This window comes from Sycon ciliatum, chromosome 2 (genome assembly GCF_964019385.1).
Source record: "Sycon ciliatum chromosome 2, ocSycCili1.1, whole genome shotgun sequence".
Lineage (NCBI taxonomy): Eukaryota > Metazoa > Porifera > Calcarea > Leucosolenida > Sycettidae > Sycon > Sycon ciliatum.
In genome coordinates, this window is record NC_088644.1 from 36,310,249 (window position 1) to 36,430,144 (window position 119,896).

The 119,896-nt window shown below is 46.0% G+C and overlaps 8 protein-coding genes across 8 annotated transcripts in view; 4 read left to right on the top strand and 4 right to left on the bottom strand.

Annotated features, from left to right (window-relative positions):
- The first annotated feature begins 5,024 nt into the window (after positions 1-5,024).
- LOC135809872 (non-lysosomal glucosylceramidase-like) lies at positions 5,025-37,007 on the top strand. Its single transcript, XM_065323313.1, has 33 exons — positions 5,025-5,308; positions 6,253-6,343; positions 6,714-6,818; positions 7,190-7,458; positions 8,760-8,836; positions 9,076-9,181; positions 9,783-9,880; positions 10,393-10,479; positions 10,749-10,891; positions 11,468-11,534; positions 11,860-11,911; positions 12,167-12,258; positions 12,618-12,739; positions 13,004-13,066; positions 13,515-13,552; positions 14,965-15,055; positions 15,412-15,542; positions 16,441-16,490; positions 16,714-16,731; positions 17,375-17,429; positions 24,079-24,162; positions 25,101-25,227; positions 25,796-25,892; positions 27,688-27,778; positions 28,821-28,857; positions 29,470-29,599; positions 31,700-31,834; positions 32,323-32,429; positions 32,998-33,073; positions 33,698-33,822; positions 34,086-34,238; positions 35,636-35,758; positions 36,194-37,007. The coding sequence occupies exons 1-33, from the start codon at positions 5,217-5,219 to the stop codon at positions 36,287-36,289; spliced, it is 3,228 nt and encodes a 1,075-aa protein (XP_065179385.1). The 5' UTR covers positions 5,025-5,216; the 3' UTR covers positions 36,290-37,007.
- Positions 37,008-39,378: 2,371 nt separating this feature from the next.
- On the bottom strand, positions 39,379-50,336 carry LOC135809875 (protein F37C4.5-like). The gene is made up of 10 exons (XM_065323315.1): positions 49,951-50,336; positions 48,418-48,691; positions 47,008-47,228; positions 46,664-46,793; positions 45,701-46,048; positions 44,640-44,717; positions 43,072-43,233; positions 42,071-42,179; positions 41,104-41,228; positions 39,379-40,319 (listed from the first exon to the last, which is right to left on the bottom strand). The coding sequence occupies exons 1-10, from the start codon at positions 50,118-50,120 to the stop codon at positions 40,131-40,133; spliced, it is 1,806 nt and encodes a 601-aa protein (XP_065179387.1). The 5' UTR covers positions 50,121-50,336; the 3' UTR covers positions 39,379-40,130.
- Positions 50,337-50,644: 308 nt separating this feature from the next.
- On the bottom strand, positions 50,645-61,172 carry LOC135809873 (protein F37C4.5-like). Its single transcript, XM_065323314.1, has 10 exons — positions 60,835-61,172; positions 59,119-59,491; positions 58,307-58,530; positions 57,694-57,823; positions 57,105-57,467; positions 56,427-56,504; positions 54,436-54,597; positions 53,925-54,033; positions 53,186-53,310; positions 50,645-51,533 (listed from the first exon to the last, which is right to left on the bottom strand). Exons 1-10 carry the CDS (start codon positions 61,119-61,121, stop codon positions 51,348-51,350), a joined length of 2,037 nt encoding a protein of 678 aa, XP_065179386.1. The 5' UTR covers positions 61,122-61,172; the 3' UTR covers positions 50,645-51,347.
- A 591-nt stretch (positions 61,173-61,763) lies between these two features.
- Positions 61,764-76,935, bottom strand: LOC135809887 (uncharacterized). The gene is made up of 19 exons (XM_065323331.1): positions 76,580-76,935; positions 75,114-75,205; positions 74,429-74,680; positions 74,150-74,261; positions 73,594-73,716; positions 73,199-73,358; positions 72,560-72,789; positions 71,713-71,811; positions 70,092-70,146; positions 67,282-67,367; positions 66,655-66,774; positions 66,047-66,169; positions 65,697-65,761; positions 65,098-65,189; positions 64,388-64,496; positions 63,759-63,855; positions 63,334-63,396; positions 62,975-63,114; positions 61,764-62,359 (listed from the first exon to the last, which is right to left on the bottom strand). The coding sequence occupies exons 1-19, from the start codon at positions 76,730-76,732 to the stop codon at positions 62,161-62,163; spliced, it is 2,370 nt and encodes a 789-aa protein (XP_065179403.1). The 5' UTR covers positions 76,733-76,935; the 3' UTR covers positions 61,764-62,160.
- A 12,638-nt stretch (positions 76,936-89,573) lies between these two features.
- LOC135809877 (uncharacterized) lies at positions 89,574-92,987 on the top strand. The gene is made up of 5 exons (XM_065323317.1): positions 89,574-90,038; positions 90,280-90,345; positions 90,923-91,108; positions 91,447-91,533; positions 92,069-92,987. The coding sequence occupies exons 1-5, from the start codon at positions 89,718-89,720 to the stop codon at positions 92,243-92,245; spliced, it is 837 nt and encodes a 278-aa protein (XP_065179389.1). The 5' UTR covers positions 89,574-89,717; the 3' UTR covers positions 92,246-92,987.
- Positions 92,988-93,066: 79 nt separating this feature from the next.
- LOC135809876 (uncharacterized) lies at positions 93,067-98,106 on the bottom strand. The gene is made up of 5 exons (XM_065323316.1): positions 96,598-98,106; positions 96,107-96,193; positions 95,245-95,442; positions 94,737-94,832; positions 93,067-94,023 (listed from the first exon to the last, which is right to left on the bottom strand). Exons 1-5 carry the CDS (start codon positions 96,829-96,831, stop codon positions 93,802-93,804), a joined length of 837 nt encoding a protein of 278 aa, XP_065179388.1. The 5' UTR covers positions 96,832-98,106; the 3' UTR covers positions 93,067-93,801.
- A 4,307-nt stretch (positions 98,107-102,413) lies between these two features.
- On the top strand, positions 102,414-106,557 carry LOC135809878 (uncharacterized). The gene is made up of 5 exons (XM_065323319.1): positions 102,414-102,942; positions 103,230-103,310; positions 104,165-104,356; positions 104,856-104,969; positions 105,986-106,557. Exons 1-5 carry the CDS (start codon positions 102,700-102,702, stop codon positions 106,211-106,213), a joined length of 858 nt encoding a protein of 285 aa, XP_065179391.1. The 5' UTR covers positions 102,414-102,699; the 3' UTR covers positions 106,214-106,557.
- Positions 106,558-119,543: 12,986 nt separating this feature from the next.
- The window catches only part of LOC135810551 (52 kDa repressor of the inhibitor of the protein kinase-like), a 3,987-nt gene continuing 3,634 nt past the window's right edge, over positions 119,544-119,896 (top strand). The window contains exon 1 of the mRNA XM_065324042.1: positions 119,544-119,704. Coding sequence (XP_065180114.1) covers positions 119,544-119,704 — 161 coding nt within the window. The remainder of the gene's footprint in view (positions 119,705-119,896) is intronic.

The window sequence follows — 119,896 nt, forward strand, 5'->3', positions numbered from 1 at the left end:
TCGTTCCAAGTGTTCGTCAAACGTCTTTGAGAACACGATAATATCATCGAGGTATACCAGGCACATCTGCCACTGCAAACCTCGCAAAACGGCACTCATCAGCCGTTGAAATGAGCTCGGGCCATTGCACACACCAAATGGCATCACATTGAACTCATAGTGCCCATCAGGCGTGGAAAATGCCGTCTTGGCCTTGTCTGCCTCGTCCATTGGCATCTGATGATACCCAGAGCACAGATCAAGCGTCGAGAAGTACATCGCACCGCCCAACGCGTCCAACGTATCATCAATACGCGGGAGTGGGTATGGATCTTTCACGGTTATTGCATTGACTCTCCGATAATCAACACAGAACCTCGTCGATCCGTCCTTCTTCCGCACCAACACAACTGGTGAAGACCATGGACTGACCGATTCTTCGATCACACCCTGTTCAAGCATGTCGTCAACCAACTTCCGACATGTTTCTCGCGAGCTCCAAGGCAATCTCCTTGCGGGCTCATAAACTGGACAATCACAGCTAGTCCTAATCTCGTGTTTCAACACGTCTGTCCGACCCAGCTCGGACATGTTCATAGCGAATACACATCTGTACTGCTCGACCAAGGTTCTGAGCCTAGCCAACTGCTCGGCCTCAACCACAGGCTGCTCGCTGTTGCCTGTATCAGGTGGGGAGCATGCCTCCCGGTTACCCTCCTGAGAGCAACAGCCATCAGGCATCGTACCACGACCACGCTGGTCAACGTCGGCCTCGTGTACTGCCTCATCATCCCTCATCGCACAATGGTGTGACCGACCATCGTCATCACCACCACCGGTTTCAAGCAGCCTCTTCCCGCCTGGAGAGCGCTTCCCTGCGCCGGGACCACCATCGGGGTTCCCCACTCGCAGTACAGACCACAAATCCTGGTTAGCCCCGTAGCTACACCAGTCATTCGCCTCGTCCAACTCTTCACTACCGTCCACCACAGTTGCAACTGCACACAGCTTGCCAATCTGGGCTCTCTTGGGCAGAGTGATTTGTTCCGCCGTGCAATTCATCAATCGCACGGGAACACGATTCTCTTGTGGCCGCACAACACACTTTGCCACCAAGAGACCAGGGTCGCTCGCAGTCCCACAATCTGGTTCCGTGAGCCCCAACTCTGGCATCCCATCGAATGCAAGAGTGTCCACCACAGCCGCCACGGTCATCTCGTGGTGTGGTGGGAGAACAATCTTCTCCTGCAAGCGGAGCGGAGCCTCATCTGCACCACTCCCTCGCCTTTCTTCGACCTTGAAACATAGCTTGCCATTCGTAGAGGTTATGTTACAGGGAATGCTGGACAGCACATCACGTCCCAGCACACATGGAAATCGTAGCCCATCGACTACCCGCATTTCCGGCGAACAAACACATCCTTGAACGCCAAGGTGAACAATCACTTTTCCATTCACCACCAGAGGCTTACCATCTGCCCCACAAAACTTCAACCCAGGCGCATCCGCCGTGAGTCGATCCGGATCGTAGCCCAGCTTCCTGGCTAGATCCGCAGATACTAAGCTTACAGCCGCTCCAGTATCTACCAGCATCTCCACTGACAACCCATCGATTGTCCCCGTGGTCAACATCCCCGTTCCAGAGTCGCATCCGACCATAGGAATGGATTGTTCGACAGCACGCTCATCAGGTGCTGCCGGATTACACTCTCGACCCAAAGAAATGGTCTGACCAGGCACGTGGGCCATCGCCCCAGTCACTGGCCGTTTCCCAAAGGCCCTCTCCTCGAGCCATCGTATCCTCCGCGCCCCGTCTGCGCTTCACGAGGACATTGGGCTGCCCTGTGGCCCGGTTCACCACAGTTCCAACAAGTGAACATCTTCACTCGTCGAGCGGGCTCCTGATCCCGAGTTCTTCCTCGGCCTCGCCCTCCTTGACCACTTGGAGCATCACGCCTCTCCAGTAGTTGGTCGAGCGTCCTCACCAGGCTGCTCAAAGTACGCTCGAGGACGTCCGTCTGTCCTCTCGCTGGAGCCTCAGCAACATCCACAGCGGCCGTCACCAACTGTGTTTGCTGGCTCTCTCCGTAGGGGCCCACCAGCCTCTGCGGAGCTTCGCTTGGCAAGTCAACACTTCGCCAAACCTTTTCCAGGTGCAGCGCCATCTCTAATGCCGCCTGCACCGTCGCCGGAGGATTCTCCTGCAGCCTCACTCTCAAGGCCACAGGAGATACCGCCTCGATGAACTGGTCCCTCACCAGCTCATCCTGTAACCCACCCGGCATGTTGGGGTACGCCCGCACCACCAGCCGACGCAGATCATCCGCCAGATGCGCTAAATCCTCACCGGATTTACGCCTCCTCGTGCGGAATTGAGCCTTAAACTGCCGCTCATTAGCAGGTGGTGCGAACCTTCGCTCAAGGTCCGCACTCACATGCTGCCATACGGCCATACGGTCTTGCAGCCGGTATAGTAGCCAAAAAGCGTTGCGCCCCACCTCTGAGGCGTACCGCTAAGTACTGCGCTTTCTGCGGGTCATTCCACCCGTTCACCTGCGCGCACTGATCGAAGTACTGGATATACTCCACCCAGTCTCCGGAACCATCGTAGGCCTCGGGCATCACCGCAGGCCTCCCGAAGGCTGGAGCAACTGGCGCTCCTCCAGCACCAGCTACCGCTCCCCCTGCTGCAGCCATCACTGCACCAGGGCCACCCACCGCAGCAGCACCACCAGCTACTAACGGTTGATGAACATTTGCAGCAGGCGCATTCACACCTCTGCCTTGTTGTTGCTGTTGCTGAGCCATCGTCAACACAGCAAAAGAACGAGCAAAGTAGACAAATAGTGCTAGCAGGACGACTGATCCGCGAAGAACTCAGCCCTCTTCGCCTCAGCTCGCCTGATATACTCAGCCACGCCGCTGCCGTCCGATCACGGCCCGCGCGCGCCTACGAGTCCGCACCTCAATTGCACGTGGGCACAGCGTACTCAACCACTGTAACCCTAACCGCCGTGTGAACATGCCAAGCGACCACCGTCGCATCAGGTTTCCCGATCCCACGCCTGACTCGCGACATCTCGCGGAGCCTCGTGCGCCATCCGGATTCCCGTTCATCACACATTTAGCCTAGCCGACCAGTGCAAGCCGCATCATGCATGCCTCTCAACATCATGCCATGATTCCTCGCGCACAAGGCCGCCAATAGTTCACCCTAATCACTCCGGCTGGCATCCCAGCTTGAGGACTAGACCAAACAGACTACAGAGATACGACACCTCCATACCCCTCCTTACGAACTGTATGCCCATCATGCAGCATGCAATTCTCATCACAAAAGGCGGCTCAGTCATCACTGCGCCATGCCTATCGAGCACAACAGAGAACAAACCTCTTTATTCCCTGGTGGAGGCCAGTTCCCGCACCCACAACAACACAACCAGTAGTGAGGCAGGATACATTGAACATCTTCAATATACTTAGACTGCGCTTGCACCGTCTACAAGCGCCTGGCCGAGATCTTCGCGCCTCTTCTAGGAATGGTGAACTTTGTTGCCTCGTTCTTGCCAGCCATCCTGGTCACAGCACCACTTGTGATAACTCGCTCGGACAGCGTTCCGGTTAGTCTCGCCCATGGCTGTGTCGTCTCTAACCCTTGGAACGTTTTGTGACAAGTATAGTCACGGCTGGCATAACGCAACTTCACCCAGTCCTAACCCCACACACACATAACCAACTGATCTCGTCAGAGCAGAGAATATGTTCACTGTTTGGGAGAAGAGCACCGAAAGAATCTCTCGCTAAAAGCAACAGCATGCTATGATATAACACATTGTAGAAAACAGCAAGCAGCGGCAGTAGCGATAGTACTTGCTAAACATGCAGCTAAACTGCTACTATGTCCGCTGCACGGACGGCGATCGGACACGCACACGCACACGCACACACATACATGCACAGGTCTGCGTGATCTAGAAGCGGCTGTCATCATAAGATACGCAAAGTGTGAAAGGGTATTAGAACGGGGCAAGCCTAGACCCGGTGTCTGGACCGCAACATGTACTTGATTAAAAGCATAGCCAGTCAATGGTCAAGCAGGTGCAATCACGCACATCCACACCTAGCGTACTACTACTATAAAGCGAATTCATAACTACAGGTATTGCACTTTCTACTGCAAATGCACAGTCGTGCGCTTCATCTATTGACAGCAGCCAAACCTATCATTTTACAGTCTCACTGGGTAGGTGACCTCGCCGGCACACACCGTATATTATATTGTAGAATAACTGTTCCAACTACGGTCCGGAAGACACAGTGTGTCCACGTTCTACGCACAGTAGCTATCAGCAGTAAGTTAAAAGTTACAAGCCCTCACTCTCGGGCTATGACACATGGACCAAAATCCGGTGACTAAAAAACTGTACTCTGCCTGCATGATAAAGCAGCTTTGGCTGTGTTTACATGAGGCGTTTCAACCCGGGTTGAGTTCGACCCGGGTCAGATTTCAACCCGCCATGTGCACAAAGTGAATGGCGCGTTTACATGACGCATTGCGCTTGACCCGGGTTGAAATTTCGCCCCGGGTTGATTTCAACCCTCCCCCCAAGGGGAGGGTTGAAACCAACCCGGGTCAAGAAAATCGTACAAACGTACTTCTGTGCGTATCTCGCGCCAGGTTTGAACAGCACTGCAGATGCAAATTTCGCGCGAACGGATTCACGTGACCATGCAGGACTGTAGAAGTGGACTTTTGGCGGCATATCAGTATTTGACCCGGGTCAACTGTCTTCATGTAAACGCTCACCTCTTTTGTCTGTCGTACAGACTTTCAACCCGGGCTGAACTCGACCCGGGTTGAAACTTCTCATGTAAACACAGCCTTAGCACTCGTGACAGTCATTTGTTACAGTGCACGTGCACCTGGTGCATTACTGTATGTACGACATTGTGTACGCAAGCTGTACGGTACCGGTGAATCCACACATGGACTGGTGCCGTCAGGCGTCACTGCAGTACGCCAGTAGTACTGGTCTTGCAAGCTTGGTTGATGGCTTTCGCGTTTGAAAGGAACAGAAATTTATTTCCATAGACACAGTTCTTTCACTGGAGTTTGTGCATTCGCCCAGGCCCAGTCGAGTTCGTATGTCGCAGCACAGATCCTGAGTCAGTGTCGTCCTTCACAAACGACCAGTTCGTGTTCAGATTTCGAAGTACGGTAGCCAGGCCGGAGCGCAATGGCCTCGGCCGCGGGTGGCGAGAACGTGGGTTCGGGCACCATCGAGGTCCGCGTTGCTGGCAGTACGCTGTTGGTAAATCCTGCGGAAAGGTATTCATTTTACTTCTTGATAGCTTCACAGTGCACTATCATTTACGATCTCCATTCTACAATTCAGACTAAAAATGCTGTACTGTCTTTCGAATTATGAAACCAATTTATAACAGAACAATCATGAATGCAGAGTTGCTTGTTCCATGTACACTAATTATATAATTCTATTTTTGAACTGTACCAGTACGGTATTTAAAATCGGAAAGGCAAATCGAAAAGTAGATGGCCCATATTACAGGTATAAGTATATTTTGTGAGAATGGTTGTAGCCCTTCCTAGAGCCTAGTAGAGGAATAGGATCGTTGCACTGGGCCATGGGGCATTTGGTGGGAGGTCTGGAGGTGTGGCAAGGTGGAACCTTGTTGCAAATAAAATTGAGATATGGTTAAATTAGGTTTAGCCATAGCCATGACTGGTTGCAGTTGGTTATCTGCCAGTGGGAGTATTGAACTGTATGAACACAAGACTTTCAAAATACAGTAAAACCTGTCAAGGAGACCACTCGGATAAGGAGACCACTGAAACCAGGACTAAGGGATGCTATTTCCGTCAAATGACCCTGGATAAGGACACCACCTGGTAACATAGACCACGTTTTGAAGGTCCGTTTAGCGGTCGTCTTAGATAGGTTTCACTGTAACCGCTTGTTGACTGCCTGGTTATGTTCCCAACAGCAGTGATCTACAATGTAGCGTGACGAAGAACGTATGGCAAGTGATCTAGCCAGACTGGCTGACATGTTCTGATTCCTTGTTATCATGGGACTGGTATGTTCCTATTTGAGAGAATACCCAGCCTGGTCACTCTTCGGCATCCTGCTCCTCCTGATCACGGTCTTCACCACCGATAACGGTTTGATGCTGGTTATAAACACAATGCGAGGTTTCCCTGTTGCTATACTGCTGTTGATATCCTGATGTTTGCTTTTTGGTTTTGTACAGATGGACGAAAACATGCCAGTACTTGCAGAAAGGACTCAATAAACCGGGCGTTGTGTTTGCGTATCGCTCTACGGACTCGAACTACGCATTGGTTAGTGCTGTGTCAGTGCTGTGTCAGTGCTGGTGGTGATTTGTGTATGCGTACATTGCTGGTGTAAGTTACCGTGTAACATTGTATTTTTTAGGATGTTGGGATGCCGGCTTGCATCAGCTGGGGTCTGATGCAGGGCTGACCCGGTTGTAAAGCAGACCTAGCTAAGTGCCAGCCACACACACAGCACGTGTTCTTTTGTATTCGTGAACAGCAGGCATGAAGGTATTATTCAGCGTGAGGTTTGTACAAAGCCTAATGGTTGACTATCTTCCTCCCGTATCCGCCACTGGCGATTGTTGAGTATCATGTGTGCTATCGACAGGCACATGTACGCTGAGCCTCCTCGATTGTGTTGTGCACTTCACAGATCACTTCAGACAGCGTATGGAAGCATGCACTGGATACTATTGTGCAGACTGGGCCGACGCGATTTCTGAACTTGAGACTGGCATCGGACGATGCCAAATACGAGGTAGGTTTATGTGTAAGGCCTACGGATACCCGTCATAGCGACTGGAATAAAAAATGGCATGGCATAGCACAGCTGTCGCCAATCAACTGAGCCCTGCTCCCCATCAGAGTACCCGTGTATAATAATATACATGTATCGGCAAGGTATTCCTGTGACTTACTTCGAAGTAGATTTTCGGTTTGAGTTACAACGGCAATGAGTGTTGTTCACGACTATCAGTATTCCAATCACAGCATCCTGGCTTATCTCCTGACGATTGGTCTCATGGCTTGTTCTCGAGTCACTTTGCCTGGCTTTTTATTAGCAGCGGCTACTGCACAATCCAATGTTCCCTCTTCTTTCATTTTGTTGTTCTTGTGGTGCTGGCTTAGTCATCAACCTCCACTGATGGACAGGGCGCATCTTCAACAGGTTGCTGTAGTAAGCCTGCAGCCAGCAGCTGTTGTGCACCGCCCGAAGACATTAAGAAATGCTGCCACCCCATAGCCGGGGAGTTCAGCAAGCCGAAGGATGCACGCAGCCTTGTCAGCGATGACTGGAGCGTGCTGCAACCGCCAGTGTTTACCGGCGATGAATGCTTCAAGTGCGAGAAGATGTTTGACACGGAGAGTCCTGTTGGAGACACTGCACCGCCTAAGGTGTAAGTTCAGATAACTATTAGGGAACAGACTTGCACAGAACTAGCACCGCTATTGCATGCGGTTGAGACAGTAATGAACTTTGAAGCTTCTATTTAGTGTGTGTGTGTGTGTGTATGGGGGGGGGGGGGGGGGGTGTGTGTGTGTTATCATCAAGTCTATGTGATGATTAGTTATATTGAATATTGCAACGAAGAACTGAGAGGACGACTTGTCAGGAACAAGGGAAAGACTGAACAGCAACAAGAGATATGCACTGTCGATTATGGGTACGGAGTACACACATGCATGCATAGTTTGAGTAGTACGCTGTAAGGTCGTACGCACGTCCATGCAACGAGATGCAGTACCATAATAAGAAACATGAGAGTGCCAGTACCGTAAATTACCTTGATCCGCCCCCCCCCCCCCCCCCCCGCGCCATGTCGCTTCCCAGCTGGGTTTTCGGCAGGGGGCGGGAATTAGATCAAGGCTGTCAAGTGCAGTACGATGTACAACAACGTGGAGGATCAGACTCGATGTGCTGGATTGTGCACATTTTCATCCTGGATTGGCATGTATTGTGTACAGCAGTGCATGCGTCGGATCAACCTCATATTTCGTTGTATACGCCGAAGTCGCTTCACAAGTAGAAAATCGACAGGGGGCGGGAATTAGAGAGGGGGCGGATCAACGGTACTTTACGGTATGTACGATGTACACGGGTACACCACACACCCATTCTGCTAACTGATAACACAGGGGGGTTGGAATGAGTTCCATCAGTTCAGCATCCCAGCGACCATGCACTGCTCTTTGATATTTGTACATTACTGTTCTCCAAAGCACCATAATGAGCATGAGTATGTACTGATCAACAAAATTAATGCTAAAAAACAATGTGGCACATTCCGGTGCTACATTCCTGGCTGAGTGATTACTTCCGGTACTTTGCGGCAAAACCGCAGGTTCCTGGGTTCAAGGTCAACATTCTAAAAAAGCAGAATAAAAAAGTTCGAACTCGTGTAAGTAGGTCAACGGTCTGTGCGATGTACCAAAGTGAAATAAGAGTTGGCCTTTAGCGAAGGTCCCTTGTTTGAGTCCTGGTGACAGTCAACTTTTTCTTCAGACTCTTTCCCGTTTCAGTCCCTCATTAATATTGGTGTTTATGATGTATTATTATTTGCTAATGTTGCCTCTTGCCCGGTGTGTGTGTGTGTGTGTGTGTGTGTGTGTGTGTGTGTGTGTGTGTGTGTATGTGCGCGTGCGTGTGTGTGTGCATGTGTTTACGGATGTATACTGTTTTTACTTGTATTTTCTGCAGTTCCAACCCAAACCTACCCCAGTACAAGTATGCTGGTGAGGCGCTCAGAGCTTGCCAGCTGCCACTTGGCCCAATCGGTAAGGCAGTCGTGTGCTCCCACCCTCCATGCACTGTTGATTGCCCATGGTGTTTTCCTATACACTCTTTATTTGACCATAGGTCCTAAAACTTTCATACTGCATGTAGTGAGTTAATGTAGGGTACTACGGCTGTAGTTAGCTGATGGTGAGTTGACGGTGTTATAGCTAGATGTGTTCGGCCACCGCTGGTGTAAGCTGTAAACGGTGCATGCCTGCTTTGTCCTCCATGCCTCCAGGCGGTGGTGTGATTGCAGTTGGTGGAGACGGAGGGTTGCGACAGTGGCAGGTGGTGAACGAAGTCAGCCATAACGGCCATGTGCCGGATTCTTTCTGGGCAATCAAGTAAGTTGCAGAGTTAGCATGGCGGAGAAACAGATACACTTTGTTTTCTGTCTGGAATTTCACAAGACACTGGAGAGATGTCGACGTGTGGCACTGTTGAATGAGGAAAACATGTATTTTCTTCGCTTGTCGCTTTACCACACCAGGGAGGTTGCTCATTTCCCATTTGTTGGATATGTGGAGGGCTTGTGTCTGATTTTGTGTGAAGAGACGATTTTACACAATAGTACAGTTTTTCTTTGTGTTACTAGAACTGAAATAAGTGAGTTTGACGAAAGGTCTTGCTGTACCTTTCCCTCTTATTGCGGGTTTTTGACTGGCGAAGGAGAGATACGTTTGCAAAGCTCATTACCGATAAGGAAACACATCCTTCTGTGGCTGTACTGCTATCTCTTCAAAGTGATACAAGTGTGTCTGTACAGACCGTTAGTCGCAACACTAGCCGTCAAAATTGCTTATGTCTAGCGGCTAGCGGCTGATAGCCACATGTATTTTTCTTGCACGCTCATGCGATCGAACCCGTACTCTTCATTTCTCTCGTCAATGGTGTCAAACTCTGATGACTGCTTGTTTTTAATGTATTCTTGTGTACTCACTTCAGGACTGAAGTCGGTGGTAAAACGCAGTGTAAAGTGTTGCAGTCTGATGCACTGTACGACGACAAGGGTTTCGTACCAGCGTATCATATCACCGATCACAGTAAGTCATAGTTTTAGGTTCTAGGCAGTATGTACGTCATCGAAATCATGATGATGCATCAGAGTTGCTGCGCTCCAGATTATGTTTCTTGGGGGATATTTTCGTTCTTCTCTTTCTCTTCGATCACGGATCCTCATGTCTGCTGGGTGTTCGAAGTCTGGACATTTTATGCAAGCTTGTCTGAGCTCCAAAGGGCCGTGGACGTCTGTACTTTAAATGTAGGCAGTCCACATTGTATCGGAGGTCGACTGGATAGTGTAGTATAGTGCAGGGTCCTTCGAAATAGTACTGTGTGGGATGGTATGTTATAATATTATGTAATATCCGGTGTACTTTTTTCTGAAGTTTGACTGCTTGGCATCGGCCCATAGTACATGTATTGCATACTGTGTGCAGCAATTGTTGCCTATGTCCTGATAGTACAACGCGTAATAGCTCCCGAACAGGTCGGCTTGTTGTGTGGTTGTTAATGCCTGTTTATGGTGTTCTGCTGCTCCTCTTGCATCATACAGTCGTACCACCTGCCTCCATTGAGCTGCTGAAAGCGCTGCCCGGCATTCCGGAAGTGGAGATCACAGCCAAGTATCCCGTCGTGGAAGGTAACGACTTGTTTGTTTTAGCGCTGTCGTTACGTTGCAACACTGACCGTGGCTGTAGTTTTCCCGGTCAAAAAGGGCATTGTTCCCGGCTTGTGTTTTTGCCAAGAGCTTATGAAAGCTGCATGTTGTCAAAAGTTAGTTTTTAGAAAGCACAAGTACATAAAATTATTATGATGCTGTTGGTATAGGACTGATGACCATATGGGTCAAATGGACTACCTGTTCTTGGAGTTCCTGACCTTGTGTGTTGTCTGTGTTGCTTGCTTCAGTTGATTACCCCAACACTGGACTGCCGGTGGATGTGCACATGACTGCTTGGAACCCGTGCATTCCGCTGGATCAGAACAGGAGTGGAATACCCATCATCATCTTTGACTTTGAAATCACCAACAACACTGGAGAGGATGCCCAGGTGTGTGTTGTGTAGGATTTTGAAACACAGCAGCAAACACACACACACACGTACGAATAGTGCATACGGATGCATGTAACGATATTGATCATTGGCATCGCAGCAGTAGGGTGCTGCGGTAGTGTATGCATGTGTGTGTGTGTGTGTGTGCATGTGAAAAAAATGAAAAAGACCAGAAAGTAGGGATTCACTGGCCAGAAAAAGCCACTTCATAGCTGTGTGGTGTAGACCAGGCTGAATAGTGGCGGTCAATTATTCAGCCTTGCAGGTTGTTGAATGGTGCAATCCCAGCACAAGCTGCTATGGCTTCTGCTGTAGCATCGCTATCATCGCCTCTGGCGATGGGCGTCCAATGGTCCAATGGTGTGTGTATGCATGCAAGTGACGTGCAAGGTGAGCATCTATTGCTTAATTTGTGTGCTGTTCAGCCCGTCAGCACCACATTGTGGTAGGAGCTCACACATAATGCAGTCACCTATAACTGGGCCATGTACCAAGCTATTTGTACCTGTACATGCACATACGATCTCGCTAATGTAGATGCATGTGATTGTGTCATATGTTGCCTCTGCTCAGGTCACGTTGTTGAATTCACAGCAGAATATGGTTGGCTGGGATGGCCAGTCTCCTATCACCAATGGCGGTATGGGCTAGTTCGCATGATCCATACGCTGTCTGTCTCTATGGCTTTTGGGCTGGTTCGCATGATCCATACGCTGTCTGTCTGTAAAAGCGGTATGGGCTAGTTTGCATGATCCATACTCTGCTTGTCTCTATGGCGTTTGGGCTGGTTCGCATTATCAACACTCTGTATGGCAGTATGGGCTATTTCACATAACCCATACTCTGCCTGTCTGTATGGCAGTATGGGAGCACATCATTGGGAGTACATCATTATTACTTTAATTTAAAAGTGCAATGTAATTATTTCCAACCCAAGCTGCCTCTATGTGTCATTTCTTCGGCAGTGAACAACCGTAACTATGGCGGAAATTCCAATGCGCTTGCCAAGCTAAATGAGTGAGTCTGTCTATGCGTACCCTGTACATGTTCATCTTCAAACAAAACATGCTTGTCTGGACTTGCAATGTCCAGGGCAGTACAATGTCCTGGGTAGTGGGGTAGTTGAACCTTTCTTTGAGAGTGTTGTCGGCTGCTTGTTTGTTTGTTTGTTCTTTTACTGTCTGTGCCCTCTTTGTATAGCTCTGTCTCTGTCTCTGTTCATGGCATTGACCATGCTCTGTTGGGTATTTATGTTCTGCTCCTTCTATGCAGTAATCTGACCGCCATTGACATGTTCAACACCAGTCTCTCTGACCCGGACAACAATCACTACGACAGCCATGACGGCCATTTTGCATCTTGTGGTAAGTTCTGTTTGCCCTTCCTAGGGACTTCCCAGTCTGTACACCTACATAGTAGCCCCTACCTTCTCCCCCACCCCCTTCTCCCCCCACCCCCTTCTCCCCCACCCCTTCTCCCCCGCCCCCTTCTCCCCCGCCCCCTTCTCCCCCGCCCCCTTCTCCCCCCACCCTTCTCCCCCACCCCCTTCTCCCCCCCCCCCATGTTGTCAGATTGCTACTAGCTATTCCAACAAAATCTCGTTGTCATAATTATCTTCATTATATCTTCCCTGTGAGGATCGAACGAAAAGTATTGCTAAGGTAGGAGAATAATAAAATGCCTAGCATTGTTGCCCTCTGTTCATCTTCTTTCCTCTGGCTAGTTGCATCGGAGGACAATGATGTAGTGTCATCGCTGCTGCAGTTCTACTCGCTGGAGACTATGTGGGAACTGTTCACCAGTGAAGCCGGGCTCAGGGACAACGGACTGCACGGTCCTTCACCGGTAATGATGTCAGACGTCTGCCTGCGTGACCACTTCAGGAACCTTTTGGTGACGTTTTGCTGTGTTTGGCTTCGGCCCAGCATAGCTCTGTGGCAATCTTCATGTCTGTCACACCACTGTTCTATAGCCTGACATTTATATTCTTCCTGTGTTGCCTGATGATTGCGTAAGCATGAAACTCAAGAGTAGCCAGGAACTAGCCTTGCTTGCCCTTGTTGTGCTGTGTATTCATTCTCCCTGTATGCACTGCTACTGCTCCTGTAGGTGGGTCGCACTTGGGATTCTGCCTTGTCGTTGACACGTAAGGTTCCGGCAAAGTCCAAAACCGTGAGTCTCCTGGCGTTATAGCCTCAAGTTTAGATTGATGTGTAGTTGGAATTCTAGTTGTTTTCATAGATCCGTTGAATATCTGAGCAGTGCATGAAGTGAGATGTGTCCAAGTGTACCGAAGTCTGAGATGTTTGAAGTCGGCATTATCTGGGCCACAGCCAGCTACAACATGTCTTAGAGTGAAAATTTCTGAAAAATGTTATTCTAGAAAATTGTCACTTTACTTGCCAGCTGCTTGAACTAGACCGCCAAACAAATGTGAGAACGAAATTCAACAAGACGGTATCGCCACCGGTTGATGAATAAAGCCCAGGGTGAATGCACTCGAAAGGAACAATAATAATTATTCTTCATTCCGTCTCAAAAACTTTACGAATCCGTAAACCTTAAAGACATGTTTTAGCTGACTGCGGCCAATCTTGTGTTTGCACCCTTTGTCCACTAGACTATCACGTTCTACTTGGCATGGCACTTTCCGCATCGGTAAGGCTCTCTCTCTCTCTCTCTCTCTCTCTCTCTCTCTCTCTCTCTCTCTCTCTCTCTCTCTCTCTCTCTCTCTCTCTCTCTCTCTCTCTCTCTCTCTCTCTCTCTCTTTTGTGCGAGGGAATTACTATAGGCCTGTGTTGGTCTATAAAGTACTGCCGGCGCCGAAGAACTGGGGGTCAGGGTTCTAGGCTAGCCCGTTCTTATTTTTAGCGAACACAGCAGTTTCGTTCTTATTCCAAGGTACAGTCTCACAAGTACAGTTATGCAGAGTTATACATCTGACTGTACACTATAGTATATAATTATTACGGTTTCCGTTCTTATCTGCAAAAAATCCAGCCTACACCGTTCTTAAAAATTGGTGAAATTCTAGCCTGGCCGTTCTTTGGCGCCCGACAGTACTGTAGGGCTGTATTGAACTATGGGGGTGTTTTGATCTATAGGGCTGTATTGAGCTATGGGGGTGTATTGAGCTATGGCGGTGTTTGATCTATAGGGCTGTATTGATCTATAGGGCTGTATTGATCTATGGGGCTGTATTGGTCTATAGGGCTGTATTGGTTCTTGGGGTGTATTGAGCTATGGGGGTGTTTGATCTATAGGGCTGTATTGATCTATGGGGCTATATTGGTCTATAGGGCTGTATTGGTTGTAGCGGAATCACAGCCATTCCGTTCCCCGGGACGCAGGACACAAAGGACAAGACTGGTTTGTTACATTATTTATATATTATTGACATTACGGAAATGTAGACAACACTCAAAGGGACGAACAAGAAGACTGAAAAAAGGACTCTTGTCTACAAAATCGCGCATGCTCATATCACACATGCACGCGACTAGACGAGACAGTTTGGGGAATGCCATCACACAGGAAAACAACACATCATTTCACAACATGGTCTATGGGGCTGTATTGGTCTATAGGGCTGTATTGGTCTATTGGGCTGTATTGGTCTATAGGGCTGTATTGGTTCTTGGGGTGTATTGAGCTATGGGGGTGTTTGATCTATAGGGCTGTATTGATCTATGGGGCTGTATTGGTCTATAGGGCTGTATTGGTCAATGGGGCTGTATTGGTCTATGGGGCTGTATTGGGCAATAGGGCTGTATTGGGCTATGGGGCAGTGGCTTAGCTATCTGGTAGATCAACCAGGTTTCCTTTATAGTTAGTACGCAACTTTTTTCATGATCAGGACTCTTTCTCTCCCCCCCCCCTACCTCTCCTTCTGTCTTCCTTTATTATTATTATTACTTGCATGTACGCGTTGGAGTCAACCATGCAAGCATGATCCACAACTTCGCTTATGCTGAACATGATAAACAGGACTATGACAGGGGAAAAAAAAGAAAAAAATCTTCCTTTGCTCACCCATATTGTATGCTTTGTCTTTTTTTCCTTTGGACTAGTATGACGAATTGGGGTCAGCCAGGCTATAGGAACATCTCTGAGATGTACGTTGGCAACTACTATGCCCATCTCTATCCTGACATCAATTCTGTGAGTACTCGTCTCTCATTGAACACACGACAAGCTCTTGGATAACGTACATGCAGTACTGTAGCCTGCTGCAGTACATGGTTTTAGTCACACAGGTGTAGGGTGGAAACTCTACGAGGACGATGCCAGGCACATTGCACTTGCCTAGGTCCCATGGATAGCCTTCAAGACATGATTTGTTTTAGCTGGTGTGAACATTATGTTTGGCTGCAACACAGGTTCATTATGTGGAGGCCTACTTCAAACTGGATGATGAATGCAGCAAAAGTGAGAGTCTCGGAGCAGACCATTTCTGAAAGGAGAGGTTCTCTCGTGGGAGTAATGTATGTCTCTTTCCTTGTTGCCTATTGCTACAGTTGCTGAAGTACACACATGACCAGATTGACGATCTGCGGTTACTGACCATGGCATTCAGAGACTGTATGTTTGACAGCACATTGCCATGGCAACTCATTGACAGTGCAGCGGGCCGAGTGTCGCCAATAAGGTAAGGGCCAAAGCAGAGAAGGGTAGGACGGTTGTGTGCTGTGTAAAGTCACCATCTGCATTGAATGTCTCTTCTTTGTGTCAAGTCATGGCATGGTAATTTGTCACTAATTTCGTTGAGTACTATTCTAGTTCAGTTTCCTGAGTCTTGTTTCGTATCTGTCATTTTGGTTTGGGCTACCCCCCCCCCCCCCCCCCCCCCCTGTCTGTCTGTCTGTCTCTCTCTCTCTCTCTCTCTCTCTCTCTCTCTCTCTCTCTCTCTCTCTCTCTCTCTCTCTCTCTCTCTCTCTCTCTCTCTCTCTCTCTCTCTCTCTCTCTCTCTCTCTCTCTCTCTCTCTCTCTCCATTTATCTATTCCACACTGCCATCTTACTAAGCTCCTCTGCCCGTGTTATTGTGTTTATGAGAGGGACTAGGGTTGATGAGCGTACACATCAATACTGTCAGTCTGGCAGTAAGAAGAGTGCCTCTGTCATCTGGATTGCGATGTGTGTGATAGGAGCAGTCTCCTACATGTGGTGTATTATCGGCACATGGATGTGTAATATAAAGATACCAAAACCCGCACGAATGTACAACTCCTGTCTATGGGGTCTGCCACGGCAGAACTTCACATCACGTGACTAACCCGTACGTTCTATTTGCACCCTGTGCATAATAGCTACAGGGTTGGACGCAACCCTGCTTTGGGTACAACTCTCCGCCGGTCACTTCACGCTATTTGCCAGCGTAACCTTTTGAACCATGTCACGTTATGTGAAGTTCTGCCATGGCAGCACTGCATAGAGGTTGTACAGGCACTTAGACGCTCTTGGGGGTTGTGTGCTCTTGGCAATACATGTAGATATGCGCTTTTTCTGGCACTTTAATCATCCTCATTTATGTTCCTCCTATATGCAGGTCTCCAACTTGCATGTGGCTTGGCGATAATCGCCTCTATGCGTTTGAAGGTAAGGTGAACATGATGTGGTCTACAGTTTCCATTTTCAAAGTTCCCCTTGTTGCACACACCTTTCCGGTACACCTGTCTATCCGTGATTCCTTCTGTCTATTCATGATTCACTCAAAGCATGTCTTGAGGAGGATAGTGTTTCGAAAGTAATCATTGATTATTGAAGTAAGATTTTTTGATATTCTGCTATTTCTTGTTTTTGGCTTGGCTGTCTTTGGAAGGTTGTCGGCAAACTGAAGGTGAGCAGTAAAGACATTCATGTGCCGTATTTGTCGGAGTATAGTGCGCACCTTTGTATAACGCGCACCCCCAATCTTCATTGGGGGTGCGCACTTCAATCTTCATTGAAGTACATGCATTTCATATTCGGAGCATAGTGCGCACCTGCGATTTAGGGCCTAAATAGCACATCTAAAGTGCGCACTATGCTCCGGAAAATACGGTACTTGTGTTTATCAGTTCCTATTTCCGTACTTGTCCTATACCGAGTGCTCATTCTAACACACTGTACTTCCAGTTCTAAAGACTTGCTTGCTGCCATGTTAATGTATTCGACTTGAAAAGTAATGGTACGAAAGGCCTTGTCCAAACTATATGGCTTCTGTGCTTTGTGTGCTGATCATTCTCATACCTCACTAAAAAGAGATGCTCCCCTTATCTTGCTCCATTTGCCATGTGTATGAATCCCATGTTTTAGGAGAAAGGCGTATTGGGATGTTTTTTCACTGTTAGGGCCTCCACAGGTGCTGACATTGGTAGTATTGTACTATTGAGCCTGTTTTTCTTCCTACCTGATGTCGAATGCAGCCTCCTTGCACTAGTCCAGTGCTGTGCGTGCATTGTCTTGAAAGACTCTTGTTTCTGTCTCTCATGTCTTGCAAGGTTGCTGTCCGCTGAACTGCACTCATGTCTGGAACTACGAGCAGTCGCTGGCTAAGTAAGTCACACATGTACTGGTTGGAAACTGGTTCTTCTTTGGACCACTATACATACCTTGTAAAAACTATTCTCAAACCAATCCCCAGGCGGGCTACAACACCACGGCGAACACCAAGGTTGTCTGCAGCACCATCCACGCCAAGGCTTACCAGCTTCTTCTTCCGGTCATCCAAGCCTAGTTCACTCAACGTGCTGTCTATGCACGCTATCCCTCTGCGGTGCGGTCTTCCGCATCCTTCAGGGCCGAGAAACATACTTCGACACCACCACTTTAGTTATCGAACTAGTGTACATCAGCTCTTTTTCAGTATTGCTAGCATCCGTCGAGCCATCGATCAGGGGGGTGGAGTAGTCAGCCGCCATCAGCGTATTGATGACTGGTTCACGCATTGTATCGACAATTACCTTTGTGAAGTAGCTGCACATCTGGCGAGTGATGTATGTGGAACCGAGTGAGACACACACATCATGGTGTTTGTCCAGGTGCACGAGACCTGGGAACTTAGCCAACGGGATTTCTTCGCTGGCTATGAAGTAGGACATTTCTTGTAACTTCTCTGCTCCTCTCCTCGCTTGTTGAGCCAGCCATTGCCTTACTGCCATCGGTGCTCCCATTGCCATACCAAATTCTTGATCAAAGAGTGTGTTATCAAAAAGAAAATAATTGTTCTCTTAGTAGTACAAAACTGAGTAGATCAATCAGTAGGTGTCAATTAATTTGGAGTCGACTTGCAGATCTCCGAGGTTGTCCTAGACTTACTTGTCTACATCCCGACCGCTTTGCTGTGCATATCCGATTTGGAATGTTTGACTACATTATCTCTCTTCACAGCAGTCCCCGAAATCCCGTCCACAAAGACGAACGACTGAAATTTCTTAGTCTACGGAGGGAGGGCGTATGCTGCCTGCATAGCTGGCAGAAAATTTACGTCACCGCTGCACCTGCAGCTTTCTCACAGCAAAGCCTGTGTGTCGTCGGGTTTTTTGCCACCAACCTAGGAGCGCATCAATACCCACTGTGGACTGAGGCGCGAGTGCGGACATCGGTGCGAACACTTCAAACACATCTTTCCGGATAACAGTGAATGCCGCCCCTGTGTCCACCAGAGCTGGTACCACTACCGCTTTGCCTTTTTGTCTTCTAAAAATTTTCACTTGTAAATGGCAACCCTTCGTCCTATGTCGACGAACGCATTGGGCAGTTTGGGTGAACATAGGGGAAACAACCCCCCTAGCAATGAAGACCCCGAACCCCAGTAGGCGTAATATTTAGGCGATGCACAAGAAAGGAAGTAGTGCTTCACTTATTGGTGGAGGCCGATATCCATGTCCTCAGCGCTGCCTTCTTCCGCTGTATCATCAAGTCGGGCATGCAGTACTGGATCAGTGTCACCGAGTTGGCCGTGTATTGACCACCCTAACTTGCACCGGCTCAGTGTGGGTGCGTTGGCTGGGCCCTCGATGGTCTCCCTAGGCAAGATGATATGGCAGTTGTCCTGGCCAATCAGCAAGCGCGGCTTCTTTGTCGCGCTTAGAGGGATGTCTGCGCGCTGCTCACATGTTGCTAGCGCTGTCGCGGATGATCGATGTCAACATGCTGGGCTGGTAGGTGCAGCTCCCGAACAGTCCGGGCCGACAGTTGGAGGTCTCCGTCCTGACCGCTCACCGTGATCGTGACCTCTCTGGAATCAGGGTCTTGCTGACACATGTCATTCGTCCATGCTAGCGTCAACTGATCAATGTTGGTGTGCGAGTGCGAGCGCGTGCCTACATGAAATCGTGAACCTAACACCGGTATCCCCAAACCGAGCATGCAGCGCTGCCTCGATTTCGGCTCGATCTCCCTCTGGGCGTCAGACAGTGATTGCAACATGAGGGCCGCACTGCTGTCAGGATTTTGCAGAAAACGACCCGTGCCATGAGCTCTAACTTCGCCTGGAACTCCGCATCTACCGTATCATTAGGTTTGCCAACAGGGACATAGTTATTGGCCTGTAAACACAACTGAAAATCCTTTATGAAGGCCTGTAAATCCTCATTTTAGGAACCACCGAAAGGTTTCGGCATCAGCCACACGGACCCAGCGCCAAAAGGGGATCTCGGGGTCACAAGTATACACACGGACTAAATTTGTTTTTGAACATCGACCTCTGCCACCCACTTCTCAGATGTACTCTTAGTCTCTATTGTACAGACATTTCCGAGGTGGAACCAGACTAGACTAACTAAAGTAATGAACTTACAGCTTGGACGACTGCCAGAGAGAAGGATCAACATGATGCCAATGTCATCAAGAACAAAACGATAGACTGGCTACAAGCAGAAAGCTGTATCATTTCCCCAGGCTTCTGCGCACTGTAAAAGCCATATATATATGTTGGACTCAGTAGAGCGTCCAGCCCCTATATGATGTCCAACCCCTATATAGAGTCCATTGGTCCAAAATCCACTGTACAGAGTCCAAACTTGGAATCAACTGTGAGCTCAAAGTTTAGATGGACATCACTCCCTGTATAGAGTCCAGCCAATTGGCTTCACCCCTATATAGAGTCCATTGGTCCAAAATCAACTGTATGGAGTCCAAACTTTGAAATCAAATATAAGGAGTCTTTATGTGGACAACACTCCCTGTGTAAAGTCCAGCCATATAGGCATCCCCTATCCAGAGTTCGAAATTAGACATAGGATCTGCTGTAAGCAGTGAATATTAACCAGAAAACGGCCTCTCCCTTTAATCCTTTACATCATTCACTTCTCAAGATAAAAAATAAGTATTGAGGCGCCACTGCATCCACTTCATTACATGAAAAACCCTACAAACACCATCCTCAAATCAAGTGGTCTCTTCGCAGACGCTGCAAATTACAATATCTCAATCATGTAGTGTTGCCAAATTATTGTGCACGCACACACACACATGCACATACACACACAACGCCAAGAAAATACCTAGAAAAAAACAAGAATCGAAAGAGAATAATGGAGAGACAAGGATTAATTATTTGTTTTCAAATTCTTGTGCGCGCGCGCACACACACACACAAACTTATACAGCGCCAAGAAAACACCAAGAAAAGAGTAGAGACACAATACACAAGCAACTCCAACAGCCATACAAACGTCCACCCATTTACACGTTAAGTCAAGAGGGACAACAAATAATTATACGAAACGAATGCATACGTGGGCGGATGCACGCACGTTTACATACATGTAGTAGTGTAAGAGAGTAACATAGTGCAGTAGTCAGCATAATACTAGCACATGCTGAGAGTGCAATAGCAAGCTTCACCATTGCTCATGGCCATGCAAATGTTCAGCAGCACTCAGTTCCGCAAGCTTCTGAAGATCAGCACACCTCCAACAAATATATAGCACAAGGATACGCTTATTACCGTAATGATGCATGGGATCACATATCTACCAAGTTCTCAACGAATGTGATGCTCAATGAAAATCCATCCACACAAAGACCTGTGAACAGGCGACGGTGGGGACAATAATCTATTAGTAATACGAGGAATAAGATTGTTTGTGCACACTCAAGACGCACAGACACACCACCATACATGTAGTGTACACAGTGTTTCACTTCAGTGCACCTAAATTGAAATGAGATGATTTAAACAATCTGTACAGCGTTGCAGTCAGTCAGTCCTCCCCAAGATGGAAAAGCAATGATTTGTTGTCACGAGGCAGTTTCACTGACACAATGTCATGTTTGTGACATCAAAACGGTTACTTCATGGAATACGAGTACATGTATTAGCTTGAGAAGCTTTTTCTTGTCATCGGCATACAAGAAATCCTCCTACTACTACTACTACGGTACACTGGCACTGCGTTTGTGGATCCCATTGTATTTGACATCATACTAGAGCCTAGTAGTAGAGGAAGAGTGTCGTGGAGTTCACATAATTATCACAGGGATAAAAATACTTTTCTCATGAAATAAAATAATAATTGATGATATCTAGACGATCGTATACGATTGATGCAAAGTCCTTGCAGTCCTTGAGGACTATTACGAAGTGGTTGATTACTTTTATGGCATTCATTCAAGCAACATCAAACAAAAACGCGATACGATCCTTGAAAATGGAAAAAAAATTCAAGCATAACGACAGCCTACACAGCAGACCAATCGAAACGAGTAAAAGCTTCCTTACCTCAGTCATCGTCCTGCCATGTAGTTCGACAGCCTTTTGACACGGTGGTACAGGCAGCTCTTGTCCAGTCAAACAGGGTATCCTTGTGGCGTCGAACGAAAGAGAGTGTCAGTGTATCTGACTCGTCAGATTGGAACTGTGCTGAACTTTTCTCGTTCTCCGCTTTCTGCTTTCATCCCTCGCTCTGATGAATCCGTTCAAACGCCTTCCTGGCAGCAATGGCCAGCCAAACAGGGGATCCTTGTGGCGTCGAACGAAAGAGAGTGTCAGTGTACCTGACTCGTCAGATTTGAACTGTGCTGAACTTTTCTCGTTCTGCAATTTCTGCTTTCATCCCGCGCACGGATGAAACGTCTTCAGAGAACCACAAGACGCTTTCCAGATTTGATTTTGAACGTCTCCTTATCCTCCTTGGTTACCTCGAGACAGATTACTGTCAGCAACTGCACAGCAGAACTGGCAGCCATGGCTGAAGTGAAGAAAGGAATGCGCTGCCATGAGGCAAGCAAAACTGAAAAGGTGTTTTCTCTTTCGGGCACAACACACAGGACGGCGTTACTGGATAAACTGGACTCCTGGACTGTGAATAGGGGACTTGTAGAAAAAGTGTACTCCTTATAGGGGATTCCGCGGCAGGATGAAGCTGATCAAAACTGAGTGGACTCCTGGACGCTGTATAGTGGATTTTGGACCAATGGACTCTATATAGGGTACTGGACATCATATAGTGCATGGACTCTATACTGAGTCCTACATATATATAACGAAGTGCTAACTCTAACGAGTTAACGAGGAGAGATCTGTCGTTAAAATGGAAATCGTTGTACAGAAATCGATACAGTACTGTTGCTATTGAGCGTTGAGAATGAGTCAGAATCGTTACCTTTTTGTTGACGTAAACCAGTCAATTTTAGGAAATCGTTATATATGCGCCTCGTTAGAATAATGGCTTTTACAGTATCACAGGGTATAGTTTAAGGGTATGGTGTGTGTACAGCGTCAGCAGAAATACAGACACAAAAGAGGCAAGGAGACCAGAAAAGAGCTCCGACAGCGGAGTCACGACGAAACAAGATTACTAACCCTACAAGACTACCCCGTGGTCGTGGAGGAACCCGTGCAGGTAGCCAAAAAGATAATACAACATGTCATGTCAGTACGAAAGTACACTAGGGAGGCTTCACGTGGGTTTTTTCCACTTCAACGTCAAGGCCAACATCTCCTGTTCGGGTTTGATGAGTTTGCGTCGCTTTAGGCAAGCGACGTGCACATAGTTCAGCATAGACAGGAAATTGATTAATATTTCTAAATCAGTTGTAAGCGCTCTATCAATTCGGAAACCTTGACATGAGACGAGAATTACATTCTGCAACAATTCCTGTAGAACTCACGTTGGCTTCGAACGCGAGTGTAGTGCGATTCACATTCAAATTCCATGTTCAACTCTATCCCGATGCCAAATTTCATGTCACGCCCAAAAAGCGTCATGCGAACCTTGCCTACCGAGTACGAACATGAACGAGCAAAGGATAGCATGAACTTCATCAAAAGGCATACAGTATGGTGCAGCATAGTCAGGGGATGATCACAGATCACCAAAGCTTTCCCACACACACACAAGGAACAGTGGAATAAATTGTCTCTACTACTCTACTACTCGAACTTCTCGCTCTGCGCAATCACCAGGAGACAGATGCTCAACAGACTATACCGTTGACTGCATCCCGCAGAGAAAGTGATACCCCTTGACACCTTGGTGGGAGAATGGTGCTTCGAACGGTCAGCGCAATGATTTGGTGGAAGCAAGAAACTTGAGTAGAGACGGATTACATTCCACTGGGCCTTGTATGTAGTACGTATAGTCCATGCAGGACACCGGTGTCTGCACGCGGAGCCAGCAACAGTTCATTGGCCCATGACGAACAACGTGACAGGCCCAGAGTCTATGCACTGGTTGTGCATGTCTACAGCTGGAGTGCATGTACGACACAGTCACCGTATCGCTTTTACTGACAGCGCGAGCTAGCATGATAGCCTTTTATGTATCTCAGTTTCTTGCGAGTCGCACTCGATCAATTTTGTATCGTACACTGCGATGCAACACTGGACTAGTTCATTCCTGAGAAGTAATGAGAAGTAATGTTAAGGTGCAAGTGTGAAGAAACCTCACAAGCATGTGATCAGCATTGTGACAGCAGGTTTCTTCACACTTGCACCTGTGTTCCACCTGATGAAAAGGCATTGAGAGTACTTGTGCAAAAAGTGGGAAAGTTTCTTGTGAGGAGCCTGAGCTTATTCTTTTCATGAGTGCTGACGCAATGTGGCAAGACATAGATGCTGAGAGGGAATTTCCATTTACTTCGTTTATAGTCCCTTGGCTTTGAAGTACTTCAGTGAAAGGTAACTGATTCTGTGCAGGCAAGGGCATTTAGAATATACATGTTTGTTCTGTTCTCCACTCTATGTGATGCGCACTAGCCTGTGGCCCGTCTTGGAGCAAACCATGAGAGACGTCGACCTCTCTGCTGGACATCAGGTTACACCAGTGGGACGTCTTGTGTCGTGAGTATTCTACACGTATCTCTGTAGCTTTGTATATGTACTGCTGAAAGAAGTGACTGTTGCCTTTTATGGCCCTACAACTGTATTTTCTCTATTTCAAGTCTCCCATAGAGGCCCATGCTCCAATAGAAGCTCAAAATTAGGGCGGTTAAAAAATGCAAGCCTGGAGTTTGTACCAGTGATAGTACGTATGTGGCTATATGTAGCTGATCCACCTGTTTCATGGTCTTGCCTGAAGTAGCTAGACCCATCACACAACAACCTGGGTACCATTTGAAAGAACGCGTTCTGGAAAGGATGGCTCGAGCAAACACCGTCCAGAACAAGTCACAAGACCATGCGCAGTCAGGCACAACTAATGCGTACATAAATTACAACTCAACTTACGTATACCACGTCCTCCACCCTAACTACATGGGAACTTGCTTAGTATGTATCCGGGTAAGACATACTCCCGGTTAGCACGGTCCTCTTTCGCTGCACAGATTTCTACCACAGGCGTGTGTGCAAATGTGTACGGGTACGAGGTACACTGATAGGACATACAATTCACGTAACTTTGAAGTACGACGGACGTCAGGGAATTTCCTATGCTCCCTTCATAGAAAAGACTCTGGGATTAATTGTTGCTTTGGTGTGAGAAAGAGCCTGATCAGGTGAACCAGAGAATGAAGTTTGGGCTGTTGGCTATATCGGCACGGTTGACCGCCTGGCTGGTGTGGTTGTGCGATGAGAAAATTAATCATGATAGCCTTAGGTAACGAACCTCGCAGGGATGCGGCGTCTTTACCCACAACTGTATACGGATCATACTCTTGTGTGACGAGTTTTGCATCATATCAAGTTGGTTGTTGATGATGGTGAACCTGGGTAAAATTGACTCTCTTCTTGAACCTTTTGTCAGGAACTGTCCATTTTCTGTTTGTAACTTCCCTTAGGCGAATCAATGTTCCCCTGGAGTTGAAACCTACTTGGATGTACTGGGATAATTACGACACTGACTTGAAGAGCTGCTACGTGTGTGTGGACGGTGAGCTTGGCGGAGTGCTGAAGTTGTACAGAGAGGTAAGAATGTAGCTTCCTTGTAGCTGCATGTATCTGCAGGCTTAAACCTTTTTCTTTCTTTTTTTAGTGAATTGCAAGATTTTTTTCATTCAGATTACAACAGATAGTCATGGTTGCATGTATCTACTTTCTCTGAAGTACTGATAGATACCAATCCTGTGAGAGTTGGATTTGACGTGTAGACCTTACTAGCAGTGGGGGCTTGTCAGGAAGTCCACAGCGAGGCGATGGTTTCATGTGTGACCTCGTACCTCGGCATGTACCATTTCACTAATTCTGTTTCCCTAGGTGCAAATCTCCACGTGGTAGTGTATTGATGTGCTAGTACAAAGCAGAACTTATCGTCTTCACGAATAGGTCAGTCACTTTGCAGTGTTCTTGTAAGTTTTCGCCGTGCAGTATTCCGTCTTTGTTTCTAGTGCACCCTGCATAAGCAATAACATACGAATAGATTGTGCACCCCAGCTGGGCATGAGCAGTGGCTAGATTCATTGGGATACACTACAACTTGGTTCCCTTTTTTGTGTGTGTGTTTTTGTGTGTTTTTTGTGTTTTTCTACAAATTCAGTATCGATTGGGTGCAGGTCTAGGCTTCTTGAAGACAATGTGGCCCGCCGCCAAGGCAATCATGAACAGATGGATGACTGTGAACGACCAGGGCGATGGTAGGTCATTCAGATCCAGGTCGGTTCTGGCTATCCATCTACTAGTATAGTAATGTCAAAGATGTATGGCCACGTTATCTTCTGTAACACCATGGGTTTTGTATTGATTTGACTATGAGGACGGTGTATACCTCTTCGGCCCACTTCAGGAGTGTCGTTGGTTGAAACTTCCCTCTTATCCTTCTTGTCTTTCTTGCCGTAGCTGGCTATCAGCCCTTTCTCGGACTACGTGTGCCAATTGGGCATGGACCACGAGTTGAATGAAATATAACGGCCGTGTGTTTTTCTTTGGTTGTATGTATGAATTTTTATAGATTTTTGGTAGGAGGAAAGCAAATCAGCACACGAAGCACAGAAGCCATAAGTTGAAACTATATTATAGTTTCGACTAGGCCTTTCGTACCATTTCTCTTCAAGTCGAATACAATGGTGATTAACAAGGTAGCAAGCAAGTCCTTATAACCGGCACTTTGGCGGTCAGAGCATTGACAAAAATAGCACTTGAAAAATAGCTCTAGTGGCGCCAACAACATATTTGGCGGTCAGAGCATAGACCAAATAGCACTTTAAAAGATAGCGCTAGTGGTGCCAACTACACAGTGAGACAATGAATATTACCAGTATCAGACAACAGTGGGGACCACGGTACTAAATGAATATTACCAGTATCACACAACAGTGGAGACCACGGTACTACAATGTCAAAACAGTGACAACTTTCGCACATACTTCTTTTGCACGCACAGTTCAGGCTTCAACTTGGCAATTTACACTGCCTCCAGCACAGTTGATCGCATAGAGCAGCACATCCCCAACAAACTCGTACGGACAGTTACAGGAACAACAACGCCGGTTAGGACAGGGAGAAGCCGAGCAGTCAAGGACATCACCGTCACCGTTACAAAGGGAGAAGAAAATCCACATCGATCAAACCACCAGCAACTGTCACGAGACGAAGTGAACGGCTGCGTCTCCGCAACAACGCTCTGCAACAAGCGGCTCATACAGGATCGGCATGTGGAACAGTGTGTGACTCCTCGCCCGACAGAGAAGTCGCCAGCGGCACAGCTGCGATGCACAATAGCTACCACAGGAATGGACCAACAATGGACCAACAGACAATGACGATAATGAGAAGGACTCGGCGATACTCCGTCACCTGAGATCGTCACCAGCCTGCCTAAGTGCAGTCTGCAAACATGGCACCCACTCTCACTTCATGGTTCATGCGCGTGCGCGCAACAAATCTCACCTTGCTATGCTGGAGGCAGTGTGCATTGCCAAGCTGAAGCCTGAACTGTGCGTGCAAAAGAAGTATGTGCGAAAGTTGTCACTGTTTTGACATTGTAGAACCTTGGTCCCCACTGTTGTCTGATACTGGTAATATTCATTGTCTCACTGTGTAGTTGGCACCACTAGCGCTATCTTTTAAAGTGCTATTTGGTCTATGCTCTGACCGCCAAATATGCTGTTGGCGCCACTAGAGCTATTTTTCAAGTGCTATTTTTGTCAAAGCTCTGACCGCCAAAGTGCCGGTTATAAGGACTTGTTTGCTACCTTGTTAATCACCATTGTATTCGACTTGAAGAGTAATGGTACGAAAGGCCTAGTCGAAATTATATGTCTACTGAGCTTCGTATGAATTTATAAGAAAGATAAAGGACCAAGGAACTACTGTATGACTTCTTCAATATGCGGAGGCTCCACTGCAGCTAATTAATCACGGTGGTTCACCATGGTGCTGAAGAAGGAGATTAAGACATGTGTATGATTGTGCTATCATTTCTGTGTGCAGGTACAATGAAGATTGCACAGCCAAACACATACGACACGGCCATGTACGGTGTCAACACCTTCATCGGGGCGCTCTATCTCTGTGCACTGAAGTAAGTTCAACGAGTACAAGAATGAATATTGAATCCCGTTTGAAGTGCTCCGCATCGCAGATTGATATCTCTACAGATGCTAGCTGTCAGAATACTGGACATACTGTTTTCTGATGATCGCTTAGTGCGTGAAACTCAGAGTTAAAACACTTTCTCTGTCCTCTTATTGTTTGAACCAGCTCTGCCTCTCGGTATTGAGCACTCTCTTGGACAGCCTGGAACCTCTCTGTTTTACATGTGCATATTATGATACTGACAGTATGATAAGTCGGAAATTTTCGGCCAGAGGAAAACGGATGACATTTTGAGGAAAATTTCACGATGCTCGAAGAGTTGAGAGACTTATGTTTCAGTGGCGTAGCTGCTCCACCTTTTAGGGATGCACACCTAAAATTCTTAAATCAGTTCATACTTACAGTAGTAGTGGGTTTGTAATTGATATTGCACTGTACGGGCATACAGCTATTCAGCTACAGCTTCATGAAGTTACAGTTGCACGTGGACCTTGCGCACCGGCGCTCGATTCTTCTTGCCTAAAGCAACATGCCCTGAAACGCGATGCCTAGACCATTGCAGGCCCGAACATTCACATGCTGAACGCAGGTTGAGCGATTTTTGACATCCGCCATGCAGCGCCTGAAATAGATCTGAAATCAAGATCTGGCTGCTTGGCTCAAACATAAGGTCCAGTTCTGTGTTGGACTGTTGCTAGCAGTCAATGAAATTGAAGGGCTATGTTGGAAGGGCTATGTTAGATATTTTGGTGCATAGTGTGATTGAGTTCCCATCTCTGATACTTATGAACTCGGGGCAGAATTACCGTCCACAGTGGATTCACATCGTATAAAAGTTAATAATAAAACGTAACACACTCGAATCTTGGATGACGACTACGCCCTAGCCTAGCGGTTAGAGCATCACTGGCCATAAGCGAGGCTCCCTGGTTCGAGTCCTGGTGGTGGCGGTCAGTGTTTCTTCCGAATTTTCCCGTCTACAACTTTCCCTCAACTAATGAACACTCGAATCCGTTTCTGTTTTACAGGGCGTCAGAGAAGATGGCCTTGCTGGACGATGATGAGGTCAGTTGATTCTATTGTGTGCACGTGTGGTGTCTGTAACTGACTTTCTGCAGTAGTTTTAGGTTGACAGTGGCAAGTTTTAATCATACTCCTTTGTGAGTAGTCTGAATCATTGTATTTCCATGGAAGCGACTTGAACCCAGAAACTCCCTATGCATGTGATACACAATATCATGTACAGCTTTCTAACCTGATGAATGCTTTCTTCAGTATCAACACATGGTTGGTTGACTAAAAGTGATGCGGCCAAAGCCTGACCAGCTGGACTTGCTGCGCACCTCTACCCTTGTCATATGCCTTTGTCCTGCACATCTGCCTTGCACCTCCGCCTTGCGCCTTGTCCTGTGCACAATTCCCTGCACCCTGCGCCCCTGCCCTTCACCCTGACCTGCGTCCCTGCCCTACGCCCCTGCCCTGCACCCTTCTCTACGCCCCTGCCCTATGCCATTGTCCTACGCCCCTGCCTTGCGCCCTTGCCCTGCGCCCCTGCCCTGCGCCCTTGCCCTGCACTTTGCCCTTCGGCCCTGCACTTTGCCCTACGCCCCTGCCCTGCACCCTGTCCTGTACCAAGTTATTAATGGCTGTACTGATGCCTGTGTATGCCGGTTGCAGGAATTGGCCAAGACGTTTGCTGACCGCTACGCGCTAGGACGACAGTCTCTTGACAGCAAGTGCTTCACGAACAGCCAGTGGTACACGCAGCAAGTGGATCCGGAAGCACAGATCAAGATTGTCGGAGAGTGTGAGTGTGCTGGACATGTAGAGAAATGCTGGCCTTACTAAGACTAGCTGTTATGCGTGTTCCTTATAAGTCTTCTTTAGCGATTTTCAGTTTTACTAAGGATAGTTACTGACTGACCGAATCCATCGATGTCACATCCGGTGTCGCCCGGAGAGGGGGCTTAGGTCACCAATAGTATTTTCAAAACGAAAAGTTTTCGTTTGGGGGTGGGTGGGTTTGAAGGAGTTTCGTTTTGAAAATAATTATTGAATGCAGATGGAGAATGCCCAGTTACATGTGGGTGTCGAAAATTAACATCAATATTAACATCAATATTTTATTTGAATTCGTTTTACCTGCAGAAAAGGTAGGTGGGTGGGTGGGTGCTGAAAAATACTAAAACTTTTCGTTTTGCAAAAACTATTGGTAACCCCAGACGGCCCCTTATTTAGATATGAGCCCCGGCCAGCGAAAACCAGCACTTGTGTACTTGATATCAATCATCAAAATGTGACGTCAAAGTTTGGGACGCGCAGTGAGTTGGCTTTTGAAGATTCTTTTTCGATCGACTAGGTGTCTTTGTTGTCAAAGGAGTTTCAAGTGTCTTCAAATGTCTCTGGTCAATTGATTTTAGCGCTAGGTGAGAGCTCGTCACAGGGAGGTTGAGTTTAGACAGAGCGATGGCGACAGGTGTCGCGACAAGGACTTAGGTCCAGAGTTGTCAGCGTGAGACTCCCTGTACGAAGCGGCGCTGAAAGTTAGTTCGCGATCGGAATTATTTCTTTGGTGGCGATCTCGCTGAGTTTGTCCAGCAGTGGCGAGTCTCATATGCATAGCAACGAAGAGCCCTCATAAAATCGACACTGGATACTGGTGGCGACGGAAGTCAGCGCTGGAGTAATAGCGACTGCGAGGAGAAGCTGAATGTCGACCCACTGAGCGATCCGTATTTCTACATCGACAACAATGATGTTGCAGACACTGATGGAGGGCTTCTCACAGTGCAAAACAGAGCGTAGTATTATCAGTACTCTACCTTGCCAGACGACGCCAAGCTGGCTGCTGCCTGTGCTGAGAAAAGGGATCCCTAAAAAGTCAAACCGGCTGAACGCTTTGGGGCAACATCTTCACGTGCTACAAAACGCGAGTATTCGCTCGTATCATTGAAATACAATTATGCTGAAATCATGGTCTGAGTGAAAGTGTGCAAGGGAGTGGATGTCAGTGGTATTGGTCAGTACATCTATCAGTATGGCAAGCTTTGGGACAACGCTCAAACTGCCACCACAGAGGTCCCTGAACACAATTTGGAAGGCCAGCCACCAATCATCGTTTTGCACTCTGGTGTTGTAAAGAAGGTAGTGGTGTATACGGAATATCGTCACACTTCTGAACTACTCATGCCTGCAGCACCAAGAGGGCAAGCCTGACTTGCATTCTATTTACTTACATGTACCTGTTCCACATCACAATTAGAAACTGTAGGATCAACTTGCATGGGGTCACTAGGCATGGATGCTGCGCGAACTGTACCGAATCTTGACCTGTGTGACTTCAAACTCTATTTTCCATGCTTTCGCTTATCAGATTGTCACCAAACTTGATAACTTGGATGATTAATAGTGTAGAATCAATTTCGAGCGAAAAAATAATTTTTGAAAAAATTACACATGTTCAGGTTTCTGCTGGCTGGGGCTCATATATTTCTCTCAAAGGTCGCATGTGCAGTAAGTTTTCCCCATCTGAATTTTTCTTCTCTTGCCATGGCTGGCTAACGCCCCCTCCTTTGCATTGGCTTCTGCCATTGGACGGTGAAATAAATAAAAAATAAATAAAAAATAAATCCACCACAGATCCTGCCGGTTGCATCTCTCCTGCATAGGGAGGTGGCATGATTACACCATGCATGGCAGCTTTATGGGGAGAGAAAGTGTCCTCAGTATGGATGTGTTGTTTGTTTGGAAGTGTGTGCTAAGGGAGGCTCTACTGTACCTTTTAAAAAACTCATTATTTTCTGATGAGTGCCTTTTGTCGTGAAACTCAGAGTAGCAACAAATAACTCGTTGCATTTCGTCTGCCGTGTGTTTCATTGTGTGATGTATATGTACATTGTGTGTACAGCTACGTTTGTGGACTGTCTTCTTGGCCAATGGTGGGGCTACATTCTTGAGCTCGGCGACATTCTGCCCTTGGACCACTGCCAGAGCACTGTAGTGAACATCTTTGCTCGCAATCACCGTGATTCGTTCGTTCCGAGTAAGTCACGTTATGCTGTGCATGATCACATGAATGGCTAGTCTAATATCACAATCATACTCTTGTGTCCCTGCACCCCCCTCCCCAGCCCATTCCCAAAGAACCGCCCACGGACCATTGACCTGCTTCTCAAATTTCTGGCACGAATCGTTTCACTGTGTCATTTCTGTAGCAATCGCAAGGTCTGTGATGAAATATCCTACGCAGATCACTCCAGGACATCTGGTACTCATTTTGACTCTCCTTTGACCTCTGCCAACTCTATTGCCATTGGCAGTATTTGCCGTACCCTTGAACACGCTTGAAAACCTGAACATTTATCTTCCACGGGGGAAAAAATCACCTCGAAATTTGTATGTTATGAAGTGTGCCGGAATTTCTTATTGAAAATGCCCCTTGAGCAACCCCCTGAAATTTGTTGTTCATTGGTCATCATTGCTCTGTTGTACCAGTGCCTACTGATTCATGTGTTACTACCCCATGCCCAGGCGAGCAATCACCACGTCCGTTCTATGACCAACGCGATGCTGGCATGGTCATTGGCTGCTGGCCTGACGGTGTCCCACCACCGAACAGACTCACGTATACAACGGAGGTGCGTAGCCGGCATGTTTTACGGCCATCGCACAATATGGAATACTATTTTGGGCTAATGCCTCACAATGAGTAGTGTCGTTTATCATAATTATACTGTAAACCATGTAAATTTAGGTGCATCAACATTTCGGTGCCAGGGACCTGCCAGGTTTCAGGTGTAATGTAGAATTAGGTGACCAGGTTCCCCTTCACATACAGTGCATACTCTAGTGCATTTTAGGTGTAATTTAAATTTAGGTGCCTGTCTTCCCTACCGAGATCACCGAAATTAAAAGTTACACCGAAAATAACATATTTTACTGTCACAGTAACTATATCGAAGCTGTAACCAAGTTTTGGACCTCAGTTTCGGGTGCTTTTGGTGTCATCAATTTCGTGCTCACAGTATCGTACACCAACAGTTGTGAGCTTGAGAACAGTGCACCTGACTGCTGCGTTGATCAGTACTGGTAGTGAGATGTTACTTTTGTGTTATCCCATGCAAGACACATGTTGCTGTGCTGCTGCTGCTGTTGCATCATGTGTTCAATGTTGCCTGCGTATTGTCTGTGTATTGTGTTGTTCAGTGTGCGTGGACTGGTCTCTCTCACTACTTTGCCGGTCTGTGCATGTACATGGGACAGAACGATATTGCCATGCAAGGTTAGTCGTCGTTGCCATGCTCACTACTCCCTAGTTGATTGCTTTCAGAGTGGAACTAGTGTTAGACGAACCCTGCTCCAGTAGGTCGTAGCCTAGCATGCTAAGATGATAGGCCAGTGGTTGTGGGGCATTTGGCAGCATTTCAGTGTTTCAATAAACATACCGCCTGACTAAGAACTGAGCAGTGAGGTGTATCCTCTCCATTGTCTTCAGTGACCACCCTACTTCAAGTATGTTGCTTAGCGAACTAGCTTCTAAATACGATTGGTCTTTGTTCACAGGTCCCACCTGGAACTAGGTACGGTAGAGCCTGACAGTTAGTCAGTGACCCTTCTCAGTGAAGACTGGTTAAGCAAAAAAACAGCGCTGTATAGCCCAGATGCTCTATACCCAAGGTCAAATCACTTACAAAGGATATGTCTATACCCCAGGTCAAATCACTTGCAAAGGATATGAAGGTTCCATAATGTTCTCTTTATCTGATGCAAAGACTGCTAAAGAGATCAGTACTTTTTCCTGGGTGCTATAATACTGAAATATCATTTGACTTTTGTATCCTAATTCAAGTGTTGTCATATCCCAGTCATCCGACTTGCCGATTTCTCATCATGTGTGTCTGTACAGTTTTGGAGGATGCTCGTTACTGCTACGATGGTACCCGCCGCAGTCCGTGGAATGAGATTGAGTGTGGTGACCACTACTCACGCCCAATGTGTGCCTTCCAGCTCTTTGCTACTGCGTCAGGCATTGTAAGCTTCTCCTGCCCATTCCTCTAACAAACACTACACATCACTGAGTAGTACATACTTCGAAGTAAGTTAGTGATAGAGTTAGAATTACAGGTCACAGAGTGCTGAAGTGAGTAGTGCCGCGGTCAACTCTTTCCCCAATGTGTCAGCTGATCATCCTATCTTTGTTCTTGTGATCTACAGTGCCACAATTAATCTCTTTACACATTGTGTCAGCTGTGTCATATCATCTTGTTCTTGTCTCTCTCCCTCACTCTACGCAGACTTGGGAGGCCTTACCCGACACTGGCGGTCTGCGTGTTGGTTTCAAGCCTCGCATCGGACCCAACAACTACCGCGGCTTCTACAACCTGCCCAATGCTTGGGGACAGTTCTCTCAAACTGCCGATGACGTCTTTATGAGCGGGACTGCTCAGGTAAGCAGTGCAGCATCTGCGTGTGCGTGCGTGCATGCGTATGTCCATGCAGAAATCTTTTTTGGCTTTCCTGACTTGCTCTTAACATCAGAATTAGACTTCTTGCTTTGAGCAGCTGCCTTCGAGTTTTTAGTAGGAGCTGCTTTCAGCCTACCCGTTGCAGCCCTAATTCATTTCTTACCCATGTGGGGTAATCACCAGATGACACTTGGGCTTTGAGCTTCTCTATCTTTAGCGTCTGCTCACCCAACACCTTCCGTGCAGTACATAGCCGTTTGACACACCGTGTAATATATACTCCTGGACTTCCTTGTCCATGTTGACGGTGCTGACAGAAGCTACGGGCATTCTGGCGCTATCAGCTCGACTATGGAGAGGGCACTCGCGTACGGTGTAAGGGCGTCCAGCAGTGCATTATCAGAGATCCAGACAGGAAGATCGGAAATGTGTAATCGGAGGGTCAGATCAAGTACATGTGCAACCAAAATACTCTTTATCTAATAGATAGTGAACAGCCCTCTTCAACAACATGCTCCACACTGGCAGTGAACAAGAAGGTTACAATGCACTCATGCTTGGAACTTATCTGCACAGATTTGAGGTAATCGTACCCGGCATCACCAAGCGCATTCTCGAAATCCACCGATTTGATCCCCAGTGGACAATCAAATTTCCCCGACGTCTCCCGCATCTGCTCGGAACTCAGTGCCATCCAGCGGGGTCTCGATTTCCCAGTGCTAGCCATAGTGGGTGGTAAGGGTGGGTGCACGCCCTGAATCCGCTTCACGACACAGGGGGTATCACTTTCACGAAAAAAGGGTGCGGAGCTCTCGAATCTGCATCCGCACCGTGTGCCCAATTATTAGGCTAGAGAATAACCAGGGCAGCATGACCATGACTGAAGAGCCGAGTTGATAAGAGCACCACATCCAGCTTATCGTCCAGGGTTGTTCTCACAAAGAGTATCATGCATAGTAATCAGTACATGTGGGGTAGTGCCTTTGCTGTTTGCATTACGCAGAGCTCACTGACTTGTCAGTTTGAGCACTCTGGCAAGGTACCTTCGGGCCTGATTGGCAATTTTTATTTTCATTGTTATCAGGTTCGGCCTCATTCCCTCTGTGCTGCGCTGATGAGTTCACTAAGACCGAAACAGCATGCTGTCCGCAGATTGAGTAGTAATCAGTACATCAATATTACTACATGTACTGTCTTGATGACACTGGTTAGACATGACCTTTCCTGTTGTCATGCCCACTGTAACCTACCAGTGGTCTATTATGGTCGTGAAGCCAGGAAGAGCAACGGCTTGCGCCACTCTGCAGCAATCAACATTTGATCGAGAATACCAGGGTTTCCTTCTCTTTCATTTCTCTTCCTGTTGTATGTTACTGTAGATCACAGCTGCTTACGGTACACTGGCCATTGCTCAGCTCTGGTTGCCCTTCCAGAACGCTAACTTGGAGCAGATCGCCGTGGAGCTCGGTTCAAAAAGCTTTCCTGTGGAGAGTGCTGAGCTGGTAAGAACTCAGTCCATGCCCAACTTTGCCGGGCACAGCTGGCCCAACTATAGTCCCATTCCAACATTGTGCATGCCCAATATTTTGTTGCAGAAACGGTGTACAATACTGTCGGGCACCGAAGAACTGTGGGGGGGGGGGGGGGGGGCAGGGTTATAGCCTAGCCCATTCTTATTTTTAGCGAACACAGTAGTTTCGTTCTTATTCCATGGTACAGTCTTACATGTATCTATGCAGAGTTATACGTCCAGCCTACACCGTTCTAAAAATTCGGCAAAATTCTAGCCTGGCCGTTTTTCGGCGCCCGACAGTACTGTAAGCAATTGCGTGAAATACTGCTGGACCATATTGGGGAAGAGTGTGGCAATGGTACAACATCATTTTTTTCATATCATTTTCATGGGTTTTTTCTTGCGTATTCCCTGCTCTTTGTAGAACACGGAAGGGTATCTTCAGCTGAACTTCTCGGGTCTTGTGCAACTCAACCGAACCAACACGCCGCTGAAGGTTACCATAACGACATCGGAGTGATTGCTAGCCTTGCAGATGGGAAATGTGAGTGGCGCAAGGTTTTTTTATTTCGAATGCCGTCCACAATCACTACTCGTAACTGGGACTGTACATTCCGAATGTTTACGTTTCACCCAATTTTGCTTTGTATCTTATCACGTATGCGCTGGTATCTTGCTGTGTCTTGCCTCTGTTACCATTTCCCTAATATCTACCCTATACTGCCTGATTCAAAGTTAGTACCGCTTCTTTTCTTACCGGGTCATATACACCTTTTAAAAGAGAAATTAGGTGTATTTGATAGAAAAATAGCTTTCTATCCACACTATGCATGTACATGTGTGTGGGTAATTGGCAAGACCCATTCTTTGGTGATGTTCCAGCATTTATTTTTACATTTTCCATACTCTTCTGCTTTGTGACCACTGGCGATAAACTAGACATTGTGCTCTGAGCCTCGCAGTCGGGGTTTGCATCGTAACATTCAGCGTCGAATTCGAACTTGCGTGAGACTTTATGCAGAATGCCGGGATCACCATTGCAACTTATTATTATATTTTTCCTTATTCATACCTCACCATTGCTACAGGCTATTGTGGTGTTGATGGTAATGCGGCCCCTAGTGCTGGTGCCATTGTATTCCATTGCATTACTATCGTTATCATAACACTGGGCAGGATTTTCCATTTCACTTGCCATGTAAATAGAATGAATGCAAAATACAACTACTGCCCCTGTCTGTGATGATATCCTGTCTGCTGCTCGTGCTGCTGTTCTTTCCGCTGCGGTTGCTGCTCGTGCTGCTGTCCCCCCCCCCCCATTCTATCCCTGTTGCATGTATTCTGCTGCTGCCCTTCTCTGCTCTTCCTGCTGTCCCTGCTGCTGTTGCCCCTGCTGTGGCTGTTCTTCAAGCCGCCCTGTCTGCTGCTGTTCACTCCCCACCCCCACCTGCTGCCCCTGATACAGTCCCCAGTGCTGCATTGTTTTGTTTTTTACCCCTACTGGTTCTTCCCTTGCTGTGGAACAAAATATTGTATTCGAGCTCAACAACACAGCTTGCTACTTGTGTTCCTGATGCTGCCCCATTCCTGCTGCTTCTGCTGCTGCCCCTGCTGGTGATGCCCCCTGCCCCACTTCTGCTGATGCCCCTGCTATTGCTGTAATTGCTGCGGCTGTCCCCGCCTATCCTGCTGTTGCTTATCTGATGCCCTTGCTGCTTGTCCCTGGTACGGCCCCTGTCCCTGATGCTACCCCTACTCTGCCCTTTCTGCTGCTGCCCCTGCCCATGCTGTCCCCTTCCCCTGCCCTTGCCCTGCAGACTCTGCCTGTGCTACTACCACCACCCCTTCTGCTGATGCCCCTGCTATTGCTGCATGTAATTGCTGCGGCTGTCCCTGCCTATCCTGCTGTTGCTTATCTGATGCCCTTGCTGCTTGTCCCTGTTGTAGCCCCTGATGCTACCCCTACTCTGCCCTTGTCTGCTGCTGCCCCTGCCCATGCTGTCCCCTTCCCCTGCTGCCCTGCCCCTTTTGCCCTGCAGACTCTGCCTGTGCTACTACCACCACCCCTCCTCCCATTTTTGCATTGCTGTTGATATAGGATTTCCAGCTCAAGTGGACATGCTCTCTGATCTAGCAAACCATGGCAACTAGCCAGCGAGCGGTAAACGGTGTGCAATAGCATGCAGCAGCTGACCACTTTAAAGCAAAGCAGGATAAGGCCATGGTTAAAAATGAAGTTGATTCTCAGGTCATGACCCTGTGAAAATCGGTACGTGCGAGCGATTTTTTATTTTATTTCCCACAATTTTTTTATTTCCAAAGATAGGGTCACACACATACATATGTACGTCACTGGTTCATATAATTATTTTATTCCCGTAGCTATGCAGAAGACGTTACTTCAGTAACGTCTGGCGCTAGCCAGGGTCCACACAGCTTTAATTTGGTGTTTGTTTGTGTGTTTGTTTGTTTGTGTCACGCCTGGCGCTATCCGTATCTGACGGCAAAAAAGCATAGGATGTAGGGGTGAAACAATTATACCGAGTACTCGAGTACTCGCTCGGTTTTTTCAAAAATAATCGTACTCGGAATAAATCAGAGTACTCGTTCATACGTGGTACATGCATTTTCTACAGAAATCTGCAGTTTCAGGGCAGCAGTCGGCAGATGGTGATGTGCAGACTGTGTGGTGAACATTTGTTCTCGAGTGGAGAGAGCCCAATTGACCCACCAACCAATATACCTGAGAAAAATGACTGCTACTCAGTTCAATCAGGGTTGCACCATGTTATTTTAAAGCCCTTGGTGTGCAATTTTTAGGAGATGAAAAATACTCGAATACTCGAATATTCGATCGGAGAAAATCAGAGTACTCGAACTCGGGATCTCAGTGCCAACTTTCACCCCTAATAGGATGTTATAAATTTTTCAATTCTCCTTTTTTCAGGCATATCCTGGGATTCGAACCCGCACTATCGCCCTACATGCATTCCCCCATACACTTCGCATTCATACCCATTCTTCCAAGTTGCATTACGTTATTATCTTGCGTTTGAAAGCCCTATTTGAATATTGCGGGAAGCTGTATGTGGCCAGCTGTGTTTGATGGTACGGTACGGTACGGGAGACGGTGTCGTATTACCCTCGATCGTACCTGTCCCGTCCCTATCCCCTACCGTACCGTGCCATCAAAGACGGCTGGCCACAATGCATATAACTCAAATAGGGCTTTCAAATGCAAGATCACAATGTGAAACAACTTGGAAGAATTAGTATGTATGCGAAGTGCATCGGGGGATGAATGCAGGGCGCGCGATAGTGCGGGTTCGAATCCCAGGTTATGTCTAAAAAAAAGGAATTTTTTAAAGAATTTATAACATCCCTATCCTTTTTTTTTGTCTAGGTCATCAAGGCAAGAAAGCATAGCGTAGGGCCCTGAGCTTCCAAGCTCTCTCGTTATTCAGGCCAGGGAGTAGAAAAATACCGGTATTTTACTACTCCCTGATTCATGCCTTTCGCATTGACCGTTTTCATGCGCGCATATGCGACACGCATGCATAGAAATAGTAAAAAATCGTCGGTGCGCCGCCAAAAATCGGTGCGCGCGTACTTGAGAATCAAAGATAATTTTTACCATGGCCTAATACCCAGTGATATGTGATCTGTAAAAAAAAAGGATGTGGAACTAACTACAAGGTTTCTTTTAGCACCTTTGGAAGAATTACATTTTTGCATTGCTGTTGATATAGGATTTCCAGCTCAAGTGGACATGCTCACTGATCTAGCAAACCATGGCAACTAGCCAGCGAGCGGTAAACGGTGTGCAATAGCATGCAGCAGCTAACCACTTTAAAGCAAAGCAGGATAATACCCAGTGATATGTGATCTGTAAAAAAGGATGTGGAACCAACTACAAGGTTTCTTTTAGCACCTTTGCAAAAGCATTGGAAAATCGGGAAGCTCAAACTTGATAAAAACCTATAATATACACTACTTCATTGGCGAATGAAAATGAGTTCTGACTAGTGTGTTTTTAAAGGAACTCTTGTCTCAGGGTTAGATTCGATCAGTGATACCAATCATGATAATTATGTTTCTAAAGAATGTTCAGTCATGTTTCTACTACAGGAGTCCGTAGATAAGGGAAACGTTACGCTTCATAACCAGCTGGCAACAATCATCAGCTGAAAACACACATTGTAAAACTTGACCAAATATAATTGTAAAACAGAGAGGTTCCAGGCTGTCCAAGAGAGTGCTCAATACCTCGAGTTTGAACAGCCAGGGAGAGATCTAATTGTATAGCTACCGATACACAAGTAACTGCATAAAGCCTGGAACAATCCAGGGTGCCGGAGCTCTTACCAACCAATCACATCCGCTTCGCTTGCAGGTGACTCGACGTTGTAGGCAAATTCGACAACGTGCTTCGAGCTGGCTCCGACCTCCAGCTGCCACTCTAGAAGGTTTTCTTTGGTTAGCGTGACGCTGCCACCAGGCACTGTCTTAGTCGGCTCGCGTGTACTGACTTCAGGCTTCACTAAATTGACCTTGATTGCAGCAAACACAGATGAATACAACGTACATCTTAACATTTTACCGTTTATGCTAACTCCAATGGTACTCGTACCAAGCACCCAAAAATACCGTCGATTTGGTATCGTTTCGACGATAGAATTAGAAGGCTCTGTTTAGCGGGAGAACGAACCGGTAAGGTTCTAACTAGGGTGACGTCACAAGCCGGTCGTTGTGTCAGAAACCGAAATGCTAATCATGCCTTGAAAACACTCAAAAAACGGTACAGGCCGACGGTCGAAGATAGGGCGAACGGTAAAATGCTAACCATGTATAATAGAGCATAGAAGACAAGGCAGGGTTGTAGCCAAAGTGACAAAGCGTGGCGTCCCATCACCCCTACCCATGGTTGAAAGTGCCATCGCATGGCTGACTCACCGACACCCCTTGTTTCGCCTGTGCAGCATGCAAGACGTACCCGTAGGCAGTAGAAAAAGTACACCGGTGTGCTGTTTCGTAGCTACAGCTGAGAAACTGAGGTGGTAATACGTCTATATTGTCATGGCATACTCCATGTGTGAAGCGATGCGACATTTGTACCACTACACTCACACTTCCCCAGCTGCCATTGTATGATCACAAGCTGCTTACACTGACCGTGCAAAGCTTGCCTGAAAATAATATGGCACTGCACCTGACCCTTTTCATAGATAACCCACACGCCTGGCCAATAGCAAGGTTTCAACGGTTATAAAGAGAGATCGTTGTGTGAAGCATGTTGCAACACACAGCTCATGCATAATCATAAATTGCTAGTACCTTGATCGTTTCCTCACTGCTCCGTGGAATAGCATCTGTCAGCTTGATCTTGATTTTCTCCAGCCTGGTATTATTTACCTCTACCGTCTGTCGTAATTTGAGCAGATTGGATTTACTGAGCCAGCCTAAACAGCATACACAGCATACAAGCATGAGCTACGGTGCATCTTACAAGTGTGCGTGCATGCGTGTGTGTGTGTGTGTGCGCGCACGCGCGCACGCGCGCGCGCGTGTGTGTGTGTGTGTGTGTGTGTGTGTGTGTATGTGTGACGAACATCAACTACGTCAGTACTAGCTGATAAGGTTACTACCTCTTGCTTCAGTGGTTTATGAAAAGATCACAATAATAGTTAGGAGCGTATCCACACATCTTCATATTGGGAGACCAGGGAGGTAGCATTGGGATGTCAGGTTGTCCCGCCAAATGGGATACAGGACCAGAAATGAAAATATTTTGACGAAAACCCTGTTCTGCACGAATACGGTGGGTCGACGGTTTCGAAATAAGGTCCAGACCGGCCTCTAAGTAGTATACACGTAGTAATCATGACACATTCAGGATGTGTTTATTTTCAACAAGTTAGTTATACTTCTGCAGATAGCACATAGAGAAGAGAGAAAGGAAGCCGTGTTGCAACTCGGAGAGTTGCACGTTAATTTATGATCATCAGGCAACATACACATACAGATTTATAAAAGTGCCCTATGCCTATGGCCTCGTGCAACTCTTCTTACAAGTTTCCCTCAAACCAGTTAACAAGTGGAGTCTTCAAGATTATGCTAACCCGATATGATTTCAAAGGATCCGCCCGGGAAGTGAACTGCCCGAAAAGAGAAAAAATGCCAGACCCACCAGGACTCGAACCCGGGACCTTGCTTGTCATGAGCTATGCTCTAACCATCTGAGCCATTCGATTTCAGATATAAAGGTTTTCTGTACCAGCATCTTTTCCACTGTTAAGCATACCTGTGGTTTCCCTGAACTTCTTGAGAGGCTTGTAAATTACTCTGATTGCTGGATCTACTCCGAGAGAACATAAGAATTCCTCAGCGGGACTAACATCATCTAACGATGTCTGTACAAAAGCACATACACAATCATGACTTTTTAGAGTCAGCACGCGATCATGCCTTGTACTATCTAAGTCTCTACAAATCGTTTTTGTTCAGCACATCACAAATCAAATAATTATCTTTTAGAAGCAATTTGGAAACGTAACAAGGGCATAGGAGAGCATGTTAATTCTCGGAGCTCCCACAGCACGCACGCACATGGGACAACACCAGCCAGTCTAGTTACTAACTATTTGAGGAGGAAATAGTATTGCCTTCTCCCCCTGGCCCCGGTCACTCAACAACGCACCATTCAGCTAGCTTCAATACTAGTATTCACTTCTCAATAATAAACGGCGAGGGCACAGGAGGAGAAAGACGAAAAGACTAGACAGAAAACGACGACGGGAAAAGACACCCGGGAAAAGACTCAAAGAAACAACAAAGAACAAGCAGTAATAAACCGAGGACAAATCGTGACGACCAATCAGGGACTAATACGTACAGAACACATGACCAAGACCAAGACAACCAGACGAAGACAACCAGACCACGGACGAATCACACACGACTCTCATTCCCAGACCAAACTAGCACTGCGCATGTACAGCATTCACTTGACAGTCACTCTCACACAGACGGAAGCACATCCTCACACTCTGACAACGCGTACTCTTGCATGCACCACATACCATAAACGTCACACATCACACCATACTCGCGCGTACACCTAGACCATATATGACATCAGACACTGGACTCCACCAGACAAGAACCAAATACGACAACATGCGTAAATCATAGTCGAACAGAAATCTGCAACATATTCATTTCACTTGTGTAGCGTAACGGCCTAAGACCAGGGCATAGAAATGCAACCCCCGTGCAAAATCATGTAGTCACTCCACACAATACCTTGGATATGAAGTTGTTGTCCATGAAAACATTTGCTGGACCCTGAAGCAGTGAGTACTGTGAAGAATTCTTGACTTGAGCCTTCAGGAATGCATGAGCTGCCTGCTTGGGCACAGTCTCATATTCAAACTCGGGCTGCAGGTCAATGATACCAACTGCTACCTGTGTAGACATCGCGGAACGTACACAGATGTTGAAATAAATACAAACAAAAGAGCATGCCGCATTCAGGGCCCTCGCTATTCTGGCACGGCACCTACGCCTCTTGGCCACTCTCACGTGAGTGAGGCTGGCAGTGGCTACGTGGCACATGTATACACAAACATCATACCCAGGCTAACATCATACCCAGGCTAACATCATACCCAGGCTCTCACATACACAATGTTCCTCTAGAGGGTAGTGGATCTTCGCTACACCAGACACATTACGTCACACCTTCCGCCTAGCTGAGGAACGAATAACCACAAGGACAGAAGCACGTACACATTATGTACAACTTATCCGCAGCCAACATGTCTTTCTATACTTGCCCTTTTGTGACAGTTTTGTCTCCGATGATTATGCATGAAGTCTTGTGAGTAGCATTTTTTTATCATGCCTACATTTCCTTCATTCTGAATATGATCTCTAGCCCCATTTATTTCCGATTCAGGCAGTATTGGGCCAACGAACCAATTCTAATTCGGTCGGAAATGGGATCTGGACCAGCACGTCTGCACACTGATCAATGCTAAATTCGGCCGAACTACTCCAAACCCGGCCAAAAAACATCTTCGCTATGGTCCAGCTTTTGAAGATATAGATATCACCACATCATTGTAAGACCATTCTATACTACACAGGAAAACTACTTTGAAGAAGGTCAATCATTCCCCCATTTGGGTAAAAACAAAGAGCATCATCAATTTCTGAATGGGCTGCCCACTGATTATCAAGAGCGTCTCCATGCAGTAAATCAGTACTCATCTGCTTTTTCCATTTGCTAACATATCTACTTTAGGTAGTATAGGGCTTGGCTAGCCTGTGTTGGCTGTGATCTTCACGAGGTCGGCCCGAGGCTCTTTTGGCACACGTGTCCGTAATCCTCAACGGTGAGGGCCTTCAAGTCCTACGGGGACGGACAGTTCAGCCGTACTGAGTCGCACGCGAACCGTAAGATTCGTATCTTTAGCCCAATTTTGTATTAGGTATAAATATCTGTGTCAATTTTGTCACCTTGGCTTCGTTGTGCACAGGCATTTTGCCCATATCCTCTACGGCTGTGTTGAGCTGCACTACCCATGGCTCAGCCGTGACCACAGCTGGTCCGCACGCCAAGTCCGGAATGTGGATCAAAGCAAAGTGCACAAAAAAGGCGGAGCGGAGATAACAATTATATAACAGCGACTATTCATAGCAGACTCAGCGGAGGACGTTCAGGTTGGTTGTCGTCTGCTATGTACTAAGCTCTGTCTCTGACATTGAGCACTCTCTGCAGCTCGGGTATCAACGGATTTGTTTTTTTAACAGCGACTATTCTATTTATTGCTGGTATAAAAGCGAAGTGTCTTGAGTTAATCACTTGCCTTGTGTCCAGTGCCATCGGCTGGGATTGTTGTTTGGCGAGGAATCTCAAACGACGTACTGGTTACGGTGCCACCAACCTAAGTTAGAGAACATCAGTCAAACACAGCCTCGGACTGAGCAACACCCATGGGCACTGGGCAACAAAGAGAAGCATATCAATACAGTATTTCTAACATACCATCAATATCGTACCCAGTGTGCACTGCCAAATATGGAATGCCCACGCTAACACCCCTAGGAATGATTTCCTGGCAGCAGTGCATGGCTGTGTACAAGTCATCCTCGCAGGGTGACTCGGCTGTGAACCACATAACCATGCCATGTGCTAGTATTAAATTTGGCCGAATTTGAAGTTTCCAGAAACAGCGGGTCACCTTTAATTGTATCCTAGTGAAATGCCGCCTACGGATATAATTTAAAAGGGAAAGTATAGCCTAAAACCGAAATTTTCACCCGTCGTAGTCTTCGGGGTGCTGAGTCAATGGTCTTGATCGGAGGAAGCTGAGACGCTCCCTTCCTCCTTTATTCCCAATCGAACTCGCCACTTCCACCGAAACTGGGTGACTGCACCCTACTAGACGGGGATTTGTATGAAAAATGTCACTTAAAGTGCCATTTCGTTATTATAAAAGCACGGATGACCGGGACTGGCCCGTATGTTGTAGTCTTTTGGACGCTGAGTCGACTGGTTTTGGTCCAAGAAGGCTGTGGTGCAGCGTTCGGCTCTTATTCCCAATCAAACATGGTCGAGTAAGCGGTCAAGCGCCCATGCGTACACCAGTCACCTGGTCACCGTGCCTGCAGGCTACAACTTTCATACCAAGGTTCAACTCGAGAGACAGGCGCACGCCCAAACAGGCTGTGAGTTGTGACCAGGTGACTGATGTACGCATGTGCAAGATATGCACATCATCCAATTTAGTAAAATACTCTGCAAACACAGCACACTGATTGCCCGCACACTGTCAAAGTACAAAACCTGAAGCATTGTATATGATTGCTTGTAACGCTACCAGCAGATGACCTCGTTCAGGCACTTGATACTTGTGCGCCAACATACCTCTGCAGTTTGCACATCCAGCTGAGCAAGGGCTCGCCCAGAACTCTCGTCGCCGAATCCGAGTCCAGTGTCCGCGAGAGAGTCAAGTAGCTCGCTTTGCTCTACAAGCATGTCCATGTCTTCCATTGCAATCTGTTGCACGTCATCAATTTGCTGTTGTAATTCAGCCAGTCGTGAGCTTGCAGGCGTTCGATAGCGCCTTTCCTGAACTCTTCGAGCAAATTCAAGCTTCTTGGTCTCCAGCTCTGGTGGACTTCCTCCAATGCTTGGCTGAGCTGTGGACAGCACTAGCGCTGCATCTTCCCAGTCCTCTCCAGTGCTTTGAGATATCAGTGCAAAGTAGTGAATCTACAACACAACCAAATATGACCCACACAGGACAAGTTTCATTTCCGAAAGCTTCGACAGGGAGGTATCCTAAAGGCGTACCCGGTGCTTCAGAACGACACACGTAGTGAACACTGTGATATGCTGGACCGGCATAACCTTGCAGCAGGTCATACGTCTCACTGTTCATGAGTGTGAAAATGATGGGCACAAACAATTCTGCAGTTTTCACAAGGAACCGGGGTTGTGAGCGACTAGGGTTCACACTCAATCACTGCGTGACTTCACAAATTCATTTCAGGAAACATGTTTTTTAATGATTTTGGTCATGAAGATAACCATCATCAGGAAGGAAGTGGGCAAGGCCGGATGGGATATCATTAAAATGAGCATCACTATGGCGAAAAACACAATGGTCAAGAAAAATATCAGTAAACTGGTACAGGAAATAGCACAATAAACGTCCACTTACTATACTGCATGCTCTATGCAGCGAGTGGAAGGATCGGACTGCTTCCAGAGTGTCGAAATTTCACGTTCTTTTAACCCATTACTCGTGTTCGACTTAGTATAATTTCTAAGCCGGACACGAGTAACGGGCGGGTTGGAAATCAGAGACACCATACACCGTCCTACCTTCAGCAATCGGTCCTTGCTGAACACTCGCAGATCATACTGGGGCTGCCATCCGGCCTCCATGACCACATAGGACAGGAACAGGGACACAGCCGATGCCTTCTCACATGTCACATTAATTGTCACCCTCCTGGAAAACGTCAGAAATAGAGGAGAGAAATCATGTTGCCAGTGAGCAGGAAATTCCCAATTGAATAGCAAATGTACCAAGGAGCTACAGCCATGACATCAGCTATCAGTTGCTATCATCTCCAGAAATGGCTCTTTGAAAAGGCTAGACTTTCACGCATGTGATGTTTGAATGAGCCAGGCTGATTGCAATGTGCCCATGGAGTGCGTCATACCGTTGTTTCACCGTCAGAGGCTTTGTCTGCGCCTTCTTTGAAACTCCCCTCAGTGCAAGATTGTCGATGACCGCTTTAAGCTGGTTCCGCAATTTAAGCTCTTCCTTGTTGACAGCTGAGACCTTCTCGTCCAGGTCATGGCTCTGTGTAGAATAGAACTCCATAAAAGCTGTGACGCGTCGGAAGCCTTTCTCGTTCAACTGATCTAAGACAGATGTTGGCTAATCGCACAGGAAAATAGACAAAACCAGACAATGATCCGCGTCATAAGCACTTCATGAGCAACTAAGTCACTGAAACCTCTGCATACTGTTTCATGAAGTCAATGTGGGACTGCACTCAATTATTTTACTCTCTTCAGTATCACCATTCATTTTGACACACAGAAAGCTTGGCACGACCAAGACTAGTTTTTTTCTCCTACGCAAAACCAGCTTCATTTTTTAATACTGCGGAAAGTCACTACCGTATTTCCCCGTAAGTTAGTACGTACCAACTTTCGAACTTAGCAGCCACATGAGTATTAACTTTTGGGGGTGGTACTATCTTTCGGGGAGTACTTTTTTATCGGGGGTAAATGACACGCAGTGGGAAGCCTGCGCAACTCTAGTGTCTGTGCATATGATGTATGTACTGTACGGTGTCTGTACATGTAGGACGGGTGCGAACTTACTATCTTTCGGCGGGAACTCTCTTTCGGGGTGATAACCTCGGCAGTGGAAAGTGTATTTTTTATAGGGGGTACTAAGTCATTGGGGAGAACTAACTTACGGGGAAATACGGTACTTTCGAAGCAGCACCAAAACCGTTACATGTACGAGTCTAATCCACACAGGAGGAGTAGAAGTCCTCCTCTATTCACCGTGACAGTGCTCGATACGCCAGTGGCACTATGCCACAGACGATAGCAGTGCCTTGCAAAGAAGGTAGAATGATGTTTTGCTTCCAAAGTGGTCAAATTTCACCAGCTACGTGATCCTCTGGCAAACAATTCTAACATTAGCAGCCAACAGAGAGGTAGGCTGCTTTATGTATTGCAGCCGGGAAAGTAGGTGATAACGTATGTGGCTGTAGGTGGTATAACACAGCGCAGACTAATCAGGTGGAGAATAATGCTTCTAGTATCACTGTATTGGTCTTGCTACTGTATTGTGCGAGTAAGATGCATGGTGGGAAATGAATATCACAACTACAGGTGATAACATTCACCACTACACACGCTCCATACTCGCCCTCTACTTCACGTAAGCACACACATATGCACACAAGCATGCACAGTGTGAATTGCAGCGTGGAAAGAGTGAAGGTGATGATGCAGGATAGTAACTTTAAAAAATACTAGCAAACAGTGCATGACAATTTGTACTAAGAATTACGCTCGACTTTGGCAAAATTCATCCATATACTCACATGTGTGGAAGTGGCCGTAGCAGATGTGACATTTTCGGATTCGCCGGCCTTCTTCATCAAGGCGTCGAGGAATTTTTGTTGCCTGCCCAGTCTTTTTGATAAGGCTGACAATCTTTCACCTTCTTGTTTCAGTCGGTCCCTCTCCTTTTCCAGTTCGGAAGTTGTAGTCTGCGAGGCACTCGTAACGTCTTTGTTGGGCGCATCCTCTTCTTTCGGGACGGTCTTCTCCTGGAACTTCACTTCTCCGATGGTTGCACACCCACGGCCTTCCACTCTACACAGATTGCAATAACAAAAATGTGGACAAGAGAGAGAGAAAGATAGAGAGAGAGAGAGGAATTCATACTGAAAGATTCCCAATGCTGTAGACATTATTCTCTACTGTTAAAAAATAAAGCTCCGGGGAGCCCCATCAGCACTCCTTGTGTACCGCTGTAACCCTCACCACTAGTACTGGGCAATCAGACAATCATTGCCTTGCCATAATGTTCTCCCTGAACACTCAAGGCAAATTGCCATCAATGTACAACCGTGACGAGGAAAATCAAAGCACTTGTAATATTACACCCGGGCCCAGCATATTGCACTACCCAGAAAGCCAATGTAGTCCTGCTAAAACTTTCCGTGCTTTTCTAGACATCGAGAGAGTTACGAGACATTCTCGTAGCATACTCGGACACTTGCGTCCTGCAGTGTGAGGGAATATGCTGTTCGGGTATGGGGCTCACGACATGGATGAAGGTAATGCTGGAGGAAGGACCGCCCAACACAGTTACATTTTACTGCACAAAGCCTCAATGCAGAACAAATTGTACTGATGTTGGGTAATTGGTGTGCATATCAAATCTAACGTAAAGAGATTCGCACATATGTATTTCATCCTTCAATTTTTTTAAATTGCCACTGCGGACACTGTATTCGTACATGCATTGTATGCACAACGTATCTGATTGTATGCACAACGTACATGCATTGTATGCACAACGTATCTGATTGTATGCACAACGTATCTGGGATAACTGGACTACATGTACAGTCAGGAGTGCGTATCCGGCTTAACGAGGAAGAATTGTATACTTTTCAGATCACGTGCTTGTCATCTGGCAGTGCTGCCAGTCAACTGGGTCTGTTTTGCGTACTGCGAATTCTGATTTTCCGTATTGCGCAGTGTTTTTCCTAGGGGTCAAACAGTGTGTACCTTTAACTAAAAAACAGGTAATTCTCTTAACGGACGGGTTAGGCCTCGGTCACACTACGGCAAAATGCTGCATCAGCATCAGAATCATGGGTTTTCCATAGCAACCGACGAAAATGCGGGAAATATGAGCGTCAGACGCTGCTGCGTCTGACGCGTGGAAATTGGCTGTGGGTTACCCGAAACCAAAGACTTATTCGGTGCGGCCTTATTCAAAAAGATAATCTGGAAACCCCTACCCCTCCCCCCCCCCCCCCCCCTCGAGAGGCGATGGCCTTTCTGAAATCCTGAAATAAAGACTTTTAGTATTATTGTAACTGTTTCACGAAATGTCATACCTAATGGAGTCAGAGTCTACCGCACTGGACAATTGTTTGACGACAATTTCATTCTCTCCAACGCTCAGCTCCACCTTCACTTCTCTAGTCACGTCAGCTCTGTCCAGGTACACGACCACTTCGGACACAGGACATTTGGCAACGTCCACCTCCACTGTTGTAATAGTCATCTCGCACTGCGTCGCCAAAAACACGGCAATAGGCAAGCGTCCAGGGCCGAGTACAGCACCGGCGAGTGAGCAACACTGCTAGATGAAAGTGAACTGTTACCGTTCGATTCTTATCTCCGTTCTATCCAGTTTGCTCCGTAACGCCATGGGTTCCAAGAAAGATATGTCCGCCTCATTTTGGTGGGGATTTAGTGCAGATTACCAGTATCTGCTAGTCGCAAATCCTATCGCGAAAGTCAGGTGAACAGTCGACTCCTGATAAAACGAACACCATTGTGCTTTATAGCCGACGTTCGTTATAGCAGAAATGCACTCACACGAAATTCGCTATGCAAGTTCGTTATAAGTAGGGTCGGCTGTAGCTCCATAGGCATAGACAAGGAGATCAAAACAAGACTAATAAACACAGGGCGGGCGGGGACTTGCTCCAGTGCTGATGAGGCTGGCATGCCAGGAAATACAATGCATGACATGGTACCGCGAACCGGCACACTGCGCGCAACTCCCTCACCGTAAACATCCACTGCTTGTTGGAAACATTAGAATCACACCAAGCCGGAAATTATTCAACGCAATAATAAAACTGCACCCGCGCAAAACATCCCCTGGGAATCAAAACGCAGTCATCAGAGATATTACAGAGAGTCTCCAGTGAATAGACACAGCTGTTGAAACGACAATAGACTAAAAATTTAATGATAACCATTAGACAAAACCATAATAATTATTATGATATATGATAAACACCTGCTACAAGTATCTCTAAGTGAGTAAAGTCTGCCTATTAATTAAAGGATGGTAAAAACGAAGTTTTTGTAAGGATTGTAATAAACTCAATAAGCCATCGCCATTTGAGAAACTTTGTGGAATGCCAGGGTTGTAAGTTTGCCCTGCTGCGCACACAACGTATGAGTATTGAGTACGCAACACAAGCCGTGTTGCCGGGAACTGAAGACAGGCCCAGGTAAGAATTAGAAACGCCATGAACATGCCACTGTAGACAGGTGATATTCTGAAAAGGCGCCACGGGGCCACACTACAAGATGTTTGGGAGACCAATTGCTAGTACTAAATTCAAGCAGTTCGTTCAATGCTCCAGTGCAGATCGACCACACGGCAAGTAATAAAAGTTCGACTTTTACGTCAAATATTTACTACTTCAGTGGAGGGAGGTTAGTAGTACTAGTAGGCATACATGACTGGTTCTTCTTGAACGATAGTCACAGTCTACAAACCCGTGACTGTCTCCTGCGCAGGGTGCTCAACAGTGAACGAAAACTCCACAGTATGCTGAGAGCTAGCTGGAATCTCCAACTGCCACTCAAGGAGATTTTCTTTCGTAAGCTTCACGGTGCCAGCGGCAACGGATCGAACTGGTTCTTTCGGCGTAACTTCCGGCTTCACCAAGTTCACCTGCACAGCACAAAAGCAAGAAGAGTACACCAGAAAGATAACACAAATGCTGTATGATCTCTATTACAAGCCCAGTCTCTACCATAAGCACACTCCAAGAGGGCTTCGAAGATATACAAGCCCGGCCTCCAATACGAGCGCAGGGCTTATGGAGAACTGCACGGATCATGTCCATGCATGTTCGACAACGTACAGTATCGCATACACACATTGTGGCGCATGTCCGTGATCCCCGTGATAAAAAGTACAGACTCAGTACACCAGAAAGTACAAAACTGCCATTCATGGTACCTGGTCGGAAACTTACTTTGTGCTAGTGGTATAACAATGAATATGAACCAATGCTGGTACATGCAAAATCATGTACCAGATGGATGAAAAAGGATAAACCCAGTCTTTAATATAAGCCCAGGGTCCGGACTGGTTGGAAAATATAAGCCCGGGGCTTATAATGGAGATGATACGGTAGATCCTCATATTTCCAGAGTTTCAGCTCCGAACCGGAAATGCGTGCCGCTGCGGTTGAGAGTTGACTGAGTTCTACACAGTCAAATAATACCTCTGAATGGGCTGTGTGACCGAGAGCGTAGGCATCTTCGTCAACAAGTACCGTGGCAACTAAAACCACATACTGTAGAATAAATTCCACTCAGAAGGGGAACAAAAGTTCTGATACCCACTGGGAATGTCATCCTACCAGACAATATGAAGAAAGCAAGACTTAATAATGGTAGATTGCTGTGACCAGCAGTCTGTTTTAACCCTTTATGTACAGTGTGTACGTGAATCGATCACATATGATCGATTCATGATTGGTCCGTAAACCTTCGTAACTCCATCATTCCTTGGCCGAATTCAACAATCGAAGGGTCTATTTGGTAGCGGGAACTCCAAGCTTTCCAATGCAACAATCGCTGAAGAGCTACGATGTACGAATCCAGAGATATCGCGCGCCGTATTCTTGTCTCAGCAAATTCAAATTTTTATCGATCTCTTCGCCATTTTAGGGGAAAATCCCTTTTCGTGTGCTCTTTGACCAACTCAGCACATGATAGTGACGTAGTTGGCTGAAGTTTGAATCGCCTCGAAAAGATTTGAGCGTTCTGCGATAAAGGAGAGTGGAATGGCGTTGACGGGGAAATTTGATCGCATATTGGGCTTGGGGACGACTTGCTGTGTTCCTGCGCCTGATTTGTGGCAGCTAGTTGATGGAGCCTGGTATCCTGGCGTTACTCTCGCCAGGAGCTTTCCAAAGAGCCCAAGACTGTGGAAATGCAGTGAAGGAGGTCAAAGCCTGTTGAAGGTGAAAAATTTGCTGAAAATTCAAATTCTGCTTCATTCTGTGCTGGAAATCAGTACATAAAGGGTTAACACCATTTCCCGAACTTAATATGATTAATTCGCACCCCCCCCCCCCCTACATAGAATATAGTTTTCTTATTTCAGAGATACCAGTAGACAAGCAACAAGCCAGGATTGTTACTAAAATACGTCAGTATTTACATGTACGAACAGCCCCAAGGGATAAAAAGAATTTTTTTAAAGAACATCAAGCGATGACCACCCTATCACAGTATTCTGGAGACCCGTGCTTTTCTAGAGCTGTTTTAATTAACCCAAAGGCTCAAGACTAGTGCAAGGCCAAGGCGTACCTTGATTTTCTCCTCAACAGATCTCGGCACCGTATCAGTCAGCTTGATTCTGATGACGTCCAGTCTGGTGTTCTTGATCTCGATTGCTTGTTTTCGCGTAGCCAGCGTGTACTTGCTCAGAATACCTGCACCGAGTGGAAGCGGAAGTACAAACATACTGAAGTAGACCGTGGAATGAACACAGAATCATGGAACCGCACTCCCACACGTACTTCAAAGTATATTTGAAAATTATCATTGATAGCGCCGGTACTGGCTGCCAACACAAGCTGAAGCGCTCACCGTCGACACTTATTTTGCACAAGCTGCACCGAGTACTTCGAAATGCCTTCCCCTGGCGGCTGAGAAGGTTACCTTTACAGCGGGCAGCGAGGAGGAAGTTGCACGGCATTCGAACCAATACACATCACTGTCATCAAAATGCACATTTAACTCAACATGCAAAAGACTGCGCCCGTACTACTTAAAATTGCTATACTCGACAAAGAATAGAGTAGACTCCAAAGGCGGGAATGCAGATAAATCAAATACTGTAATTTCACAAATTTTCGGTGTACTTTTATTTTCGGTACTTTCGGTGCGTCTGTTTCATACCTAAAATTTCAATACACAGAACAAACACTAACACACATAATACAATAGGGAACTGTTTCTCTGTACCGAAAATTTCTGTTCACCTAACCTAGCATGTTGCCCTCATACCGAAAATATTGAGCACCGAAAATTTCCGCTTGCCAACCTGTATTTTCCTTGAAGCGTCTGACTGGCTTGTAGAGAACTCGAATAGCAGGATCCACGCCGAGAGAGCAGGTGAAGTCTTCATAAGGACTGACGTTGGACAGAGATGTCTGAGAAAAATATGAAGACCAGGATTTACATGTACAATGCAATATCCCAATTCGCCATTGTCTCAAGTCAGAGATTGTAGATGGACTGTACAATGAGCTATGAGACTGCTCTAGTTTCCTGCCAGCAATCTCGATGTCATGATAGAGGCTGAGCGTTAATTTTGTTCCTAAAAATGACTCCAAAGATGTCATCTCAAAACCTTTTATAAGGTGAAAATGTGTATTTTGGCTGTTCTCTTGTTGTGTTCATCCCAGAGTCAAGAACTCCCCTTCTCTCATCTATCTTTCTCAGTATCTCTGTCTCTGTCACGGTGTGACTCGCTGTCTCTGTCTCTCTATCTTCTGCTTTTGGAAGTTGCAGATACTACACTGCTTGCAGTTACGTTGCCCCCGGTGCCTTACCTTCGAAATGAAGTTGTTGTCCAAGAAGACGTTAGCAGGTCCCTTCAACAAAGCATATTGCGATGAGTTCTTCACCTGGGCTTTTAGGAACGCATGAGCCTGCACCTTTGGTACGGTCTCGTAATCAAACTTTGGCTCCAGATCGATGATTGCAACAGAAACCTAAAAAATGCAGGCATTTGACAAATACAAACTTGGTCACTACGGAAAGATGTACTTAACAATAGTGAGAGTTCCCAGATTACCTAGAGTGCTCAACACCACAGGGATAGAGTATTACCACAAAGGCAGAAGAGAACAGAGACAGCCGGCTTTTGTGAAATATGTACATGTACTTTAAATTTGTAATGATAGCTTGCAATGCCTTGCATAGACCTCGGTCCTGCCGGTAAGACCTACCGCTAGGACCATCATACGCAGACATGCTGCACGCCTCTGTTCTAATTTTGACCTAGAACTTGACTCTAAACTGTTGCTAAGGGGCTAATGAAGGAGTTCACAAATTTTCGACTTGATCACACAAGGCATACTACGAAATCCCATGGCAACAGCCCATGGTAACCATGGAAACGGAGTATGGAATTTTGCATTTCACTGCCTTGGCAGACTAATATAAACACTAGGTCCTCACCACGATAGATGTGCCATGATCAAAATTCGCTTTGGACAGAGTTCCTAGCGCTCCGACAGGAGCATGTGCGGCCATTTTAACAGTTGGTAAAATTGCACATTCTGCCGCTAGGGTTTACCGGGTGTTAGTGGCCGTTGTGAGTTCCCTTCGGGAACGGACACGATAATTTACTCTTTTTTTTTAATTGCACATATATTATGCAATGCACTGGACATATTCTTGCATTTTGCGCCATTACTTTGCTTGACAAAGACCTCATCTCAACAATTGTTTCAAGAAATTTCTGAACCAAAATCACTTCCGTAGGTTTCGTGAACTTAAGGTATTAGAAGCTGTTTTCATCCGTAAACACAATCCTAATCTATGCATTCAGAAAGAAAATGTCACAAAACTGAGACTCTTCACCTAGCATTCACACACGTATTCATTCGCATACACCTACACCTCACAGTTCCTCACTCTATCACATTCACCTGCTTCCACGCCTTCATTTCACTCACCTTATGTAGTAGCTCACACCGTCGGGAACACTCTCACATCTTTTCTTCTAATTTCTTTCGTCTTCTCTCCCACTTTAGTTTTTTCACACCTCACCTTGTATACTTCCCACTATCCAATAACCTATAAGTAGTTTGTTTCTCCGTATAGCCTCTATTGTGAGACGATTTTCCCTGATGATAGTCTCAAGAAAATCGATTAGGAACAACCATTTTAGATACATGTATTCTCATTCATCATTTTGTAATGTCCGCTTCACTAATACTATTAATCGCATTGATAAAATCACTTCCATTCTATTTTTATATTAATTAGCTCATGCCGCGGGCCGAAATGCCTGTTTGTAAAAGTAGGTATTTCTCTTATTTCGCGACATAAATGCAAACGTATGGGTGTCGCTTTCACAGGCCCCAAATATAGAGAACTATTCAAAACACACTAGCCACATTTGGGATTAACAGCTTGCCCTCATGATGCTTCAACCCTGAAAATTGAACAGAATCGGACAGAAAATGGTTTTGGACCTCCGATATTTTTCGCGATATAAGCCCGAGCTACCTTAGAAGTAGCAACATCACAGTGCTGTCAAAAGTATCTTTTCTGGGAATGGGGCTTTGTTGGATGACTGGACAAGTTGCAAACGAATACACTGGCCGTCTATAGAGAATCTCATGATAGAGGAATCCCGCACCACCTCAATACCTCCATACGGCACTGCGGCGTCCAGGCATGAGTGCCATACATGCCCATGCAAAAAATGTGTACCAGCACTGTTGTCCTTCTCTAGAACACAGTACATTTCACTAATAGATGATCTTTCCAGAGTCGAAAAACTTGTGTGACTCAATTTTCTCATTCCTACCTTGTGCCCTGTCTTGTCTGCAGGAATCGTTGTCCTGCGTGGGATTTCAAATGCCGTGCTGGTCACCGTTCCCTTCACCTGAAAAGAGTGCATACAAGAATTGGTGTATAGTCAAACACCATTCCAAGCCAACTCAAATAGCCCGCACACAATTGTGCATGCCTGAGAGACAATTTTTCGTCGCATCCACGCACACGTCATGTAAAGCTTTGGACACCATGCATGACACGTAGCATACTTCACCCTATCGAATATAACTATAGCCTCACTGAATCAAATCAGCACTTAAAACCATCCAGGTGGCGAGGCTGGCAAAGCCAAGGTAAAAAGGTGTTTTTAAGCTTTCCTGAGAATTGCATTTCACCAGTGAATGACCATGTCCGTCGATTAAAAAGACTAAGTGACTTAGTGCCAGACCACATGGCAGGTTTGAAGTTACTTCTGTTTTTAAAGTAAATTTATGGGTACATCACGCTTGTAGAACAACGCTGCCGTAACTGAGATGGACACACAGCTATCCCGTCCAGGCTTTCCTTGACTCCCTCAGTAAAATGTTAATCAGCTACTTGATATACTCCGGGCCATACGACCGTGGCATCAACCCACCACACATCTCCAATGGCCTACACCATTTCAATCGCACCGACAAACCAATCGGATGCTGATCTCTAGACTTACCTCGGCTGTTCGCACTCCAAGATCAGGAGGAGGTGGAGGAGGTGCACTGTAAAAATCACCACTCCAATCGTCATCCTCCTCATCATCCCCAAGAGCATAACCACGGCGGATAGACTCCAATGACACATCTGCATATGGTGCTGATCTAACTCTACTTGACGTTGATCTCATTGCACTTGACATTACAACAGGAGCCGATGACATTTTTTCTCTATTGCTTTCTGGAGATCGGAAAAAGGAGAGTTTCTTCGTCCCCAGCTCCGGGGGACTACCGCCGATACTGGGCTGTGCAGTGGACAGCACAAGCGTGGCATCTTCCCAATCCTCACCGGTGCTCTGAGAGATAATAGCAAAGTAGTGTATCTGTGCAAAGAGCAGAGACGGCAAAGAATCAACACGTTCTTTTAGAGAAATTGACGAATGGCATTGCTTTTGTGCACCAAAAAGGTAACCAAATAGTTTGCAGAAGACATAAGAATACAAATAAAATCCAGTTAAAGTATGGCCGATAGGCTTCTCAAACCCCTGGCCCTACAAAATTTCACAACGCATATTGGCTCGTGTGCAATGAAGTGAAAGTGATCGTCACCTTGAGCAAATGGTCCTTGCTGAAGACTCTCAAGTCGTACTGTGGCTGCCATCCAGCATCCATCACAACATAGGATACCAGCAGAGACACAGTGCAGGCTTTATCAGTGGTGACGCTTATAGAGACACTCCTGCAACCGGAAAATGTGACAAAATCACCCGCAACGACAAAGACACTTAGCAATGAAAGTCAGGGATCTAATGTGCCTGCCACTATGCAAGGCACGCAACAAATTCAGCAAGGACGTCAACATCGAGAAAATGATAATGACCAGAGTGTAACTTGACCAGAGTTTCAATGCTGTATACTATGAAACGTGCATGCACTCATGCTGACCTTCCACTCCCACTCGGCACACGCATAGTCTGCTAATCTCAAATCCGCAAAGGTATCTCCTGCGCACTGTACAGTGTACAGTCGACTAGGAGTATAATAACACTTGGCGGGCATCAGAAAAGTGTCCTTATTCGCAACTTGAAGTGTCCGTATACCCGAAGTTTCATTGTATGTATACAGGTTAGATGGGACATTGCTCTGGGCATGGGGATTTTGCCGTTATTCGCGAATTGTCGTTATATCCGCAGTCGTTATTAGCGAAGTTGACTGTATTTACCGATTTGTTGTGGTGCCTGTTGGCGATGTCTTGTAACTGCTCCCTCGCAGGAGTAAGTTCTCCTCAACGGCTTGAATCTGTCTCTTGAGTTCATCTCGCTCCTTCCGAAAAGCACTCAGCCTTTCGTCCAGCTCCCGTGTCCGCGTTGAATAGAACTCCATGAAGGATACGACTTTTCCAAGAGTCGACTCGCTCATCATCTCCAGCATTGTTGGAAGAGAAGCCTGGAAAGAGAAAATCGAGATGACGAGCACGCATCATTTCCTGAAGGGCTTTCATCAAGAAGAAAGCCACTGCCCAGAACCCTCCATTTTTTGTATCCACCTACGATGTTTTTCAGAATAACTTAGGTCTGGAAAAGTACTATAAAACCCATAACCTCTGTTGCTTTGTACCACTCTTGGTCCAAGAAAACGAATTCTAGTTATTGACACAAGGAGAGAGGCCAATCAACGGCATGTCCATCAACGTGAGAATAAAGATTTCAAACTTTTATTTTTAGCATTTTAATACACCACTAAGCAGATAACTGCAGGGTCCAGGCATGCACAGGTAGTCCGTATTACAAATTTACAATCGTTCCACACTATTACGTGGGAAAACTAACGGGCTTTCAAGCCCTCTCGTTCATTGACACAACGAGAGCGGCCAACCAACGGCATGTCCATCAACTTTAATTTTCAGTTTTTATTCCACTAGCCCTCTCGCTATATCACTAAAGCAGGTAAATGCAGGGTCCAGGCATGCATAGGCAGTCCGTAATACAATCGTACCAAACTATCAAGTTGTAAAACTAACGCATTTTCACTTGCCCGTTTCTCGGCTGCAGACGAGCTATTCTTTGTCACGTCCAACTTCGGAAAAGTCTCAATGGCTACCTTCTTTTTGGCAAACGGGTCCTGAGCCTTCCCTTTGCCGTATAACGGTAACGCCTTTGCAGCAGGGTGGACAGCGGCTTTATCTTGCGACGCCAACTCCTCCAGGATTTTCCGCTGCTTCTTAACACGTTTCTTGGCATATCGGACACGGCTGAGTGTGTCAGTCAGCCGATCGCGTTCACGCTCAAGCTCCTTGGTGGCGGTCATCGCCGTGGATGTGACCTTGTCGGGACCATCTTCCTCCGTCGCCACCTGCTTCTGCTGGTACTTGACCTCACCGATCGTGGCACACCCACGGCCTTCAACCCTGAGGAGCGGGCAAAACCAAAGCAGCCGGGAGCATGTGCAACACATTAGCTGTGGAGATTCCCTCATCAAATATTCGATATTGTGCAGACCAGAGCAAGCATTCAACCTGCTTGAGTGAAGCCGGGAGTTGGACTGCCAACACAACGACACAATGAGTATCGCGTATACTGGTATAGGGTTGGCGGCTACAAACGTGCTGCATAATTATACACATACCCTGTGCTTTGGAAAATATAACAGTTTTTTGTTGTGCCTGGAGAGCACTATATAAGTGGTGCTCTTCAGGCACAATCTTCCTCAGCCTACTCAAGCTCAACTGATGAGGGGTGAATTCCCCAAAACACTGTGTATTGAGCAGGGAGTGGTGCTTTCTTGCATGTTTGCCGAGTGGACAGTTCGATGGACATCTCGTGTGCTCTGCGTGGCAGTCGTGAGTCAGTCAAGTGAGAATTCAAGTCGGCAGGAAAACCGCGAGCTCAAGTTTTTTTCCCCCGAATCAATCACCAGGGCCGTAGAAGCCGGTCTGGCAACTGCCAGACCCATGTTTGGCCAAACAAAAGACGAAGAAAACAGGTCGGGAGGCACAGGACAGGATGTGAACCGATACCTGGAGTTCACTGATGATATAATTATGCAGAGACGATACACACATGTACCGGCTTGTTGTAGACCCACTAAAGTCACAGGCAAAGACATCCAATCAACTAGTCTAAAGTAGCGTTGCGTTTGCATTTCCATTACGTCATCATTACATCATGCACGGTCTGGGTGCCGCATGAGCCTTGGCCCTGCTTTCGGCACGGGGTCGGATTTCTTTGGCCACGACTGTGACTTGTGAACAGTGCAACGCAGAGGGTCTTAACCGGGGCATGGTTGTCGTCGAGGTCAGTTCTTGCCCGACCAACCGATATGGGCCCGCGGCTGATCACTTATCCAAACAGGAGTCATGAGGTGTTCGGACAATGACACGCGAGCATTTTTCTTTTTTCTTTTTTTTTAAATTTCGGCCAGCATGCCTAGACTGCATGCATGTACCGCCTTCCTGTTGGGGCCCAGGAGGTTAGACATGGCCAAGTCAGTTTTTAGTTAGTTGCTATACAGGGATGTGAGGCCGCCTCTCGACACCGGGAGTACAGGTCGCTCGACTCGACTCTATCGATCTACTGAATGACACTGACCCACACCTGACCTGGTGAGCTGCATCATGTTGATCATTCAGATGCACGCAGGCGTGCGACACGAGCATTGCAATGCACGGAAATGGCATCATGACTGTTCGCGCGGCGGTGCTAGCGAGTAACGAGGCCGTGGTAAAACTTGTGACCCCGCAGTATTGCCTACCTGATTGAGTCGGAGTCAATAGCATTTGACAATTGTTTCACCACAATTTCATTCTCTCCAACGCTCAGCTCCACCTTCACTTCTCTAGTCACGTCAGCTCTGTCCAGGTACACGACCACTTCGGACACAGGACATTTGGAAACGTCCAGCTCTTTCTTCGCTGGGCCGGACATCACGGATGAGTTACTATGGGCTTTATCGCAAAGCCCTCCGAGTTTCAGTCCTAATAATAAACTGGCAAGGAAACCCTGAAAAAGACAGTAGTCAGTAGTCTCAATATCATTCATGTAGTGTAGAGCCTAGACTAGTCTAGAGGGCCAGGGCCGAGTCTTCATCATTAATTTTTTTCATGGACTTTGCCGCTAGCTAGCTAGCTGCCAGCATGCAGTGATCAAACACAACTTTTTTTAAATTTTGTCTGTCCTCCAACAAGGCATTAATTTTTTATGTAGAATATTTTGTATGACTTGGTTGAAGCTTGTCAGCTAGCTATCAGTATCACAACTCCGCATTGTGAATTTGTGTGCATGTGCCAGTGCAGTGTACTAGTAGTATAATTATTATTATTATTATACACTTTACACTTTAATGTCAACGGCCGGTGTGGTATGTCACTGCCAGTGTTAGCACGTGCACTGCCGCTGTGCGTAAATCTACTGACTGTCTGTACACGTGTATGCTATGGACTATGCCATGGTAGATCATTCTAATGGAGAGTCTTTTCATCTACATACATGTAATGACTGTCATTGAAATTGCATTTAAAAAGTTTATTTTAATACGGTACTAGGCGAGTTTCAATGAAAACTAAATCCATAGCTTACCATACGCACGCACACATGAGTGTACGTGTGCTCCTCCTCTCCCCCCCCCCCCCCCCCCCCCCCCAACACACACACACACACACACACACAAACACACACACTGAGTCTTTATAAAGGAAATATTTCGTAAACTGACCAATCTGGCAGCAAGGGGAAGGAACTAGGGTGGCAATGCATGAAAATGGATAGGGCAATACGATTAGACTGGCTGATAACTGTCCAGCAGTCAGCTCATATACGAAAAGATCCTGCTCACAATCAAGACACTGACAAGGACATAACCAAAGACTAGAAAGTAGAATCTGCCAAGGCACCACAGGCATGTTGGCAAAGTCAGAGCAGAAGTCACCAAAGATGTGATGCTGGCATATATTTTTCTACTTGTCAAAGTACAAATTTAATAAAAATCACGCAACTACACACTAAAATCCAGGGAGAGCCGATCATCAGATCTGCCTGCCCGAGCAACGTGCCTCTGAAAGCACTACGCCGAGGCAAGCCATTAGAAGGTGGCCTTACAGCCGATGCATCTGGGAGCGCCGGAGCATTGCGACACGGGTGTAGGAGCTGTACCCGTGATGGTGAGGGTCATCTGCTGCATGTCCGCCTTGGTAGCAGGTGTAGGGGCATGAGGACTGCCATAGATCACATACACCCCTGGGTACACGGTATCTATTCCATTCTCATCCACCACCGACAGGCTAAAAGACATGCAAAAAGTATATATGAAAATAATATCACGGATTCGCATATTGGGCGGGTCAAGAACCACTTTTCCGCTACCACGGGATGCCATCAACCCACTATCAGGCTAAAAGACATGAAATTAAGAATGTAAACGCGCTCATCAGTGGTCACAACGAAAACGCTTGAATCGTATCTCGACTGTTGCTTTGTGACTGCTGATGACTCGCGGCGTGTTTACATTCTTAATTTCAATACTACCGTCTTCGTCGCCTCGATTATTTATAAAGTAAATCCAACATAACTTTCATAACGCAGAGTAGTGTAGTTCGTACAAGGAAAGGAACGAGTCTAGGTACAAGCAAAGTATGCAAAGAGCTTCAAAGCCATAGCATACACTCTTTGTTCATGTTCTTGCATCATCTCCCCCAATCCCATCTACCGCTCCCTTGGCTCCACCAATGCTCGTGACTAGACAGAATCTCTCCTGGACATTCCACCCTACCTCAAACGTATTTGGACAATGAAACTTTCAATTAAATATCATCAGGAAGAAAAACAATTCCAAAGAGGGCGTTCTACTGTCCAACACTCCTTGTGCAATTGCCATGTCACTGGGGGCCACTACTTACTCGAGAGCTGACAATGAGAAAGTCGCAGTAGCCTTTGCTCCTGGAGCCACAGGTACACGCTTGAAGCCACGCAGAGACCAGAGAGGAGGCTGGAACGCTTTGGACAAGCCTCGAGGTGGTGCAACATACACTTGAATAACCTTTGAAAAGAGTTCAAAACAGGTAATCGCAGGTGAGCAAACAGAGGTCAGGGCCGATAACCCCAGAGCACTCCTAACGTAGTTGCAACCAAGTAAAATGAAATATGCCTGGATTTTATCACTGTTATAAGAACTTATGACGCATTGGTCAATTTATCACCACACCAACATGCTTAGCTATGCAACACTCTGCCACGCTGTGGACAGTAACATCCATACCTCAGTGACATTGCGGTGTCCACTGTTCATAATTCCAACCGTGACTTCCACCGGTTTGCAAGCCTGGACGAACAAACAAAACGGAGGGAAATCATCACAAATATGGTTAGCCTCGAACCCATGCTCCATTGTCATGACTATCGGTTGGATAAATCGAGCACGAGGATACAGGTAGCGATGGGTAATACAGGAGCTGTGACGACAATGATAATTGAATTACCTCATTGATAACAGTAACTGGAAACAACGTTTGACTGGATTTTTTGGTACATCGCTCGGCGTCTCCTCATGCTGAACTTACACCACTATCATTGACATTACCAGCTATCCCCTTTAATCCTCCGTCCAGTTCTCAAAGCAGGATTAGATGTCCAGAAGGATGGGACCCCCTACCTCCGCCACTACAGTCAGGTACATGTACTTACAGCGACCGACGTCGGTGAGACGACAATGGTGGTGTAGTTAATCGTACTGTAGGTCAAGCCAAAGCCGAACGGGAACAGTGGCTCTCCAGTGTAATACCTGGCAAGTGAGCAAGGAACACAAGGAACACAGGAGCATGAAAAGCACATACAGGTAGCACATGAACACAGGGTTTGGAGTTCACACTGGGCCTAGATTCTAAAAAAAAAAAAAGGAACAGCTATTATCAAGTACACTGTTGTGTTCGACTTGTTTTATTCAAAAAAACCCATTTAAGTGAATAATAGCAAGAAGGTACAAGAGAAGAGCTAGAGAGAAAAGGGGAACCAAGGAGGAGTGCAGGTAGAAAAGGAAAAGTCACTTGAAAGATTAGAACATTGAAAGGATTGGTCACGCAATACGGTTACACAGTACACTATTGTAGAATGATGTAGCAGTAATATCGGGTTTAAAAAAAAATGTCTAACAAGTAGGATTCCGTTCAGGCATGATGTGTTAGTAAGTGTACAGATGGGAAGCAGGTGGTTATGCATTTCTGTGTTATCCATTCCCGAGTCCGGGCGTGCAGGAGCTAAACAGTGTGTGCCCAACGCAGACCAGACCCTGCACAACGCCGGCTTTGCTTTCTTACTTGTAAGTGCGGCCCGGTGCTGCAGTCATGCTGTAGTCTGTTGCGTTGGGCAGCTCAGCTGACGATGTCACGGTCATGACTGGCATACGCCCGCTGGGACTGAATTTGCCTGCAACCGGGCAGAAATCAACATGAGAGTGTGAAGAAACTGTTTCGAATGGTAAGATATGAAGGATGCTGATGGTAGCCCTTTTTTTGAACCTACGAGCTCGTACTCCAAAACACCTCAATAGCCTAAGCTCTCTTATACAGCTTGCCTCTAATGCCCTCAAAGTTCAGAAAATACACTCTCCAAACAAGTCTGGCACCGTATGTGCTCTACCCTGCATCACAGACGTCACAATCATACATCATGCTACCAACCCCGGTGTGTGGGACCGAGAATGCTAACTGGGATACCGGCGGTGCACCGAGCACTTATTCAGCCTTTCACACAGTTCATACTGGATTGCAGTAGTACATTCTAGTACATTCTAGTACATTTCCTGCTCAGCCAGCTTCTACCGTAAACTACTGAAAGCTAACATCTCTTCCACAGCCCTGACAAAAGTTGAAATTGGTGTTGAAAAAAATATTCAAAATAGCATTAAAGGTGGGAACACAAGTGGTCTTCAACTTGCACAGCAATTGGATTGACCACAGGAGACACAGATGCACACTAAAGAATCTATTTACGAAAAGCCGTAGGAGAAAAGGAACGTCACCCTTACCGAATATAGCTTCAGCAACTGCCGTTCCACCGAGGGCACCGGGATACCAGACTTCCATGATGGCATGCACATGATCTTTAGCCCAGGGGATACTAAACCAGCGGGTGCAAAAAAAGAAAGAAAAATGGATGGGTCTCTGCGAAACTGTATCTGCAAGCGACGATACGATGATGCATGCAATAGTACCATAAATCATCGGTACTAGGAGTGAGAACCAAGCATATTGATATGCGGCAATAGTCTTAGGACTGCTTTGTTGTCTGAGGATTGGCAGCTAGCCATGAAACTCTGAGTTACAGCTTAATCCAGCCTAGTTACACTGCTAACTCGTGTAGGACTGCATTATATAACTATTTACCATCTCAGTCCATTCGATTCGCAAGTAAGCTAGCTTCCTTGATAATCGGAGCCAGAGCAGAGTCTGAGTGCCACATGTGATGCAATTGCAGGAGACCCTCTGCCACCATGCCAGGACACCATACATGGCAGTTAGAGGACAATGATTTCTTTGCTGCGAACATAAATGTCTAGGGCTTCTGATTCACTGGTCAGATCAAAATTCCTTTTAAAACTGGAAACATGCGTTTCAAACGACATACCTGAGTGGCCCACCATTCATAAGAACCAGAATGACAGGCTTGGCAGTTTTAATAACGAATTCAAGCTGCGCAGAAAGCAGATAACAGGTCGAAGGAAGCAGGGAAAACGCATCATACACATTTCGATACTTGCAGAAGGACAGCAGCTTGAAATTTAAAATCTGCCTTTAAAATGAATACCCCAGATGGTTCCCAGCAGACTTAGAAAGCCATGCCTCACATCGTGGCTCTGTGTTCAGGTAGTATACGTATCTACAACTTGATCGAGCGCGAATGACTTTCATAGAAGCAACTCGCCAAGAAGACAGCAGATATAGTGCAGTCCTACAACAACTTTCATTGTGACTTACCAGAGTGAGCTGGCAACCTGGAAGGTCCAGAACGTCAATGTCCGTTGAGCCACAGTTGATCTTAGAACGGTCATGACCTTCTCCCTCTTGGTGACCAGACAGTCCCAGTACCATGATCACAACCTGTTGTTAGAAAGAGAGAAACAACCATAGACAGAGTTCGGGTCAAATGAAAAACCTATTGGCTATTACTACTATGAATTGACGGACTGATTGAAGATGGCAATGACGGGTTTGAGTTTGTTGATGAGAGAAAACACAGAGAGAACACCAAGGGAGGGAACAAGAAAAGAGCAAAATTGGTCAAAGGAGAGAGAGACTACACAATAGGAGAGAGTGAGAGAGCCTTGCAGCCTGCGTGGTGGCCGGGGGTGCGCCAGCAGCGGTGGCACGCTCTTAGCTTCAATTAACGTCACTCTGATCCTGAAACCTTGATGCATCCAGCAGCCTCCACACCAGATATTCCCTCTGAACGCTAGCGCTGAGTGCAAAGTAATAGTCCACACACGCTGAATTTTGGTTGGCTGTTCCCGTGACAACACCCTTGAAAAGTGCAATACATCCATCCACATGTACAGTACCCACGCGGGCGCTTTGCCCGTACTTACGTCAGATTGCAACACAGCAGACACTGCTTCTTTGAACTGGCTCTCGTCTGTGCATGATGTATCTTTACAGCCTGCAACGTCAGCCACTTCAGCATGGGATTCATCAGCCTCGAGGAAGTTCTAGCACACAAAATATAATAATTATACAGTTTTGATTTGATCAGAGTGCAGTAACTGCACTGGAATTCCATGTAGCATTTAGCCAACAGGCTAAAATACAAGTAATATCACTGCTCAACTAGAGTACAAGAGATTCCATGACCATGTATGGTATGAAGCAGAAATAGATCATGTGACATTCCACCGTTTCATTTCATTTTGTTTTATTTGATTGATTTTCCAAACCCGGAAACCTCAAGGATAAAAGTACATGTACTTGTGTATGTGCAAAATGGAGATGGCACAACGGTGTGCTTTCATTCTCTTGAAGACGTCTCAGAGTTCCCATTTTAGCCAGATTCTGTACGTCTCACCTCCCCTTCTTATTTCCATCATATCAACTATTTTCATCACCTTGTGAGAACCGGCCGTCACAGCAAGCGAGAAGGCATAGAAATGCCTGTTCATTTTGGTGACGTCAAATAAATATAAACAAACAAACAAGACAAGACACGGCACTAGTTTTACCTTGATACCATCCAGAATGGACACTTGGTCCTCTGCATTTCCCTCGTAGTTGCCCATTTGGGTTTTAGCAGCATCTATGTTGGGGCCTGCGAAAGAGTAGGAAAGCACAATAATATTCGCTGGATAATACTTGCAGGCGAGAACCCCGGTTCGAGTTCTATTGGTTACACGGTCAATTCAATTTCTCTTCAAACGTTTGCCATTAGTTCCGTTACAATTTCCTTACTAATTAAAGCCACGGTGTAGTTCGAAGTATTTCATTACTTCTGTAGAGGAACAGGCAATGCTGAGACAATAATTGTAAAATAGTAATAGTAACGGAATCACGGCCATTCCGTGCCCCGGGACGCAGGTCACACAAGACACGTACTTGTTTGTTTCCACTATCATAAATGGATAAGATAAGATGCCAGGTCATTGAATGTCTCAGTACCCCTGTCAGTTTAGTGCCTTGCTGTCGCACACTATTTAAAAGTATATATTATCACGTTACCTTGGTGGACTGTTAGTCATAACTCGTAACCAGGGAGTCGTAAAATACCGGGAGGCGACACGAGATGCACAGCCGCGTCGGATGATTGACTCAGCTCGGGCACGAGTGCTGAGGGAAAATATAGAATCCCCATGAGGTCGAAGCGGCGCAGGTCATGCACAAAGGACGCGTTCGCTGTTTGGTCCCAAAAATCCAAAAAATAATCCTGCTCCCAAGGAATCGTCCGAGTGTCAGCAGTTGATTTGGTGATTCTAAGTTTGTGCCTTGACGGGGTAAAGGATTGTGGAGCTTGACAGAGATGCCTGCCAAAGTGATGAGTCCACCGTGGAAGATGTAGATGACGCCACGTATCCACTTGGTGACCTGAGTTGTGGAGATGTTCAGCTGTGGACTACTGGTGAGATTCTCTCGTCTGCATTTTTTGGTCTCGTCTTGTCCTTGTGAACACGAATGTATAATCTGTAGCATACTAAGCGCCCCAAACTCACCCGAAAAATGGGAGTCTGCCCACGGTGCATTGTCTGTTCACTATGACATGTGACAGTGTTGAAACTGTGACAGGATATTATTTTATTCATGTCCTGAAAATTACGTGTGTACCTAGTATGTAAATTGTTGACATTATATGTAAACCTCCGCCCTCAACCCTTGCTTTGCCTATGTGCAGATCCATGTAAGAGTGGCAGTGCCACCATGGTGTACAGGCCTATGGAAGGTGAAATAATCCATGGAATTTGCGAACTGCTGACAATGAGACAGGCGAGTGTTACTGATGCGATGGAGTCATTCCTGCATATTATCAGGACACAGTTACACAAGGCATCAGGTTTTGGAAATCTGCTACGTCAGGAAGTGTGCCAGCTGAAGGCATGCAATGGTGCTGGCATTTTGCAAGCATGGCAACAAGTGCTCTCCAGCATCTCAACAGCTTTTCCCAAAGTGAAGCTCTGTATAAGACACAATATGACACAGCTAAAAACAACTGAAGCAGTGAAATGTGAATGTTGCACGAGCATGCGTGTGTGTGTGTATGTGTGTGTGTGTGTGTGTGTATATGTGTGCGGCTGTGCCAAAGCCTAGAGTGTTCATTTGCGGCTGTGGCAGGGACTTCCGTCGGCCCAATGATCTAACCCGCCACAGGAAATACTGCAACTCCTGATGCTATCATTGCACGGAGCAATGGGCATCCAAAGGTCCAAAGGTGTATGTGTGTTGTGCATTGGTGGTCGATTCACATGGCTTTGCCAGTTGTGTGGATTATACAGTTATCTGGTGCAAGTCTTGATCTGTCTCATTCAGATCTTGTTCGCTATCGTTGCTATAAGAGAAAATCTGTGGGTGCACATCCAGTGCATTTGCAGACTTGCGTTCTTCTCTTGCGACGGGCGTATGCATGGTATGTGTGTGCGTGCGTGTGTGTGTATGCTTCTGTGATAAGTGGATCAAGCAGTATACAGGGTATTCACGGGTATTCGCCTTGAGTGCATTTGCCGATAGTGTGACTTTCGTCGCAGAGAACTTTGCTCAGTCGGTCAGGCGACTCGGCCTTACGTTTCCTGAAGGCAATGTGTTCAGAACACAGTTATTTCAAGTATGAACAGCTATGAACAGTTAAGAAATGACAAATATTGTGTGTAGTTCATGGACCATAATGTGAAACACTTTGAATGCAGAAGAATGAGGATAGTGGCATCAAATGCTGCATGGATTCTGTTTGATATGCTACTTTTTTCCCTTCCATGGAAAGGTGAGTGCATCATCGATCTTCATCTCGAAACTTCACACAAACCGAGAATGGAACTTGGACAACATGAAGGGGCCATGGGCATGGTGTGTTTAGTGAAGAACTATTCCGAAAACAGGGTGTCATTCGCACTTACTCAATTCAAATTTGAGTATATTTCGGGAATAACTTACCTTGACATTCCGTCGTCTCCAAAGCAGTGAACTTCCCAAAAAAAATTAAAAGCCACGGCTCAACCTAAGGTAATGCGTGGTACGTATCAGAAACAACCAGCTTTCGCTCTGGAGATCCAGAATAGGCCTCGAAGCATAGCAAAAACAATTGAGAAAAAGAAGATGACGACGACGTTTCAATCACGCATCAAATTTCGCGGGTCGAGTGCAGCAATCCTCGGATCGTGAAATGTGTGGCGTGTCGCCTCCCGGTATTTTATGACTCCCTGCTCGTAACCTATTGGTCTTTTCTCTTTACTTTGAATAAGATAATGTGTGCGCTCATGTCACAAGCATACCAGCAGAGGTTGTGTTCCAGAACATTCTGTAGAAGAGACCGGGCAGGATACACTGCACTTACCAATCACAGCAAAGCGATGTGCAGTGGTGCTCAGTGGGAGCAACTTAGCATCATTCTGAATGCAACCAACACAGTACCAGAATTCACAGGTCGCATAGTAAATCCACAAGTTGTGAAGGCACTTCCATGTACAATGCATGTACCGGGATCATAAATCAAGTACGGTAGGACATGAAATTTAAACATTTAAGTACGAGCAATACACATAGCACTACGCGTCTGATCAAGTCAGCGTAAGTGATCAAGGCAATGCTCGGACAACTGATACCACACACACATACACACATATGCACACACACGCTCGCATGTGCACGCATGCATACACACACAGTCACACGCACAGTCACACGCACACACGCACACACACACACACACACACACACACACACACACACACACACACACACACACACACACACACACACACACACACCCACATACACATACACACACAATCGAGTAAATCTAATGCTACATTGTACATGTTTCCGTCGTGTCCTTACCCAAACAATGCAATCATAAATCAACAACCACTACCCAAACAATGCAATCATAAATCAACAACCACTACCCAAACAATGCAATCATAAATCATTAACCACTACCCAAACAATGCAATCATAAATCAACAACCACTACCCAAACAATGCAATCATAAATCAACAACCACTACCCAAACAATGCAATCATAAATCAACAACCACTACCCAAACAATGCAATCATAAATCAACAACCACTACCCAAACAATGCAATCATAAATCAACAACCACTACCCAAACAATGCAATCATAAATCAACAACCACTACCCAAACAATGCAATCATAAATCAACAACCACTACCCAAACAATGCAATCATAAATCAACAACCACTACCCAAACAATGCAATCATAAATCAACAACCACTACCCAAACAATGCAATCATAAATCATTAACCACTACCCAAACAATGCAATCATAAATCAACAACCACTACCCAAACAATGCAATCATAAATCAACAACCACTACCCAAACAATGCAATCATAAATCAACAACCACTACTCAAACAATGCAATCATAAATCAACAACCACTACCCAAACAATGCAATCATAAATCAACAACCACTACCCATGATGAACATACTATAGTCTAATGCTCTAAGCCACTAAGATTACAAGTGAGAAACATAAGGTGTCAATTCAAAAATCCTGCTTCGAATCGGAATGAGTAGTTCCGACTATGCTATGCCCCCCAGTCAATTGGGAACTCTTGACCACAGGAGTGTAACATTGACACAGCAAATTGCTATTTTCGGTCTTTGATCACTTTGATCACTTTGTGATAACTGCAGTATCTACAATCCCTTACTCTCCTTTGTGTACCTCTTGTGTATCGGATTTTTGGGTGAATAACTGCTCCCATAATAATGAGTTTGCTTGATTATAAGGACAATTTTAACTCGTATACTGAGCCAATAAATATAAGTAACCACGAATGCACATTCTACTGCTTATTATCTTGTTACAGTCGTGCATAGTTGCTTCATAACTCGTTTCCAGGTGATTTGTTCTATTTTTTTTATTATAAGGACAATTATTTTACATAATACGAATAACGCTTATAAGAGCTCTCACCTTGAGCAAGACAATGGACTCACGAGCAGCCTTAATGTTCAGCTTCTGTGATGCATTGGTATTGAGGTGGGTCTTGTCAATTTGCTGATATGGGACCATCTGGGCAAAGTACAATATATATATTCATATTGTCAGCACCACACACTTCACTTCAGGCAGGCACAGTGGGTTGGTCAAAGACCATGATTGAGATACGAGAGGAACCTGGTTCAAGTCCTGCCTGGGAGCGGTTTTTTCTAGCCGTGCTGCTACCCACAGTCAACTGGGAGCTTGTGGCCAGGCACAAGGGGTACATGGATGCGGCTAATGGGGTCTTTCTCGGCACTTGTGTCAGTGGTTGTGAGACTTATCCACTCACCCCCAGCGTTAGGTTAGGCGCTGCATCTGCCGCTAGGGTTTACCGTGTGTTAGTGGCCGTCGTGAGTTCCCTTCGGGAACGGACACGATAATTTACTTTCACACACTTCGTACAAAACCCGCACTGCACTAGCAATGAACTTCAGATACAGATTGCAGTGCACGGCTTACAGGCAACATACACACATCTGTACCTGTAATGCGTACCAATAATAACAAAGTCATTTGGTGAATGACCAGGTAAAACTCATTGCTGTTTTTTATACTTGATTGCTGCACGACCAGGTCATATTCCTGCACTTGAGCTCTCCAACAGCTTTGCATTGACGCTCATCACAAGCGCCCCTTGTTTACTGTCAGCTCCAGCATACTACAGACACACATACACAGTCGGCAAGGCTACCACGCAATGCGGCGGCAGCATAGCGGTAGTTAAGACTACATGATAACGAAAGAAGCAGACAAGGCAACTCAATACACAGCTATTTACCGACTCTGGATCAAAGTCACCGAGGCGCATTCTCCAGTACATATTGCGCCAGACGGAGTCCTCTATGGTGGATTTGGCAACCAAGCCGTCCGTGACTGCTTTGCCAAGGTTCTTGCTATAGATTGCATCATGTCCCAGGTCAAGATCAGTAGTAGCGTTCATGCTGACGGCCGCTGCTTCCTCAGCAGTCTGAACATAATGATGAGTTGCGTACACCATTGCAACACCACCTGGAGAAAACAAGTGACCGGGGAGAGTCCACTAGTTACTAAAATATAGAAGGATGTGACTTCTGGGTACAGTCTAATGCTTTTAACATGATTCCACGTGTCCAGAAATGGCACTGGGGGAGGGGGATCTCGTTTTCTCTCTCTCTCCCTCTCCATCTCCCTATCTCTCTTCCTCTCCCTCTCACTCTCACTCCCACTCTTCCTGTCTCTCCCTCTCACTCTTCCTCACCCTCACCCTCTCCCTTTCCATCCCTACCGTATATAAATATTAAGATGCAAGCTTTTGCAGATAAAACAAAATTCCTGGACTTAACCCCTTCCCTCATTGAAAACAACAGCATATACTTTGGTATATTCAGGTGTGGCCAAAGAAAAGGCCCCAGAAGACATTGATAATACATTAACCAACCGTTGTCAGAGCAGACAGAGACATTGTGTCCACCGAACTCTTCGCGCAGCACCTTCTTCAGAATGAACTTGTTCGCACAGTCGGGTGCACCGTCTTCCGAACCCTTCGTGTACACACCGCTGTATGCCGGCATGACCTGACCCGCATGACCAGCCATAATCTGATGGAAACAAAAAAAGAAAAGAAGAGCTATCTGCGTAAAGACGTGTGGTCCAACGTAAAAAGATACGGGGAAACGAAGAAATGCCTGCATGGCACAACTCTGCTCTATCTCTCCATCATGCACGTACACAGATAGTTGCAGAGTTCCGCCGTTACTTTCACCGTGAGCGCTTCTACTATACGAGTTATATTTCTACTTCCCTCACTATCATAAATAATACGCTCTCACTTACCTGCGTCTTGAAGGAGACAGCGTACGTATCATAGAAATCATGCAGAGTAGTGTTGGCAGTGAAATGTGCACGATCTTGATCCGGGCCGCTGTGCACGACGTAGTGCTTTGGACAGGCAACGACCTAGAAGATTAGAAAATAGGAATGAGTATGGATGATGAGACTAACGAAGTACACAACTTCAGGCTCTTTACAACCAACATTCCAAAGTGCCACAAGCACTTTCATTGCCTTCTCTTCAGGCGGACAACAAGCAAAAAGAGAATTAAACCAGGACGGTACAGTTTAAACGATGCGTAGGTGATATAAGCAGCAGTAGGTAGACTAGCAAAAACAAGCACAGAATAAGGAGTAAAGTGATTATTCTCATGCATATGGGAACATAACACGCATGCGAGCTGAGGTCGCCATGTAGGACATCCACCCATCGCTAGTTCGTGTCACAGTGCATGCAGTCATGTACATGTGCCACGCTGATCGCATCTCTTCACACGTACATCACTAGTGCATGACCATAGGTTGTTTGATACAGAGTAGTCCCAACTAAGTACTGTACCTTCAAATAGTGAGGGTTGGCAGCCTCCTGCTGCAGTCCCAGTGTGTAGTATAAACCAACCTGGGCCACAAGGTAGGGATCCTCGCCGAATGTTTCCATTCCACGGCCCCAGCTGTCAGTAAGAAAACAAAGGAGACGAAACCAACAATGTTGGTAGGAGCGCTGGAGATCCACGTAGACAATGGTCAACAAATTTCAACTTGTACATGTTATGGAACCGACGCTCAACTGTTGGAAAATGATTTGGTTGGTTTGCAAAAGACTGAGTACATTTATTACCGTGGGTCTCGGTAGAGGTTGACGTTGGGCGAAAAGCAGTTCAGACCAGCGGCTTCCACACTCGAGCCGTTATTCCGCTCCAGGTTCATGTTATGCAGTGCACGGCCTTCGTCGGACGTGACCGCTGCCACCTTCTCCACCAGGTCCAAGTCAAACGTAGCAGCCAGGGCGATCGGCGTAGGGAACACAGTCCATTTCTGGTCCTCTTCCCAGTGTCCACCTGAAGCTGCCCAGCCATGCAGACAATTCGACCTGAAAGACAAGTGACCAAAGATGCGGAAGAGAAGTGGAATGAGACACATAGTTATACCGTATTTCACGATTATATGTCACAGTCGATTATAAGTCGCACACCCTTTTCAGGTTCGAGCCAAATGGTTCCAACAGTCACGTAGGTAGGATGTGGCACTCCATTGTGAGTCGCACCCCCTCTTTTCCCTTCTAGTTTATGTACATGTAATATGTTTTCGTAGAGGTTGTGCCAAAGACATCATTGTATATTGAACGATGATGTCATTAGGCATAGCCTCTGCAGTTCGGAGTATTATTCACACACATCCATACACACACACACACACACACACACACACACACACACACACACACACACACACACACAAATACACACATGGGCGCACACACTCACACACGTACAGAAAACACAGAGACGTGCAAAATATATCACCTCCAGTTGTAGTCCTTGATGCCTAGACGGTCTATAGCTGGTGCAATCGTCCAAGTCTGCTGAATCAGCTCATCCAGTGTCAGCCGTCCAACCTGCAAGCATGCATACACGTTACACAATATTGGTTTTACTCGCAAAATTGGATGCGTCTTGATGTATTTTGTTCTTGGCATGTAGACTGTCTACAGTAGCCTATACCTTGACATCTCGCCGTGGCTGTTCTCAGATCCCCGCACTCAGGCACCACCTCCTCTCTAAAGCACAAACCTGCACAATGTCCTGGCGTAATAAAACCGCATGAGGATGGATGACACGCCTCGTGTTTTTCACGTATCGCGCTACACGTTTATGTTCTTCCCGTCTATGTGCTACACGCTAAGGGCACGCTCACACTGCGACCGAAACATGCGTTCATGCGGCCAAGCTGGAAGGCAACGGCATGTGCGATACCTTAAAACGTTGCAGTTACGTTTCAAACTCTGACGGCGACCGCAAGAAAGGGATGTCGCGGCTATGGGCGTCAAGTCCCATGGAAATGGTGAACGTGCTCCGAAACCGGGCCTGAATTCAAAGCGCGTGACCATCAGACAGAAATTTAGAATTACTCAGACACCCAGGCGGAGAATAAACAAACAAGTCTGCCCTCCATCAGTGTTGGAGGTTTGAGCCTTTCCCGGACTTGCATGAAATAGGAGTCCTCATTGCCGGTAAAAAACTCACTCAATTTGAACTTGAAAGACAATTTCGAATTACCGAACATTAACTTCGGAAATTTGAAAACCCAACAATTCTCTTTGTTCATAGACCATCACATTTAGGGGCGTCAGAAGGTATTCTACATCGGTGCAACCATGGAAAGGCGAGGGGCGAGGGGGGGGGGGGGGGGGGATCAGGGGTCCTGGGGAACATTCTTAGGAAAATTGGACCCAAATAGCCCATATGTTATTGCTTTAAAATAGAAAATCTGTGAGAGGATAAACATTTTAAAATCATTTTGTAGCTTTGGCCGCTCCTAGATCCTGTTGCAACGGTGGACGCGAGCCTCATGTGGCAGTGTGAGCGCCCCTGTGTACTTCACTTACCTTTACTATACACTGATGAGACCTACAGTATTTTCCGGAGTATATGACGCACTTTCAATACTCAAAATTCACCCAAAAAAGGGGGTTGCGGCTTATACTCCGATGCCAAAATAACGGAGATAAATCGGATAGATTTCTGTATTTCGTGGCAAAAATGGGCGATGCGCCTTATACTCCGGAAAATGCAGTAACAAGGTCAAAGCAGCTAGCTGTCTGGAGACTGTGACTGTGTGAGTAGTACGTACATGACTTGTGCAATCATTATTATTATTAATATCATTCTAAATAAGTATACGATGTAGCTCGGGGATTGAGTACTAGTCCATATTGCAGAAGTGGGTGTGCAGGAGACAAGTAAAACACAGCATGAAGTCATAGTCATACCAAGTCGGTGGCCCTCTTTTCAGGAGTCAGTTCGGTGTTGCAGAAGTCATAGCCGGCTTGCGGTTGTGACTTGCAGTCCACAGAGGGCACAGCGGCCACGCGCTCCAGCATCACCACCAACGCCAACGTCGTGAATAGATACGAGTAAAGCATCGTTGCAGATCTCACCCAACTCACAGTGCTTGCTCCAACCAATACACACGCACGGTGATTACCGTGCCGGCTAAATACTCGGCAGAGCTATACGGCGATTGTGAACCTCTTGAGCTCAGGACTGAGGTAAGTACTTCAAGTGGCTGATGACCCTTCGCTATTTTCGTTGTGACAATCCGTGATCGATGTTGTCTTGAAACAAGAATTATTTTCTCATTTTTTCAGACTGCAGTCTTTAGTTTGGATCTTGTCTAGGACTCATCACGTGATGAACACGCTGTGTTTGGCATAAAAATTACCCTACAACTGAGTACAAGTTAGTTCTTCTAAGTAAGGGACCATCGCAAAAGTTCGCAGAAGCCCCTGAAACGAAGAGCATACGTTTGGGGGGGAGGGAGTCGGTGCGAAAATCGCAAACCGGGCTTCAATTCAAAAAAGTATTGACGACATAATTATAGGAGCTGTAGGATTAGCATGCCATCACAGCCGGCGTAGATCGCTTGTCAGGACGCGTATGGGGAAAGTGAAAGCAATATACACCAATCAACGTTCATTGTAATGCTCAAAGGATACAACTGCATAGCTCTACAAATAATTGTAGCTGTTCTCGTTCTTAGATCACCCACTGCAAGGTGATATCATCGTTGCATTTATAAAGTGCTGTACATTGTTACACACTGATACAACAATGCTTGTGTAGTATATTATAATTATTATTATGTGTGAGCATCCAAGTGAAAAAATGAAGCCCATATTGTGACTGTCGTTTCGTTTGAGGGGGGAGGGAGGGGGGTCAGGGCCGAAACTCACGGTCTTCGTTTCGGGGGCTTCTGCGAACTTTTGCGATGGTCCCTAAGCTCTAGTCTCCGGGCCGGCCATGGCATAGATCTGTAGTGTAGATGCTGCCTTTGCTGGATAATCACTCATGTCATGACCATGATGACAGCAGCAATCAAGAACCCTGACCTGATGTCAGTGATGATGGCCTGATTATGATACGAGCATCATCATGGTGCAAAAATCGTCCACATTTCGTCACAAGTACTAGTAGTAGACCTACCGTTCGAAATTCGAAAACTGAAAACTAACGTACTTGACCGTTGTTTTTTGAATTTTTCATTCCAATTATTTTGAGCCTGAGAAAAAAATGCATGATGTGCTGTGGACAGTACAGGCCTATGGATCATTTCCATTATGGTGCAACTCACGCTCACATGATCAGATTTCATTGATCAGCACTATCGTTGAAAAAATGAAGTGCAGAATAGTAGTTGTCATGGTAATGGTGGTAGTAGTTGTCATGGTAATGGTGGATCTAGGCATCTATGCATTATTACCCGTACCTATTTCTCAGTCATGGCCAGTCTACGTTATAAACAATGCCAATTCCCTTGTACCGGCATGGGTTGTCAGGTCTCCCAAGGCAATAGCAGCTGCCACAGCAACGTAAGCACCAACAACGCCGACAACGATGACAGTAGCATCAGCAACAACATCAGCGACAGCAGCAGCAGCAGCAGCAGCAGCAGTATCGTCAACAATAAAATCAGCAGCAGCAACTGCAAGAGCAACAACCACGAGGACAGCAGCAGCAGCAGAAGCAGTCACGATCAGCAACAGCAAAACCAACAGCAGCAACTGTAACAATGATGATGACGGAGACAGCGACAGCGACAGTGACAAAACAACAGCAGTGGTTCATCGCAAAAACAAGGACTCAAAACAAACAAAAGCTTGTCATGTTGAGGGTGTGCAGGCTGCATGGAGAGAGGAGGGTCGTCTAAAGGTGCTGCATAACAACCCATGCAGTTGGATAAATATATTGACAGACTCATCCACTCGTATTCATAGAGGAGACACGGCTCAGTACAAAAAGCATATGATAGGAGTATTCAAAATGAGGGGCTGGTCAAAACTCGCCCACCCGGATGATGTGCCAAGCAACCTAAGCTCTGAATGGATTCAGAATTGGTTAGGTGGAACTTCATCCATATCTATGCGGGCGTGTTTGATGGAAGCACGTTAATTAGAATAACCATGATCAGAGATATCGCAAACTAACTCAGTGACTCTAGCCCGATTAACTCAGTGACTCTAGCCTGATTAACTCAGTGACTCTAGCCCGATTAATCAAGGAAGTAATAACAGTTACTTCATTAGGAAGTGGTGCGAGATGAGCCGTGGAAAAAGAGTCATCTTGACCCTGGTAGCCCATGCCAAAAGCACATGCCCACAAGTACGTAGAAAGAAGAGAGAATGACAGTAACAGATACAATGAAATTTATAAATAAACGACATGGAGACAACAATTTAACGACAGTGACGAAACGACGACAACAGCAGCAGGTGCAGCAGCAGCAACAACAACAACAACAACAACAACAACAGCAGCAGCAGCAGCAGCAGCAGCAACAACAACAACAACAACAACAACAACAACAACAACAACAACAACAACAACAACAGCCGCAGCAGCAGCAGCAGCAGCAACAGCAGCAGCAGCAGCAGCGCAACAACAACAACAACAACAACAACAACAACAACAACAACAACAACAACAACAACAACAAATATCTCTTATTGGCGATGGTGCCATCGTGAGAATAAAGAATTCAACAACAGCAACAACAACAGTAACAACAACAGCAACAAGATAACCTCAATGATGCGTGGTGGTGGTGGTGGTGGTGGTGGTGGTGACAGTGGAATTGATTCGATTTATTTCTATTTCAAATATGGTATAAGTGGAAGGAAATGCCACTGTGCATGGATTACGATTAAACAGCGGAGTAAATACTATTTGTTGCTGGAATAAATACCACAACTATGGCTTACCGAGATAAGTTATTAGGTAACTTTGACCATTTTTGATACACGCACATGTAATCTGCTTGCAGACGGTGTGATTCGGCCAGCTGCTGTCGCAACCTAACCAGCTTGGCCACACTAAAGCCATTGGATTCATCGCAGATGATCCTGATAATGATGATTGAGAAGTTCCGGATTTTCCTGTCATTGACTAGCTGATCAAGAATCGTGTGTTCGCATCCGTCGCAGGCTAGAAACAGAACATTGACTGGATCATCCTTCCAGCCTGCCAAAGCGAAGGCCTGTGATAGAGTGAATGTTCCTACTGGCTGACTCAGCCTAGAGTCTATTTCTGATCTAATCTTGCTTTCCTGTGTAGTAATGGCATGCACATCTGATTCTCTGCCCTTTGCGCCTGCAGTGGCTTCAACTTCTTGGTGAAATGACCGAAGACTTCCACACAAGATCTCCACATGAAATCGTTCTCGTGAGAACTCTCTCTTCTCCTCTGCACACGCAGGCGCTGAGGCTTCGATCAGTAGCAAATCAGCATCCCATTGCGTTCTTGCCCATCGCGCGTACTTGCTAACAGCACTCCCGGCAACAACCACTTTGAAAGCGTACGTGGTCCGTTCCTTGACCTTGCCAGGGAACAGAAAGGCTACTTCACTCTGGTGCCGTTTCTGCAGCAGTAGAGAACATCTCTGCGCCGTGGCTGCCCTCAATTGTGCTACGGTCCAGGCACTAGTCACAGTCATGTTCAGGTCAAAGCGACAGCCATCGGGTCGATGTCGACTGCCATTACGTACTGATGCTTGGCGGCTAGAGGTGCGAGCCTGGGGATATGCTCCCTGGTTTGAGATCGAAGACAGTGATGTAGCGAGGTGTCCAGGCTCACTCGCATCGCCACCCGCAGCATCAGTCCCTGCGGCCCTGACATCATTTTCAAAGCTGCTGGAGGAATTCGATGTGTGTGCGGCTACTACCGTTTGCAGTGCACCAGTGCTGGCTGCAGTGTGAATACTTTGTGCATTTACACTTTGGTGGGGAGCAGAGGCAGAATTGTTCAATAAATCAGTGTGATACGACTTGCGACCAGGCGTTATGATATCCCGCTTGTCAGCAGTTTCCTCTGGAGGATCTTCCTGGTGCACACGGTCAGCCTGGCTACCAGTGTAGACACGCGGTTGCACAGCTATGCTGCCATCATGACTGACGTTCTGCGCCCAAATATGTGAATCATGGTCTCTGCTTTGTGCTCGCTCTGCTGCAATCCAGCGATCATGATGCCTCTCCAGCTCCTGTCTGATCTGCTGCAGAAATGATAATGGGCCTGGTGGAGTAGAGCTACTAGAGGTCGGTCCGCTCGGCGAATCATCCTCGGAAATAATCACCTGCACCTTGTGCAGTGGATTGCTACTCTGACCGGTAGTTGTCGTTTGATCGAACGCTGATGACAATTTCCGTAGCAGAAAGCCAGCCAGTGCGAGAAGCAGAATAATGCAAAGCAGCCTCTTGCCTATTCGCCGCATTGCCGCAATGCAGAACTGATCTTCAACTCCTGCCCATTGCTAGAAATGCTTGTCTGGACCCACCGGCTGCGGACAGGCGCATCAGTGATTGTAACTAACCCCACTTGTAAAGCACAGTCGAGCGACCGAATTATGTGTTGCTCTGTACTGGAGTCTGTGACTTTTGACATGCAGGAACCAGGTTTCAAACAACTGAACATTTCGTAACTACTTCCTTCTTTCGACATTTTTCTGTGTTGAGTGCGCTCGTTCGAGATTTCAATCGTTCCACTCATCCCACTTGACTTGTCTTCGATGCAGGATTGTAGATCTACCATGCCCGGGCTTCTTGAAGTAACACTAACAGTACTCGTGTCAAGCCTCAAGCCTTGTCAATGACTTGCAGACTCTCTACATGATTGTGGATCTACACGCGATCGAGCTTAGGCATGGTGGTGGCGTGGCCCCCAAACTGCCAAAGGACAATCATAATCACATTAGGTAGATCTACTAGTACCCGTGTATTACTTATACTAGATCTACCTGACTGTGTGACTGTAGTCAGTACAGGCTACACCAGTGCCACTGGTCACCTTGGTCACCTGGTCACCTACTTTGTAGTCCTTACGTCTTTGTACTTGAACTTTTTTTGAAGTATACTGCACATTCTCTGAAAACATCATTCTTGATCTTAGAACCAGGGAGTCGTGTATACGACTCTCTGCTTAGAACTCAAGTCAAGAGTCAAGTACGTGCCCACAATGACATGTCGTCAGTGTGAACGGCATGGTTTAAAAAAATGTGTTACAAAGCCAGCTAAGCAACACATACATGATTGTATACTACTAAGTACACTAAAAAAAGTGCACTCATTTTCATGTACGACGCAGGATGGTGCTGGGGTAGGCATCGGCCATTGAAAACTGAATTCCGTCCGTTTTACGTGGAATTTCTTGGAGTTTCCCAATGTATTGTACTTGAATAAAATTCTATTATTTTTAACTTTCATGGTATCTCAATTTTTTTTTCAAGTCTACATGACTTTATTTTGCCCGTAAAAGAGGCCGTTACCCCGTAAAAAAAAAAAAAAATTTCATGTACGTGTACTGTACCTGTACTGTACGTGTACTGTACGTATACTGTGCCTGTACTGTACGTGTACTGTACCTGTAGCTGTACTAGGTACTGTACATGTACGTGTACTAGGTACTGTATGTACCTGTACTCTACGTGTACTGTACGTGTACTGTACCTGTACTGTACCTGTACTACGTACTGTATACCTGTACTGTACGTGTACTGTACGTGTACTGTACGTATACTGTACGTGTACTGTACGTGTACTGTACCTGTAGATCATGACTGTCATCACAGATCATCTGGAAACGCAATGAATAATTGAGGTTGAAAGAGTGAATAGAATCGTTGCACCAGAATGCCGTTTGTACAACTGTTAACTTAAAAATGTCGTTTGTATTGTACCTTTCCATACAAAACTACTCTTGCTTGACAGGTGACATAACATTACATGTACATTATCCTGTCCCTACCCCTTCCACACCAAGCTATCTTTACTTCTCCTTCCTCTTGTCCTACGACAAAGCAGTAATTTCAAGCTACGTGCACGTCTTGCTGATACCAACTTTACTTAAGACCAACCTTGGGCGACAGTCCGGTTCACCGGGTTAGTGGGAGGTAGGTGAGAGAGGAGTGATCAATAGAGAACGAGAGAGATAGATAGATAGATAGATAGATAGATAGAGAGAGAGAGAGAGAGAGAGAGAGAGAGAGAGAGAGAGAGAGAGAGAGAGAGAGAGAGAGAGAGAGAGAGAGAGAGAGAGAGAGAGAGAGAGAGAGAGAGAGAGAGAGAGAGAGAGAGAGAGAGAGAGAGAGAGAGAGAGAGAGAGAGAGAGAGAGAGAGAGAGAGAAGAGAGAGAGAGAGAGAGAGAGAAAGAGAGAGAGAGAGAGAGAGAGAGAGAGAGGAGAGACAGAAACAGAGAGACAGAGAGAGAAAGAGAGACAGAGAGAGGCAGAGACACACAGAGAGACACAGAGCGAGAGAGAGAGAGAGAGAGAAGAGAGAGAGAGAGAGAGAGAGAGAGAGAGAGAGAGAGAGAGAGAGAGAGAGAGAGAAAGAGAGATAAAGAGATAAAGAGAGATAAAGAGAGACAGAGACAGAGATAGAGAGACAGAGAGAGGAGAGAGGAAGGAGAGAGAGAGGGGGGAGAGAGAGAGAGAGAGAAAGAGAGAGAGACAGACAGACAGAGACAGAGAGACAGAGAGAGAAAGAGAGACAGAGAGAGACACATAGAGACACAGAGACACAGAGAGAGAGAGAGAGAGAGAGAGAGAGAGAGAGAGAGAGAGAGAGAGAGAGAGAGAGAGAGAGAGAGAGAGAGAGAGAGAGAGAGAGAGAGAGAGAGAGAGAGAGAGAGAGAGAGAGAGAAGAGAGAGAGAGACACACACACACAGAGAGAGAGAGAGAGAGAGAGAGAGAAGAGAGAGAGAGAGAGAGAGAGAGAGAGAGAGAGAGAGAGAGAGAGAGAGAGAGAGAGAGAGAGAGAGAGAGAGAGAGAGAGAGAGAGAGAGAGAGAGAGAGAGAGAGAGAGAGAGAGAGAGAGAGAGAGAGAGAGAGAGAGAGAGAGAGAGAAAGAGAGAGAGAGAGAGAAAGCCTAAACTTTAAACTGAGGTAGTCGAGAAGCTAAAAGTCTTCCCAGAACGCCGTCGTTTGTAATTACGTTCCCTCGTTTGGAATCGTATTCAGGTTGCCTTTCAATTTATACCCCGGCAGTCTTGCAGCGCTCAAAAGTTATGTTTGGTCGATTGCAGCACCAGAACTCCAGTCCAGGCGCCAAAATTGAAATGCTACAAGTAGATACGCGTTGCAGCAATCTGGCGTCGTGTCTCCGTGGATTGTACAAAGATTGCCGGCCGTGGACGCTGAAGACAGGTTACATTTCGGAAGAACATGTACTTGAATCATCAATCGTGAATATCCCATACAGATCAAACGATACTGCTGCTGAGAATGCACACAGATGTCTTTTTTCTAGCTAAGCTACGTCCACAACATTCAAAGAAGGGGTAGATGTGGGACAGGATCACGTGAATCTTTTTAACAAATGACGCCATGACCCACAGAAAGACTGCACCCAGTGGGATCGGTTCACTGGCATGCAACACGTTGGTTTCTTTAGCTTGTCCGAGTCGACTTTTCCGGTCAGGTGTCCGACAGAGCTCTTCTTCGGCCCTTTGAATACCAAGGCCATACTCATGGATAGGTCCAATGCCGGCACTCGAAACCATAGTGACCAGGTCATCTACTGCAGGAGAGGGCTAGGGTATGGACGGCAAATACATAGTGACGGGTCACATTCCATTGATTTGGGAAATCACTATTTATAAAGGCCATGAACCAAATCAATAGTTGACATTAGCTCGGTTACGTGTATTCTAGTGCGGCCGCGGGACGAGGATCAAGGTTATTATTAGGAGCACGTCCACAACGTGAGGGCATTGAAACAATGGGTCCACACATGTTGTAACAACAGAAGTGCCAGTGCGTGGAATTTCCACTGCTGGTAAGACCTGCTTGTGTGTTGCCGGTGACCTGATGACATTGTTCTCACGCGCATCATGCGTTCGAACAGAACCATGTCTGAGCCATGTTCGCATTGCTAGTATCCAACAAGGTTGTCCCGTGCAAACGGGATCTGTGCAACTCCCCCGTATTCAGCATTTCTGAAGAGTTGCTACAAGAAATGAAAGATAAAAAGGTATCGAGTTGAACCCTGGAGGAGAAACTTGTCGTACCCTTCTCACGCAGCCCTATACATGTATTATTGTCCACTAAATGTGCACTACTTACTCTCTCTAGAGGAGACGAAAGGGTCCCATTGATTATTTTATTGCATTCCCTTTCAATCCGACTCGCTTTCATGCATGGAAGCATAGTCGGAGTTTGTCAACAGCCAATGCAGGTAGATCGCTCAGGTTTCAAGCACCTGTGCTAACACGGCGCCCAAAAAGGTTCACGCAGGAATTTGGAATGGGACCAGTATATGCGTGAACATCCAGTATCCCGAAAGTACCTCTTTTAACTGCATCAGGGCGAAAGTTTGTAGTCATGAAGCTCCTTCTTGGAGTTTCATTGATCTTTAGGAAAAAAATACTTAGGCGGACAGAAGTATAGTATACCACTGTTGACGCAGCGAACCAGACGAACCAGCGAAGTTGATTCCTACGCCATACGATCATTCTCTGCACAATGATGTTACATCCACGAAACTTTCTCGTGTGGGGTGTGAAACACAATCTCTAAAGGATCTACATGTATATAAAGAGGCTCGGTCCTATGATGCTGAATCTGTCAGGAGATAATGACGCATTGGGACAGTTACATGTATGTACGTGAACATGATCAAATCAAAGTAGTTAGTACTCAGAGGGTGAGTCAAGGAACATACTAAAATGGAAACTAGGAAAACGGTCACGGGTGGGACACCAATTATGCGTTAGAGTCCGCCAACTAAAGCAGGTTTTGAACAGTCGGACGTGCACAAGGTAGCACCAGACTGACAAGGGTGTACCTTTCTCTCTTTGGAATAATCCGTTTATCACTAATATCCATGAACCTTCCAAGTTGGAAGGCCGTTGGTTGGCGCTATCGAGCAGTGCTCAAGCTCACTTCCTTGCCGTGGAATGTCTCAGTACTCCTTGTCAGTCTGGTGCTACCTTGTGCACGTCTGACTGTTCAAAACCTGCTTTAGTTGCTGGATTCTAACGCATAACTTGCGCCCCGCCGTTTTCCTAGTTTCCATCAAAGAGTAGATGAAAATTTTCTTTGAAACACAGAGTTTCCACATGCACAGCGCAGCGGAATGTGACTATCTTCATTCCGCCGAGCACCACTAGCGCAGGGTATGCCAGAATTGGAAACTTCCGTCGACATTTCCATGCGAGCTTCCCAGCAAATATTGAAAGAGAAGCGTGGTTTTCTCTAGCATCGTGATACCGGAGTGATTGAAGAACTTGGAATGACCGTACACGCGATTTGCAAATGTTGGAGTCCGTATCACGGAACTCCCATGCAGATTTCTGCTTCTATTGTAAACTTGAAGCGGGATCAATATGCCACGGCAGAATTAGCTTTATGGAATGCGCTGAGATGAGAGGCGATTGATGAAGTCAATATCGTTTCACCAGTGAGAGATGAGAAAGCCTGGGAAATGGGTTATGTGTTGCTAACAGTTACTACAGCGCTGGAAACTGAAATCCGACCCCCTGGGCAGCGCGCCGCGCCGCCTAGGGTGTCGGATTTCAGTTGCCAGCACTGTAGCATCGTGTACAATCCTCTAGCATGTTGTTACTATGGATTTCTTTCTTTCTTTCCTTATTTTTTTCTTTCCTGTACCTCTTGTGCACAGCGACAGCTACTCCCTTTTGAGGCACAAATATTGGTCTTCAGGTACACTGCCGTCGGGGCCAGCAACAACACATTTGTTCATATAGCGACCATCATCCGATGTCTAGTCTTCACCTTCTGAACCCGAATACTCATTATTATAGTCTTTAATGCCTCTTTTTTTGTCTCACGCAGATTCTCTTGGCTACCCAATCGCAATGAACATGAAAAACGGTACGCTTTCCAGCGACCGAAGAGAGTTGGAATACTTGCGTTTTTGCGGGTAACTTGAAGGTTCTCTCATGGAAATCGGGATCTGACATCAAAATCCCAGCGATGCAGTTCACCAGATCAAGTAATGGATCCTCGTCACGCAGTCCACACAATGACATGTGCATGTACACACATTTCACATACATGTACATGTACACCTCTTCCCTCCGTTATACCTCATCTCTTCGCTACCTTTTCATTGGGAAGAAACTCTCGTTTGGATCTGAGAAATAAAACAACCATCACCATATCCTCATCATGATGATCATCAGTGGCGTCGAGTCGAGCAACTCCAGTAACACCCCAAAAGTCTCAACTCCACGGCGAAGATAATACAGAAGAGAGCAGTGATGGCACATGAAGATGAATACGAAGGCGAAGATGCCAGGGTTCGACGTGACTGTTTCCAAACGCTGCGACCATCCTTTCACAGGAACAACGGCGATATGTTTGTTTTTTTGAAATCCAGTTCTGTGCCATGGCGCCAGCACACTAATCATGAAAGTGTATTTGGATTCCCAGTCACCTGTAAAGTTCCACATTATTACTAGGACATTTACCCCTGCAGCAATCCGTATTGTGGTGCATGGAAGAGGCGTCCTTTTCAAGGAAGTGAAGCACAAACACAAGGGGAGTATAGGATAACCGACGTTCACCGCTCCCCTTTACCCACACTGCATCAGCTATAATAAAAAATGTATATTGCACATGCACGGTATGTATATCGGCGCACGCGGGGAATGCAAAATAGCGTTGCGAGCACAGCTGTAAGTTCCACTTCCGAAAGCCGAAAGATCACAGCACACCATCGCACAGCACACCATCCATCCACCACAGGCACAGGCATTATATCTCCAAATGAAATGTCAGGTTATCCGCAAATGGGCAATAATGGATGGTACGTCATGATTTTGCAGTTTACAGGGCGTACAGATACACGCCTGTCTGCGAGGCGCATGTCGCGACTGTCCGTCATTCATGATAATAGCTATTATCAAGTAAAGGACATAATTGTACAGGCCCGATGTTCGCCAGATGCACATGGATGAGCGAACTATCACTAGTAGTAGTATCAGGGCTACACTGGCTAACAGTGTACACGTGGTATACTACTGTAGTGATGTACACTCAAGATAGGGCTTATCCGGAGTGAACGAGAGCAGTGGTATGGTGGCTGACACATGCAACATGGGCATCCACTGAGCGATCAATCTGGCTCTATTCAACCCCAGAATATGCAGTAATCCTTCGGAACCCGGCGACCTTCGGATCTACATTTTCTATGGCTGCACTGTACAGGAAACTGTCAAAAGCGACTGGGAGCATCAATTACTAGTAACACTTGAGCACTGGAACATGCATGATGAACAAAAACACCACATAGAAGGAAAGCTCGGCAAGCGGAAGGACGAAATGTCACTGACCTGCATAAGCATTATCACAGTTGTAACTTGAAAGTTATCAGAAAAATCGGCGCCTCGCATTTCGCTCTCATTTCGCTAACACTTCACACAAGTCGGCAGGAGGTTAATACTGCACTGGTGCTGAAAATCAGGCACACCTGCACTGATCGTATGCTTGTACGTGTACGTGTACGTGTATGATTGTACTTTTACTCAATCTCCTATGTACCTGTATAAACCGGGTGTTGACTTTAAGTTACGACTATCAAAACGCGTGGTTTTCTGTGACTCGTGTAAACTGGGTGTTGATATATTTACGTGTAGTTCAGGCTGTTTGGGATGTTGTAGTCCTGGGCATATCCTGGCTACACAATTGACACAAGGTCAGCCCTTGGAGGGAATACTGACTTGCGTGAATGTCGGTCAACTGTGGACATACCTCACGATTAGCCAAATAGAATAGATCTAGGAAATGTGCGTACATGTACAAGGCCAAGTGTACTGCTGTCCAGTGTAATTGGTTGTAGTACTACGGTGCCAGTATTCGTCCCAAGTGCTGGCAGTAGGTTGTAGCTAACTCAGCAACTCTACTAGAACCTCAACATCGTGTGGCCAAACTGCCAATACCAATGGCGGGATTTCATGCTGGATGCAAAATGAATCGACCTTGATTTCAGGTGCACATGGTCCACATAGCATTCATTTTTGTATATTAACAATCCAAATGTGCATTGAGGTTTGAGGTGCCTCGGAGCTTTTCGCCATCTGCCTCCGTGCCGAATAGTACAGTCAAGTCCGGGTCACTGGGAATCTGGGGTTGCTTACGATCTGCATTGCAGCTCCACCACCGACTCATGGACCTACTCGTCTGCAGGCCAGCTGCACGGAAATGACGTGCTAAGCGTCCGTGATGTGCGCGCACGCATTGCATTCCGCCGTAGACATCGAGTTCTCCAGGACCGTGAGTTGGAGATCACACATGCAATGCAGACTTCGGTGGTCCAACGTTGAAGCACCTGATTGTACCATTTCGGAGACACTGGCCCCATAACTGCCCCCATCATAGCTGCCCCCTCTGCATCAAACACATGACCATTTCACCTGAAACACAGCGGTCCAACATATTATACACCTGTACTCAGTTATAGTAAAATTGAACGCAGGAATGATGCGTGAGAATGGTCTTCAGTTCAAAAACTATCGCAAGTCCGGGGACAGTTTTTTATCTCACACTAATGTCGTCGATAATTGAAAGGCGCCTTTCCTTGATGTCCTTGAAAGTGCCACACGCAATGTGTGAATCAGTTTCAAGGTTATCTTCGGCTACATTACCTCCAGCGCACGCCACCTCGCCCCATGGTGTAAGGTGAAGGGCGAACATGTTACTGATAAATGGATATCGTTGCAGCTTGCAACTACCCTGGTGGGGTTGTATTCTAGCGCAAAGATGTATAAAAAGGCAAGAGAAGCTCGATGAAAGTCACAGAGCAAATTGGCAATCCTCAGCTAGCACTTGAAGAAACTCAAGCGGTGAAGAACGATCTTAGAAGAACAGTACTCAGTTTTTCCAAGAATCCTCTAGTGAAATGGCTTCAAAAAATACGTTTCCGACATGTTTGTCAGTTATCCAGGCATTCACTTGCCTGTGTGTCGTACTAGAGGCAGTACAAGCTAGCCCCTTGCCGCAGTATACCACCAGCAACAGCAGTGTTAGCAGTAACGTTAGAAACGTGTCCACCTCACTGACGTATCCCACCGTACTACCTCATCACGCGAACGCTGAGCTAGCTGCGCAAGTGCCAGCAGCAGGCACGTCCAACCCGCTGTGTTCGCTGACCGGACATACCTACAGCCAAGTCTTCCTGTCCATGGAGTTGGTCTGCAACACGAAGAAGCACTACAGCAAGGTGAGCCACTAAACCAACTGTAACTTTACTTTAGTTTTTTTATCTGCTCCGTGGTGGCAGTTGTACGATTTGGAACGATATCCATTGGAGTAAGGTCTGGTATGTGTGCTTAGCATTATACGTTAAAGGACCAAATCATTCTTTCCTATTTTTTATTAAAAAAGCCACTGGTATCTTCAGTTCAATACTACAATAGCTAACTGCGACATCTCTGATCGTGGTGTACCTCGTTCCACTGCAGACCCACGGCTACATATCGATCACGCTGCCTGGTGACAACAGTCTGCCACGTCGCTTCGAACAACAGGTAAGAGTCTTAGACTGGAGCCAACACAGCTGTGTGACACCTAGGAAGTTAGTAGGTGCATCATGAGACGTTGACAGTCGGATATTCCAGGCCTCTATCAAGCTAGGCTGATTATTGGCTTACAATGCATACTAGGTGACCGTAGTTACTAATCTAGGATTCTACATGAACACTGTTCTGTTCAGAAAAGAGATGATACCATAGGGCGGCTCACAGTCTGTTGAGAGAATGTGGTGGCGAGTGATTGCAATCGCAACCAACATTGAACTACATTATGCCGTGCAAATACAATGTCATTGTTGTCATGTACATGTACGTGTGTAAGCATTACCTTTACATATTACACAATACGATGATCAAATACAGCTGTCACTACCAGCATCGAATTCCTTACTTCAAACTCAAAGCGTTTGAAGATTGTTGTGAAAGCGTACTCTTCGGTTGAGAGCGCGATGTGGGTGAAACAATAATTAATGCCTTCCCCGACCATCCTGTACGTTAGATGAATGTATGATACTGGGGAGATTTCGGGTGCTAGTACTCATGGTATTCTTGTTGTATATTGACTACTATTCAGGATACATGGCAGACCCAGCTGGGTAATATCGTGGCTGTTATGGCTGATGAGAAGAACCTGGGCCACCTGGAAGAAACACTGAAGCTGGAGAAGATCGTCAACCCTGCTGCAAGCAACGTGTTCCCATACCTGTTGGAAGAAATCGCAAACCGCACTGCTGTTGTGAACCATATGCTCAGCACTTTGGTAAGCACGATTACTCTCCAGGGATGCATGATTATCGCCCGCAAATGCTCCCTGAGTAACCCACATATTTCTGCCTTCGCCTTGCTGCACACGTACTCTGCAAAACCACCATATTTCCACGTTGCCAGCCATGATGTCAACTACTTTTTAAAAACAGAAATTGAAAATGGATGCCCTCTCTCTCTCTCTCTCTCTCTCTCTCTCTCTCTCTCTCTCTCTCTCTCTCTCTCTCTCTCTCTCTCTCTCTCTCTCTCTCTCTCTCTCTCTTCCCTCTGGCCATATTATCGGAATGAAAGAGTCCTATTATCGTTGTATTATTTCTTTATGTCGGCATGCAGGTGTCTGCCTCAGAGGGCGTGAACGTGGACACGATTGTTCATGACGAGAGACCCCAGCATCCCGAAGATCAGTGGCCAGTACCACGGGTGAGTAATAGCATTATCCGGGCATGTGAGAGCATCATTGATCGTATTCGTTTCACGCATGCACTCTTTGAAGGTGCATGCGACCAGGGAGAAGAATCGCAATACTCCCTGCATGAGACACTGACTGTGCACACACACTGACCGTCTTGTTCAGTACAAATTGGTGAATATGTAATGTCTCAAGAGCAATTCAAAAAGATACTGAACGTCAGAACACTGCAACGTACTTGAAAACAAGATATTCTTAACAACACACATCTGCACAAAGTAGACAGGTATGCTCCTTTCAATGCTCTTCAGTGTGGATACCAGTACAGCCATACATGTACCTTGAAGCAGATGATGTGAACCATAGCCAGTTAAGTACATGTGATATTGAGCCCAGTCCTTTTGAGCACTGATGGCTATCATGGCTTACAGAGACTACATGTAACTGTCCAATTATATTGTGGGCTAACAGTCACACCTCAAATTTAACTGCTTTCCGCTCTTTACTGAACTACCTGTGTTTTGTTTTCTCCTCTGCTGTGTCCAGGAGCTAACGGAGAGCAAAGAGGAGTACATCTACCTACTGAAGGAGTATAACTACGGTGTGATGTACAGCTCATGCAGAACCTACAAAACCCTGCACGACACCATGCTACTGGCATTGGATGCACACTGCGCACCAGCTGAAACCGGCGCCACTGAAACGCCCGTCACCAGCAACTAGCCCCAGAAAGTATAATAATTTATAGTGGTCGTATTTATTTATATATTGATTTAATAAATGGCCTAATGCGAGTTGAAGTATGCATGTTTCAGCCCAAAGCAGCTTGTGTTCGCTAGCAAAGAATCTCTATTTCAACAATATAGCTTCAAGTCTAGATGATAATATTTATACTGCACTCCACACCATCCCGAAGAACAAACACCAGTGTATTTCGCTATTCTCCGGTCTATTTCCATGAATATGTTTTCCCCACGATGATTTATGGAGCAGCAGAACATATCCGCTGCAAGAAATATATTTAATCTTAGAGGATTGGAAATGTAATGCATTGCCGCAGGAAGGAGACCGCAATCCACTTCCATTTTAATCCTCCTGTCTTTCTATAGCAGCATATTACCAGTGTCCAGGATTATATTCTCCATGTTTACACAAGTGCAGCTTTATCATTAATATGGACACAAACATTCAGCAATGCCTCTCGCTTTCTCAACCGCATTGAATGCAACAGTCGGATTCACTTATTCATTCGACCTCATGTCTATATATATAATTATTAAAATGTTATGTGCCTGCTGTATGGGTTATTGTTTCCATGGTTTGTTTTTATTTGAAGTCGATGTACAAACTAGCACATTTGTCTAGTTTAATACTTCATATTGACTTTTCTCAGCTACATGGCTCATACTTCTTGTACCAGTTAGCTACCTCTCTCGATACCAGTGTACTTCTAATATAAAATTATTTATGAGCAGTCCAAGCCCTTCTAGTGCTGCTGTAAATGTGCGAAGCAAATCCGCTTTCGAGGCACACTGCTCGTCCAGTAAATTCAGGAAGAAGAAGTCAATAAAGATTCAAAATCCTTGACAGATCCCGAGTAGCCTACACTTGTGCCGTGCAATTCGAACTACAGAGAACATGGACTTTTAGGTCCACTGTGTAATACATGTAAGAACGTTTCAGAAAACCGATAAACTTCTCCTACTTGGACGCTGCATAATACCAGGGCTACACAGACATTTGAATTAATTGATGAGTTTATATCAAGAACATTTTCCCAGACATCATTATCAGCATGTTAGTAAGTTATACTTGAAAGTATTCAGGCTCTCACAAGAAGGGTATGAGACACAAAGACCGTAAACAACTCAATGAAATTAACTGAATGACGGTTCAATGTGCATGCAAATGGAGCGTTCGTGTCCACAATTCACATAGTACACTGTTTCCAAACGAGACATAATTCAACGAAGAATACGAGGGCATAATTATACTTTTCTTATAACTCAAACTCGTACTTTCAAGCGAAGTCTTGTGACGATTCGCATAAGGATAGAAATAATTATAATTATAGTAGTCTGCTTCTGATAGAGCTACTTGGCTCGAACTTGTTAACAGATGCGTTGACCTCATGCAATGAGTGAAATGCGAACTGTCATTATTATTATTATTATTATTATAGTAGTCTGTTCTTGATTAGTGGCATACTTTTCAATCACCATGATTCCTGGTCTTGGTAGTACACATAAATCCATGGGCGCTTCTGGCATTGGGTGACTTTATGCACTCGTCCCGCCGTCCGGGATCAGCTCTTCCCCATGTCCTTGCAGCGGTGCTGACGTAGCGGGGCCAGTTGGGGGAAGCTTGCACATAACTCCGTCGCTCAATGCAAGCTGAATGACGTCATGTAGGACTTGGAGCGTGTAGCATAATGAATCCAGCGCACCGTAGTTATACACGGATAGATAGTAGAGGTACTCAGCATCACTATCCGTATCCTCCTGTCAACAAATCATCGCAGAATGAACAGGAAAGGCACAAATCGAATTGAAAATTAAAATAAATTCGGAGTGATAAAGAGGAAGACCGGGCACAATAAATGGGGAGAATTTTTAACAACATACATGTACATGTAGTGATTCCCTTACATGTACCGGTACTGATACATGTACTAGCAAAGGCAAAAATTAATGATTTGGGCTATCCTGAGTTTGAATATGGATAAATAAGGCATTTTCTAGTTATACTGATATATACATGTACACACTCTGTTAGCAAGAGTACGGGTTATGTACTCCACTGCTGTTACCAATCACAAAGCAATATTCACGACCCAAGGACCAAACATGTTTGTACATAGCCTTGCAGTGACAACATACTTCACCCTTTTACAGGTCTTTTTTTAAAATTAAAAGTCAACTACTGATACGTACTGCGGAATTCCGTTGAATATGTAGCGAAATAGTATTGCGTTTTCTTTAGAAGCTTATCTCTGGTACACCTTTCATCATTTTATTATCCCAGTTCTGTACACTTACTGAAGTACAATAATGTGTTCAAGCGCAGAGCTCTGCTCTAGACTATGCCTTTTTCTCTTTCTTTGCTTACCTATTGCTCATCACTTCTTTTACAGATTTGGTATTATTGAAAGTTTGGAAACCCCCTCGACAGGCGAAAGCCTTTGGGGAATCCCTTAAACAATAAACAAAATTACCATGGGCGGAGGCCAGTCCTCTTCTGAAGTGGTGTTTAGACAAACATCCCGCTCGCCAACAAGGTTCTGTCTCGTCACATCGGGTAGTACTGTTGTCTGCAGCCAAAAATACATACAGTAAAGGACTTAGGTAAAGACGATATCAATGTTCTGATGGTGACAACATTCCCAGTGCATCTCCTTGTGGACAGAAAGGGCAGTACATGTACATACTGAAAGTTCCTGACACGATTGTCACGGATGAACTATAGTCGATCGTCTCATTCCTGGTATTATAAATACAAAGTTCGAACATGCTTCTGAACCTGATTTTGAACCAGGGAGTAGTACAATACCATTATGGGTATTGTACTACTCCCTGCTTTGAACCATGCCGTTTCCGAAGGACAGAACATCATAATTTCCCTCTGGTTGATGTGACCAACTCTGAATAGTTCACAGGTCACAAACGTTTAGTGGCCTGTGAATTGATACAGTGGTAATCCCAACTTTTCCATCTGTGACTTACCAATTTGATCAGTAGATTGTTGATGAATTCAGTCCGATTGGCCAGGTACTGAAACTCCTCCAGAAAGTAGGTCTCTCTGCTGCTGGCGTTCATAGCGATGATGATGTCTTCGTTCTTCACCGCCTTAGCCACATAATCAGCATGGTGAATGTTATCCAGTACTGCGACAGCATAGCCTAGTCTCTTGCTCCACGCACCCTAAGGAAAACAACAAACGACAGGTGGGAAATACCATGTACCATAGTTCAAAGTGGTAGCCAAATTATTTACAGGAGGATGCACCCAGTGTGCTGACCGTGCTCAACACCGCGGAGGCAGAGCGTAATACGGAACAGAATATCAAGGACAATCAAGGCTTGTTTGCTGCTACTTCAAGTTTCATGCTCTCACAATCATCATGCAGGTGTTGTTCTGTTCTATAGCCAAAACATTTATAAACTTCTCCAGTTCTAGACAATTTGAATCATTTAGTGGTGTTGGAGCAACGGAACAGTAGAGGCTGAGGCTATCTGGATCTAAGGCCCACATCTAGTTTGTTCTACTCGTACGTAAGAAAAGTTGTCACATCCACAAATCACCCACTGCACAATTGTGTTGATACACACAGCCAACTATGGATGTATACTCGGACAGGAGGCACATTATTATGATCTCACCAAATGCAGTAACTATGGTTTACGAGATAGCCTTTCACTACAGATAATCTATCCAGCATGTTACAGTATAAAAAAAATAAAAAAAGTAAATTATCGTGTCCGTTCCCGAAGGGAATTCACGACGGCCGCTAACACCCGATAAACCCTACCTTACAGTTTAAGGTCCTCTATAAACACTCGGACTCAGTATGTCCCGCACTACCTACCTGATCATACATGCGACAGGGTGTACTGTTGGGACCAGGCTCCACAAGCGAAAAGTATCCGCCTGCACCACGTAGATACATGGCATCCTGGAGAGAAAGAAAATCAGGTAATCCCGAGCAGGACATTAAAGTTATGCCATCGAGCAATGTTGCGAGGAAGCTGTAGGTTGGATAGTGTGCAAGACACGGTTGCCACGACCAGTTATGGATCACCACCTTCCATCCCCTTTCTTTCGACTTTGCCAAGAATGCATAATTCGTGGAGGTTAGAAGCATTATCCCCTTTGCTGAAATGTAAGTCACAACTAAAGCCACAAAATACGTTCACCAGTTATTGATTATGATAATAGGAAGGGTTGAAAAGTAGTCAGGAGAGGATGTGTGTCCCCCTGGGCATTGTAAGGTGTTTGGACGCCGCTCAGGCCCATGGTGGGAACTGGGAGCCGAAAAGGGAGAGCCATTCACACAGCAGGCCAAGGCCCAACACTTACCTTCCCGTAATCGTCTTTTGCCTTGCAGGCTCTCTCCTTGAAACACTCGACTTGACTGTACGTTCTTCCCGTTATTTGACAAAGATTCTCACCGGATCTGTCTTTTGCCAGTGCCAGTTGACTACACGGGTTGGCTATTGGCTTGCTGCAAACTACAGCAGCCATCAGCAGAATGCAATATACGCAAGGAAAGCAGAAGATGCAGGCGTCTCGGAGTACACCACACGAGGCCATTCTCAAAGAAGATTGGAACGAGGCAATTGTACAAAGGCTACTAGAGGGTGGTGGTGATGGTGTCGCTGAGAAGTGTTCGGATAATGTTCGCCTGAATTCTGTATTTACTGGTTTCCTTTTATACCCAACCCCTCGGACAAGGTGCAGATACCTAGATATAGGTTCACGCGTGGAAATGCATGATGCAGTCGTGAGAGAGGCTCACGCCATTTTCATGGCACAAACAAATGCCTGTAGTGGAGTATACAAGTATTGCCACGAGCATGGGCGGCATGGGGTGCAAACTCAGAAGTCTGGCAAGGCGATACTATTAGCACTATTACCATTACACGTGCTTCTATACAGAGTTAGTACTTGAAAGGGGATTCAAGAGAAATTCGCAGGTCGGGCGACCTTCTACGGTGCAAAGGCCACGTGCGAATGGTTCTTCAGTGTCTCGTCACCCGAGTTCCAGTTCAGACTGCTCACTGTAACAATGACCAATGCAGTGCAGGTGAAGGTCCCCAGTAAACCATGCCAGATAACTACTCACTTGGACACTTGGAAATGATTGCAGATACTAGCCATCCACTCTAGCTAGTACAGTCACCCACTAAAGCCAGTAAAGGATCCTCAGTTTGTTGAGGGTGATGTGCACTATCATCTTCTCTAACCCATGGCAGCGAAAATTTGTGGTTGAAATTAAAATTTAATTTTGACTGAGCACTTTGCTACATAACACATTCCGGACGGTCACTCTTGCGTCATAAACGCGCCACGTGCTAGGTTTTCCCTGCCCGCAGCCAGCTCATCTTGACACAGCGACGCTGGAATCCCTGGGAGTGTGAGTAGAATAACAGAAGTAGTCACCTATTTTCTACTGGAAAAGGACACAAAGTTAGTTGGTGGTTCGTGAGAACTGCATGGTCATGCATATCGCGCTGAGCGTCGCAAAGCCAAAGGTAGCACTGCCAAGGTCCAGCAGCAGGGGAGTTTTAAACCTAACATGACATGACCATGCACGCAGACAAGCCACGGGCGATTCTCAACACAAAGCTTCGCACAGCAGCCTGCAGATTGGACCCCAAATTCCGCTATGCTGTCGATCGGCGGATGTCAATAATCAGGGAGGGTTTCCTTACTTGTAGAGCTGGGTCTTGTACAGTGGACAAGTTCGCAGGCGCTCCGCAGATCTATGACAGGTCACCGGTGTCAGCGATGCTCCCAGCGAGCAGGATTTCCGGCTCATGTGGTCGGTCTACTGGCACTGCTGACCTGAGGCTGGTATGTTTGCACGTGCACAATCTGCTCCTATCCATAGCCCCCTGGGCAATGGCAGTAACGCATTGACTGCTGAACGTGTACCCAAGGGCAAGACAACAAAATGATCCATTGCATGAAATATAGTTCTGGCTATGAATTGTGGTTTCACGATCAAATCACACAGCCCATCGCTAGCATATGACTGCAATCGACAATACCAGGCTTGTACGAAGCTGATTCTGGTCGTTGCTCTGTCGCCGGTAAGTCTTGTTCAAGAAGGAGTTCACACGAGTCCATTCTACTAGCCTGTAACGGAATGGTATACTAATGTGTTGCCTATTCAAGAATTTAATTATTTACATTACATTTACTCCACATTGCGAACAAACAATCACTTCCAAAGTTGTTTGATGTGTACGTGTAGCTCAGAATGAGTGTACTGATCGTACTTGAAGATACTTCACCCTACTGAACGAATTTTAAGAATGAAACCAGCATTGGGCATTGCGTAACAGATGAAAGAAGTAAAGACGAACCATCAATATATCCAAGTCGTTGGTAGAACATTATTTACATCTAGGTCTAACTCTTCTACGAAACTATGCTGAGTAAACCTTTGCAATCCTGGCTGGAGTGCAACAGACTCTGACCGTTGGCATGCGAATGTTGGAGCTCCCATCGCTACACCTAACACGAACAACGTACAGAAGAGAGGAAACAATTACGAACATCAATAATTATAGTGATACTCACAGTAGAAGACAGAGCCCCAGGTCGAAAAGGCATACACCTTCAAGTCCTCAGGAGAAGTATGGTAGAGCGAAAGTTAAAACGCACCCTTATATAACCCGCATCGATGTTCTGTCAAAGCTTCCACAGTAAGATGTTTATAACCATGATCTGTACACGCCTCCCCATTACATGTCGGCCATGGACTAGCAATATAGCCCAAGTAGGAAATAGCAAGTAGCTATTAGTGACACAGGTATCCGCTCATGCTATAATGATAATCTCGTGCAAAATATACCCCATAAGGTACCCGATAGTGCTGGCTCGTATACACAATGGCTGCACAAGATCTTCCGCTGTTCATCCTTCTCGCGCGAGTGGAGCCACAGACGACACATCACAAGCTCCTTAGCCTTGGGTAGTCCAGGCTGGTGGACGTCAAATGCCTGGTGCGTCTGACATTCATTCTACTGATGTACGAGTAGTTAATTAAGCATTTCACTGGATTGAGTCAGCTGACTAGAGCTTGCTAAAGGTTGATGCGGTATATCGGCAATAACAGGTACATGTACATGTACGTCCCTGACAGCATCACCTTGCAGGAAAATAGAATTAGTAATCTTTTCGCTGACATTTGCGGCGACCGGCTATGATGTCGAAACGTGCGCGATGTGTGACGATGGCTTTATCGGGTGGATAGTCATACTTTAATTAATATGACTTAAAACCATATTTTCTGCGTAACTGAAGTGCATTGTGTCCACTTGAGCTTTGCGTTGTAATCTGCATCCAAAGTCAAGTTTGGAAATGTTCTTTGTAGGAGCAAAAGTACGGAATTGGAAGTAAACTCGTCTTCCCAACATATCACCTTCACCGACTTCTGGAGCAATATCGACACATTTCATGAGGACAGTAACTGTTCGAGCGACGTATCATAAACTCTGGGATGCCTGAACGACAGCATTCGAATGTGGCGTGACACTGCCAGTAGCTGACGGGAAAACTAGTCTTCACGTAGGAATCATCTGACAGCAGATGATGAACGACAAGTACCCTTGGCCTACACGTGCCTGGGAGGTTCGTGTGTGCTTCCCAAAAGAAACAAAGTTAGTGACAATTCCTGGACAATCGTGAGTCGGTACAGTGACACCATTGGATGGTTCAAGCAGTGGGACATCGGACGATACGACATCCCTGCCACTGATCGAGGTACCGCGCCATCAACCTCATCCAGTAGAGAGTTAACACCTGATCTGATCAGCAGGCTTCGCTTTGCTGCGCTGTTTGTGTTTGCTGATCAAGTGCTCAGCTAACAAGAAAATTCGTGACTTTTTGAGACTTGTTTATGGCAAGACACCATCGTTGCTAGGGTTTTAAGTTCAGTCTACATGATGGTTATTGGAAAGTGATACTGGTGGCGGATCACCGTACACTGGGGTGATTGCAGATGTAGAGAATTGACAACCAGTGGAGCAAATAACTGACAGAGTAGTCTTGATGAGGTCGCGTTGTACTGAATAAATCGCTGACACGTGGCGTCAGCACTTCTCCATTGTTGCATCTGTATCCGTGACACCAGATCAAGAAAGATTGTGCTGTCACTCTAGAGTCAGCACAAACACCTGAGCCTGAGCCTGAGCCTCCTTACAGTTTAGACCTAATATTGTGCCACAGAATGGGCAGGTCTTACCCGTTGCAAAGCACAATCTTTCTATACTTGTTCAAGTATATACCTTGCATTAACATGTTCCATTTAACCTGAAAAATGTGGTCATGTGTGTTTCATGCGTAACGTGGAGCCGTCTCAAGCCCTTCGCCACACGGAAATCTAACAGTGTTGGAGCCCGAGCAGAACGTTAATGGTAAAAACAATAATACATGTATTTGTAATTAATTTTACTGTATGATATGCCATGTCCACGATGTGTCGTTCTCCTTAATTAATTCGCACTATCGCGGAACCCACTACCCAGACACCGTACGCTACAGGCAAGAGCAGTACAAGACTGGGATGGCAGGAAAGAGGAGAGCAGAGCTCCCCTGACCGTGGGGACATTGAGCTATGAAGGTCAGCGTTTGCACGCCTAATGCGGGAGATGTCTGAACAAGGGTTTATTATTATTAATCGCATTTCCGCGTCAATGCCAGCAATTTCCAAAGGATAAATGCCCACAGATTCGCATGAGAAAGGGACAGCCAACAATTGCCAACACGACAAGGATTAAGAAAATCAGACCAATAGCTAGCACGAAGCACAACATGCGTGCATGCGGAACCAATCGAGGCCCGAGAAGCATACTCTGTATGCAGTCTCTATCAACAAAGTATCGTTACAAACGACGGTTTTAAACAGACAAACAAATGCGAGGGCGAAAGATTGTTGCACTGTTCCGGAACAGCGAAAGAGTTCCCAGAACTAGGTCATCTCTGATGTTAGCCGCAGACGGAGCCGCACAACAATGGTCTTGGTCTTGTAAAACTCACTGATGAAGCCCCAAGGCCGGAAATTTAGAGACTAATGTAATTACAATTGCAGCGCAAGACCTTGGTTTTGAAGGTGTTGGAGAGATGAATGGTTTTGGATCGTGCAATTACACTGTGATCAAAAACCAACGATTTGAACGCGTTTTACCTGTACATACGATTATTATATAAATGCATCGAGTCGCGTGGTGTAGTCAAGGACGTTTTGTGGGTTGCGGGTTCGAGGTTAATTGCAAACACATGTATATCAACGATGCGGTACAGCTTGTACGACACAATACTTCTAGTTGTGCTAGCTAGCTATGTCATGGTTACACACTCCCGCAGCAATGCACGCCGGATGTTGTACAGCATCTGTCAAGGTGCATTTCACGTTGTGGATAGAATCGTCTAATATTGATTGGGATGCAGTACTTGAAGTACATATCATACATGTACATGCAGCTTATATGGAAAATCAAATCTGGCTCAAGCCTGTGTTGAAACCGTCGACTCTCATTGAATTCTGTCGAAGGCATGTAAGGTTGCCCCGCTAGCAAAGGATACATGTTGAAAAGAAAAGAGCATTCACATTGTTGTCTACCCATCTGGTCACTGGGCGACCTCTGGGCTGCAGAACCGTCGAATGGTGTGTTCTCACATTTCTATCCATTATCCACAGAGACAACACAATAAGCCCGTCAGTGACACATCAGCTAATTGCTTTCTGGCGGACTGGGGTTGTTTTGGAGAGGTGTGTTCCATTCCACTTGAAATTCACGAGTTTCCTGACTTTTTCAAGTACATGGCTGTTGTCTATTATGCCCATGACTTTCCACAGATTGATAAGAAATTGGCACAACTACAGACAATCCAAATCTCTGCTGCACGTCGTGACTTCATTCCACATATGGGCGAAACAAACCAGCAGATGAACTCTAGCCTCAACTGGCATTGCAGACTGGACGTTTCATCAGAACTGGCCAATTCCAGTGGTGTGTGTTTGTGACTGGCCACTTATCTGGTTCATGCTAGTTTGCTCCGGGCAAGTCTGAACGAACTACACATCACATGAACCTCAGGAACTCTCCACCAGTTTGATTGAAAACAAGCGCACCATTTGACCTGCTCACCGCACATAAGTTTCAAGAAACAGATTAATCAGTAACCCCTTGAAGTCCCGCAAAGGAAATTCTTGGTCAGAGCTTTCCGACATCTCGCCTGTGCTCTTCCGAGGAAGTTAAACCCGTTGATGTTCGGCGTCACCATGTAGCGAGGAATACTGATTTCTTGGAATCGGACACCAGTGCCTCCTTCTTCCTACTCCTTCGCACTATAAAATGACCGATACCTTTCAGTCAGATGGCACAACGATTTTGACTTTCCAGCATAATAGTCCTTTGGATTTCTTCTGAAAGCATCCACATTGCGACAATGGCTGCTACAGCTACTTCCTGTCAAACGACAATCCTGTACGTTGCATTTGTCGGGATCTTTCTGTTGACTGACGCTCACAGCATCCCGGTTCCAGAACCAGAGTATTCACCATCCCCGGTGAGTGCAACGGTAGACACTCTTGTCCACGGCGTAGACCAATGTCTTCAGGTCGGCACTACGTATGACCAGATCGACGAATTCAAGCAGAGTGTGTGCCAATCCAAAGACGATTACTTGCGGGTAAGTGGCGACCACATGTATTTTAGGTCCTTCAGAGGTTAATCGCTTTACATGTATTTGGGTCCATATCGAAATTGACGGTGCAGACCTGGGAAAGAACAATAGACAAGAACTTCCGTAACCAGTATGCAAATGCAAATCTATGGAAAAGTCCAATTCTAGTGTCATAGCGTTTAAAGGAGGGTGAATCTCTAATCTTTCGCAAAATTCTCTCTGCCAGCGTTCGCACCGATTCTTGTCGCATTCTTCTCATTGCCTGATGCTGCTATTTTCCTGTGTATGCGCAGCGTTCATTGTACCCAAACCACTTGGCAGCGCAGTGCGACTGGCCGGGTAATAACTCTGTTCCATGTGTGGAATACACCCAGGTAAGAACTACACCGAGTATCATTAGGTTAAGAAATGATACACAGTTGGGACAGTGCTGGGAAAGTGTCTGCCACAAGGATTAGGCCCTACCGGCTGTGGTTCGACGCACTATAATCAACCCATAGTTTTGCCAGCACTCCTACATTCATTTGCAAAGCTAGCTGTGTCTATCGAAGTTAGAGCACTATGACTTAGAGGCTTTGAGCCAGTTTAATTTTTTTTAAAGTGCCTTGCTGTTCATTAGACTTCATCGCGATCGGTTCGGCCAGTAACTCTGATCTCCGCTGACGATACCTAACACGGTCGAAATAGCTAGCTGTCCGGAGATTGCGTAGTCATTTTTCAGAGGCTTTTATTTGTAGACGTTTACAGTGTGCTTCGACGCACTAGTGATGCGTACGTCATAACCCAATGTCGGGAGAATGAGTACAAGGGTATTCACTATTCATGACTGTACTTCAGTACATAACATAACGTATACTATGACTATTATCCTTGGCTGGTGCACCGGTTTTCACACCACACACTCGCCTGGTTTGGGCCATAACCAGTAAGTAGTAAGTTTCCAAGCTGCAGATGGATTTCCTCACCAGTGAAGGTGAACGGACCAGATACAATGTACTCCATATACATGTACCTAGCTAAAGGCCATTGGCCATGTGTTCATGCGTACAGTGATCGATATCTGCTTCCTATCTCTTTTCTAATCTCTGACGCTGCACCCTTCCTACTCTATTCACTGCCTTGATGTTGGGCACTTCTGTGTGCTTGGTATTGTCCATTCAAATAATATAGAGGGAGCAAAAATCAAATAATTTTCTCTCCGCTCTTGTATTTTGTCCCTGTTTTGAAGGACCTGCCCGGCTGGCAGGAGAGACTTGGCTATATTGCTGGAGTTCTGGACAATTTCCACCGCGCTGGATTCCTCCACTACATGATGGAGTACGAGTTAGTCATAAACAGAACGGAGGAGAACAGCTTTCTGCCTGATATTGGCCGCTTGCTCAATGAGACGGCATATCATAGCCGCTTGCTACGTAACCTGGTAAGTCCCAGGAGCTATGCTGAAACTGTGTTGACCTGTGACTGTACGGATAAACTATGACAGGCATGTATTTTTACTCTGTTGCCGTTGGGTGCTCCATCTATTCGTGAATTCCACTGCAGCTGCCATCGCTGCAGCTGCCATCAGCACGCAAGTGCAGTGTGACCGATAGGGAAATATTTCCCTGCGTTGCCTATTTGCCGCAGCAGCGGAAAACGCTGATTATTTGCCTCCTTGTGACACTGTCCCTTGAATTCAACAAACTGGAATTCTAGTTAGACTAGTCCAAAGCTCAGTGTGAACTCTTTTGTCTGCTTTTCCGGTTACTTCTATTGCTTTGCAGCATTGCCAGTTTCTTCTCTTTCTCTCTCCCCCCCCCCTCTCTCTAGCTGTCTCCGTTTCTATCTCCCTTTCATTGTCTGTATCTCTCTATCATGATTGTTTGAATGTGGAACACACTTCCAGTTTCCAACTATTGTACTTTGTATTCATGCTGCAGACTGAGGTACTGGCGGGTGTAGAGCTGCAAGACCTCTTCAGAAAGAGAGACGTTTGCTCTGACCCATCTGGGGATGGTGCGTTCGAGGATGACGAAGAATGGCCGCCTGTAATGGTGAGTGCAAGTATAGAATACTTCATTAACAATAATACCAAGCATGCATTTCAATCTTATGGCTCACTCCAGGAAGGTACAGAGAGATCAAAGAAATATGCATTCACCATGGTATAGATAAAGCATATCTGACGACACGTGAAAGAGTTCACGTATACCACCTGCACTTTTGAAACTGATCAATGTTACTTTTAAAATCATGAAGGATTCGTGAGAACAATTTCCTTGGAGTTTGCGAGAACTGGTCATATTTACTTTCAATTCTTGTTCAAATAATATTATACTCACACTACGGTACCAGTGCACCATACCAATGCACTCATGGCGGATCTATATACAGTTTTGTACTGAGCATTACCGCTGCTGTAACAGTAGCAAATAAATGTCCAATTAGTCGAACTCTTCAGCGACGCACTTTGCTTATTCAGATATGAAATCAGCATAAATGTGGACTGAATGTTCTATATCAATAAAACGGTCAGTGACCATTTTATATCAGAACGAAGGCCTCAATGACCGTCATTGAGACCTTCGTACTGATACATTGTCTTGCATTTGTTGTGGTTGTTGTTTTTTATTTATTCTTATTCTTTATTCCCACAATGGCACCATCGCCAATAAGAGATATTTGTTGTTGTTGTTGTTGTTGTTGTTGTTGTTGTTGTTGTTGTTGTTGTTGTTGTTGTTGTTGTTGTTGTTGTTGTTGTTGTTGTTGTTGTTGTTGTTGTTGTTGTTGTTGTTGTTGTTGTTGTTGTTGTTGTTGTTGTTGTTGTTGTTGTTGTTGTTGTTGTTGTTGTTGTTGTTGTTGTTGTTGTTGTTGTTGTTGTTGTTGTTGTTGTTGTTGTTGTTGTTGTTGTTGTTGTTGTTGTTGTTGTTGTTGTTGTTGTTGTTGTTGTTGTTGTTGTTGTTGTTGTTGTTGTTGTTGTTGTTGTATACTTTATTTATAGTGGAAATCCAAACAGGCATGATGCCTAATAACAATGGACCCACATTTCTTGTTTGTGTTGTGATTCCAGGAGGTTACAGAGGATAACTTTGCAGAGTACCGCAGCTACCTGGTTGCATATAACTATGGTACATTGAAGGCACTGTGCCTAACAGCCGGCGACCTGCATAATGAGTTGCAGAATGCCTTGGATGGAGCTTGCCCCCGTGGAAGTGATGAGCCAACAACATCTACAGGAGGACTGAGTGATGAAGATGTGACTTCAAGTCCCCAAAGCGACTACAGAGAATCAAGCTAACTACACATGTAGATACTCCATTGGACAGCTCATACAATGTAGATACTTCCCTGACCCATCGCCCGGCACGGCCCATGAGGAGCTATTGGCGTTTGGCTAGCAGCCATGCCCAATCTACTCTCTGAAAATATGAATGACTCGCAAGAATGATCAATGCTATTTTCCTATTACAAGAAGCCTTCCAATAGGTATTGCATAATTCTGTGAAAACTGTTTATTATACTTGACAAGGCTGTTTTGGTCCCTTTCCCGAGTACTTTCCTCAGATTAAAATCATTATTCCTCACTCTCATGGGAAATATAAACCTTGAGTCTTCACCTTAACTGCTCAAGCTTCTGTGGCATTGGTGGCGCCTGAGAGAGAGGGAGAGAGAGAGAGCCTCGGAGAGAGAGAAAGAGAGAGAGAAAGAGAGAAGGAACGTGTCTTTGCTCGTGATGTTCAGTCGGTGATGCTCACATATTATCATATTCAGGAGCGGCCCCAGCACCCCTGTCTTTCCGGGACATTGTCCTATCGATGAGGCTAACGGAGAGCATACACACACACACACACACACACACACACACACACACACACACACACACACACACACACACACGCACGCGCACACATACACACCCATACTACACACACACACGCACACATACACACACATACACACACACACACACACACAAACACAAACACTCATGGCTCTTTCTTACAACACGAATTCAAGAGACGTGCCCAGACACATGATCGTCAGCTGCGCATGTATGAGAATACCGCACAGCAGACAAAAGATATTTCATCTCCACACGCTAGAAACAAATCACGAGTATGAGTAGAAACTACAACACAACATTCACATTAATTTTTTGAGTGCCATCCAGACTCAGTTACGCAGTAAAGTTGGAATGTGGTTCAAGAAAGAAATCTGATCAACGCATGACAATTAGCACAAGTGGTTTAGTGGAAGTTCCAGTGAGAGAAATTGCTTCTTCCAGTGAACAATACAAAAGGGCGGACGCACTATGGAGGTACAGGCAAGAGAAACAGCCAAGGATAACTTAACCAAACGTAGTAGAACAGTTCCAACTACATAATTATACAGTGCTGGCAACTGAAATCCGACCCCCTGCGCCGGCCAGGGGGTCGGATTTCAGTTGCCAGCATTGTACATCAACATGTCTCTTATACGGGCAATCGCAGAACATGTACATGTACATGTACGTGCAAAGTGCAAACACGCCAACAGATCAAACTGGAGTTTGCACTACCACTTACTACTACTACTACTACTACTACTACTACTACTACTACTACTACTACTACTACTACTACTACTACTACTACTACTACTACTACTACTACTACTACTACTACTACTACTACTACTACTACTAGCTACTGCACTGCTCCTATGCCTAGGGCTATCAGTGGTTGAACGTGCATGGGGTCGATAGGTACTCTCGAGGGCTTTCTGGGGAACTTCAATCGGCTTGCCAGACCAAATTGGCACTTACATTCCGAGGAAAACTCGTCCAGGTATTCCACGTGCGAGTATTGCCTGTACAGGCTGTAGAGAGCCGCGTCAGGGCTCGGTGTCTTGCTGAGAAGCAGACTGGCATTTTCGAGAGGCTTGGAGTTTAGGCAAAGTGTTCATATGTATGAGATATTTCGGCGCTACATGCAATGAAAGTTTGAAACTACTCACCACGATTTCGCGTCCATAATACTAATGCCAATGCTAGCAATGGAAATGCACCACAAAGGAGCGTTTGGAGTACCATCGCTAACTGCATACAGTGCGTTTGTGAGTTTTCTGTGTGTACATGGTGCGTGTGTGTGCGTGCGTGTGTGTGTGTGTGCGTGCCAATCAAGTGCCTGCGTATTTCGGATGGTTCTTGGGAACAACCGTTGGTCACTGACTTGATTAGCCAGCATATCACCTTCCCTTTAAAGTTTATCCCTACGAATTCTCTTGACTTTGCAGGGCCCAGCATGTTCCTACGCGACATAAGCGATACAGGTTCAACGGCCGCGAACTCGCACAATACCCATAATACACGAATACACGAATACGTGTTCGTGTTGTGATGATGATGGCTGTTCATCAGTGCAGTTTGAAGGACTTGAAACAGGAAAAGTCTGAAGGAAACATTGACTGTCACACCAGGATTCGAACCAGAGACACTCGCTGATGCCCGACCACTAAGCTATGGTCTCCTCATCGTCCCAGCTGCGACTGTTCAACACTTGTTTTCTTCAAGCTTCGAAACCCTCCCCTCCCGTGAATCCGCACTGTCCAGGGGGAAGCAGACCTCACTGTAACCACGCACTTCATGTGCAGACGAGCACGCTGGCAATCCCAATACAGTCAACTTCGCTTATAACGACTGCGGATATAACGACAATTCGCGAATAACGACAGAATTTCCATGCCCAGAGCAAAGTCAATACTACCTGTATACATGTAATGAGACTTCGGGTATAACGACACTTCGCGAATAAGGACACTTTTCTGATGCCCCGCCGAGTGTCGTTATAAGCGAAGTTGACTGTACATGTACTCGTAAGTGTACTGCATCGAATGTTCATCCGTTTGAGGGTGTTGAAGTACGCACAGAGTATTGTTGATATCGAATATGGAATGATATGCAGCGGGTTCATTAGTGATCAACGTTCTTCAAGCACAACATACATGTATACCGGTGCCCGAGTGAGGGTTGCAGGTACTGGTTGGCTACAAAGATAGAACTTGTAGAAGTGGTACGGAGTACAGGGGCGTAGCCAGGATCATGGTCAAGGGGGGTGCCCATAAATTTCTTCCAAAAACGTTCTTTTGAGGAATCTTGTACATGTGTGCATATTGTATGCATGCTAGTGCGGTGTACACCTTGAATTATTAATTTTATGTATTACGAATGTCTCCAGCTTGCCATTCCAACAATCTACTTCCTCCGCGTCATTAAAATTGTTGCTTCCCAGAGAGAATTTTCGAATTTATTTTGTCCACTCGAGGGGCAAAGAAATCAGCTAGAAATTGAGGCAGAGCATTGTCGACGGACCAAGCTTTAGTTTGTGGCCTCCCGCTTCGCTGCACTTGCAGCTAAGGTCGACGTCTTCATCAGAGTTTGAGGCAGACCCTTCAGCACTCAATAATACGCTGAAGAAGACGCGCGTTCAAATTCAGGTCAAGAAACTTCGTTTTCAAGCGATCCATGCCTCCAGGTGGCAGGGGATGAAGGCAAGCTAGCATTTTTCAAGTACACTGTAACGACCTTCCAGCGGGGTAGGGTAAGCAGTTCCGCACCTTCTTTCCTTGGCAAGCGCTTCGCTGATTTTGTCGGTGTTTTCAGACCTGCTACCTTCGCAGCAACATGCGCCACAAGTAGCGCATTTTAGGAATTTGAGACCACTTTGTTCATGGAGTAACTAATACTTGCACACTAACTGCAACGGAAAAGTGCAAGCACGTGTAATACAATGCAGCACTCGCAGATCTACGTAGCATGCACCCAGTCTGGGCTGAGGGCAGTCGCGGTTGTTTGATCATACAATGCATGCCAAGCCAGACCCATGGTCGAAATGTTTGAGGGGGGTGCTTTGGCACCCAAAGCACCCCCCCCCCCTGCCTACGCGCCTGGAGTAATACTATTATTAAATAGATTACTAAAAAGAAAACCAACTAGCAGACGGCAATTTCTCCTCCTCTTTATTGATAAACTAGCATAGGAAGCATAGAAACAACTGGAAATGTTGATGAGGCCTTTCGTAACAATCATTATTCTTCAATGGCGTTACCTTATATCTTTCTTTGTGGGCGGTCAGAGCAGTGAAAAATAGCACCTACGAGAGCTCGAGTGACACCAACTACATGTACATGTACATAATGGAAGCATAATTACAGATCAAAACTTCGAACAACAGTGGGGGAAGTGCGTGCAACTCAGTTTGTCCACGTCATAATAATGTTCACATTGTAGCGCCATAGTTCCGACTTTTGTTTGATGTTATGTTCTGGTGGTTCCACCATGTAGTTGGCGCCACTCGCACTCTCGTAGTTTCTATTTGGTCACTTTCTTTAACCCCGTTTTCCCTGTGGCTTATATCACTTTTGTTATGATCTTGAGGTGAGTATTTGCCAGAGTACTGAACAACAAAGTGAACAAACAGACAAGTGAGGTCCCAACTTCAGACGCTTGAAAATAATCCTGCGGTGAAACTACAAGGGCACCACTAGTAAATCATGCAGGTGCTGTTGAAGCTTTCCACTGTAGAATCGAAACGAGGCGAGAAGAAAATCAACACCGACAGTGAGCATCAATGGCTTGATGGAATTTCCAGTGAGAGAAACTGCTTTTCTCCTTTGAGGTCAGACGGATCACTATCGCCATATTTTCATTATATGCCTGTCTGTTGGCCTACCTGCCCGTCTCTCTCCCTGTTTCTCTGACAACCTGCTTGTTAATTCGTGCGGTTGTTTTCAGACGTAAAGCCTTGTTGTAGAGGTCTCCGCCCTCATTTGTTAGTCTCTCTCTCTCCTCTCTCTCTATCTCTCTCTCTCTCTCTCTCTCTCTCTCTCTCTCTCTCTCTCTCTCTCTCTCTCTCTCTCTCTCTCTCTCTCTCTCTCTCTCTCTCTCTCTCTCTCTCTCTCTCTCTCTCTCTCTCTCTCTCTCTCTCTCTCTCTCTCTCTCTCTCTCTCTCTCTCTCTCTCTCTCTCTCTCTCTCTCCCTCTCTCTCTCTCTCTCTCTCTCGGATCTCTCTCTCTCTCGGATCTCTCTCGCTCGCTCTCTCTCTGTTTTTGGTGGACAAAAACATCTCTGGCGTTGATTGCTTTCTTGCTTCGACTTCTGCCGCGCCTTTGTTCTCGTACTCCCCTTTATGTACAAGTGTTGTGCAAACCCTCCCTTAATATAGTCTGTCACTCATTTCGCCCTGAGATGTTTTGATGCATAGTGATTATGACGCTCATCATTCGCTCCCTTGTCACTGGACAGTTCTGTCCGTTTGGTTTTAGCAAATTCAAATAAAGAAAACAACAACAAACTCCTGTGTGCAGGACAAAAGGGTTGATGCACTACTAATAATTATAAGGAGACACAGTCAAGTAGAACTCAACCAAACGTTCTAGAACTTGCACCTACAGTGCAAACACACCAACATGTTAACAGCTCAAACTGGAGGGTTTGCAATAGCACCATTACGCTACTACTAGAAGCCGCGGTCTGAACTAATAACTTGCATGGGGTGGATACGTGCTCTGGAGGGCTTTCTGGGGAACCTCAATCGGCTTGCCAGACCACATAATTGGCACTTACATTCCGAGGAAAGCTCGTCCAGGTATTCCACGTGCGAGCACTGCCTTTAGTGTCGCTCTCGTGCAGTATTCCACGAGCGAGTATTGCCTGTATAGGTTGTAGAGAGCCCGTGTCATGGTTCAGTGTCTAGCTGAGAGCCAGATTGGCATTTTCGAGAGGCTCGAGGTTTAAGTGAAGTGTTCATGTGTACATGTATGTGTAGGAGATATTTCGGCGCTACAAGCAATGAAAGTTTAAAACTACTCCCTGCATTTTCGCGTTCATGATACTAACGTAACTTTTAAAGTACATGTATTGGACATGCTCCTCCGTCCACGAACGCTTGGGGTACCATCGCTAACTGTGTATAGTACTTTTGTGTGTGTGTGTGGGGGGGGGGGGTGGCAATCAAGTGCCTGTGTATTTCGGACGGTGCTTGGGACCTACATGTACATGTACATTGTATAGCCAGCATGGTGATTTGCCTTGATTTGCCAGCACATCGCTATCCTTTCTCTGGGCTAGGGATTCTCTTGACGTCGCAGTGTCCAGTATGTTCCTAACAGTTACACGACAAAAGCACCCTAGTACAGGTTCAACGGCCGTGTGGCTATAGCTTACCACCTTGAGTGTTTTTATTTTTTAATTATTTATTTTCAAATCCGTTATAGCCAAGCTGCAAAGAGTGCTCAATGTCGTAGTTAGAGCTCGGAACATAGGAGACTCAGCGGAGGACATTCAGGCTGCTTGTAACTCCGAATGTTCATGCCGCTAGGCAATCACCAGACAACTGATGATTGTCTGATGATATGATCTTGTTGACACTTCGAAGTATCAATAACCTAAGGTTTATTATATATTATATACATATAAATCTCCAAGAACGAATCCGTTGATCCCCGAGCTGCAGAGAGTGCTCAATGTCAGAGACAGAGCTTAGTACATAGCAGACTCAGCGGAAGACGTTCAACTGATACTCGGGTCTACCCTAGACCCGAGTATCAGTTGTCTGATGATTGCCTAGCGGCATGAAACTCAGCGTTACAACCAACCTGAACGTCCTCCGCTGAGTCTGCTAAATCTCCAAGAATGTTATTCAAGTTTTATACCTATAACATTGTGAACGGTACCGTTCGGCCGTTCAATAATTCAACAATCTCTCCTCCTCTCCTCCATGTGCTCTCAGCTGACACGTTGCTACCCTCGGTAGCCATTACACACACCAACATTCCAAACAGCGAAGGGGTAAAGGGTACGGAAAACAGCTGTCAGAAGGAATATCGATAAGAAATACAGTTCCCCGTGCCATTTTCGTTGTGTGGAATGTGCATGTACTCGGTCACCAGTTAAAACCGTCAGCTCTGGCCTAGCAACCGACCACAATAACACAATATTATTGTGTCACCACTGAAACTACAATATGTGTATGTACATGTACATGTACATCTGCGTAGCAACAATGAGGTAACAATCGAAAGTCAGAATCCCCTAGGTATTCGGTGAAAGCTATTGCTCCAAGATGGAAGGAATGATGTTAGAGGTTGTTGTGGGACCGGTGCCCACTGCTGGTTACTCGCTTGTGATCACTTGGATCTTGAATGATCTTTATCCGTACAAGTACAAAATGTACAGTACCGATACACGATGTACGGGAACTTCAGCAGCCCAGTGTAATCTACTTCACCGCCGTTCAACCAAAAGGTGAGCAATGTTAAATCCGTCCGGCCAGATACGCAGAGACGATCTGCAGCCTGCTGTGCGTGGCGCTTTGATTTGCACCTACAGAGACTTACACTACACTCGTGTTGGCAGGGCGTGTGTGGTGAACTTCAATGTACTCTTCGTAATCGATCAGGTCAACCTGTCCATCTGCACACCTTTCTAGGATTAGCCATGCATGGCGGGCTTGGTAGTTGGTGCGATATTTTAGCACGAGGAAATTGAAGCACCTGCGATTTTCACCGTCTACGAAGATCAAGAGAGCAATGTCAAACGAAACGGAAATGCATTCCTTCTGACGTCCTTAGACCCTGGCCCCAGGAAGGACGGATACCCTCAGCAGTAGATTGAAGGCTTCGTAGCGGCATGTGGTGTGCGGTCTCCGTGATGGTTGTTTGTGACTTAGTGTCAGTGACAGTGACTGTATCTTTAAAAGGAAAATACATGTGAAAGCAACATGGGAACATTGTAGGCTACTGCAGAGGCACAATTACCAGCATGCGTCAAATGGTACCGTACCTTAACTCCTGATCACCAATATGTGGATGCTGGAGTGGCTGTAATAGCGTTTCTTAATTAAGGTTAACGAAAATGTCGGTGATTTGACCAATGTTGGATTGACCCTCGTGATGGTTATGGCTAGTATGATATTGGGTCAGAACGCTACTGAGAACTCCAGTTGGTACCCATACCACACTTCCACGAGTACCTGAATTGGACCTAGTTCCCATTAATTGTGCGAATAAAAATAAATAAACTAACATGCAAGTACGAGCACTGGCAAGGACTACCAAGCACGTACCGATAGGTGTGCTCATCGCCATCCCAGGAACGTTGTCCCGGACATACTCCTGGCTTGATTTCGAGCAGTTCAGACCAGCGAGTGGTGCAGTATCACTTACTGGTTCAGAAAACAGCCTGGTCATGACTGATGGTCGCTTGGTGATAGCGATTCAGACCAGAGTATTTTTCATTCTAACCTTACAGGCAGAATGTGTTACAATCATGTAGAGACACGGCACGACATAATGAGGGCGGTGCCCATCTCTTCTTCATAGTTGCCTTTGACTCCCCAACTCCCCAACTCGACTAAAAGCCAATCCCAAATACATGTAGATATCTGTGGCTGGAAATAATCCTCAATCAAACTGGGAATCGATGACCTCATGTTTGGAAGGCCAATTCTCGTTAGCACATTGGACTTCGGAGCACTTCCGAATACATGTACTTGGCCAACCACGTACCTCCCTCAGTTCCACTGTTTACGTACACGGTATTGATGTTTATTACTCAAGGAAGAAGACACCGAACTGTTCCTACTACATGTACCACACTCGATATTTTCTTCGGTTATTTTTTAGATTGAATAAAACCACATGTGATGAGAGCCAAACCAATTGAACACTTCCTCAATGTCACCATTACCTAACCAGTCACCATTACCTGTTCGCATTACATCACCAGGCATAAATCAGATTATCCGGCTACAAGTGTATCTAGTGAAAGAACAGTTCTTTCCTTGACATACATGTAGACTTAAATTTGAAAGGCATCGCCAAGCTCAAAGGCTTTTTAAGTTATAGATGTAGCCACCGGTTTGGGTAAAGGGCAAAATGTGCCAGAAACCAGCAGTGCCTTCAATGCAAGCAGCATGGGGGCTCCTTGGGTCATACAATCAGATCTTGTTGACTGGATTCATGGGGTATGAAGGTACTGACCTGCGGACAATAGCAGAGCAGGTTTGTTTGTTTACTACGGGTGTTTGGATATCGCTCTAGCCGTATTACATTGTATACACGCCACTGAAAGGCTCTGTACGTAGGCCAGGACACACAGAGGATGACGATGTTTCATGCGATGACGCCATACCGACTCATACATGTAGATGCCAGTGTGGATTCATGTAGGGTATTGCATCAATGCCTCCTCAGTCCTCAAGCCGAAGCATCTAAACTTTTAGGCATGAGTAGCCAGGCCTTTCCGGCGGGGCAGGGGCAGATGCAGTGTCCTGAGCAATGAATTGTTTGTGCCTGATGCAGTGTCGTGGTTCGAGGAAATCACGTGCGACATCACAGTACCAGTAAGCAATGACGACCAAATAAAAAAGAGAAATAACCATATTGCGGTATTGCGTAGCTTGTCTTTCCTTTTCCCTTCACCACCTGCACTTCTCCTTGGTTTCCCTTTTTCTCTCTGTCTATTCTCTTGTACCTTCTTGCTATTTCTTTGAAGTATTCACTTACATGTACGAGAGGCTTTGAATAAATCAATCATGGATTACAAATAAAAAAAGAGGCATCCCGATCTACAGTGCCATTGCTGCGCTCATCCATGCCTCTCTCGTTCAACGAGGGAAATGAGTAACACAAACACACACAAATACGCAAAACACACACGCGCACCACCATGGACAAAATAGCTACAACTTGCCATCGGTATATTTCCTGTTAGAAAAGAAGCGCCAATCGATCCTTACGTTATTATTTTGCTGTTCAATATTTAAAAAGGAATACTTCTGAAAGTCCCGAAACCCCAGGTCTGTGAATTATAGCATCGCTTTAAGCTATCGTGGAATAGAAAAGAGAATGTGACTCCAAAGACTCAGGTCTGGGTGCAGATGGCATTGATATTTTCAAGACTGGCCTATTTCATCGTGTACGTGAAATAGAAATCTGCAGTGCGACTCGTATGGAGATCCAGCCTGCTAGGTCAACCATAAGAGGTCCGATATTACACAGACAGAAGAACGAGCAGTTGCGGTTTCGTAACTCTGAGTTTCACGAACTGAATCGATCATCAGACGAAAATTGGTACTGGGAGGTCCAATATTATTGATCACTACGGTGAAAAGGGACAGTAATTGTTGCATAAGAAGTGCGATACTGATCATGATGAAGAAAAGGGGGACAGGGTTCGTAGAATCACTATTGTGAAGGTCTACTAGTACTTCATGACACTGTGCAATGCTCGCACTCTCACTAGCATGAAACCTTCACACAACTCATCACACGTTTCTCCCCATGATCTCACTGCAGGAGTCCACTCCACAGATCCACTCTCCTCTAGAGCACGCTACGCGTACATTTTACATAATCCATAAGCCAAATGGAATACTAGTAATTCATATACCACGCACATGTACCTGCACAATGTATTTATTTCTAGATCATCGAAAAATGGTTTTGAATTACCCCAAGGCTGGACATCGCATCGGCTGGAGACAGGGTTGACCCGCGGAACTCTTGGAGATTGCAAGCCAGATGAGCAGGTCTGTACCTTGGTGTTACTAACTTAGGTACATATAATGGAGTGAGAGGTCTTTCAGAGTGACTGAGTTGCTTCACCTTCCGAAAACACATGATTGTAAGTATGAAGAAGGGCTTCAGCTTCAGCTTCCTTTCACATGATTTTAAGTACTCATTTATAGGACAAGAATTACAACGCTGCTCATGACGCTCTCGGCAGCCAAATATTTACTCTCCGCTGACCATGGTTGACAGCAGAGTGAATGAATGTGTGCGACGATGTTGGTCCAACTGCTGAAGGACATTTGGAGTAACGCCCACGATTTCTTCGGTGACACAATGGGACAAGACTTAGTGACCAAACAACTTACTTCAAAAGTATTCTGGCCCAGCAATAGGATTCATAGGCCATTGTGATTCATGCAATGACTATTATTGCGACATTTGTGTCCCAGACTCGCAATAGTTCAAAAGGATTCTTACTAATCTGAGAAGGCACCCTTTCAGAACGCATGTATACATACTGAAGTAGATACAACACTACATGATAAACTTATGTATGGGATACTTGAGGTGCCTTTTGAAATGGCTTGGGCCAGACTCGTGATAGTACACATGGGAGCGCGGGACTAGCACAGTTAGAATCTCCAGCAGCCCTCTTATACACCCTTTTAAGTTTGTGTTTGAGCTTCACAAGTCTAAGGAGCCTTGATGCCTTGATTGGGACGGGAAAACACCACACACCTGAATGTGTACCAGTGGCTGATTCAGTGGCAAGCTGGAGATCGTGGTTGCATGCTCATAAACATGATGGCCCCATTGACAAACAGTGCGTTCAGGCTACATTGTACACTGACTGTCATGTATTTGGCTTGACGCCCGTGGCCCATTGCGGGAGAGTTGGGACGGTGAACTCATCGAGACAAGGGAGATACAACAACATTGGCAACAGCACAAGGGAGATTAGGTACTCACTCAATCTCTGGATAGCTGATTGACAGGAGGAGTATCTGCGCGAATAACTAGGTAATATAGCCATCACGAGAACTATTTTGGTCGTGATTTCTACATGGCTCGGGATTTAGAAGGAAACCAAGAACAACATCATCTCTTTCCCTAAAGACACCTGCCCTAAGATTTAAAGGGTTTTCGAAGTTTTTTTGTCCATTCCCCTGCAGGTGAGAAATCCGGAAGGTGAACACACCAGTCATTGTAAGGGTATAGCGGACCAGAACTGGGGTGAAACAGGTCTGTTCACCACAGGCATGATGTCCTGGTACATGACTACATTTACATGGCCTGCTTACTACACAAGAGATAGAGAGAGACAGGGGCAAAGCTTTGTTGCAACTCCGAGCTTCACGTTGTCGCGGTCATCAGGCAAGTGATAGCTCCAAAACGGGCTGCCTGAACATAAGCGGAAGCAAGGTGAGAAATACTGAGTGGAACCATAGCTTACAAGTCAGGTGCATGCGAGAAGTTGCTAAATCTTTAGATTTGGGGCCGTTTACTGGACAGATGGCCTCATAGTGACACAACTGCCGCGCTGGTGCCGGGATAATTGTTCCATCCGGAACAGTCCAACTACCGAGCTGACGTCTATTATGACCTTGTATGGCAAAGATCAGGCATACAGTGTACATGTCACATGGGCTAACAAGTGCAGATACAATCAGCACTGGTGCTAATCACACGGGTTTTCTTTGTCCCCATCACCATGATCACTGGCCACGTACCAAGATGATACAGTCATAGACATACTGCCGCTATGTCCGAGGTCTTACCAACGGGCTGTGGTGTCGTGGGACACACCAGTCACATAAATCATTGGTTAGAGGAAGAGTGCAGCCCAGAGCTAGCATACAACGGTCACGTGGAAAGGTAGCGACAGCAACAGCAGCAATATCACGTAAAATGAGGGTGCAGTTTAAATACAGCGAACTGACCATGGGTGAACCACGTATTCATGGCAGTGAGGAGTGACTAGGAGCAATGTATGCGTTTGCCCTCCATTCCTCTTTGACCCATGGCTGTTAGCAGCCAGTGCAGATTAAGCAGGGGAACTCTGGGTATGTAAAGGGTGTAGCGCTGTCCGTTTGTATCCGATAGTACTTAGTTGTTCTCTAGAACTCTCAATGCTGTTGGCACTGCTATTTCCTGCAGGCCTTGTACCACTTCCCGCGTGTGCGAAAGCTCGTCAAAACGCGCAAGCTAGCTTAGAGCTATAGGCGATCAAAGCCCATCAAGCAGATAGCAGCACGAAAATGGGGTACGAACGATCGTCCAAATACTCCGGACCGACTCGTCCAGAGTAGTACATGTCGCACGTGCGTGCACCATAAAAGAATAGCCAAATATACCAGCAATGAAAGGCGCAGTGCTGCGCCATTCAATAGTACGAACACTACATACTATACACGTACATATTGTATTCGTAGTGAAGTGAGTGCCAGAGTGTTTCTGATGCCGTGATGGTGAGCTGCGCTCTCCAGCGTCACGCGAGCAGAAAACATTGATGAATCTAGCACGTGCATCCGTGGACGGTATAGGGGTCGCTTAGGTACCAGCCAATCATGTACATACAATAATATACATGGCATTGTACAATGTAGCTGGGCTGGTAAGCACCGCATGCATGTACATGTAGGTCGAAAACAAAATGGAAGGGGAATACTTTCCGTCCGGGCAGCAATCTTGCAATCAATGCTAACATTCATGAGCTAAGGCTGTATTTTTCAATCGTTAGGGACAACCCAAACGTCAATTGCCTGCAGAATAGAGTACCGGTAGATGATGAAAATGTACGTTAGGACGAAAGTTAAGATACCTCCACGAAGGTATAAAAGACAAGAGAATTCACTCCAAGAAGGCAGAAGAAATTCGACAGCCACCATTTCAATTCCTCGGGACAAGAGTCCGGTAGAAATTGAGTAGAGCTTCACCCCGTTTCTTCTTGTCTGTAACTCAAACTGACTCTGAAAACCAGTACACACCTCTCGTGTGTTGAAGAAGATCAAGGAATGATGGCCTCTCAGTTAACTTTGCTCGGACGATGGCTAGTATTGCCTTGTATTTTGTGTATGATGGCTCAAGCAAACGCCAAGCCTCTAGATAGCTCCGGTGCTTACCCACCGACTACTAAGCCAGAGGAGATCAACACCGAAGTTGCCACGTACGCCCTGCCCGCGTCGCAGCTTTGTCCTCTCACGGGACATACTTACACCGACGTGTCCTTGTCCATGGCGTTCGTCTGCAAAACTAAACGTCGATACCAGAAGGTATTGTTTTAACGTTTACGCACATATTCGTGATGCAGCACGTGGTGCCACTTCTGCAGCTTCCGGAAATAGGATATTCTGTATACGACATGCGTTGATTTATGAATCGTTTGTATTATTTGTACTCGCCATTCTGGGTAGCGACAATCGATTAAGAA

Excerpts from the sequence above, each read along its gene's own strand:
- LOC135809872 (XM_065323313.1), top strand. The coding sequence starts at position 5,217 with ATGGCCTCGGCCGCGGGTGGCGAGAACGTGGGTTCGGGCACCATCGAG. Across the intron at positions 8,837-9,075 it reads GCTGCCACTTGGCCCAATCG|GCGGTGGTGTGATTGCAGTT; the intron begins GTAAGGCAGTCG and ends CCATGCCTCCAG. Across the intron at positions 24,163-25,100 it reads CCAGTGGGACGTCTTGTGTC|GCGAATCAATGTTCCCCTGG; the intron begins GTGAGTATTCTA and ends AACTTCCCTTAG.
- LOC135809875 (XM_065323315.1), bottom strand. The coding sequence starts at position 50,120 with ATGACTATTACAACAGTGGAGGTGGACGTTGCCAAATGTCCTGTGTCC. Across the intron at positions 48,692-49,950 it reads GTAGACTCTGACTCCATTAG|AGTGGAAGGCCGTGGGTGTG; the intron begins GTATGACATTTC and ends CAATCTGTGTAG. Across the intron at positions 47,229-48,417 it reads CTACGGCCACTTCCACACAT|CCAACATCTGTCTTAGATCA; the intron begins GTGAGTATATGG and ends CTGTGCGATTAG.
- LOC135809873 (XM_065323314.1), bottom strand. The coding sequence starts at position 61,121 with ATGAATGATATTGAGACTACTGACTACTGTCTTTTTCAGGGTTTCCTT. Across the intron at positions 59,492-60,834 it reads ATTGACTCCGACTCAATCAG|GGTTGAAGGCCGTGGGTGTG; the intron begins GTAGGCAATACT and ends CCCGCTCCTCAG. Across the intron at positions 54,598-56,426 it reads CAGACAAGACAGGGCACAAG|GTTTCTGTTGCAATCATCGA; the intron begins GTAGGAATGAGA and ends TGCATTTTTTAG.
- LOC135809887 (XM_065323331.1), bottom strand. The coding sequence starts at position 76,732 with ATGCTTTACTCGTATCTATTCACGACGTTGGCGTTGGTGGTGATGCTG. Across the intron at positions 74,262-74,428 it reads AACCTCTACCGAGACCCACG|CTGGGGCCGTGGAATGGAAA; the intron begins GTAATAAATGTA and ends TCTTACTGACAG. Across the intron at positions 64,497-65,097 it reads AGTTGCTGAAGCTATATTCG|GCAAATTCAGTCCCAGCGGG; the intron begins GTAAGGGTGACG and ends GCCCGGTTGCAG.
- LOC135809877 (XM_065323317.1), top strand. The coding sequence starts at position 89,718 with ATGGCTTCAAAAAATACGTTTCCGACATGTTTGTCAGTTATCCAGGCA. Across the intron at positions 90,039-90,279 it reads CGAAGAAGCACTACAGCAAG|ACCCACGGCTACATATCGAT; the intron begins GTGAGCCACTAA and ends GTTCCACTGCAG. Across the intron at positions 91,109-91,446 it reads ACCATATGCTCAGCACTTTG|GTGTCTGCCTCAGAGGGCGT; the intron begins GTAAGCACGATT and ends GTCGGCATGCAG.
- LOC135809876 (XM_065323316.1), bottom strand. The coding sequence starts at position 96,831 with ATGGCCTCGTGTGGTGTACTCCGAGACGCCTGCATCTTCTGCTTTCCT. Across the intron at positions 94,833-95,244 it reads ACAATCTACTGATCAAATTG|ACAACAGTACTACCCGATGT; the intron begins GTAAGTCACAGA and ends TTTTGGCTGCAG. Across the intron at positions 94,024-94,736 it reads AGGACTGGCCTCCGCCCATG|GAGGATACGGATAGTGATGC; the intron begins GTAATTTTGTTT and ends ATTTGTTGACAG.
- LOC135809878 (XM_065323319.1), top strand. The coding sequence starts at position 102,700 with ATGGCTGCTACAGCTACTTCCTGTCAAACGACAATCCTGTACGTTGCA. Across the intron at positions 102,943-103,229 it reads CCAAAGACGATTACTTGCGG|CGTTCATTGTACCCAAACCA; the intron begins GTAAGTGGCGAC and ends GTGTATGCGCAG. Across the intron at positions 103,311-104,164 it reads CATGTGTGGAATACACCCAG|GACCTGCCCGGCTGGCAGGA; the intron begins GTAAGAACTACA and ends CCTGTTTTGAAG.